Source organism: Bos taurus, chromosome 7 (genome assembly GCF_002263795.3).
Source record: "Bos taurus isolate L1 Dominette 01449 registration number 42190680 breed Hereford chromosome 7, ARS-UCD2.0, whole genome shotgun sequence".
Classification (NCBI taxonomy): Eukaryota; Metazoa; Chordata; class Mammalia; order Artiodactyla; family Bovidae; genus Bos; species Bos taurus.
Window position 1 is genome coordinate 1,653,825 of NC_037334.1, and position 138,442 is coordinate 1,792,266.

Consider the following 138,442-nt stretch of genomic DNA (forward strand, 5'->3'; position numbering starts at 1 on the left):
CGAGTCCAAAACACTGTTCTATACATCTGTGTCTCTTTTGCTGTCTCGCATACAGGGTTATTGTTACCATCTTTCTAAACTCCATATATAGGCGTTAGTATACTGTATTGGTGTTTTTCTTTCTGGCTTACTTCACTCTGTATAATAGGCTCCAGTTTCATCTACCTCATTAGAACTGACTCAAATGCATTCTTTTTATAGCTGAGTAATATTCCATTGTGTATATGTACCACAACTTCCTTGTCCAGTCATCTGGTGATGGACATCTAGGTTGCTTCCATGTCCTGGCTATTGTAAACAGTGCTACAATGAACATTAGGGTACACGTGTCTCTTTCAATTCTGGTTTCCTCAGTGTATATGCCCAGCAGTGGGAACAAAATAGAAAGCCCAGAGATAAATCCACACACCTGTGGACACCTTATCTTTGACAAAGGAGGCAAGAATATACAATGGAGAAAAGACAATCTCTTTAACAAGTGGTGCTAGGAAAACTGGTCAAACACCTGTAAAGGAATGAAACTAGAACACTTTCTAACACCATACACAAAAATAAACTCAAAATGGATTAAACATCTAAACATTAAGACCAGAAACTATAAAACTCCTAGAGGAGAACATAGGCAAAACACTCTCTGACATAAATCACAGCAGGATCCTCTATGACCCACCTCCCAGAGTAATGGAAATAAAAGCAAAAATAAACAAATGGGACCTAATTAAACTTAAAAGCTTTTGCACAATGAATGAAACTATAAGCAAGGTGAAAAGACAGCCTTCAGAATGGGAGAAAATAATAGAAAACAAAGCAATGGACAAAGAATTAATCTCAAAAACATACAAGCAACTCCTATAGCTCAATTCCAGAAAAATAAATGACCCAATCAAAAAATGGGCCAAAAAAAAAAAAAAAAATGGGCCAAAGAACTAAACAGACATTTCTCCAAAGAAGACATACAGATGGCTAACAAACACATGAAAAGATGCTCAACATCACTCATTATCAGAGAAATGCAAATCAAAACCACAATGAGGTACCATTTCACACCAGTCAGAATGGCTGCAATCCAAAAGTCTACAAGCAATAAATGCTGGAGAGGGTGTGGAGAAAAGGGAACCCTCTTACAGTGTTGGTGGGAATGCAAACTGGTACAGCTACTATGGAGAACAGTGTGGAGATTCCTTAAAAAACTGGAAATAGAACTGCCATATGACTCAGCTATTTTTTTAAAACAGAAAATCTAAACATTTTCCACAGAGTATTCCAGATTCCAAAGAACGTGGAGGTAACTAATTTTAAGGCAGCATAGGTATGAGAGAGGAAATAATAGCAACCCCTCGATCACCACCACAGCCCCCCCTTGTACTGCATCTCAGCCCTGCTGAAATCACCAAGCCCAAGAGAAAGGCTGAAGGAGAAGCTAAAGAAGAAAAAGCCCAAGGGAAGTGTGAACCAAATAGGGGATGGGCATTCTTTCCTGCTAATGTTGTTCTTTCTAAAAAGGAACCTTGCAGAAAATGGAGGTACAAGGTGAAGCATGTGTATTTGGGGTTTTACTTTTATTTGCATTAATTTTTTGTGGCATTTATTCCTGGCATTTGTATCTTCAGTTTCTTCTGGGATATCTTTTTGTTCTGTGCAATCTCCTCTTCTGGTTTAGAAAAAAATCTGTTCTTTTTCAGTAAGGGTCACCTCCATGTGGCAAGGAGAGCTCATGTATGGGTTGATCCGACCATGAGCTCTGCAAGTCCTGCGGGCTTTGTTCACCTGGATGTGCTCAATGACCAGAGAATCTACATCTAAGCCCTCAAGTTCAGCATTACTCTCTGCATTTTTGAGCATGTGTAGTAAACTTCCACACTCTTTTTGGGCCACGACCCTGCGTCCAGCCCCACTGTTTGGCCTGTGCACACCTACCAACTCCACCATTGTAATGATGGAATGGTATACATTGCTTCTTTAAAGTGACCTCCTTCAGATTCTTGGTGGCTTTTTGGATATGCACACCCTTAATGGCCTGGGCAGTTTGATGAATGTTCTTAAAGTGAACACAAAGATCTGAACCTCTTGATCTGCATGATTTTGTGAGGTTTTCTGGGTCAAGTAAAGAGTATATCATTTTTAGAGGTCACTTCAGGCAACTGATTGGAAAATGAAAGCATGTGTATTTTGTATGTTTTCCTCTTGAATTACTGTTTCTATCAGATTTAATATGAATGCAAATATTTATGTTTTTAAAAGCTACTATTAGCACAAACAACCCTTCATTGTTTCAGGGAAGGGTAAATATTACTAACAGATTATCTTAGAAATTGGGTTGAAATGATCATGAGGGTGAACAAGATTTTGCTTTCATGGCTTTATAAGTACTCTTGGTTGCTAAGAGAAGGGATCCACTGATATTTATAGCTATTAATAGCTGTGAAGAAAAGAAAATTCTTTTTTAGGACCTCCTTCCTTTTCTCTGTGCCATCAGAATGACCTTTATGTCCTTAAACTCAGGCCTGTCAAGATCTGATTTCCTTACTCCTTTCCTCACATGCTCCAAGTCTGGTCTTTTCAGTGACTTGGAGACCAAGTCCCTCAAATAAGCCAGGGACCATTCTTATTGATTGTGGATCCTTAAATTCTATAGTTTACAGGACTTCCCTTGCAGTTCAGTGGTTGGGGCGCCACACTTCCACTTTTGGGGGGAAGGATGGGTTTGATCCCAGGTTGGAGAACTGTGATCTTGCATGTAGCACTGTGTGGCCAAAAAAAAAAAAGAAAAATTTATATTTTTCATTAAATTTCCTCAAACGTAAGGTCTGCTTGTGAAAGGAGTTAACATGTTAAGTCGGAATTATTCCTCCTCTAAACTTCTTCTGTTCAGACCATCAGAAAAGACTTCTTTGGGTTTTGCAGCTTTTCCTTTTTTGCAGACCATGGGAATAAGGGAAATTGAAAGTTGCTGTATACCATTCGTGATGACCACTCAGGATCTTCCTGAAATGTCATGAGTATAAATGAAAATTAGCTTTAATAACATAGACACAACTAGGGAGGAGCAGAAGAGGGACTGAGGAAGAGAAGGGGAAAATGTGATTGGCTGGATTAAAATATTCCTGGGCTCTGATTCCATGTCTATTAGACAACCTTCTGAGGGCTGATTCAAGCTTATCCTGATGATAAGAGAGAACTCTGAACAGTGAGCATAAGGATTTATTTGTGGAAACTGACATTTTAATTCTAAAATTGGGACAGAAATTCAATTATGTGGAATTAAAATTATATGAAAATTCCAAGGACCTAGAAAACCAAAGCAATCTTTAAAAAAAAGTTTGAAGATTTAACATTCCCAAATAAAGATTTTCTGTAAACAATAATTAAGAAAATATGGTATTGGTACAAGAATAGAAAGATCAATAGAAGAGCACACAGAGCCCAGAAACAGTCATACATACACAGTCACATGATGGACAAAAAAGACATAACAGCAAATAGTGAGGGAAGGCTAATCTTCTACAAATGGTGCTGAGTCAACTTGTCATCCATATGAAAAACACTATCAACAAAAATTAACTGAAAATGGGACACAAAATGTAAAGTTAAAAAGTGAAATTTCTAGTATGGCAAAGCATTCTTAAATATTACGTGAAAAGCATGACTCTCAAAAGTAAAACTTGATATACTGGACTTTATTCAAATTAAAAACTTTTGCTTTAATAGGCAAGTCAGAGACTGAGAGAAAATACCTGCAAAACATATCTGACAGACTTTTTCCAGCATTAAAGAACTTATACTCAATGAAACAATCTAGTTTTAAAAAAAAAGGGCAACAAGATAAGAACAAAGTCCAGTTTAACAATTTTTACTTTTGAGAGTCATTCTTTTTGTGTAATATTTAAGAATGCTTTGTGAAGCTAGACATTTCACCATTTAACTTTACATTTTGTGTTCCATTTTCAGTTAATTTTTGTTGATAAGTGTTTTTTCATACGGATGACAAGTTGACTCAGCACCATTTATAAAAGACTAGCCTTCCCTCTGGAGAAGGCAATGGCACCCCACTCCAGTACTCTTGCCTGGAAAATCCCATGGGCGGAGGAGCCTGGTAGGCTGCAGTCCATGGGGTCGCTAAGAGTCAGACACGACTGAGTGACTTCCCTTTCACTTTCCACTTTCATGCATTGGAGAAGGAAATGGCAACCCACTCCAGTGTTCTTGCTTGGAGAATCCCAGGGACGGGGGAACCTGGTGGGCTGCCGTCTATGGGGTTGCACAGGGTCGGACATGACTGAGGTGACTTAGCAGCAGCCTTCCCTCACTATTTGCAGGTATGTCTTTATTGTTCGGAATTCGAAGTCAAGTGGTCCTTAAGAAGCATCACTACAAACAATGCTAGTGAAGATAATGGAATTCCAGTTAAGCTATTTTAAATCCTAAATGATGGTGCTGTGAAAGTACTGCACTCAACATGCTAGCAAATTGGGAAAACTCAACAGTGGTCACAGGACTGGAAAATGTCAGTTTTCATTCCAATCTCAAAGAGAGGCAATGCCAAAGAATGTTCAAACTACTGCACAATTGTACTCATCTCACATGCTAGCAGAGTAATGCTCAAAATTCTCCAAGCCAGGCTTCAATAGTACGTGAACTGTGAACTTCCAGATGTTCAAGCTGGATTTAGAAAAGGCAGAGGAACAAGAGATCAAATTGCCAACATCCGCTGGATCGTCAAAAAAGCAAGAGAGTTCCAGAAAAACATCTATTTCTGCTTTATTGACTATGCCAAAGCCTTTGACTGTGTGGATCACAACAAACTGTGGAAAATTCTTCAAGAGATGGGAATACCAGACTACCTTACCTGACTCCTGAAATCTGTATGCAGGTCAAGAAGCAATAGTTAGAACCAGACTTGGAATAACAGACTGGTTCCAAATAGGGAAAGGAGTATGTCAGGGCTGTATACTGTTACCCTGCTTATTTAACTTATATGCAGAGTACATCATGAGAAATGCTGGACTGGATGAAGCACAAGCTGGAATCAAGACTGCAGGGGGAAATATCAATAATCTCAGATATGCAGATGACACCACCCTTATGGCAGAAAGCAAAGAACTAAAGAGCCTCTTGATGCAAGTGAAAGAGGAGAGTGAAATAGTTGGCTTAAAACGCAACATTCAGAAAACTAAGATCATGGCATCTGGTCCCATCACTTCATGGCCAATAGATGGAGAAACAAAGGAAACAGTGAGAGACTTTATTTTGTTGGGCTCCAAAACCACTGCAGATGGTGAAATTAACAGATGCTTGCTCCTTGGAAGAAAAGTTATGACTAACTTAGACAACATATTAAAAAGCAGAGACATTACTTTGCCAACAAAGGTCCGTCTAGTCAAAGCTTTGGTTTTTCCAGTAGTCATGTATGGATGTGAGAGTTGGACTGTAAAGAAAGATGAGCGCCAAAGAATTGATGCTTTTAAACTGTGGTGTTGCAGAAGACTCTTGAAAGTCCCTTGGACTGCAAGGAGATCCAACCAGTCCATTATAAAGGAAATCAGTCCTGAATATTCATTGGGAGGACTGATACTGAAGCTAAAGCTCCAAAACTGGCCACATGATGCGAAGAACTGACTCATTAGAGAAGACCCTGATGCTGGGAACGATTGAAGGTGGGAGGAGAAGGGGATGACAGAGCATGAGATGGTTGGATGGCATCACCAACCCGATGGACATGATTTTGAGCAAGCTCAGGAAGTTGGTGATGGACAGGGAAGCCTGGCGTGCTGTAGTCCTTGGGGTCGAAGAGTTGGACAGGACTAGGCCACCGACTTGAACTTTATTGTTCATCATGTAACTGATGAACAGCAAGGTGGGTAACAAATAAACACATGAAAAGACACTCAACATTATCAGCCAATAGAGAAAAGAAACCAGAATCACAATTTAGACACACCCTCTAGAATAGCTAAAATTAAAAGGACTTACCATACTAACTGTTGGCAAGTATGTGGAAGAACAGGAAGAGAAACTTTTTCACAGCTGGTGGGGATATGGTACAACCATTTTGGGAAAACTGGTAACTTCATAAGAAGGCAAACATACACCTCATATTACCTAGCCATCCTATTCCTAGGTATTTACTCAATAAAAACTGAAGCATATGGCCACACAAAGACGTTATACAGATATTTATAGCAGCTGTATAGCCCCTCAGATGGCAACAACCCGAACTTCCATCAACAGGTAGATGGAAAAACAAACTGTGGTATTTCCAAGTAATGGATTACTACTCACTAAAAAATGAATGAATGAATTTCAACCTAAAATAATTATGCTGCAGAAATAAAGTACATACTAAATAATTCTATTTACATAAAATTCTAAAAAATACAAACTAATCTCTACAGTCATGGGAGCAGAGGAGACTTCTGAAAGTAATGGATATCTTCATTATCTTGATTTTGGTGATGATTTCTTACATCAAATTATCCAAACATATCAAAGAATACATTATAAATATGTGTAGTTTATTGTGTCAATCATACCTGTTCAAGAAAAAAGTTTTCTGGGAGGTAGCAATACCACTTGGTTCTGCTACACTGTGAGCTCCTCTGGAGCTTGGGTGACTCCTTCTAGAGCCATCAGGACACTGGACACCCCTGGGGTAAGGAAAGTTAAGTAGCTGCTGCTGCTGCTGCTAAGTCGCTTCAGTCATGTCCAACTCTGTGCGACCCCATAGACGGCAGCCCACCAGGCTCCCCTGTCCCTGGGATTCTCCAGGCAAGAACACTGGAGTGGGTTGCCATTTCCCTCTCCAATGCATGTAAGTGAAAAGTGAAAGTGAAGTCGCTTAGTCATGTCCGACTCTTAGCAACCCCATGGACTGCAGCCTACCAGGCTCCTCTGTCCATGGGGTTTTCCAGGCAAGAGTACTGGAGTGGGGTGCCATTGCCTTCTCCCAAAGTTAAATAGAGGTGATGGCAATTGACTGAGCATGTTTGGAGAACAGGGCTGACATTATTTCCTTCCACTGCTCAACACAGCACTTCTCCTTCAGATAAGCCTAGCTCCTTTGAACCTCTAGCCCCTTCTCATCATTCAGGTCTAGGTATGAATATCAAGTGCCTTCACTGAGTGCCAATTCTAAATTGCTTCCTATCCCTCATTTTGTCCTAGAGGCACTTCCTGTATTTCTCTTTTCTTCATGGCATGTATCACAATCAGAAATTATTAATGTAGTTATTTCAATTATCTATTTGCTTCCTCCCTCTTTTATGCTGCTGACATCCCACAGATCCCTTTACAGGAGGTGCACGTACCCTGTAGGTGCCTTAACTGTTGGTTGACAACTCACAGCTGCCCCTGTGAATGACTGACTGAAATGAGAGGTGGGTGGGGGAAGAAGGGCACAAAAGATTGGCTCCTTGGCAGTAAGGAGCCCTAACTCTGTGGCACAATTGTGTACAGTTCCCTGAGATCTGAATAAAGCTAGTCTCCACCTGAGGCCACGTTCTTGCTTAGCTTTACCTTTTTTCCCTGCCCTGTCCTGCTTTCATCACTTCCCTAATAAATCCCTCAAAAAATTCTCGTCTCAAAAAAAAAAAAAAAAAAAATCTCAACTCAGGCTCTGCTTCTGGGAAATCTGACCCATGACACCCTTGGTTAGCTTCATGAGGGACTATTTTGCTCATCCCCCTGGAACATATTCTTTTCTTAGGTTCTGCTTATGACCTTCTCCCCATCTAAGAATAATGAGGGAATATCTTTGTCCCACCCTAAGAACAGCGCCTGGAACACAGTAGGCCCTCAGTAATTGTGTGCTGAATGAATACAGGGGTGTGCACTGGGGTCTGTTTTATAGCTTAGCTGATCTGGCCTAGAGGCATTGTGAGTCATAGCTAGTAAAAAGCAACTGAGTGGTTCAGAGATGGGGCCAGGCCTAGGACAGCAGCTTGGCATCTTCGACACATCCTCCAGGTGAGGCACGACATGTGAGGATTTATGGGGGAAGGGTCCTCTGGAAAGATGCAACCTCAAGGGTGGGCCTGGCTCTATCCTAAGGCCCTACGTGGTCTTCCAGAGACATGTCCCTGAACCACATCAAGGGGACAGTACTGCCCAGGTTTGTGTGAAAAATAAGCGTGTGTTGAATTAATGGAGACCTAACAGAGGGAACCCTGCCCCAGGGTTCTTTTCACTCTCCATGGAGCAAAGAGGAATTTAAAAGAAAACATAGTCCTCTTTCTCACATAACAGAATCAGCACTTATAGGAGTGAGGAAAAGGAGTATGGGACATGTCTGTTACCTGGACTTTAGTTTCCTTGAGCATGTAGTCTGCTTGGGATAAAAGTCACGCCCAGTCTGCACAACCACTGTTGGCTCAGGTCCTAAGCATATATGGGTCCTAGCCCATGGCACATGCCTCCACCGAACTGACTACAAGGGACTGTGATCTAAACACACACATCAGGCTTCCCAGATGGACCAGGAATATCTTGAGGGCAGGCACAGGCTATGCTTGGGACCCTCTACCCAAACCACAGCCTGGCACAAAGCAGATGTCAGTTCAAAGTTGTAAAATAAGTGACTGATAAGGGCAGTAACGCTGCTGGGTATGCTAGACGTCCACCAGATACTTTTCAGAATGTAGATCTAGCACTGCCTTTGTAGTCCTTCAGTAGCGCCCTCTAACCCACAGAAGGAAGCCTAAACTTTGGAGACTGCCTGTACAGCACCCTCACAGAGCGCCCTGGTCTCCCTTTCCAGCTTTCTACCCCAAGCTCTTCCTCACATGCACAACACTGGCAGCCCTTCATTCTGCCTAGAGGCTCTCCCTTATCCACCCCCAACGTACCTGTCAAAATTCCTGTGCATCTTTACTTGTCTCTGCTATCATTCCCTCCTTCCCTAAGGGCCTATTAACCCCTTCCAGCAGCCACTCAGCACTCAAGAGAGCAGGGGTGCTTAATCAGCCTATCTAGCCCCAAGACCCGAAAGTGGTCTTTGGAGATGTCTCCGGGAAGACTGCTGCTAGGCGAGTGGGCAGGGATGGACTCCTCAGTGGCCAGCAGCTTGTTAGCCCTGAGCACCGTCGCAGGCCTGAGCCCTGTCCACCAGGCCTCGTGGTTTTAGGGAACAGGGGCTGGAACAGCTCGCCTGAGCAGGCTGCTCACCCATACTCTTGCTCCCCAGCAGTGCCCCTGGCTCGCCTTTATCATTCTGGACATCGGGGCTTGAGAAGCAAGGGCGCAGCCCGAGTCACCCGGGTCCTCGTGGCTACGCTCCGGGCATCCGTGCGCCTGACAAGGTCCGCCCGGCCCTCGTCCTGGAGGCCTTTGGATGCCTGGGCTGGGGCTACACCAGCCGTCTGTGGGAGCAGCTGCGGCAGTTCTGGACCGACCACTGCTCGCGGCGCTTCTCACCGCGACGCCCGCCGCTGCGCCGCATCTCCTCCATGTCCACCTTCTACCTGTTGGACCACCAGACGCGCCAGGCGGAGCTGGGCCTCAGCTACGGCTCGCCCCGCACGCGCCTCAACGACGAGGCCTTCGTGTTCCGCGGCGGACGGTGGACCTCCGAAGGCCAGCCAGTGTGGTCGCGGCCGCAGCTGCCCTCGCAAACCATCGCGGGCTGGAAGGCACAGGTGCAACGAGTCAGGAGCCAAGTGCTGCTGGAGGAGAACAACTATCTGAAGCTGCAGCAGGAACTGCTTATGGACATGCTGACGGAGACCACAGCCCGAATGCACCTGCTGGAGAAGAAGCTCGACCACGAGGCAGGCCCAGGGGCCGCGCCGTGCTCCTGGCAGAGGAAGATGCGCAAGCGCGAAGGCGCGGGCAGCCTGCCCAGGCTCGAGCCGCGGGCTCTGGAGTCGCGGTGACGCAATAAAACCTGCGGCGCATGCGCACCTCGGTCATCACCTCGGGCGCGTCGCTTGGGACCTGGCGAGCATTGCGCACGCTGCGTGCGTTCAGGGAAGATCACTTCCGGCCTGTGGTGGACCGGGAACTCACCCACAGCCGGTCTCGGGAGAGTGCGATAGGGCTGTGTAGGAAGAGGTTTGCAGCCCGCTGGGAACGCGCAGTGGGAGCCAGGCTGGCAACAGGCAGTGTCTAGGGGGCGAGGATGGCAGGCGGTGAAAAGCAGTGACAGCGAAGGCTTTCTTGGCCTAAGGGACGGAGGAAAAAGTTCAGGCGGGGAAACCCCGGCTCAGGCACGGAGGGTGCGGTTGGGCGGGCGGGTCAAGGACCTTGCACTTGGCCCTTCCCTCCTTGAGGCGCTCCCTGGAGGGGTTTCAGCCCGAGTTCAGGATAGGAGTGTATTTTACGATCTGGAAACTGTTTTGAGACAGAAGCCTCTTGAAACTTTGGCCTCTGCCTCCCCATCCTGGCTGTATGGCTTTTAGTGAGACACTTTACCGGCTTCTTTCTAAAATGACTGGTCGGAGGTACAAATAAGCGCTCTCTGGAGCCAGCCATGGGATTTGCTCAATCCACTTTTTTACAGTTTTGTGTGAGTTGCCAACACGTACGAATCTGGAGATTTTGCATTAAAAATACAGATTTTCTGTGTTCTCCCGAAAACCCAGGAAATTTAGCCATCACGGACCTTGGTTTTGCCCAACAGCAATCGCCTGACTTGTGGCTGTCGTCACCTGGTCAGCTTCACTCGTTTCCTCCTATAGGTGTCCGATTTTTGAACTGCTTCTAGATCCGTTCCAGATGGGTGTTCTCTCTCCGAATATGGGGGCCCCCTCTCCGTGCCCAGGGTATCATACCAGGTGCCTTTCGTGAGTGTGTCGTACTTGTGAGTGATGTGGCTGCACAAGGAGCTGATGACACTGATCTTTGGTATCTGCAGCCTTTCCCCGGAATACAGACAGGCGATGTCAGCATCCAGTAAGTCCAGTAAGATTCCAAAACATTTCCCTAGAGCCACGTGAAATCTGTGAGAGAAGTGGGTGTCCTGCCTTACCCTAACTTGCTTTCAGGAGAAAGACTAGGGGTTACTAAACCATTACTTTGTACAAAATGGGGCCCAAACAACACAGAACATGTCAGTAGACATTAAGCTTAAAAATATTTCTTTTGAGTAGTACTCTTGTATTTTAATAATTCTGTATTTATATAGTTGTTCAGTCACCCAGTTGTGTCCAGCCCTTTGTGACTGCATGGACTGTAGCACACCAGGCCTCTCTGTCCCTCACTATCTCCTAAAGTTTGCCCAAGTTCATGTCCATTGCATCAGTGATGCCATCCAGCCATCTCATCTTCTGATGCCCTCTTTTCCTTCTGCCCTCAATCTTTCCCAGCATCAATGACTTTTCCAATGAGTGGGCTGTTTACATCAGATGACCAAAATACTGGAGCTTCAGTTTCAGCATCAGTCCTACCAGCGTATTCAGGGTTGATTTCCCTTAAGATTGACTGGTTTTATCTCCATGCTGTCCAAGGGACTCTCAGGAGTCTTCTCCAGCACCGTAGTTCCAAGACATCAATTCTTTAGCGCTCTGCCTTCTTTCTGATTCAACCCTACATGAACACTGGGAAGACCATAGCCTTGATCATATGGACTTTGTCAGCAATGTCTGTGCTTTTCAACACACTGTCTAGGTTTGTCATAGCTTTCCTATCAAGAAGCAAATGTCTTCTGATTTCATGGCTGCAGTCACCATCCATGGTGATTTTAGAGCCCAAGAAAAGGAAATCTGTTACTACTTCCACCTTTTCCCTCTCTATTTGCCATAAAGTAATGGGGCCAGATGCCATGAACTTAGTTTTTTTTAATATTTAGTTTTAAGCCAGCATTAATATTTTATATCAACATGGGTTAAAATATTTTGAATAGTTGTAGTGGTGACTTAAGATTTTCTTTGAGAATAACTTAGAAAATAAAAAATATGCAGAAAAGGAAATGAGAAGGGAGTCAAAACAATGCCCAAAGAGGGGGAAAACACAATATAAGGCACTGATGGAGAAACTAAGTGGAAGAAGCCAGATACACAGGACCACATGTATGATTTTGTTTATATAAAATATCCAGAAGAGGCAAATGCATAGCTGGTGGGGCGAGGGGAGTGGGAAGGAGGAAGTGGCTGCTTAACAGGAGCAGGCTTTCCTTTTGAGTTGAAAAATATTTTCGAGGTGTAATGGTTGTACAACATTGTAAATGTGGCACATTCTAAAATGTTGTACATTCTAAAAGCCACTGAATTGTACGTTAGTGACTTGTGTGAATTTTACTGCCATAAATTGTTTTTAAGGAGAAAAGTACGTTAAAACCTGAGATAAAAACTATTCAGTATGGGGAAATAGGAAAAATCATGAAGGTGATCTGAGAGTGCCTGAAGTCAAGGAATGTTGCTTTGGTCAGAGCACTTGAAAACAAATAGTTGATTCTCTAGAACAGAGAAAAGTATCTGCCCTGACAGAGCAGCAACAGACGGAGAGCCCTATGTTTAGGGAAGGGCATCCAAGTGGATAAAGGACCCAGATCAAATGGGGAGGATGATATTTTGAGATATCCGCCTTTGTTCTTTCTGCTCTGAAGTTTCAGCCCTTGACTAAGGCAGCAAGCTCGTTGCCCCGGGCAATGTGACAGAACTGAAAGTAGGAACAAAGGACTTTTTGTGGCTTTCTTCTTCTACAGCTCACTTGTGTCTGACTCTTTGCAAGTCCATGAAATTCTCCAGGCCAGAATACTGGAGTGGGTAGCCTTTCCCTTCTCCAGGGGATCTTCCCAACCCAGGGATCAAACCCAGGTTTCCCACATTGCAAGCAGACTATTTACCTACTTTCCTTTCCTTTCTTCTACAGCTCAGAACTCTGGGGAACAGCTTTGCAAAAATATTTTATGGGCTTGAGGAAAGAGGTGGAAAAGGCTGTACATTTGTCTACAGCAAGAGGAAAGATGAAGGGAAATGGAAGTAGAGATCCTGGGAGGTCTTCCATCATGGAAAAAAGTCCTTCCTTGATCCTACATTACCTTCCAGCTACTGCCCCATTTCTCTGCTTTCCTTGTTACTAAACTCCCCAAAGTTGTTTATGTTCACTGTCTTCAATTCCTCCCCTTCCTCTTTGCTCTTAGTTCCCCTCAGCTTTGAATCCCACCTCCAATGCTTCCCAGCCCACTCTTGTCAGGATAACGCTGACTCCAGTCCTGGTAAGGCCTCTGGCCAGTTCTCCTTCCTCATCTAGGCCCATCAGCAGCATTTCTTACAGTGGACTCCTTGTCTTCCCTAGGCTTCTAGGGCACTACCCTCTTCTGATTTCTCTCCTACCTCACAGTCGCTCCTTCTCAGTGTTTTGCTGATTTTACTCACTTCCTTCAGGTGTCTACTTAAATGTCACCTTTTCAGTGAAGTTTTCCCTAACGACATTATTTTAAAAGAATGTACATTCTCCCCACACCCAACAAAACCAGCACTGCTCACCCTCGTTTCTTGCTTTGTTTTCTAGCCTTTGTCACCACTTAACATGCTATATATTATATTTTGTCAATCTCCCTCCACCCGCTCTGCCCCAACTGGAGTAAGTTTCACGTGTGCATGCTTGTGTGTGCGTGCGTCCTCAGTCACTCAGTCATGTCCTTTGTTTCCCTGTGGACTGTAGCCCACCAGGCTCTGTCCATGGGATTTCCCAGGCAAGAATACTGGAGTAGATTGCAATTTCCTTCTCCAGGGGATCTTTCGAGTGCGGGGATCGAATCCATGTCTCCCGTGGCTACTGCATTGGTAGGCAGTTTCTTTACCATTGAGTCAAAGGTTTTTTCCTGTATTTTTCCTTTGTATCTTAGTGTAGTAAGTGCCTTTCTGCTTCCAGGCTTTCTCCTAAGCCTCAGCAGCTCTCTCAACCCACAAATGTAGCCTGAGAATGTAGGAGACTTAATACCTTCTGGGGCAACCTCCAGTAGAAGGCAGATACCAAAACACACTTTATTGAACTTTCCTTCTATTTTCCTCACTCCTTCTCTCTCAGTTCCTGGGATCATCTACCAAATAAACTGCACCCAAGTTCTAAGCTTAGGTTTTGCTTTTATGGAGATTGAAGCTAAGACAATTAGTAGGAAGTAGCACTAGAAGGACTCCAGTACTCTTGCTTGGAAAATCCCATGGACGGAGGAGCCTGTTAGGCTGCAATCCATGGGGTCGCTAAGAGTCGGACACGACTGAGCGACTTCACTTTCACTTTTCACTTTCATGCATTGGAGAAGGAAATGGCAACCCACTCCAGTGTTCTTGCCTGGAGAATCCCAGGGACGGGGGAGCCTGGTGGGCTGCTGTCTATGGGGTCACACAGAGTCAGACAGGACAGAAGTGACTTAGCATAGCATAGCACTAGAAGGCAGGCCATATGGAAAGGAATCTACAACTAGATCACCCACCATTCAAAAGGCAACAGAGACCTCTCACCACTGTTGGTGAGTAGGATGCTAGTAACCCCTGGCATAAGACTCTTTGGTAGACTGGAAGGAGATAGAAGTTGAAGGGAAAGTTTGGCTTATATAGTTAGTAGCTTGGGCACTTGAAAGATATAAAGGCAGCTGTAATTACAAGGATTATGAAAGTGGTTAACTTTTCCAAATTGCCTTAGAAAATTTGAAGAAAAAATGAAAGGCTCTTAGCCCACTCCACTCAGGGCATGATATGAAAGCCAGAAAGTCTCCCAAGGCAACGTGTAATGAAATGCTCACTTCTGTGGCCAGGAAGTAAGTGTGATGAAAACAAGGCTCAAGGCTTAATCAAGGGCAACAGAGCTGCAGAGGAGAGCTGTGCATCCTTAATAGCTTTCCTGTACTAAATTCAAGCCTTTTAAAGAGAAGGAATGGGACCCTAAGGCCTGGCATGGGGATATTTGGGTGGATATATCAAAGAACCTTGAACCCTCAGAGCTCCTAAACCCTTTGGCTAGCATCAGCTACTATTTTGCTTGATAGAAAAGAACAGCCTTATTTTTCCTGGAGATGGTACAACAATCTCACCGAGGTAGACGAGGTAGACATCTTATAAAACAATGCTAATCCTTATGAAGCTCCACCTCTCATTGCCGTTAGACCAGTAACTAGTATTGAGTCTCAGCATACCCAAGCCATGAAGCACAGTCCCTACTTGATTACCAAAGGTTGCAGGACATGTCTAACCACAGGACCTCTGGGGTAACGGACAAGGGAGGGGATCTTGAGGGTAACTGATGGGGGTGAGAAGGTATATAAGACTGGGTAGGAAGTTGATTGGAGAAGGCAATGGCAACCCACTCCAGTGTTCTTGCCTGGAGTATCCCAGGGACAGAGGAGCCTGGTGGGCTGCTGTCTATGGGGTCGCACAGAGTCGGACACGACGGAAGAGACTTAGCAGCAGCAGCAGGAAGTTGATTGCAATGGAAGCATTTCCCATGACTCAAGATGTAATGTTCTGCCAAGAACACCCAGAACTCATTCTAATGTGCTGCTGATGACTCTGGTAACTTGGACATGATGGTAGTCTAAGGTCAGTGAGGTGGAGATGCCAGAATTGCCTTGGCTGAGCTCTTTAAATGGGTCTGAAGGCTACAGGGAAGTGGAAATATCAGAATGAGTTTATTACATGAGACCAGAAGATTCACCGTTTTGACTGTCCTCTGGGAGCTTCCCAGAGGATGCTCCTTTGGCTAAGGCAGAAGAAATATGACAGTGGTTGGGCAGGGGGGTTGGTGGGGGTGGGGGGTGGGCATTGCTTCATTTAGAAGGTGTTGATGGCTGTCCCCAGTAGGCCTGGTTTGAAAGCAGGAAATGCTGCTGTGGAACTGGGCTCCTTGGTGTCACTGGGGATGATGGGATTCAGGAATGGCATTTAACCATTCCAGACGGTGACTTTTACCAATCAGAAGCCAGGGGGGCATTTTAATCATACTTTGCACAAGATTGGAGTGGTAAGTTGGGGGCCCTTGCTTCTACAAGATCTGTGGTAATGATGGTAATCGGGACAGTGTTCTTGGGTGCAAAATAAATGGGCAGCCAATGGAGGCAGAGAATAAGTGATAGAAAGCGTGGGGAACAAGGATGAGACGTGCCAGCAGGGATCTGACAGTCTTGCTATTAAAAAAGCCTCACTTAATATTAGATCAGTATTTAGATACATCCTAGGAAAGGTGGGTAAGAAATGCTCCAAATAGACACGTTTTTCCATCACTGCAGTAGAGTGGCAGGTTTGACATACAAATTGAGTTATTGAAAAACACTTAAAAACCAGATATCTTCCATACCCAAGAACATGGAGCAAGATCTGTGCCGGGATCCTTCATATTGCATATTGAGTGCATATTGCATATTGCATATTGAGTGCAGCACTTTCCATAGCATCATCTTTCAGGATCTGGAATAGCTCAACTAGAGTTTTATCACTGCTGGGAGCCAGCGTGAGGAACTCCGCCCATGGCAAAGGTCATGAGGAAGGAGGCTCGGCACACGCAAAGGCAGGATCGAGTCTCGGGAGTCCCCCTGGAAATTCTCGAGCATCTACCCCCAAAACCAGAGTCTGCCTACTTTCTGCTTTGTGCTCTCACGTACACCTCTGACTTTACGGGGGGCTGTCCCCCACTACCTCTCTCTGAAAAAAAGAGTTAACTTACAGCTCCAGTTAATAATTCCTGGGTGTGACTGTTTCAACCTACAAACTCCTTTGGAAGTCCTCTAGCCTGCCTGAATAGGTTTTTCCGGCCACATGTGATTGCTCAGAGCCTCCCAACTGTGAGAGGCATGAGATGTTCTGAACTGTCTGAATACAGATTCCTTTGAGCAGTTAAAAGATTGATTAGAAATTGTATTGGTGAAGGGTTTTTCACTTGTTGGGCCAATGTTTGCTGCTAAGTTTCCATATCCCTTACCTGCTGTGTCCCTGGCAGTGTATTGATTAATACAATTGGTGTAAGTAGTAGCTTTAATGTTTGTAATCTTGGACCCTTGAGTTAATTCTTTTTCTTGTTACAGCCCACCACACCTTTGCCCTATAGGAATGCAACTTTAATGCTTTTGGAGGGTGGCGCCTGACTAGTCACCTTTAGAGAAAAATAAGTTTTCTGAAGAAAGGGTCTTAAAATGTTAACAGGCCTCTGGGCCAGAAGATGATGCAAATCACCTAAACTTTTGCATATGATAAGTGTTCAGGAAGAAAGCCTGGCTTACTGCATGACTCTACCCCTTCCCCCATTATCCTCTATGCATAACTTAAGGTATAAAAACTACTTTGGAAAATAAAGTGTGGGCCTTGTTCACGGAAACTTGGTCTCCCCATGTTGTTCTTTCTCTCACCTTCTGGCTGAATTATTCAGCCTCTTTTCTCCCCTGAATTTCCTCACTGAGCTATCCTTATTTCAGCCTCTTTTCTCCACTGAATTTCCTCATTGAGCTATCCTTATTCTATTACTCTTTATATCCTTAATTAACGTTTAATTAAGCAGTTGTTTCCTGATCCTCGCCGACAGCGTCCCCGCTTCGAATTCCCTGGATCCACCAGGGCTGGACCCCGGCAGATCGGTACCAACCACAGATATCAACAAGGAGACGGGACAGTGTGAGATGCTGATGTATGCCATGCAGAGAAATGAATGTGACAGTGACTAACCTAATTCAGACCTTCTGTGGATGTCTTAGTTCAGGCTGCTATAACAAAATTTCATAGACTGCGGGGAGGGGCTTATAAACAACTAAAATTAGTTTCTCATAGCTCTAGAGGGTAGATATCTTAGATCAGGGTGCCAGCATGATTAAGTGGGGCCCTCTTGCAGATAGCCAACTTCTTGTATCCTCACATGGCAGAGAGCAGAGTTGGGAAGCTAGCTCTCTTGTGACCCTCATAAAGGCCCTAATCCCATCATGTGGGCTCCATGTCATGATTTCATCTAATCTGAACCATCTCCTAAGGCCCCATTTCCTAATTCCATCATATTGCAGGGTAGGGTTTTGACATATGCTATGGACACGTTCAGTCCTCAACAGGAGGCAAATCCCAGAACTGGAATCAAGCCCAGCAGGCAGCAGTGATGAGACCAGCACCTCTACCTGCAGCCACAGTGCTCTCCACTTAACCCAACCCATCAGTCCAGGTGATAAATGGCAGCTGGGCTAGGTAAAAACATCAGTGGTTTCGCTTTTACAAGATGAAGAGTTATGAGGATGGATGGTGGTGACGACTGTACAACAATGTGAATATGTATGTTTAATACCACCAAACAGAACTCTGAAGAATGATTAAGATAGTAAATTTTTTGTCATGTGTATTTTATCATAATAAAAAAAATTGTGGTGACTGTGTAGAGATTGGGAGCTGGAATAGAATATTAGCTAAAGGAGCATAAGAAGCAAGCAAAACAGCTCTTAAGAAGAAAAGCAATCTGAAAAAGAGTATGTGACCACAAAACAACCTGCAAATCCCAGGATAGAAGTGCTTTCTAGAATACATGTAGGATAAAAGGAGGGAGGAGCAGAATGTGACTTCCAAGCAGGTGTAGAAAATGGTCATGTGTTTGGGAGAGCCAAGGCATTGGCCTTGCATTGGTTAGGTTGGGGCTATGCCCTCTTGCCTTTTGGGACCCAGCTGACCTGTTGGGCCTCCCTGATAGTTCAGTTGGTAAAGAATCCGCCTTCAATGCAGGAGACCCTGGTTCAATTGCTGGGTTAGGAAGATCCACTGGAGAAAGGGATAAGCTACCCACCCCAGTATTCTTGGGCTTCCCTTGGGGCTCAACTGGTAAAGAATCCACCTGCAATGCGGGAGACCCGGGTTCGATCCCTGGGTCAGGAAGATCCCCTGGAGAAGGGAAAGGCTACCCTCTCCAGTATTCTGGCTTGGAGAATTCCATGGATTGTGTAGTCCTTGGGGTCGCACAGAGGCGGACACGACTAAACAACGACTTCACAGTTCATCTAGGGTGTTCCCCAGAAAACCACCCGTTTCCCCTGTGTCTGGCTTTCTCTGCTTTTCCTGTTCCCATCTAGCTTAGCTCTGAACAGCCTCCTGTTGTCACTTACCATTGCTCCTGCCTCCCCCACCAGTTTCACGTGTCTCCTACCTCGTACTCCTGGGGCCACTCCTACCAAGACTGCTCTCCTCTAGTCAGTCTGTGCGTGGCCTTGCCTGCCTTTGATTTTCAGACATGTCTAGGACATGGAGCAGATCACTCAGAAGCCGGTGCCCACGGGTGTTCTGTGTACATCTGCACATGTGTGGGTGGGATTACCACAGAAGTCCGTGGCAACCAGAGGGGTTGGGCAGGGACCAAAGGCCCACAGAGCATGCTTGGTCACTAGGAATGGTGCTGACAGAGAGGGAGGTGGCCTTGCATGGGACCAGGAGCAGGAGTGGGCTAGGGCAGGAATCAGTACCAGCTGTCTCTGGAGCACAGTTTAGGAACCTTGGTTCCTGCCTGCTTGGGAGGCACCACCGGTGGTGTGTCTGCTGCTTTCTGTCCTCTCCTAATATACTGCACCTGCTGCTGCTGCTGCTAAGTCGCTTCAGTCGTGTCCGACTCTGTGCGACCCCATAGACGGCAGCCCACCAGGCCCCGCAGTCCCTGGGATTCTCCAGGCAAGAACACTGGAGTGGGTTGCTATTTCCTTCTCCAATTCATGAAAGTGAAAAGTCAAAGTGAAGTCGCTCAGTCGTGTCTGACCCTTCGCGACCCCATGGACTGCAGCCCACCAGGCTCCTCTGTCCATGGGATTTTCCAGGCAAGAGTGGAGTGCCATCGCCTTCTCTGAATATACGGCACCTACAGAAGTTTAACAATACTGTAGTATCATCAGTCTGTTTTCACCTGATCCATGTCCGACCTAGCTCTAATCATCCAGGGCTGGCTTGAAGTAAGGGAAACAGGCTCATGGGACTTCTGTGTATTCAACAGGGACTAGGGGTGGGTTTGGAACTTTGAGATCCATGTCCTGGGGTCATAGCAATGGTCCCACAACTCTCCAGAGAGAAAGTAAAGGCAAGTCAATGGCTTGGGGTGCAGCCTCTGTGTAGCATAAAAAGTGAAAGGCAGATAGGGGAGTGGGGCCTAACCCTTGAGCCATAAGCAGACCTATAAACATATCAGCTAGTTACAATGAATGGACATTATTTGGTTCCTGACTTCAAGCAAACAAAACAACAAAAAAACCCACTACCAAAACAAGGAATGCAAAACAATAAGGGAAGGACTAAAAACAGACTGAATATTTGATAAAATTACAGAATTGCTAGGAAATTGCCTGGTGGTCCAGTGGTTGAGACTCAGCACTTCCACTGTTGGGCACCTGCATTTGATCTCTGGCTAGGGAACTAAGATCTCACAGGCTACACGGTATGACCAAAAAAAAAGAAAAAAGAATTGCTGAATTTTTGTAGGTGTGATATATAAGCATTAGATTATTTTTAAAAATCTTCTTTAAGAACAATTTACTGGCGTATTTACAGATTAAAAAGAAAAGATGTCTGGAATTGTTTCCAAAGTCTTGGAGTGAGTAGGTATAGTGGGTAAATGTATAGATGAAAAAGATTTGGTCTTAAGTGTTATGCAAGCTGGGTGATGGGTACATGAGGGTTCATCAGACTGTTCTCTAATTTTGTGTATAACTGATATTTTCTGTAATAAATTTCTTTTCAAAGGAATGAAAAAGGAAGCCTTAATTTTCCTTGTAACCATTACAGAGGTTTAATTAGAAATTAGAAATCTCCTCACAAGAAAAATACCAAGCCCGGATGTCTGCATAGGCAGGCTCCACCAAACTGTCAAGGAACGGATCATTCCAACCGTAAAAGAACAAACTTATCTGGGGAACAGAAAGAGAACATTCCTCAGCTTTGAGGTCAAAACCAGCCAAGGACTGTATGCAAAAGAAAACCACAGGCCATTCTCACCAGAAGACAGAACCAGTTAAACTAGAAGTTATAAATAAAAGATAAATGCAAAGTTTCCCAAGAATTAACAAATTCATCAGTGCATTCAAATTACAATGTCATTATTAAACTTAATTTATCCCAGGTATACAAAGATGAATTAATGTTAGAAAATCTATAAATGGAATATACCATATAAACAAATTAAAGGAGAAAATGTGTAGGATAATCTCAATAGATGCCAAAAGTGTATTTGATAAATACTTTGCGCTCATGTGTGCTCAGTCGCTCAGTTTTATCCAGTTCTTTGCAACCATGTAGACTGTAGCCTGCCAGGGTCTTCTGTCCATGGAATTTTCCAGACAAGAATACTGGAGTGGGTTGCCATTTTTTACTCCAGGGAATCAGACTGGAGTCTTCTGTGTCTCCTGCATTGGCAGGCAGATTCTTTATCACTATCTCATCATAAACTAAAAACAGAAATAAATTTCTAATTTGATGCAATATATCCTCCAAATTCTTACAACATTCATTGTTTTTAAAATTTTAAGTATTATTTATTATCTCATCTACTTTTTGTAAACAACTGCATATATTTAAAGTATATAATCAGATGAGTTTGGCTTATGTATATACCCGTGAAACCAACAGTACAATCAAGTCATGAATATATTCATTACCCCCAAACTTCTTTGTGTTCCTCAGTAATTCTTCCGTCCTACCCCTCCCCCAGGACGCTACTACTCTACTTTTCGTCACATATAGATAATTAATAGTTTTTATTTTTAAGAAATTTCTGCAAATGGATTTATTCAATATGTACTAAAAAAAAAAAAAAAAAACCCTCTCTACTTTCTGTACACCAGCATTCCTTTTTACAGTGAGTGATATTCCATTGTATGGAAATACCACAATTTGCTTATCTATTCACCTATCGGTAGAAATTTGGGTTTTCCCTAGTTTTGGGCTATTAAAAAAAAAAAGCTGCCAAGAACATTTGTGTACAAGCCTTTCTGTGGACGTGTTTTTTTTCTTTTTTTTTAAAAAAAATTTATTTTGTTTTGGTGTATAGCTGCTGATAGTTTCAGGTGAAGAACAAAGGGACCGTACATAATATATCTACTCTCCCCTAAGCTCCCCTGCCATCTGAGGACATGTATTTTCATTTCTCTTGAGTATGCTAATTCTGTGTCTAAATTTTTGAGGAAGTCAGGCTATTTTCCAAAGCAGTCATTTTACATTCCTACCAGTAATGTATGAAAATTCCAGTTTCTCCACATTCTCATCAATACTTGTTATTTTCTGTGTTTTTTTAATCAGTGGACGAAATCTCAAAAAATCACTATCCATACTCCTCTGAGGCTATGGCTGTGCTTACTAAGACTGCAGAGAAATCAATCCGACTAATTCTATACTGATTAAATTAAAAATTGTGTGCACATTTATATGTTTCCAGAGACAGAACTGTGAAGCAAGGTATGTACATATATGTCTAGCTATACCCCCTGTACCTTCTACCGTGATCCTTCCTCCCCATCTAGGTAAATGTTTATATTAAAATTTTAAATATACTTCTGTTGTTTCTATTTGAAAATACAAGCATATATACTTGCATTTCTTTTCTTTCTTGGATACTGCAGCATATGGTAAAATCCTGTAAAGCCTGTTTGTAAAGTCAGGCTACTCAAAATGGCTGTTCTTTTGCCCTCTGTACATTCCCTGCTTGACCAGTCCTTGCTTCACATACCCCCTACTCACCTGACTATCCATTCCTCTTAATCATAGGGCTTGGTTAGTAGCGGCCTACGTGCTTGTTGCCTGCCCCAGTCACTGCTTTCCCTGGTCACTGATGAACCAACCTAATGTCAATTCCCCCTTATCTACAGTATTCTCCTTCTCCCCTCGGAAGTGAAGACTGCTATTCCTGTCTTTCTTCCCTCTGCTGCACACAGTGGGATGTTGCTCCAGGACTTTGCTTGAGACTTTTAAGATTCCCTACCCAATAAATTGTTGATGTTTCTGTCACTGTCGCTGGGCTCTTTCTTTAGGCTCATGGCTGGGCAATTACAAGACTTGTAGGCCTGTGGGTTACAGCCCAACACCTTTACTTTTTTCACTGAATGACCTATCCTGCAGGTAATGCCTCAGCAATACATAGATACTCCTTTTTCCCTTTCATAGCTGCAGTGATATTCTATTGGATAAAAGTGAAAGTTGCTCAGTCGTCTTCAACTCTTTGCAACCCCATGGACTGTACAGTCCATGGAATTCTCTAGGCAAGAATACTGGGGTGGGTAGCCTTTCCCTTCTCCAGGGGATCTTCCCAACCCAGGGATCGAACCTAGGTCTCCCACATTGAGGGCAGATTCTTTACCAGCTGAGCCACAAGGGAAGCCCAAGAATACTGGAGTGGGTAGCCTGTCCCTTCTCCAGGGGATCTTCCTGACCCAGGAATCGAACCGGGGTCTCCTGCATTGCAGGCAGATTCTTTACCAACTGAGCTATCAGGGAAGCCCATTCTATTGGGTAAGGGTTCCATAATCTATTTCACTACATATTTAATGTTTAGACTTTTCTTGTCTCTTTTAAAATTGTGATGAAATACGTGTAAAATTTACCATCTTAACTTTTTAAAATGTATAGTTCAGTGGCGTGAAGTACATTCATCTTCTTGTGCAACTGTAACCACCATCTATTTCGAGAACTATTTTCATATCGCAAAGCTGAAATTCTGGGACTTCCTTGATGATCCAGTGGTTAAGAATCCACCTACCAATGCAGGGGACACTGGTTCAATCCCTGTTCTGGGAAGATTCCACATGCCGCAGGACAATTAAGCCCAGGTGCCACAGCTACTGAGCCCGTGCCCCACAACTAGTGAAGTCCACTCACCCTAGAGCCTGTGCTCTGCAGCAAAAGAAGCTGGTGCACTTCAGCTGGAGAGCAGCCCTTGCTTGCTGCGACTAGAGAAAGCCCACGCGCAGCAACAAAGACACAAGCACAGCCAATAAATTAAATAGATAAAATTATGTAAAAAAAAAAAAACCCTGAAATTCTGTAGCCATTAGACAATAACTTTCCATTTCTCCCTCCTCCTCCCAGCCCTTGGTAACTATCATTCTATTGATACTTTCTGTTTCTATGAATTTGTCTAAGTACCTTATGTAAGTGGAATCATACAGTATTTATCCTTTTGTGACCGGCTTATTTCACTTATCACAATGTCCTCAAGAGTCATCCATGTTGCAGCATGTGTAAGAATTTCCTTGCTTTTTAAGGTTCAGTAATGGTCTGTTGTGGAGAAGGCAATGGCAACCCACTCCAGTACTCTTGCCTGGAAAATCCCATGGACAGAGGAGCCTAGTAGGCTGCAGTCCATGGGGTCGCTAAGAGTTGGGCATGACTGAGAGACTTCATTTTCACTTTGCACTTTCACGCATTGGAGAAGGAAATGGCAAGCCACTCCAGTGTTCTTGCCTGGAGAATCCCAGGGACGGGGGAGCCTGTTGGGCTGCCATCTATGGGGTTGAACAGAGTCAGACACGACTGAAGCAACTTAGCAGCAGCAGCAGCAATGGTCTGTTGTATGGCCACACCACATTTTGTTTATCCATTCATCTGGTTGTGTGGGTTGCTCCCACCTTTTGGCTATTGTGACTAATGCTGCATGACTATGGGTGTGCAAATATCTCTTTGAAACTCTGCTTCCAATTCTTTAGAGTACACACCCAGTTGAAATGCTGGGTCATAAAGTAATCCTATGCCATTTTTTTTTAAGGAACCACTATTTTCCATAGTGGTTGTATCATTTTACATTCTCACCAACACTGCACAGGGGCTCCAACTTCTCCACATCTTCACCAATGCTTGTTATTTTCTGTTTTTGTTTTAATAGTTGTTATCCTAATGGGTGTGAAGCAGTGTCTCTCATTGTAGTTTTGTATTTCTTGTAATTAGCTAATATAGTTAATATTGCAATGAAGGGCCTGCGTGTGTGCGTGCTAAGTAGCTTCAGTTGTGTCCGACTCTTTGTGACACGTTGGACTGTATCCCACCAGAATCCTCTGTCCATGGGGATTCTCCAGGCAAGAAAACACTGGAGTCGGTTGCCATGCCCTCCTCCAGGGGATCCTCCCAACCCAGGAGATGAACCCGCACCTCTTACGTCTCCTGCATTGGCAGGCAGGTTCTTTACCACTAGCATCACCTGGGAGGCCCAGTGAAAAGCCTGCTGCTGCTGCTAGGTCGCTTCAGTCGTGTCCGACTCTGTGCGACCCCATGGACGGCAGCCCACCAGGCTCCCCCGTCCCTGGGATTCTCCAGGCAAGAACACCGGAGTGGGTTGCCATTTCCTTCTCCAATGCATGAAAGTGAAAAGTGAAAGTGAAGTCGCTGAGTCGTGTCTGACTCTTCACGACCCCATGGACTGCGGCCCACAGGCTCCTCCGTCCATGGGATTTTCCAGGCAAGAGTACTGGAGTGGGGTGCCATCGCCTTCTCCGAATGAAAAGCCCAGTGCCATGAAAATTCTTGTGCACAAGTTGGGTGCTCAATTTTGCTCATAACAGAAATACAAAATGAAAGTGTCCTAAGATGTCATCTCTCACCTGCAAGATCAGCAAAAACCCAAGTTTTTGCAACACACTTCATTGGCAAGGCTGTGAGGAGGCTGGCACATAAATTGTTGGGGAAAATACAAAATGGTACAACCTTCTGAGCATGAAGATTTGACATGTAGTATTGATAAAACTGCATGCGCCTTTACCCTTTAACCAGGCAATCCCACTTTCCAGAATCTATCCCAAACACATACCAATTTTCCCTAGTATAAATGGCCCTGATGTGAAGAGCTTGGTAGTAATTGTGTTTCCTTAGGGTCCTCTTGCTTCCTTCAGGTCCCTTTCTCAGGAGGGGTTCTGAGCTCATGTGCACCTCTTCAGACTCTCCTAGCCTCGCTCATCTTTATTCTAGCCCTCCCTGGGAGACCATCCTAAGCAGGTTTTGCGCAGGTACAACTGGACAGAAGCTCCCTTTAGGCTTGTGCTGGAAGAAGGGGTCAGGAGCCAATGAATAAATTCCTTTGGTCTGGATTTTCCTGGTGGTCCGGTGGTTAAGAATCCACCTGCCAATGCAGGGGACACAAATTCGATCCCTGGTCTGAGAAGACTCCACATACCACAGAGCAATTAAGCCTGTGCATCACAACTACTCACCCTGTGAGCTGCAACTCCTGAAGCCCGTTCTCTGCAACAACAGAAGCTACCACGATGAGAAGCCCGTGCACCACAGCTCGAGAGTAGTCTCTACTCGCCCACTTCAACTAGAGAAAGCCCAGTGCAGCAACAAAGACCAAAAATAAATAAATTATATATATAAATTTCTTCTCTCCTCCCTAGCAGGATGGTTTGGAGACATTCCATGATGAGCCCCAGAATGACCTAGGGGACTGAATGCAAAGAAGACCAGTTTGGTGACCAGGGGTTACGTTGGTTGTCTCTCTACTGCTCACTCTCCTCATGGTCACCTGCTCAACCAACATCCCATAGGCTCTGCTTTCAGGGGAATCCAGGCCAAGTCAGATACAGAACATAAACTCTATCAAAATGATGTGTTAGTCACTTACTTGTGTCCAACTCTTTGCAACCCCATGGACTGTAGCCATCTGGGCTCCTCTGTCCATGGGATTCTCCAGGTAAGAATACTGGAGTGGGTTGCCATTTCCTTCTCCTTGTATCAAAATGATACAAGTTTATAAATGTGTCAAACAGTATGTTTAGTGTTTAAAGAGCAGGGGTCCTTATCCTGCCCCAGTGCAATTCCACGATGGTAACCAACAGCAATGGTTTCCAACCATTTTCAATGCACTAACAAGGAAAGGACTTCCCGGGCTAAATCAAGTCCCCAGGCCCAGCCTACCTTCAGGGTTCATGTGGGAGTGTAGGGATGGGGCACCCCATGCTGGGTACATGGAGTCTGGAGTGGCTTGTGCCCCTTGGAGGGGCAGCACATATCTGGGTCTGGGTAGGACTCTGGGTTGGTTTGCATGTTCCTGCTCCTGAGATTTCTTTGAGCTTCTGGGCGACTCCTCTTCCTGGGGTCAGCCAGAAGCCCAAGACTTCTCCCTCACAACAGTCCTGGAGTGTAGTTGTACCTTCTTTGCTGGAGGTTGCAACTCATTTAGTGTTCCTTTTGGCCAGACGCCCTTGGTTCTCCCACTGGCTAGAGTGGAGGAAGGGGTATGAGTTTTGGACATGGCCTGGAGTCTAGTTCCACTATGCCCACTCGTTGGATCTCTGACCACGCACACCTTTGAGCCCGTTTCTTGGAGATGTGGGCTTGTTGAAAGGCCCCATTGAGACAGGGATGGTGAAGCACCCAGAAATGAGGTTTGGCCCTGAAACAGTCATTGAACCCAACTGCTTGAACTTTTATAACCCCCTTGTACTCTTTCCCAACCCTGGTCCCCTGGCTTGTGACTATTCCCCGAACATTGGCTCATCTACTCAAGGGGAAACCCCAACCCAGTGCCAATATCACTCCAAGTGACTCTGCCTAACCACGCGCCTCGCTTTTCTTTTATACTAGCCCAGGCACATAGGGAAGTCTTAGATTTCTCAGACTCATGTGACTTAGTAATATGAGTAATATGAGACTCTAAAATAACTATTTGTCAAATCCTAGGACAAAAACACTGGGGTATTATCAGTTGGCAGATTTAGCCCTGAAAGGGAAAAACCCAGGGATGGAGGATGCGAAAAGTGAGACGTGCCAGTGCTTTAGTGCAGCGTGGGTTATGATTTTCTGGCTGTGCCGGGTTGTAGCTGCTGTGCAGACTTCTCTCTGGTTGTGGAGAGCAGGGCTGCTCTCCAGTTGTGGTGCAACTCTCACCTCTTCTCGTTGCCGAGGACAGGCTGTAGGTGCGAGGGCTTCAGCAGTTGTGGCTCACTGGCTGTCGAGCACAGGCGTAACAGTTGAGGCACATAGGCCTGGTTGCTGCACAGCACGCGGGGTCCTCCCAGATCAGGGACGGAACCCTGTGTCTCCTGCATCGGCAGGCGGATTCCTCACCACTGCGCTGGTAGGTAAGCCCCCACAGTGGGTGTTATTGAATGGGCTGTGCTCTCTGGGGATGCCACTTTGTCTCCTGACTGATTGGGACAGAATACTGGCTATGAGGTGAATCGTTCAAAGGCTAAGTGAAGCTTAGTAGAGCCACCAAGAGAGTGCTTGGCGTTTCCTCTTCCATATGTGCTTATAAATACAGACACCCGACCTAGTGGTCATACTTATTGTTCACTTGATGTTTCTGGTTCTTCTCTTTCCAGGCTCATGAGATTTCATTCCGGTGTCAAGTGGGAAAATAACAACAGAAACACAACGTACAAACTGAGTTTCAGTTTTATTCAGGGGCCCTTACTGAGGACTATAGCCTGGGAGACAGCCTCTCAGATAGCTCTGAGGAACTCAGAAGTAGGGGAGGAACTAGTGTATATATGAATTTTCTGACTGAGAAATATAGTCATGCATACATCTTGGTAAAACATTACTGCTAATCATAGAGGACAGACATCTCAAGGTAATAATTTTAGTGATTTTCTATGTATGGAAAGATGCAAGAATCTGGGGTCATTGAAATTCTTTCTTTTCTTTTTGAAATCCTTCTTTAGATATGCATCTTAACTATGTAGGAGCCACATATCTAAAACAGAGACTTCTTCATCCTGCAGTTGTGGGTTGTTGACTTAATTTTTACAAGTGGATGAAGAGCAAGACTCTTTGTTCTTTTATGTTTACATTGGCCTCCTGAGGAAAGGTTTGACCATGTGACTTATTTGGTTAGTGAACTGTTAGTAGAAATATACGTGTCATTGCTAGACAGAAGCCTCTAAGGGCCAGAGTGGTGGTTCTGGATGGTGGGGCCTCCGTCAGCCTAAGTCCTTGAAAGAAGCAAGATGGAGCAGAACCCTGTAAAACTAAGATGAATGTGTAGTATGAGCAATGAGAAATCAACTTTTCTGTGTTGAGCTACTGAGATTTTGGGTTGTTATTGCAGGATAATTTAGCACATCTTGACTAATGGATGCTAAATCCTTTCTAAAGCTGCAATACTTTGGCCACATGATTCGAAGAAGTGATGACTCATTGGAAAAGACTCTAATGCTGGGAAAGATTGAAGGCAGGAGGAGAAGGGAATGACAGATGATGAGATGGTTAGATGGCATCACTGACTCAATGGACATTTTGAGCAAACTCTGGGAATTGATGATGGGATCCCTGTCACGCTGGGATGCTGCAGTCCACGGGGTCGCAAAGAGTCGGACACAACTGAGTGATTGAACTAAACTGAACTGAAATCCTTTCTGAGACAAAACAGTACAAACAAGCAAGCAGGCAGATTATTTCCCTTGAGACTCTGAGCCCTGAGAATCTAGAATTCCTTCTTGAACAATGGATGACAGGTCAAAGTATCCTCAAATTCAAGCATATCCTGTTCTGATCCCCATTTCTACTGAAGGGAAACCAAGCTAACCTGCTCTTTAATGGTGACAGTCTCTCTGGATTTAGTCTTTGAGGGGATAATTCCTCAGTCGTTCCATTTTTCTTCCTTTCGTCCTTCTCATTCTGTAGCAGACTGGGTTGCCTGTATTATCTCTATTCTCTGCTTCTTTGCCTACAGAATTGTGACTGTTTGGGTTCCATCTTTGGAGAAGGTGCCCCTTATCCTGGTTCAGGGATAAATCCTGACTTGTCTAAGGCAATCACGGCAGAACCATCTCCCTGCCCTTGGCTGGCTGGGGCTGAGAACGCGACAAGGTTCTGACTGTGGAGACAGTGTGGGGTGGGGAGGTATTTGCCTTCAGGCTTTTTTTTTTTCCCCCCCAAAAAACACAAAACAACAAAAACACAGGTTAAGAAATTGATTTTGTTATCCAAACATTCTCCCAAAGAAAAATCCAGGCTCAGATGATTTCACTGGTCAATTTTATTAAAGTAGAAATAAACAACAATCTCATACAAACACTTGCAGAAAACAGAGGAATGAGGAACACTAAAGAAACCTGTTCTGAGGCCACCATTACCTATGAAGTCATTACAAAAAGAAAATTGCAGACCAATAGCCCTCATGAATACAGACTTAAATATCCCTATAAAACATTAGCAAATCAAATCCAACATTCCATAAAATGTAACACATTTATGACCAAGTAGGATTATCCCAGGGATGCAATGTTGTTTTAATACTTGAAAATCAGTCAATATATACTTCTCTCATTGACTGCATCCTTGTCAGCTCTGGAAATTACAGATCTATAAACTCTTATTCAAAATCCTTATGTTTCAGAAAACAGAATTCTCTGGATTTAAGGAAATTCTGACACTCCTAGCAGGCTCTGAGGTAGCATTTCCTAATCAAACACATTAATTAATGGTTCTGTGGCAAGATGTAAGAAATATTCTCACCAAACAAGTTACGTGAAGACTGCAAAGAGCCTCATAGTAGCTCAGGTTAAGTCTTGCTGCTTAATGAACTGGCCTCAAATTTAACAAAGCCAAAACATTTTTCAGGTTTCCAGGACTTTATGAATTTTGGATTGGGAATAAATAAGGGCTTGTGGACACAAATTGCTCTTAAATTTTAGCCAATCCTGCTAAAGGTAGCCATTTCTCTACTTGTTAGGTTGAACCCCTATTCATAAACTTTATGAGCAAACTTCATAAGCCCCTATTCATAAAATATTTACATATCCTGGTTTTTTTTTTATTTGATCTGTTAAGAATTGTAGTATAATCACATATTAGGGGTTTTAACTTTTTGTCTTTCACATATTTTATAACTATTTTCTCATTTTCTTATGTATTTTATTTTCTACTAGAAAAACTCAAAATTTATGTGCAGTCAAAAAAAAAAAAAAAACTTATATATAAGAAGAGAGAGGCTTCATGGTCTCCAGACTTTGGGAGGACTTTCCACCCCAAAGTTATACATTCTTTTTTTCCCCCCTGCTATCTTGTTTTATATTTAAATATTTATTATGAAACCTTTAATACATCAGAAAAGTATTTTGGTGTTTTGTGTTATTTCAGAGCAAGTTTCCTAAACCATAGTACTACTGACATTTGGAGTTAGGTAACTGTTTGTTGTGGGGGCTGTCCCGTGCGTTGTAGGTGTTTAGCAGCATGCCTGGCGTTTACTCACTACATGCCAATAGCAGGCCCCAGTTGTGACAACCAAAATGTCACCAGACACTGCCAAATGTCCTTTGGGGGTAAAGCCCCCCTAGCTGAGAACTGCTGGGTTACAGCCCAACCTGGCTTTTCTTTCTTTTTCCTGTAATCATGGTCTATAATGTCTACATCATTTATCAGGTTAATCATCTTTCCACTCAACAGTAATGACGTCTTAGCCACATATTAATTTCCAAAGTCTATCTGCAGCTATTTCTGAATTCTTCTTGTCCTTCTCTTGGCCAGTTCTACTCCACTACCAGTCTTCTGTTCACAGTGTTCTAGGATCTACTCGGGCATTTGTTCTTCCTGTTGGACTTCTTTAGTTTACTTACTTATTTTGGCTGTTCTAGGTCTCTGTTCCTGTGAGAGGGCTCTCTCGTTTCTGGGGCAGGATCTGCCCTCCTTGCGGTGTGGTGGCTTCTCCTTGCTGTGGAGCTCGGACTCCAGGCGCGTGGGCCTCGGTAGTTGCTCTGGAGCGCAGGCCCCACCATCGTGCTGCTCGGGCTTAGTCGCTCTGCGACATGTGGGATCCTCCTGGACCAAGGACGGAACCTGTGTCTCTTGTCCTGGCAGGTGGATTTTTTACCGCTGAACCACCGGGGAAGCCCTCCAGTTGGACTCTGAGATCACTTAAACCAGCTCTAATTGCATGGTCTAGCTAGACCCTCCAACACAATTTTAAGAAGTAGTGGACGTACTTGTCTTGATCTGAATTTTAGTGGAAACAACTTTGAGACTTTTATTTAGTTTGCTTTATACTTTTGAGTTTGGGTAAAAAGTCTTTTTTGTACTTTAGTATTTTACTTCCTATTCCTATTTATGATTTTATTAGGGATAGAGATCTATCCATCAATCCTATTTATTGTTTATGTATATATGTAATCATATGATTTTGTGAGAAAATTAATGATTCCTGGAATAAACCTTGTATTAGTTTCCTGATACTGCTGTAGCAAATTACCACAAATTCAGTGGCTTACATCAACATATGTTTATTATATTAGATTCTAAGAAGACTGGTATTACATATGCCCTCCCTTAATCTTCTCTGCATTTCTAGTCTGGCTTCCAGTCTTTCTGCTCCACCTAAACTGCTCTTTGCAAAGGCACCAGAGACATATATTTTGGGACTTTGTTTCCTATATCTTCTGAGTCCTCTCACCATAATTTTATGCTGTTAACCACACTGTTTCACCTGAAACCCTGTCCTCTATTTCTGTTATCCTAATGCTTCCCAGGCTTTGCCCATCTTTCTGGCGACTCCCTTTCAGCCTCTTTTGCTATTTCCTTCCACTGATTCACTCATTCTTTCATTGACACAGACTCCCAATCTGTAATGTCTGTGATACCTGGTGACGAAATCCCTAAGAGCCACTTCTCAAAGGTAAGCCCCTTAATTCATTCCTAAGTTTTAAAATATCATCTATATCCTGTGACGTCCACATTTTATATCCCATCTAGATTGCTCTTTTTAGCTTTAAACTTGTAAAATATCAGCTAAGCTAGGACATCTCCACTTGGATATCTTGGAGGTATTTCAAATTTAACATGTTCAAAATGGATCTACTGACTTGCCCCTTCCGTCTGCCTCCAGTTTTCCCCATCTTCATCTACCTCAGTGTACTGACTTTCACATGTCCTTCTCCCTCCTTTCCTTAATTCATCTCTCAGCCAACAATTACTTGTTCATGCCTAGTACATACCAGGCACTCCCTCTGGTGTTAGCAATGGAACCAACATTCTAGTGCGGGGAACAGGCAATAAAAAGTAATTACATAAATAAATGAGATAATCACAGAGTGCAGAAGCACTATGAAGGAAATGAATAGAGGAATTTGATAGAGAAAAGCCTGAAGAAGGAGTTAGTGAGGATGAGCGTTTGGGGAGAGTGCTCCAGGGAAAGGAAATACCATTTGCAAAGGCCTGTGGGTAGAAAAGAGCAGAAAGGAGGTCAGTGTAGCTGGGGTATAGAAAAGGTGGTAGAAAAGTAATGGGGTTATGGAGAGGCCCACAGCATCACATCATGCAGGACCCTGAGGACCATGGCAAAGAAATGGTCCTCTTAAGTGCAGTGGGGGCCACTGAGGATATAAAGCAGGGGAGCTATGTGATATGATTTGCAGTTTTCATAGATGACTCTGGATAATGGGCATGGAGTTTCTTTATGGGGTGATGAAAATGTTCTAAACTTAGAATGTGATGGCTGGACAACTCTGTGAATATATTTTTTAAAAAATTGTGGACTTCCCAGGTGATCCAGTAGTTGGGAGTGTGCCTGCTAATGCAGGGAACATGGGTTTGATCCCTGGTTTGGGAGGATTCCACATGCTGCAGGACAACGAAGCCCATGCACCAGAACTACTGAAGCCCACGAACCCTGGCTTTGCAACAAGAGAAGCCACCACATTGCAACTGGACGGTAACCCTTGCATGCTACAATTGCATGCTACAAAGCCTGTGGGAAGCAATGAAGACTCAGGGCAGCCAAAAATTAAAAAAAAAAAAAAGTGGTATGGCACGTGAATTGTATCTCAGAAAAACTATTGGCAGGGAGAAAAAAAAAAATTATTCTTCCTGTGGTGATAACGACCAGACAAAGGCCAAGAGTACAGCCAGGGAGATCACTTGTATTCATCAGATGACTAGGTGACATCAGATGACCAAAGTGATGCCTATGGATGTAAGGCAGGATGTGGTGAGTGTCGGGTGAGGTAGGGGAGGAAAGAGGACTCCTTGTGAAATTATTCCCAGCATAGAAGTAAGACTAATCTTGGAAGTATATAAATTGGACTGTGTCACCGTACACCTAGAGCCTTCAGTGGTTTCCCTCTGAAGATAGAAGGAACCCCTCCCCGCTCATCTGGCCTTGGGGCTGCCACTCCTGCTTTGGAGTCTCCCACCCTCAAAGTCTCCCCTCTGCCAAATCACCCTCTTCTAACCAGGCCTGATCACCTGTCAAATCCCAGTTTGAGTGCCACTTTCTCAGCAACTTTCTTATCCCTCAAATTACATGAGGGGCTCTTCCCATGACGCACAGCACTTGGCACAATCTGTAGTCATGGACTGAATTGCATATTTATTAATTTTTGCTTGTCTCCCCCCTCTAGACAGGGAGTTCCTAGGGCAGGGATATTTTCTCCTGTGATCATGCCTCTAGGGCTCATCCAAAAGCATGGCACAGGAACTGTACTGGAACATTTGTTGCGTGAATAAATTCACGAATAGAATCCATATGTGAAAGGTAGTAGGCAGTGTGTGAAGAAAACTTTCAAAGGGACAATGAAATTAAAAAGACTCAAAAATGTAAGGGGCAAACCATAGAATGAGAGAAAATATTTGCAAATCATTATCTGACAGGGGATTAATATCCAGAATATACAAAGAACCCTTAAAACTCAACAATAGAAAAACCAAACAACCCAATTCAAACATGGACAAAGGACATGAATAGACATTTCTCCAAAGGAGATATACAAATGGCCAATAAGCACATTAAAAAAATGCTCAATGTCGCTAAACATTAGGGAAATACAAATGGAAACCACAGTGAAATACTACTTCACACTCTTTAGGACGGTTACTGTCAGAAAACAAAAATAAACTCAGAAAATAGCAAGTGTTGGTGAAAATAAAGAGAGACTTCGAAGCCCCATATATGGCTGAGAGGGATGTCAAATAGTTCAATCCAGGAATGGAATTGCTGAATCATATGGTAATTTTTTTTCATATGGTAATTTTATGTTTAACTTTTTGAAGAACTGCCAAACTGTTTTTCATACAGACTGAAAGACTAGAAAGCAGAAAATCAAAAAGATAGTTGTACACCAAAGTTCAAAGCAGCACTATTTACAACAGCTAAAACGTGGAGCCAACACTCGAGTGAATTGATGGATAAGCAACATGCAGTGTATACATATGTAGTACATATATATGCATTGCTCTTGCTCTTGCTCTTGCTAAGTCACTTCAGTCGTGTCCGACTCTGTGCGACCCCATAGACGGCAGCCCACTAGGTTTCCCCGTCCCTGGGATTCTCCAGGCAAGAACACTGGAGTGGGTTGCCATTTCCTTCTTCAATGCACGAAAGTGAAAAGTGAAAGTGAACTCACTCAGTCGTGTCCCACTCCTAGTGACCCCATGGACTGCAGCCCACCAGGCTCCTCTGTCCATGGGATTTTCCAGGCAAGAGTACTGGAGTGGGGTGCCATTGCCTTCTCTGATATATATGCATATAATATATATATACACAACAGAATGTTATTCAGCTTTAAGGAAGAAAACTCTTGAGGACATGGATAGGCCTTCCAGTGTTAAGTGAAATAAACCATACACAAAAGGACAATTACTGTATGATTCCACTTATATTAGGTACTGTAATAGGCAAATTCCTGGAGACAGACAGTAGAACAGAGGTTACCAAGGGCTGAGGAGTAAAGCATGTAAATGGTACAGAATTTCAGTGGAGAAGATGAAAAAGTTCTACAGATGGAGAGTGGAAATATTTGCACAACATTGAAAATGTACTGAATACCTCTGAATTGTACATTTAAAATGGTAACTTTCATGTTATGTATATTTTATTATAATAAAACATTTTAAAAGTAAATAATGTTATTAGTTGGGCTCAGCTCAGTGGTAAAGAATCTGCCTGCAATGCAAGGGACTTGCAGGAGACAAGTTTGATCCCTGGACTGGGGAAGATCCCTTGGAATAGAAAATGGCAACCCACTCAGTATCCTTGCCTGGAGAATTCCAAGGACAGAGGAGCCTGGTAGGCTATAGTCTATGGGGTTACAGAGTTGGACACGACTAAAAGACTAAACAATAACAACAAAGAGACTAGTCATCAGTACATTTTGAATTCCTGGCTGAAGGATTCAACCACAGTGAGTGTCCTGGCTGAAGCCGTGGGAAGCTTCAATATTCAGTATTCAGTAATCAGAATACTCTCAATATTCAGGGCCAATACCTTGAACGTTCAAAACCAATGGCAGTCACATTCTGCCCAAAGGAGACACGCTGAGTGAACTGAGGAGAGGATGTTAAGATCCCCTTTCCAGGTGGCCCCAGAAGCTGACTGTACTCCATCAAGAGCGCCAGCCCCTCCCCTTGGCCAGGATGCTGGGCCTCCCTGTGGGGACCCCTTTGTTTTTCTGTGGCATGTAGAAAAAGCAAATGTATCAGAATACACAGAGTGGTTTAGATGGTTTCAAAGCCCGCACCAGGTGTTGGAGGAGCTCTTATTTAAGACAACTATGATTATGCTGATGAAAGGGTCGAGCCACACTGCACCAGGTTGGAGTGGGCTTGAGACTCTGTACCTAGGTTCTCACAGCTGAACCACAGTCCCTATCTTTACAGTTTCCAGCTTCAAAGTGGGGTTGCCTGGTCCCCATCACGTTCTGAAGCAGTTGATGCTACGGCACTAGGAGGATGGAGGAAACACATCCTAACATTCTCAATCCTTCCCACTCAGAAAATGGTCAAGTTTTAAAGCTACAAGTAATGTGTTTAGTATTGGCAACTGAAAAGCAGAGAAGAGGGACTTCTCTGGAGGTCCAGGGGTTAAGAATCCCCACTCCCACTGCAGGGTGCGTGGGCCCAATCCCTGGTTGGGGAGCTAAGAGTCTGTGCACAGATCCGTGCATGGCCAAAAAAAAAAAAAGAGAGAGGGAGAGAGAGAGAAAATACATAGAAGAAGAAAAAACTTACCCATGCTCCTATCACCTAAAGTCCCTGTAAACACTTGATTATATCTTTTCCATATATGTATAGTTTCTTTCCTATGCATGTGCATAATTATATTTCCAGGATGTTGAGCCATACTGCATTATTGCTTCATAAGTGAAGTCTCTCAGTCATGTCAGACTCTTTGCGACCCCATGGACTGTAGACTACCAGGCTCCTCCATCCATGGGATTTTCCAGGCAGGAGTACTGGAGTGGGTTGCCATTTCCTTCTCCAGAGCATGTTCCTGACCCAGGGATCGAACCCAGGTCTCCCACATTGTAGGCAGATGCTTTACCATCTGAGCCACCAGGGAAATCTTAACAATGCATAATAATGTTTCATTGGTTTTTTCCACTCAACAAATATTGTAAATGTCTTTCCAAAAACATACTTCTAGTCACCATTTTTAATAACTGCAAAGTATTCTACTACATACATCAGTTTTTCTCAACTTTTTTTTCTTCCCGACATGAAATATTAATAGCATAGGTACACTGTACCTCTTGTTTAGGTACTGTGGCCAAAAACCATTGTAATAGCTTAGTTGTATTCTCTCCTCCTCACACTCAGGAATCAATTTTTCCCCTGGTGATGCATGATAAAGTTGTACCATAATTTATTCAATACACCATTTGACATTTAGGTTGCTTCTAAAATTTACCTGTTTCATGCTGTGATGAACATTCTCGTAAATTTAAAACTGTGCAAAAGTGGAAACGGAATGTTTGGGTCAAATGGGATGTACATATTTTTTCAAACTTTTAAACTTTTTATTTTGTATTAGGGTATACCTGATTAACAATGTGTGGTAGTTTCAGACGAACAGTGGAGGGACTTAGCTATATGTGTATCCATTCTCCTCCAAAACCCCCTCCCAAAGATGTGTATTTTTTAAAGACTTTGAATATATATTGCCAATAGCCCTCCTGTGTACCAGTCCAATGTGCATGGAATCCCACATCTTGGTGACTTCAGCCAAAATGCCCTCTATTCTCCTCTAGCTCCATTTGCAATTGAGGGCAAGCAGCATCATTCACCATGCTTGTCCATCTGAGTCCTCTTCACACCCAGTAATAATTTTCCTTTTCAAACAAGTCCTATTGTGCCCTGATGAAGACCTGCCAAAGCCTTCTGCGTTTGGAGTTATCACCATTGTCAAGGCCTAAATGGCCTTTCAGGATTGGGCCTTGCCTACCACTGTGACCTTATCTTGGATTACCGTCTTCCTCTATTCCATTTCCTCTTCAGTTTTCTAACCCATTAAAACTGGAAAACGGAGTGTGTTACTTACCTTGACTCTTAGCTTGTTGGGGATGGTAGCCAAGACCAGCGTCTACTTCTGTTGCCTGCGTCTGCTAATCCGTAGCCCCCAAGTGTGAGTGCGTCTCCATCCGCGTTGGCCAGGCTGGTGTCCAGATCTGCAATGCCTGCTGGGAGCTCTACTGCCTGGAACATGGCATCCAGCCTGATGGCCAGATGCCAAATGACAAGACTGCTAGGGGAGAGGACTCCTTCAACACTTTCTTCAGCAAGACAGGTGCTGGCAAGCATGTGCCCAGGGCAGTGTTTGTAGACTTGGAACCAAGTCATTGATGAGGTTCGCACTGGCACCTACCACCAGGTCTTCCACCCTGAGCAGCTCATCACACGCAAAGAAGATGCTGCCAATAGCTATGCCCGAGGTTACTACACCACTGGCAGGGAAATCATTGACCTTGTCTTGGACCGAATTCGGAAACTGGCTGACCAGTGCACAGGTCTTCAGGGCTTCTTGGTTTTCCACAGCTTTGGTGGAGGAACTGGTTTTGGGTTCACCTCCCTGCTGATGGAACGTCTCTCTGTCAATTATGGCAAGAAGTCCAAGCTGGAGTTCTCCATTTACCCAGCCCCCCAGGTTTCCACAGCTGCACGTGAGCCCTGCAACTCCATCCTCACCACCCACACCATCCTGGAGCACTCTGATTGTGCCTTCATGGGAGACAATGAGGCCATCCATGACATCTGTCATAGAAATCTTGATACAACCTACATGAATCTTAAGCTCCCTCTTAGCCAGATAGTGTCCTCCATCACTGCTTCCCTGAGGTTTGATGGAGCCCCAAGTGTGGATCAGACAGAGTTCCAGACCAACCTGGTGCCCTATCCCCGCATCCACTTCCCTCTGGCCACATCTGTCATCTCTGCTGTCATCTCTGCTGAGAAAGCCTACCATGAACAGCTTTCTGTAGCAGAGATCACCAATGCTTGCTTTGAGCCAGATGGTGAAATGCAACCCCCGCCATGGTAAATACATGGCTTGCTCCTCCTGTGCTACTGTGGTGATGTTGTTCCCAAAGATGTTAATGCTGCCACTGACACCATCAAGACCAAGCATAGCATCCAGTTTGTGGATTGGTGCTCCACTGGCTTCAAGGTTGGCATTAATTACCAGCCTCCCACTGTGGTACCTGGTGGAGACCTGGACAAAATAAAGCAAGCTGTGAGCATGCTGAGCAACACCACAGCCATCGCTGAGACCTGGGCTCGCCTGGACCACAAGTTTGACCTGATGCATGCCAAGCATGTTTTAGTTCAATGGTATGTGGGTGAGGGTATGGAGGAAGGAGTTTTCTGAGGCCCGTGAGGACATGGCTGCCCTCGAGAAGGATTATGAGGTTGTGTGGATTCTGTTGAAGGAGAGGCAGAGGAAGGAGAGGAATACTAGTTACCATTCCTTTGAGGCCTGCAGCATGTCATACTCAGAGCTTCAGCATTAGCTAGCTGACAGGCATAAAAACTGACTACATTGTCTTCGCTTTCAACTGTGATCATGGATTGCTTTTCCATGTGTATCTGTAAGACTCCTGTCCTGTCTCAAAACTAAAGATTTTAAGGGGGGAAAAAAAAAAAACAAAACCAACACAAAACCCCCAAAACTGGATGTGGCTTCTACACCATTGCAGGGGTGAAAACACGTTTCACTTGTATCTACCCATGGTGGTACTCAAGACAGACCTGTGCTGTGTTACCCCTGGCTTGAGGACAACTGGGATCAGACAAGGGGAGGACTGGGAGGCAACAGAAATGGTCCCAGTTTCTGCAGTGCTGCAGGAAATCTGGGATTATCCACTAGTCTCGAACATCACTAGTGTCTTATGAGCACACGGGGTGACCCACCCGGGGGGAAGCCGTAACGGTTGTCTGCTTAGCTTTGGGAGAATTAAGCGGGAACCTGCTCGAGAGAGGGGAGTCGGGCGCGCACCGGCGGCTCAACCTGCACTCACGAGGCGCGGCCGGACGCGGCATCCGGCGCCCCACTCTCGTGCGAGCGCCCCGCCGGCTGACCCGAGGCGAGGAAGCGGGGGTCGCAGGGTGGGAGTTCGTTAGGGCAAAAGCGGGGTACGGGACTGAGGCACGGGCACGGAGACCCTGCGTGGGTCCAAGCCCCAGGCCCAACGGCGGCAGGTAAGGGGCAGTGGCGGGGCGAAGGCCTTGGATGCGCTCCGGGTACCGCGGAGGTGGCTTCGGGCGCACAAGTATGCCGTTCCGCAGCGCCCGGTTGGTCACGGACTGGCTCTAGGGAGAAGAGGAGTACTGGCGGCGCAAGGGCGGGGAGCCTCTGTACCTTCAGGTTGGGCAGGACTGCGGATAACACGCTAGGGACACCTCATCACAACCCAGAGCCCGAAACTCTCATACAGTTCCTATAAAGAACTGGCCGCCGCCATTCCCCTCCCCCTTCTAAAGGGTAAGTCGAGAGCAGTTTGAAGGAAGACGCATGCGCGAGAAACTAAAACCGCTAAGGCGCGCTAATCGCGGTAAGGCGCAGGCGCAAAACAGCCTAGTGGGTTTAAGGAGGTGGGTGGGGCTGAACCAAATACGCATGCGAATAATAATTAGCGGGCTGGAGTGGGCCGGCTCGTAAAACTACGCATGCGTCCAAGCTCTGTGTGACGCAAGAGGGCGGTGCGGGCACCTGGCTGCGCGTGCGCAGAGCTTGTTCAAAGGGCCTTATTTAGGTTGCGCAGGCGCCCACTAGCCATTTCGTCTCAGCCGCGCCGAAGTTGTGTCTGCAGGTGAGTGTTTGTTGTTCGGTGTTTACCATCCAGCGTCCCCCGAGGCTGTCAGTTTTGCGAGGATTGCTTGCCCCTGGGTCTGTGTAGAGCGTCAGGGTCTTTGGCAAGGTGAGAGCTGCCGTTAGGAGCCAGGAATGGTTCGCCGAGTTGCGGCAGGGCCGCTGAGGCCTGCAGGCCGCGACGACTCTATTGTGTGAGATGTCGGAGGAGGCGGAGCGGAAGCGACCGCCGCCATTTCCTAGCCTCCACGCTGGCGCTAGGCCGGGTTCCCCCTCGGCTTGGGGCCACGATACCTGGTGCACAGAGCGGCTTCGGGCGTCTGGCTGCTGGCAAGTGGGGCACTCGTTGTTATATTCGCTGGGGTCGGAACGTCCTCACGGGGTCGACCCATCCTGAGGCTCCGCGGGCAGGCGGGCCGTCTCGAGAGCGGAGGGCTGTTTCATTTTAACGTTCTTCCAGGTCTGACTGCCGACCCGGGTCTTGCAGTCTGATTCGACGCCAGCACCCACTAGGAGACCATGATGTTGGGCACCGAAGGCGGTGAGGGGTTCGTGGTGAAGGTCCGGGGCTTGCCTTGGTCTTGCTCTGCAGACGAAGTGCAGCGGTTTTTTTCTGGTGAGTCTGAAACGGAGGCTGGAATTAAGCACCTGGGGCCGCAGGGCGGGCGAGCGAGGAGGCGACAGCGACGACGGCGGGGCCGAGCCCGTGGCGCCCCCTAGTGGGGCGCGGGCGGCAGCTGTTCCCGCTGTCGAGCGCGCCCAGCAGGCTGCGGTTACGCAATGGAAATTGCGAAAGCCCCACCCGCCCGGCGCTCCTGGGGGTAATGCGGCCTCTGGTGGAATTTTTGTTTATCTTTTTAAGTATTTTTCTGTGTATTGTTTTTTCTTACAAAGGATAAATGGGAATAGACCAGATTTTCCCCGCAATCTTGGGAAAATTTGCCGAGTAGCTCAGCAAATACCTTACAAATTTAAATTGCTAACACTTTTCAAATTTGGGTGTTGATTTGAAAAGGGGCATTCTGTTTTGGAAAAAGAAAATATTGCTTCTTAATTTAAGACAGTTTTCCTAATCGGGATTTGGTAATTGAAGAGTTCGTGGTCTGGCTCGCTTTACAGTTGAGGGCACTGAAACCCGGAAAAGTTTTCTTGCCTGGGTAGCTTTTTTCCAGTATGTAGGTTTCCTTGAATGTCTGCCAAATGCCCGTGTTCTCATTATTAGTGTAAGATTAGACTGAAAGATGATATTTGGTAGAAATTTACAGGTTGGAAGGATATTTGTAGTATTGACTTACTATCTGAATTCAGTGTATGTAACGGAAAACGAAAACAAGAAGCAAGTACATGGGAAGCCACCTTGCAGTGAGCAAGACTGGGTTTGGCTTCAGCTGTGCGTTTGGAGCATTTTAGCTTGGTAACATTGATCCCCTTTCAGGTGAGTATTGGCCCTGCAGTTCGGATTTGAGCAAGAAACTGTGATGTTGCTTCTAGTAAGGTAAAACTGTCAAATACCCCGAATCAAAAGTCCAAACCAAGTGTATTCAGAAAAGACCATAAAAATCACAAAGTCCAGATTGAAAAATTTGCTGAGGAGTTATTATTAAAAGTATGTTTAATGGACACACATGAGTAATGAGTTGGAGATAAGTTCGGTAAGAAACTGCTTTGAATATTGGATTTTCTTGATGGATCGGGAATGTATTCAGGGGAATAAGAAAGTTTGGTCATGAGAGGAAAACTGCTTAATTACTAAGACACCTTAGGAGATAGTAATGTTGCTCATTCAAGGTTTTGCAAATGATTTCCTTTGTAGTGGGGGTATGTATAGGCATTTTATCTGTATCACCCAGAGGTGGTTTTTAGTTTTAAATTCTGTATTAACGGTTGTTTTCTTTCCAGACTGCAAAATTCAAAATGGGGCTCAAGGTATTCGTTTCATCTACACCAGAGAAGGCAGACCGAGTGGCGAGGCTTTTGTTGAACTTGAATCAGAAGATGAAGTCAAATTGGCCCTGAAAAAAGACAGAGAAACTATGGGACACAGATATGTTGAAGGTTTGATTTACGTTGCCCTAGTAACAGTAAATAAAACATTAAACAAATAGAAATCTATCTTACCCCTTCTGAATTTTAGGTATTTGACCGCATGGAAATGGTCATCTAAGAGTTTATGGCAGCTCTTCCTAGATTATCTAAAGACCCAGGAAGTCTGAACATTGTTCTGTAACTTTCCGAAGTTGACTAATTCTAAGCACCTCTTTCAGTATTCAAGTCAAACAACGTTGAAATGGATTGGGTGTTGAAGCATACTGGTCCAAATAGTCCTGACACGGCCAATGATGGCTTTGTACGGCTTAGAGGACTCCCATTTGGATGTAGCAAGGAAGAAATTGTTCAGTTCTTCTCAGGTATGTAGTCGTGTTTGTTATTGAGCAGTGAGTTCTGGCTAGCAGCTGGCAACATGTGATTGAATAGACTTAAAAGTTGAGAAGCTTAGATATTTAAATAGGTTGTGAGTATATGCAGATGTTTTCTTCTTCCTGGAGACCGTCAAATAATTTAAGCCCATCTTAAAGGTGGATTAATTATTTCCAAAATGCTAACTTTGCTTATATTTAGTATTGTAGTTCAGAGTAGATCTTTGAGGATTGTCCTCAACAACTTAACTACTTTCCTCACATTGCTGTTCAGCAAAATACTTCACATTAAAGGTAAGATCCCTTAACATTAGATTAGTATGTTAGGCTGTTGTAATTTATGGCAGGTGTCTATATTGTAAGACACAGTAGGTACTGGGGTCAGAAATGTCTCTAATGATCTCATTCTGTTTATGCAAGAAAAAATAGGGAAAGGAAGTGTAGGTTGAATGTAGTCTTAGTATCTGAAGTACAGAAACTGTTTTGAAATTGTTTTGGGCCTAAAGTATTTGAATGTTTAGCAGAATGTTAGAGTATATATTTTAAATATTGTTGCTTAATATTCATGATGTTATAAATTGGAATTAACAAATCCTTTCATGGTTTAGTATAGTATGTATTACAATTTTGACTATTAGATATGTATCAAGTCCTAATGTTTTGCCAGAATTTTTGAAATCAAGTCTATTTTTACTGTTTTTGTCTAAATTGGTGAGAATTGAATGCTATCTGTCAACATCGTTAAATATGAACATAATTTCATATCTTCTAGGAAAGTGCTTTAAGTCCTTTTTGTAAGCTTGGGAATGTATCCACGGAAAGGATTTTTCATAGACGGAATTTCCAGAAGTGAATCATACTACTGTTAGAGAATAAGAGTGCATGATTGTGCTGTGTTAGATCAGTTGTTTGTTGAAAGCTTAGATTGTATGTTTGTCAATTGTATGACTAAGCAATGTTTCAATTTGTATATGAAATGTTTAAATATGTAATTTTTAAAAACTGAAGTTCCACTAACTTTAAAACATTGAAAAATATGAAATGAGGTAAAAGGTATATCTTTGAATTTAGCAAAACTATTGTATTTAATGCTTGAAAATGTGTGTAATTCTTGTATAATTCAACATTAAGTTGCATAGATAAATAAGTGTTCTTAATTGTTGAATTCTTAATGCATCCTGTGTTCAAAGTGTTTTCTTGTATACCATGTCATGGGATGTGTTAAGAATTGAGTTATAGTCTGTAATAATGGAACTTCATATTACTGCAATGCTTTTTTAAAGAGTACTTGTTGAAAGCATACCATTCACCTAAAGTTAAAATTCTGGTTTATTTAAAGCTATAAGAAGAATCATTTCTGGGCTTGTGATGTTAATATTGCCCCCCTACTGGGGTTATTTGTCCTTGGGTTGAAGGGTTGGAAATCGTGCCAAATGGGATAACATTGCCGGTGGACTTCCAGGGGAGGAGTACGGGGGAGGCCTTCGTGCAGTTTGCTTCACAGGAAATAGCTGAAAAGGCTCTAAAGAAACACAAGGAAAGAATAGGGCACAGGTGGGGATGGATGGTTGGTTGGATTTGTCACTTTTCTTATGGTAAACTATTAAATCCATATTCTCTCTGCTTAGAATCAAGGGAAAAAAAATCTGATTTCATAGTCTATTTGATATTTTGCCACAATTTTCAAACTTTTCCAGTGTCAAAAGTCCGATAGTACTTTCAGATTAAATTTTAGATTTTAAAATTGTCCCCAGTTAATTTGATCTACTTCACAATTTTGTAAGAGTCCTAATTAACCCCAGTCAGTGGAGTTGAGAGACTATGGTTTTAAAAATGTTAATGCAAACCTGGCTTTAGCTGTAATAACACCCACCTAGTAAATTAATATTACCATAAGAAAATGTGATACTTTCTGATCTTGTTTTTAAAGTTGAAATGCAACAAACTTTTTCTTGCTGTATAAATATTCTGCATATGTATTAATAAGCATAGCTTTCAAGAAATTGTCACAAAAGGTTTTATTCTCTTTGCTTGTGACTATTTTTCATTGAAGCATGCGCTTACCTATGCTGATTCCTACTAAAAGCATAGGCTGGGGAATTTATTGGCGGAAGGAGATGTGTAGTGTGGGCTAGACTGTTGGTGGAGGCTGGCTTTTTAGCCCACTTGCTATACATGATGCCAATGGATTTAAGAGATGAAATGTTGAAAGTTGAGTGGAATTCTTTCCCTCCTAAGACATTTACAGTACTCCTCTCTACCCCTAAGGTTGGGCACTCTGCCTCAGAGGAGGATGTTTTTCTCCTATAAAGTTTACATTAAATCTTAAAATTGAGTGAATTTCTGGTCATTGCCTATGCAAATATAAGAAATCTGGCTTTAAATATTAGTCAGTTTCATGGCTATGACTTCATTGTTTTCTTGTGTAACTAAATACCTGTATGAAATGAACTAATGTTTTCTCTCCCTTCCCCACCCCCCTTCCTCATGAACAATGCTTTAGGTATATCGAAATCTTTAAGAGCAGTCGAGCTGAAGTTAGAACTCACTATGATCCACCACGAAAACTTATGGCCATGCAGCGACCAGGTCCCTATGACAGACCTGGGGCTGGCAGAGGGTATAACAGCATTGGAAGAGGAGCTGGCTTTGAAAGGATGAGGCGTGGTGCTTATGGTGGAGGTATGTAGACTGTGCAAGTGTCATGAGGTCTGTTCTTTGTGAGTGTTTTCTTGTAGTGATAGTACTTTTTGTCTTTCAGGTTATGGAGGCTATGATGATTATAATGGCTATAATGATGGCTATGGATTTGGGTCAGATAGATTCGGAAGAGGTAAGGTAAGAATTGAATTTCTCTTCTGAGGGATACTTACACTCTTGTTCATCTAGACCTCAATTACTGTTTTTCAGGAATGTCAGATCACAGATACGGGGATGGTGGCTCTACTTTCCAGAGCACAACAGGACACTGTGTTCACATGCGGGGATTACCTTACAGAGCTACTGAGAATGACATTTATAATGTAAGTGGAGGATAGATTGATAAATTGTCTATTTCAGTATAGCAGTACAAACATGGTGGTGGTTCTACTTAAGTGAAGCAGCATGTTAAAATTTTGTTTCTTGTAACAAGGTTTGATTTTGATTCTTTGAAATACCTTGTATTTAGTTTTTTTCACCACTCAACCCTGTGAGAGTACATATTGAAATTGGTCCTGATGGCAGAGTAACTGGTGAAGCAGATGTCGAGTTTGCAACTCATGAAGATGCTGTGGCAGCTATGTCAAAAGACAAAGCAAATATGCGTAAGTGTGATTTAAGGATTTTGGGGTCTCTTTACAGATAGTTGTGTGACTAATGATTATAATAGAGGAATACTGAGGATGTGAAAATTTTTTAATCTAGTGATAGGGTTCTGTGGATCTTTAAAAAGTTCTATGACTAAAATGAATTTGATAAGTTAATTTGATAACAACACTGACTGAAGGTATATGCTTGATTGACAGACTTAAGCGATTTAGATGAATGCTTGACTGCTTTTTAAAACCTGCATGAAGTAAATCACCTGAGAACAAGCAGCTAGAATTTTTTTTTTTTTTACTAAAAGTAATAAGTTCACAGATCTACTTAAAAGAACTTAAAAGAGTTTATCTTCTGTCACCAACATACATTTTCAAACTTTTTTTTTCTCATTTCAGAACACAGATATGTAGAACTCTTCTTGAATTCTACAGCAGGAGCAAGCGGTGGTGCTTACGGTAGCCAAATGCTAGGAGGCATGGGTTTGTGTAAATATCACTTTAGTGTCTTTTTTTTAAGCTAACCTTGTATGCCTTTTCTCTCATTTCAGAACACAGATATGTAGAACTCTTCTTGAATTCTACAGCAGGAGCAAGCGGTGGTGCTTATGGTAGCCAAATGATGGGAGGCATGGGCTTGTGTAAATATCGTTAGTTTTTTTAAAAACCAAAACATTTATATAAGTCAATTTATATAAGTTAAGTTAATTTATATATAAGGGGTTTAGCAAAATTTAGGCAAATAAAAGTTTTTATTTGAATAGTATGCATTAAATGTGAGTTATATAAAATGTTTAGAATAGATAAGTTGGTTTGAAGTACTTTTGGGGGAGGGGACTGTAGAAAGAAATTAGTTGAATTGTTTAAGTATGAAGTATAAGCCTAAAATATTTAGCAAAAAAGCACAGGATCAGAATAAATTGTTGGGCATAATTAGGTGTTCAGTGATACCTGTGTATTGAAATACCCTTATTATATGGAATCATGGGGGGAAATCCCATTAAATCCAATTAAGCAGTTTCATAAGGTGTTGTCAAAATGCCTCTACTTAAGGAAACGTGGATTCAGTCCTGCTGATGTGTATACTTTTGGCCTTGTGGTTTTTAAGTGTTTGACTAGCTCATACGATGGATAGAAAGGTAGTCTGGTCCTAGGCAATAGGCAGAAGGTGGTACAGTGGGCTCTAGTGATACTAAGATCAAGACTGGAAATTTAGAATTTAGAAATTTAGATTTAGAATTACAAGCCGGGTACCACCAGGTACCACATTATATAAGAAACAAGGTTCTAATGTTGTCTTAACTTAACAGCAAACCAGTCCAGTTACGGGGGCCCGGCCAGCCAGCAGCTGAGTGGTGGTTATGGAGGCGGCTATGGTGGCCAGAGCAGCATGAGTGGATACGGTAAGTGTTTTTTTAATATACTTAGAATAAGTTTCAGGCAGGTTTCTTTAGTTGGGAATGTTCAGGCTCCTTTTTTGGTAAAATTGGGTTATTAAATGTATGTTCTTGATCCTAATATAAATATTCAAATAGTTTAATTTTCAGAATCAATCATTGGGAGGGGGAAGTATTCTATGAATTCAAAATAGTCGATATTGCAACTTTGAATAATGTCGAGCCAGAAAACATCTGCCTCCGTTTGTTAAAACATTAAAGTCGTTCTCTTTTTCTGTCTTTTTGTTAGCAGTAAATCCATGTTAGATGGAGGGAGAATTTAGAATGGTGGTTGGGTTCAAGACCGTATTTACTAGTCAGTTAACCTAGGATTGGTTTTATTAATTAATTTTTTCAGTTGGTCTAAAGAATGGTGATTTTGGTATTATAGTCTTACCCTACAAAATCCTTTTGCAGACCAAGTTTTACAGGAAAACTCCAGTGATTTTCAATCAAACATTGCATAGGTAAATATTTTCTCAAAAAATATAATTTAAATTCCCAATAGCAAATATTGATATGTTGTAATGACACTTTCTATAGCAGTCAATGGCTCTTATTTAACTCCATGGAGGCTGCCATCTTGGGCACAGTGAGTTGCCTTTAGTCCAACTTCGTTGTCTCACTTCCTGCCCACCATGAATAGGAAAAGCAAGAGACTGCCCCTGTGCTCCCTATTCATACATGCCATTCAGTGGACACATTGTGAGTGTTTACGGTAAATTTTTTTTAAAACGCTTTGTTTAGCTTTAAAAACAACATGAAGTAATTTTGCAATTTTTGAAAAACACTAGTTTTCCTTTAAACTTTTTTCAACGTTGATCCTGAAGCATCCAAATAAATGGTAGCACAAGAGTCTGGCAAGTTGGTACTGCAGAGAAAAGGGGTTTATTGAGACTTGTTTGGAGTCGGGAGTCCCTTTTCCCAAACATGCTTCTCGCCACTTGGACAGCAGCCATTTGTACTCGTATACTTTTTAAACTTTTTTTTGGAATGCTATATTTTAGTTGACTGCTAATCTGATACTTATCCTGACTTGTCAAATTGATCTCTTTGCAGGCAGCCAAGGAGCAGTGAACAGCAGCTACTACAGTAGCGGAAGCCGAACATCTATGGGAGTGAACGGAATGGGAGGGATGTCTAGCATGTCCAGTATGAGTGGTGGATGGGGAATGTAATTGATCCTGATCACTGACTCTTGGTCAACATTTTTTAAAAGAAAAACTTAAGTTTTAACAGTTTTGCAATACAAGCTTGTGATTTATGCTTACTCTAAGTGGAAATCAGGATTGTTTTAAAGACTTAAGGTTCAGTATTTTTGAACACATTCATCTAGGATGTAACAACTAGGTTGAGTAAACTATTCCTGTTAAATAATTTTCAGCTTTTCTCAAGTTAGTTCTCTTGTAGGATGTACTTAAGCAGTAAGTGTATTTAGGTTAAAGCAGTTGAATTATGTTAAATGTTGCTCTTACATCACATTACATTGAACACTGTCTGGATGCATGTTGAAAGACATGCTTTTTTTGTAAAACTCAATATAGGAGCTGTGTCTACAATTAAAAGTGAAACATTTGGCATGTTTGTTAATTCTAGTTTCATTTAATAACCTCTATGGCACGTAAGTTTAAGCTTTTTTTTTTTAAGTTAATGGGGGAAATTTGACACGCAATACCAATACTTTAGGATTTTGGTCTTGGTGTTTGTATGAAATTCTGAGGCCTTGATTTAAATTTTTCATTGTATTGTGGTTTTCCTTTTAGGTGTATCGCGCTAAGTGAAACTTGTCGAATAAATCTTCCTTTTAGAAACTGCACTTTGTCTGGTCTGTGCTTCGGTGTCACGTGGACTGTTTGTTGGTGCTTCCTTGCTGTCTGGGGCGTAGGTGAACGGTGGCCCGCATCTCTGGCTGTGGCAGACAGGCTTGGCAGTTGTGGCTGTTGTGTAGATGTCTTCAGACTTTTCCTTCCAGTACAACTGAAGGTAAATTAAGCTGTGGGGTCCTGTGGAAGGTCTGTATGATTGGCCTGGCTGCACAGGATGTGATCTGAATTGGCTTTGACTTGCTAAGCACTTGCACAAGGCCAAGGGGGAGGCAGAAGTGTCCTCTGTTACGCTCTGCATGTCTGTGGAAGCCTTTGAGCATGGCTGAGGAAGTGCCAGCAGCAATCTTGTGGCATCTTTTGAATTTTGCTTCTATGAGGTACCTTCTAGAAGGAGCTAGTTCATAGAGGACTTTGAAATGAGATTCAGTCTTTTATTTTTGCTTTGCTCCTCAAGATCAAGTCTGCTTAGGAGCAAAGTTACTTTACAAAGTAATTTATAAAGTATAAAGCTATCAAGTACTTCTGAGAACAAATGATTAGTTTTAACTCTAATTGAAATCTTTATTGTAGGTAAAACTCAATGGCATTTGCTAGGAAAGTAGTAAGCAATACAGGTATAGTTCTAGAATTACCTTCAGACATTTAACACTGGTAATTTGGGAATTACCACTCATTCATCATCCCTCTAAATTAAGTTTGCTGCATTGAGGTTAGAATTCAGAATTGGAGCTGTGAACATAGGCTTGTGCTGTTCAAAGCTATTTTTATTTGCTGACAGTGCTGAAGGGGTGTGGTTAGTATGGTGAATGTAGAAAAACTGCTTAGAATGATAGCACTTCTTGAAGATTGCAGTTGGCAGCACTACACGAAGATGTACTGACGGACTCTGAATCCTCTTGCCCTTCCATGTGTTCTGAAAACTGGGTGCATACCTTCAGTTGGGTTGGGGATACAGAAGTATTCTAATGTTCTATAAATTGTCTTCTGCAGGCTTGGAGAGAATTTTCTGGGGATGCACTGTTCTAAACCTAGTAATGCCCTTGAGATCTTTCCTTGGTCTGTGTCAGGGGAAATCAGGCACAAGGAGAGTGTCCCTTCATCTTCCCTAGTCCTTTAGTTTTTGGTTTTTAACAGGGAACATCTTTGTTGAAGAAACTTGAAAAAATACCTAGAAACATTGTGTTTCTTTCGAACACTACTCCATGGACCGGCATCTTCACCTGGGAGTTCGTTAGGAACAGTCAGAGTCTCCAGACTTGGTGTCATTTATCATGACCCTTAGCCCTCCACAGTCTGTATTTAAGCTGGAGAAACACTGCCTTTTATCTGTCCCTCCTTGTTTGCCCAAGTAAGGAGAAGTTTGCCAAACCAGAAACTGAGGGTTCCAAAGTTCAGGTACATAATGGATGTCTTAAATTCTTTTCCGCAGCTAGATACTTAGTATCCAGCACAAGCATTCTTTGTGAATAGTGCTTGGGGCATGGGCAGGGGCAGGTTTTAGAAGAAATCAGGATGATAAAGGGAAGAGCACTTAGTGTGGTAGTGGTGGGAACTGTCAGAACTGTCTTGAAGCAGGAAGGTATCCTGCTCCCCTTCTGTGTGCAGATGAGACAGGCTGAGGAGTGACTTAACCTAAGGCTCCCCAGCAAGTTGGAGTAAAAACTGGGCACGCTGCGAACAAGGTACAGATCTAATGCTAGACCATGTGGGGGAAGTGTGGTATGCAAACGCTGGGAAAGTTGGGCCCTGAATGAGGTTAAGAAAGCTCAGATTAGGTTAGGGAAGAGGACAAAGTCCCTTTTTGCTGCCATGTGCTTCCTTAAATAGGACTCAAAAATCTGCACTTCGGAATGAATGTAGCTTTGAAGCAGGGCACACAGTTTTGGAGGCTGGTCACACAGATCTGGGACCTAATGTCGTTGAACCTTCCATGTTTCCCATCCGTAACGGTGTGTTTAGGTGAGCAGATGTGGAATCAGCTAGGCTGTGGGTGTGCCTTGTGCTAGGACAGAGTACAGAAGGAAGAGAGAGCCAGGCTCTCAAGCAGAGGCTGGACAGTCAAGGTCAGAACGCTGGTGGGAGGTGGACTCGGGCACTGAAAAAGAGGCCTTGCATACAGATGGGCTGACCTGTCTGATTGTGTTAAGAGTACTTGTTACACTCCTGTAACCTGAATACTCAAGGCCATTAACCGGTGGAGGGAAGTTAGGGGGGTGTGTGTTGTGTGTAGGGGACAGCTCAGCTTGTCCTTTATTCAGCTGGGCAGCAGCCTGCACCCCAGAACCCAGCAAGCTCAGGCCTCTACCTCAGATGCAGCCACCCTCACTGAGGGCCTCTAGTCCTGAAATGGGGCTTGTTCTGGGCATCCTGTGAAGCTGACATAAGCTCCTTCGTTATACCAGAATGAAAAATAAACAGTTTTATTGCAGGGCTAATGATGGATATTCACAAGGGTGTGAATTTTTTGACTCCGAAGTAGGGGAAAGCATGCTGGGGTGGTAGGGAGGAAAAGGACCTGATTACTACAACTAGTTGGGCTGTTGCAAAAGAGGTTAATTCTTTGGAAATTGAAAAATGATAATAGCAAAATCATGAAGTTGCATCTGAACCAAAGCCGGTGGTGTCAAGTGAGAATTTCAATCCAGAGGAGTTGATTCTGTACAACTTGGAAAGGAGAGGCATGTGCAGCTTCCAGTCCTGTGTGCTGCGTTCCAGAGGGCCAGCAGCCCAGCTTGGAAACCAACCTTCCAAGTCCCAGACCAACTCAAGACCCAGAGAGTTTGGCACTGTTCTGAGGCTGCCCACAGAGATGAAGATAGGCTGGCAACTGGTCTGGAAAGCAGGCCCTGCTGAGGCCCCTGCCTTAGGAGCTGGTGGAGGAGGAGCACCGTTGAAGGAGCAGGGTGTGGCAGCTGTCGCACACACGGACTGGTCTGGGGTAGGAGGGCAGGGCCAGCTCATTACTGGAGCACGCGTTACAGAAGATGTGGCCGCAGTTCCGGCAGTGGTGCTAGAGGGTGAAAAGAGGCAGTTAGTGACTGCTGTGCTGCCTGGGCCTGCACACCCACTCTAGTTGACCAATCTTTAAAAGTTTAATATGCTAAAATCCCTCCTCCAGAGGCTTGTATCATTTTGTAAGGGGTTCTTCTAGACCTCGTGTTTCTACATTTCTGTTCCTGTAAATCCATGGAGTGTTGGAGGGGGTGTCGAATGGCACGAGTGAGGTTCTTTTTCTTTGTGTTTATTGGACTTGCCAACTCTGAGTTGGTAGTCAGTGATACCTTGTGTGCCTGGGTATGTTCCCTGTAATTGCTGCATTCCATGGTGGTGACCCAAGGTTTCTTTAGCCAGCCACTCCTGAGAAGTCCTTTAATAAAGGCTCTCTATTTTGTGTGGCATCTGTATCTTGCCCTGCCCAACTGGTCAATCAAGGCCTGGTCAACCTTGGACTGAAGGCTGGGCCCAAGACCACGTGTTCCTGGAACCTGAAGGCGGGCTACACAGGCAGAGGCAGATCCACTGGCCGCAAGTGCCCTGCCCAGATAGCCACCTGGATGCCAGGCTTAAGACTGATTGCCCACAGGTTCCCCATAGGTTCTGGTTTTGCCTAACTAGGCCAGGTTCTGGTCCTATTGCTCTCAGAGAATTTTCAGCTTATACACACACACCTAGACCACTTCCGCAAACAAGCAGCCCCCAACTCCCAAATCACTGACAGGACTGTGGTGGAGACAAGGCCTGTGCTAATGGGCTGAGGTCCCTGAAGGGGGGCAGGCTGGGAAGTCATCTGCCAGCAGACCGGTGAGCATGAACCCAATGCAGCGGGCCTAGACCTACGGGCCTTCTCCAGAACCAGGGCCCAGGCAAGGTACCAACTTAGTCCCTGGGCGAGCAAGTGGAGGGCTACCCCACATACCTTTCTCCGGGAAATGGAGAACTCCTTTTCACACTGCTTACAGTGTGTTGCTTCATCGTCTTTCAGCCAAGTATGGCCCTGAGGAAGAAAGAACACAGTCCTGTTTTATGGCTTGGCTCCTGATGAGCCTTTAGCCATGTTCATCCTTCAGCCCAGCATCCACTATCCCTAATAGCACCTGGTTTGCTTTTGAGGCACTGCCTCTTCTCCACTAGAAGTGGTCCCAGGATTGTCCCCAAGCCTGACCACAGCTGGAGCTCATGTGCTGCAGCCTGCCTGTCCTGGGGCTTCCTTGTCTCTGCAGGTTGCCAGATTCTCCAGCCTCGTGTTAACCTGAGACTCCACTCCCTTTCAGTAAGTGCCCTAGGGCCGAGGTGATCAGAATCAGGGTCTGGTGCTTGTAACTCCATCCCTGGCTGAGACATTATCCAAACTGCCCCCTAAACTGGCAGGAGGAAGACAGGCCAACCCTGGCAGCCAGACTAGAAAATCTGTGACACCAGTCCCCGCTGAGAAAGAAGGGCAACGTGCTGCGGAGACAGGAAGCGCTTCTCCATACACACCGATGCCCTGATTCTCAGAGCTTCCCGGGGGGAGCAGAGGAGGCACCTGAGGCTTAGAGATATGCCTTTCTGGAAGTCTTTCTAAGGGAAAACCGGGATGTGCATTTGCTCGTCTCAGACTGAGCTGTTCAAGGGTCAAGCGCCCCAGGCGCTTTACTGGCGCCTTGGCTTCTGTTGACTATCGCTTTCCTGATGACACAGAGACACGGCTGGGAGGTGCAGCACAGGCCCACCGTGCTTTCAGCCTTGTGTTCCACGGCTCCAGGAAGCGCTAGGGTCCCATTTCATGACTTATCCTCCCTCTAGCACAGTCAGCTGACATTTTGCGCAAACACTTGTTTATCTCTGTGGGGGATAAAAACAGCTCACAGCAATGACATCTAAGGAGCTTTTCAGTCTACAAGGGAGGCTAAAACAAAGCTGATGTGAACTGCAAGTCCAGGCTGCTGTTAGTTGCTGTGACAATTTGCTGCTTCTGACCTGAGGCGGCCTGGTAGTCAAGTGCCTGGAGACAGAAGGGTCTCTGCTCCAGCATGTGCTGCAGGGTCCCCTGGGAAGAGGGCTGTCTGTACACTGCTGCCAGAGCAGAGCTGAGGCTGAGGGTCAGACACTCCTGCCCTCTGCTACTCCACTCTCGGCCTCAGCGGGCTAGCTCAGCGCCACACTGGGTCACCTGACCCACACGTCCCTGCTCATAAGTGGCGTGTGCCATTCTGCCCTCCCCAGAATGGTTCAGAAACTTGGCCCAGCTGAGGGTTTAAATGGTCCCCGGAAATGGCCCAGGGCACTTGAATGGGACAATGTGGCCTCTAGCACCTTACCTGGAGGGAAAGGTCTTACTCTGATCATTTAAAAAAAAAAAAAAAGACAACCTTTCTTGGATCTCTTTCTGCCACTTTTCATTTCCTTCATTAGGGCACCTATGATCTAGGTCTAATGTCAAACTGCAGCTGACGGCAGAGAAACCAGAACCAGAGGACCTTGACTCCTCCAGGACCAGTTCAGGCCCTGCTGCTTGTCCGCGCCACCATCTCAGCCTAGACACACAGCTCTGGGCAGCGTTTTCTTATCTGTAAATAAGTGATGGGAGCCAGGAATCAACCACATATTCTCATCTGACTTGTGAGAAAACCTAAGAGCATGCCAATATATGAGCAGGAGCTGACTGACAGCTACGAGCAGTGATTCTTAATAACGTTAATAGTCCAGTACCTTCAGTGCCTTATTTACTTCTTTGATGTCTTCCATCTTCAGCTTTGACCTTAAAAAAGAGAGAAATTCACAGCCTCACTAAGAGGGACTTTCAAGCTCTCATGAAGTAAATCCACAGTTAACTTTTTGGCTTTGTGAGGGCAACAAGACTGTAAGAGAGGAACATGATAACGTGAGTTCTTAAAGAATAACCTCTTTCCACCTTTTTACAATCCCAGAGTCATCTCACTGTATTGGCTCGTGTCTGGGGCGGTCTTGAGGCTGAGCCTCTGGACTGAATCTGGCCCAAGATATATGCTGTTGAGTTGTGGCAGGGTTTAAAAAGGCTTTGAAATAGTTGCAATCATTTAAAAACAGAATGATCTCATAAAAGCCCATGTTTCTAGCTTCTCTGAGCAACTGTTCCCGTCCGTGACATGTGCGAGGGGCAGGTGCACTCCCTCACCAGGTGCGGGACCCCACATCTGTAGGCCTCTCTGCCCCTCTCTTGCTGCCAGCTCTGTCTAGAACAGCCAGGCTCAGGGGGCACGGTAGTTTGTTCTTGTTCCACTCTCATTCATTAACGGAAGAATAATTCCTTAGTTCTCCACATAGAAGACAGGACCGAACATGGTCTAAAATGGCAGAATTAAACCAGATAAAGCAGAACACTACGTGTATGTCAAAGCCCTTTTTTAAAAGCTGAAAGCTTAAACTGTCACCGGATTCGCCTAATCCAAGTGTCAGAGAGGAAGGCTCTGAGTCACAGTTTAGACTTCTAGGGAAGGACGAGGAAACCAAACATCAGAGCCTTTGAAAGAAAACACCCTGTGGCCTGCAGGAATGCTTGCAGGGGCTCCTCCCCTCCCCGCCCGGCTACAGAAGCAGGAGGGCAGACCGACAGGGCCAGAGGCGGCCTGGGACACACAAGAACTTCCCTGGGAAACACAACTTGAGAATCCAGACGTGTGTCTGCAGCTGGGGGAGGCATCTGACAGTGGGCTTTCCCTTCTCTGTCGTCTGGTGGGGGCTTGCATAAAGGAGGGAACGGGGAGAACACACGTCTCGTCTGCAGCGCTGACACCTCGGCTGTGAAGGGCACTGAAGGTGGAGATTGCTAAGGGCAGGGGTGCCTTTCTAAGACCAGACTTTGCTTTTCTGAGGCCTCTGCCTTACTAGGAATGTGTCTCTGACTTCTGCTGTTTGTCCAACGTGAAGAGCACAGGCAGGAGTTAAAAAACGGGGCGAGCCATGTGAGAAGGGGGAGGGCACCCTGAGAATGCCTCCGTCTCTCTAAATACCGCTCGCATCCAAGAAGCAGCAGCACGTCAGCGTCCACAGCTGGTTCTCAGTAGTTTCAGGGAGCCCTCAGAGCTGGCCAGTGCTCTCTGAGAGCTCCCCCCAGGCGGGGGCAGCACATGGCACACTCCACCTGTGGGGGGCAGGCAGCTCTCAGGGGAAGGACCAGTGGCCCTGAGCTGGTCTAGAAAGAGCCGCTGAATGGGAGAGGAGAGCAAATGGGCAGCATCTTCACATTAAACTACCAAAAAGACCACCTCATCAGAGTCATAACATTCTTCTTTATACTTTTGTGGGCTACCGCACTGCTTGAGACCTTCCAACTCTGCAGACAGAAAGCTCCCAAGCTTGTGTACACATGTGCACTACTTGAGTATGTCTGGTTTCCTCTGCTCTGAGCTCCCATCTCTGGTCACGGTGTGTCCTGCACCGGGCCTGAGCCGGGCTCTGCTGCTCACTGAGCCTGCACTGGGACTCAGGTGGGCCGTGAGTCAACCTGGGATCTCTGTGGAGTGACGGGAGAGAGACAGGCTCGTTCCTCTGACAGACAGCCCTGCTGGGGGCCAGGCCCACCTGCGAGGCAAGTGACAGGTAGACACTGACTCCTGATGACTTTTTTTTGCTTAAGCCAGTTTGAACTGGATTTCTGTCACTAGCAACCAAGAGTTGTGACTTGAGGAGAAAAAACTACCCACTTTGTTTAAAAATGCAACAATCACACAAATGGGCAAGTTCCACCACCTGCGGTGTGACCTACCAAACTGTCCAGAGCAACCTGGCAGGACTGAGACATCAGGGAGGAGACCTGTTCAGTCAGAGGGCAGACAGAGCCGCGGGGTGTGCACTCCCGCAGTATCACCCGTCGGAGGCAGACAGGCAGACTCTGGCAGATGCGAGTTTACAGGCTCCAGGGAGGGAAGTGGTCGCCAGACTTGCACTGTGGCGGGCTCACAGTCGCAAGCCACAGCACTCCCTCTGGAGCTAAACACACCACCCTCTTATCACTCATCTGATTCCCCTGGGACACAGACACTCAGTTTGTGACCGTAAGACGTCCGGTCACTAGAAAAGGATGTTCTCGATGAATTAATTAACCCAAACCAGTGCTGTGTCCCTGAAGCCTGACTTCCTGCGCAGGGGGTTCCCCTTGAACAGCTGGCAGGCCTCCCGGATTGCCCTTCCCTGGACAAAAAGGACAGGGTTTGTGGCTCAAGTGACGCAGTGGGCAGGCTGCTGTGACTCTCCAGGGGGAGGTGGGCCCGGTGGCCCTGATGTGGGTGGCAGACAAGGGGAGTGGGTTTCTTACTGGCTGAGGTGCAGACCCATTTCCTGGAGGGCTTGTTCCTGCTCATCACAGATCTTCTGTAACTCTGCCTTCTCGTCCTGGAGCTCCCGCAGCTCCTAAAACAAACCAACCAGATGCCTGACACAGAACTCAAAGTCCTTTTTTTAAAAAAAGGGTTAGTCATCACAATGACAAGCAGGTCGGAATGTTTTTTTTTTTCCTATTTTTTAATTTTGGTCATGTCACATGACATGCAGGGTCTTAGTTCCTTGATACAGGGATTGAACCTTCACCCCTCTGCAGTGGAAGCATGGAGTCTTAGCCACTGGACCACCAGGGAAGTCCCTAGAATGTTTTGCAAGAGCAAGGAACAGTTTTGTTGTATCAATCTCATTCACAACAGGGTTATTTCGAGAAACACTCGTGTGTTTCTCCAGATGGACAACTGGAAGGGAAGCGCTTCATGAATGGCTCTGCAGTGTGGAACGTGGGGCAGGAAACATTCCAAACAGATTTTTGCAAAAAAAGTTTTTTCTGTTTCTATTAGAAGACAGATCTGTATCAGGGAAAGCTAGTTTAGGAATAAACTTTTTTAGAAAGAGCTGGTCAACATTTTCTGAAAATAAATGAGCAAGGCTGATGAAAGCCAAGATCTGGGATCTCCTTCATGGCCCTGAGGATGGCAAGCCCCTCCAGGGGCCCTGAGCCACGGAGCGAAGCTCAGTGGGCACGATGTTGATGACTCTATAAACTGGGGTGAGCACACCTTGAGGACACAGGCTGGCAAGGGCAGAGACGAAGACTCGGAAAAGCAACTTGGTTTTCAGGGCTGATCCCAGGGCAAGCAGTAGGGCTTAAGGCCTGAGTAGGGGGCAGTTCCCACCTCAGCCACCCCCTGGGCCTTCTGCCCCAGAGACTGTTTAACACGGACTCACAAGGGCATGCTAAGGCTTCCTGGTAAGGTTAGATATGCTGTTTTGTTCCTTTTGCAGGCTGTGTGTAATTCAAATCTTAGACCAAAGCATTTTGAAGTGAAGGGGGAGTGTTCCATCATGCAGAACTTTCTAGAAGTCCTTTCCTCCCATCTCTGAGCTTGAGTGGCTCCTGGAAAGCTCTCTCCTCACTAGCAACCCCCACACTGGGCCTAGCAGGCTCTCCCAACAGGGACTCTAGGTACTTCCCAATAGAAATCAAAGGGCTTTTACCTCAGACTGCAGCAGTGCCCATTACTGTGCTCAACAAGACAAAACCCGTGTCTGGGAACTGCTCCAGCGGCACAGGAAGGCCGCCTGGGGTCGCTGCCCAAGCCCTCCTTCCTCTGCTGTCACACCTAGGGCACACAGCCCTTCTCTCTGCTCTTTCACTGTGACGGTCCCTCACACTTCCTGGCAGCTCTGCATGACTGGCCCTGCTTCACCATTCAGTTCTCTAACTGTCACTCTCTTCCCAGGCCACCCTCCACCCCGGTGTGGGGACACGCTCCTGTTTTCTTCTCTTCATAGCCCTCATCACTGAATCTCTGGTTTGCTCGCTGCTTAGGATTTGTCTTTGTCTTTTCTTCCTGAAGCAGAGGCTCCGAGGATGTGGGAACAGTGTCCCAGACCCAGAGCTGATGTGTGCACAGCGGGGACGGACTCTGCAGCCGCCGTGCGTCTCACTTGCTGGCTGGGAGGCTCTTGGGCAGGAGTTTCTGGAGATCTAGAAGCTCTTTTTCTCCCCAAGGCAGTCCACCTTACCTTTTTTAATCCTTCTACTTGTTGTAGCTCTGCTCGGAGTAAAGAGGAAGTGTCTTTCTCATGCTGTAACTCTCGCTGAAGAGCTTGTCTTTGTTCTTTTTCTGATTTCAGCTCTTTCTCTAGACTTGCGCTGTTTTTGCACAGTGAACTTGAGTTAGTCTCAATGAGAGATCTTCATGGAAATGCACAATCCACAACCCAAGTCACCACATCAGAAACAGGGGATTCACAGCAATCTGAACTGTGATGTGAGCATACAGACCCTTCCACAAAGCATAGAAATCAGGCTCCCGCTCCCCTAGGGCCATCTGCACCTCCATAAGAAAGACCAGGAACACGTCAAGGAAAGCAGGCACAGGCACACATTTGATAGTTACACAAATGGGAAGGGAAGAAAAGAGCTCTAACACTTGTGGCTGCACACACAGAACCTACTACTGAGATGGAGACATTTATTCTGCAACATTTATCCTGCTTTTTAAAGAGCCCAGCTAACAGTGGAGGATATTGGGGGGCTCGGGACAAGGAGGAAGCTACTAAGGGGTGGGGGTGAGTTTCAGTTTAATCCTGATGCCTTTCTCACCAGCTGAATAGCCTTGGGGACTATACTGAGCCCCCAAAAAGTCATTTTTCTCATTTGTGAAGCGGGGAATAGACACCTCATCTCTCATCCTAATCCTAGCCTTGCAGGGGTCACCTGTGAAGTGGGACGCTGTCTGCCCCACTTGGGAGATGGCCTCCCCCATCCCTGCCACACCACGAAGCTACATGCTGCCTCCAGGGCTCCTACCACTGCTCGTGCAGCTGGGCAAGCTGCTGCTGCAGGGCGCTGCTCCTCCCGCTGAGCTCCTGCTGCAGCTTGCGGCTCCGCTCCTCGGCCCCCTGCCTCGCCCTCTCTGAGTGCTGTAACCTAGACCGAAGGAACCAAATACTTGTAAGGAAAGGATCACTCCTCACATTTACCATGATTTTTGCATATCCTTGCTGGCTTTCATTTTAAAAAAATTACTATATGATAAAATTGACTCCTTTGTGTATATAATCCTATGAGTCTTTAGCACAGGCATAAATTCATGTAAGCATTACCACAATCCATTCTAACAGGTGACAGAGATTATTTCCATCACCCTGCAAAACACCTTACCACTGCCCCTTTGAGTCACGACACCTCTCCACCCCAAATGTCATATATTAATACACGGAATTATATTTCACACAGCCTTTTGAGACTGGCTTCTTTCTTTCAGCGTATCTTTGAGATCAACCCAAGTTTCTGTGTGTATTAGTGGTTATTCCTTTTTATGCTGGGTAGAATTTCATTGGGTAGATGACCCGTTTATCCATTCTCTTGATGAAAGACATCTGAGTTGCTTCTAGATTTTGGCCATTACGAATAGAGATGCTATAAGCATTTGTGTACAGGTTTTTTTGTGAACATGGGTTTTCACTCCTTTTGGGCAAACAGTCAGCAATGGGATTACTGGATCATATGATAGGAGTATGTTTAGCTTTTTTCAGAGACTCTTTTCCAAAGCACATTCCCACTAGTAATGCATGAGTGCTCCGGTTGCTTTGTAGCCTCACCAGCACCTGGTATTATCATTAAAAACAAAAATTTAGCTGTTCTAATAGGTGTGCAGTGGCATCTCATTGTGATTTTAACATGTACTTCCCTAATGGCTAATGCTGAACAATTTTTAAAAATGGAAATATAGTTGATTTTGGAAGAAAAGTTATGACCAACCTAGACAGCATATTAAAAAGCAGAGACATTACTTTGCTGACAAAGGTCCATCTAGTCAAAGCTGTGGTTTTTCCAATAGTCATGTATGGATGTGAGTGTTGGACTATAAAGAAAGCTGAATGTCAAAGAATTGATGCTTTTGAACTGTGGTGTTGGAGAAGGAAGACCCTTGAGAGTCCCTTGGACTGCAAAGAGATCCAACCAGTCCATCCTAAAGGAAATCAGTCCTGAATATTCATTGGAAGGACTGATGCTGAAACACCAGTACTTTGGCCACCTGATGTGAAGAACTGACTCAGTGGAAAAGACCCTGATGCTGGGAAAGACTGAAGGCAGGAGGAGAAGGGGGTGACAGAGGATGAGATGGTTGGATGGCATCACCGACTCAATGGACATGAGTTTGAGTAAACTCCAGGAGTTGGTGATGGACAGGGAGGCCTGGCGTGCTGGAGTCCATGGGTTCGCAGAGTCAGACACGACTGAGTGACTGAACTGAACTGAACAAGATATTGAATATAGCTCCCTGTGCTATAAGGTATCAGAAAATCACTGTGTTTATCCAGTTTAAAGTGGTATATGTCTATTCATCACTCTCCCAGTTTAGCCCTCCCCACTTTCCCATTTGGTAGCCGTAAGTTTGTTTTTCTGAGTCTGCTTTGTAAATAAGTTCCTTTGTAACATTTTCTTTTTAGATTCCACATATAAGTGATATCATATATTTGTCTTTCTCTAACTTATTGTACTTGGTATGATAATCTCTAGGTTTATCCATGTTGCTCCAAATCAATATTTCATTATTTTTTATGGCTGAGTAATATTCCATTGTATGTATGTACCACATCTTCTTTATCCATTCATTAACTGATGGACATTAAGTTTGCTTCCATGTCTTGGTTATTGTAAATGGTCTGCTATGAACACTGGGGGTGCACATGTCTTTTTGAATTAGAGCTTTCATCTTTTCTGGATATATGCCCAAGAGCGGGACTGCTGGATCATATGGCAACTCTACTTTTAGTTTTTAAAAGAATCTCCATACTGTTTTCCACAGTGGCTGCACCAATTTTTTATTTTCACCAAGTACAGGAGGGTTCCTTTTTCTCCACACCCTTTCCTGCATTTATTTATAGACTTTCCATGTTGGCCATTCTGACTGGTTTGAAATGACACTTTATTGTAGTCTTGATTTGCATTTCTCTAATAATTAGCCATGATGGAGCATCTTTTCATCTGTCTTCTTTGAAGACATGTCTATTTAGGTCTTCTGCTCATTTTTTTTTTAATGCAATAACGTCTCAACTTTTATTGGCCTCCTGCTCTGCAGGGTACACTGCTTCTATTCATTCAATGCCTCAAAACTTCAGGATCTGAGGCTTTAGACACCACTTTGCTTCCACGAGCCTGAGGGTGGTGGTCTTCTGGATGGCTTGCATAGAGTTGCTGCTGTCCAGAGCATCATCAAGACTGAAGTCTTCCCCATCTTCCAGCAGGTGGCAGGAGGTGTTGATCTCAGCCTCTAGCTTGACCTTGATGTTCAGCAGGGCCTCATATTCCTGGGTCTGGCATTACCCCTCTGCCTCAGTCTGGGCTAGCTCTGACTCCAGGTGCAGGAGGACCCCGATGGCCTGCTCCATCTGCATGGCATAGTGGGCCTCCACCTCCCTCAGGCTGTTTTCCAAGCTGGCCTTCAGATTTCTCATGGAGTCCAGGTTGATCTCCAGGGACTAGATGGTGTCTCAGCTCTGAGAAAGTCATCTCAGGAGCTCCTACCTCAGATTGTGTAAAGTGACCACTGTGGTGCTCTCCTTGATCTGCTGGGACCAGTACTGGTCTGGCTCCTCCTGGTTCTCCTGAGCCAGCTCATTGTACAGGGCCCAGTGTCTGCCATGATCTTGTTGAAGTCCTGAGGTTTGAGGGCATCTAATTCTATGGTAACCCAAGTTCCTCCTCATGGTTCTTCTTCATGAAAAGCAGCTCCTGCTTGAGAGCCTCAATCTCAGTCTCCAGCTGCGGCCGGTGACACAGGTGTCATCAATAACCTGAGAAGTCTGTGGATGTCACTTTCAACAGACTGGTGCATGGCCAGCTCTGTCTCATACTTGACTCTGAAGTCATCAGCAGCAAGATGAGATGGGGCATTGTCAATCTGTAGAATGATGCAGGCATTGGCCACAGAATTTGGAAAAATCTGAGCCCCTAGGTCCTCAATGGTCTTCAAGTAATGCCCCCCACCCCACTTCCCTGTCTCCTGAGAAACCTATATGCAGGTCTAGAAGCAACAGTTAGAACCAGACATGGAACAACTGATTGATTCCAAATCAGGAAAGGAGTGTGACAAGGCTGTATACTGTCACCCTGATTATTTAACTTATATGCTAGGCTGGATGAATCACAAGGTGGAGTCAAGACTGCTGGGAGAAATATCAATAACCTCAGATATGCAGATGATTCCACCCTACTGGCAGAAAGTAAAGAGGAACTAAAGAGCCTCTTGAAAGAAGAGAGTGAAAAAGCTGGCTTGAAAAAGATTAGAAAAACTAAGATCATGGCATCCAGTCCCATCACTTCATGGCAAATAGAGGGGAAAAAGTTGAAGACAGATTTTATTTTCTTGGGCTCCAAAACCACTGTGGATGGTGATGCAGCCATGAAGTTAAAAGATGCTTGCTTCTTGGAAGGAAAGCTATGAGCAACCTAGACAGTGTATTAGAAAGTAGGGACATCACTTTGCTGACAAAGGTCTGTATAGTCAAAGCTATGGTTTTTCCAGTTGTCATATATGGATGTGAGAGTTGGACCATAAAGAAAGCTGAGCACCAAAGAACTGATGCCTTTGAACTGTGGTGTTGGAGGAGACTCTTGAGTCCCTTGGACTGCAAAGAGATCAAACCAGACCATTCTAAAGGAAATCAGTCCTGAATATTCATTGGAAGGACTGATGCTGAAGCTGAAGCTCCAATACTTTGGCCACCTGATGCAAAGAGCAGACTCATTGGAACAGACCCTGATGCTGGGAAGAATCGAATGCAAAAGGAGATGGGGGCAGCAGAGGGTGAGATGGCTAGACAGATAGCATCACTGACTCAATGGACATGAATTTGACAAACTCCAGGAAATAATAGAGGACAGTGCTACAGTCTGTTGGGGTTGCAAAGAGTTGGACATGACTTATTAGCAACTGAACAACAACAACTCACATTTAAGTCTTAAAACCATTTTGAGTTTATTTTTGCATATAGTGTGAGGGAGTGTTCTGACTTCACTGATTTACATGAGGCTGTCCAGCTTTGCCAACACCTGCTGAACAGACCATCTTTTCTCCATTGTATATTCTAGCCTCCTTTGTCAAAGATTAATTGACATAGGTGTGTGGGTTTATTTTTGGTCTCTCTATTCTGTCCATTGATCCAGGTCTGTTTTTGTGCCAATACCATACTGTTTTGACTACTATCACTTTGTAGTATTGTCTGAAGTCTGGGAGGGTTACTTCTCCAGCTTTGTTCTTTTCCCTCAGGATGGCTTTGGCATCCAGGGTCTTTCATGGTTGCATATAAATTTTAGGATTATTTGTTGTAGTTCTGTGAAAAATGTCATAGGTAATTTGATAGGGATCACATTAAGTCTATAGGTTGCTTTGGGTTGTATGGTCATTTTAACTGTATTACTTCTTCCAATCCAAGAACGTGGGATATCTTTACATTTCCTTGAATCATCTTCAAAGTCTTTCACCTCCTTGGTTAGGTTTATCCCTAGGGTTTTTTTTTTTTTGGATGTGATGTTAAACAGCAATTTTTTTTTTTTCTTTTTCTGATATATCATAGTTAGTCTTAAGAAATCCAACAGATTTCTTGACTGCCTTTTTGTGTGCTTATTTGCCCTCCATATGTCCTATTTGATGCAGGGTCTTTTCAAGCCTTTTGTCTGTGTTAGACTGGAGTGTTCATTGAGTTTTGAGAGTTCTTTATATATTCTGGATATGAGTCCTTTGTCAGATATGGGATTTTTATTCTCTTAGCTGTGTCTTCCACTGAACAAAAGCTTTAAATTTTGAGGAAGTCCAATTTATCAAGTTTTTCTCTTATGAACAGAGCTTTTATGTCACATCTAAGAATTCTTTGTCTAACCCAAGGCCACAAAGATTTTTCTCTTATGTTTTCTTCTAAAAGTTTTTAGTTTTAAGTTTTACATGTAGATTCATGATTCATTTTAATTTTTATATAAAGGTATGGTCTAAATTGAGGTTCATTTTTTGGCTTATGGATACCCAATTGTTTCCAAAACCATGTATTGAAAAAAAACTATCCTTTCTCCATTGAAATGCCTTTGTACCTTTGTTAAAAAAAAAACAGTCACCTATATTTGTATGAGTCTATTTTTTTTTTAACTGTATTCTGATCCCTTACTGACCTGCTATTTATTTATTTAACTTTTATTTTTTGGTCATGCTGTGCAGCACGCAGGATCTTAGTTCCCTGACCAGGGATCAAACCTCTGCCCCTTGCAACGGAAGTGCAGAGTCTTATCCACTGGACTGCCAGGGAAGTCCCTGACCTGATTTAAATGTGAGCTCAGTGGATAGTTCTGACTCCCTGAGATGTCAAAGTGATATAGTAGCCCAAAAGTTGAATAACTGAATACACGCTTAGGCAAAACTAGGGAATCCAGTCCCCTTTCCGGGCAAGACTAAAGACCTGAAGGAAAGTCATTCCAACTTGTCTATACTTTTGAGAGAGACTCTGAGTAAGTCTGCAGGCCCAGACAATGCCTAGTACCTTCTAGGGAATATCTGCCAGGAGGAAGTTTACCTTTCTTCCACTTGTTTCATGCTGGACATGACTTGATTGGCTTTTTCTTCAAAAGATGTAATGACTTCATTCTTCTGTTGTAAACTGCTCTCGGCATTCTATAAAAGCAAGGAAAGAGGTCATTTTCTGCTTCTGTCTCACCCCCCTGCCTGTTCTGGATTACAAGAGGGTTCAACTGTTCTCTTTGTACTTTTTAAATAATACTTTCAAGAGTGTTTCATTAATTGCGGCTCTTCACTACAGCCCTGGAAGACAAACTAGGTCAACGCTCCCAGTGTCATCAACATAAAGAAAGGCAGAGGGGGAATTTCCTAGTAGTCCAGCGGTTAGGACTTGGCGTTTTCACTGCTGTGGCCTGGGTTCAGTCCCTAATTAGGGAATTAAGATCCTGCAACCTCGCAGAGCGGTGGAAAAAAGGCAGAGAGGGAGGTAATGAAGCTCTGTGTTTGAACAGGCCAAGTCCCTTTTTGAAAAGGAACTTCAGAGTCAGATCTGACTCAACATTGCTGAGCCTTCTCATATGCCAGGCACCTCCATGAGTTTACGTGAGTCTTGCAGGGTTCTCATGGCGGGCATTGTGAGCCCCCACTTCAATGAGCCTGGTGGGCTGCTGTCTATGGGGTCGCACAGAGTCGGACACGACTGAAGCGACTTGGCAGCAACTTCTCTGAGCAAGAGACGGAGGCTCAGAAGGAGAAAGCAGCTGGGTAAAGGTTACAGCACAAATGTGGTGCAGCTGGGTTCGTACCCCCACCCATGTGACTTTCTCAACCCAAGCTTTCAACTGTGGCAGATGCTGAGTGACCAGGAGGCAGCAAAAAAAACAAAACAACCAAACATGTTTCTGTGTGTCTACAAGAGACACTCTTAAATACAAGGCAACAGAAAGACTGAAGACAGAAAGAAGTACTGATACATTCCTAGGAATACATAGACTGTATTTTCTGGCTTTAATGTAATAAAACTAGATGTAAGCAACTAAAGAATAGCTGAACACCTCACATCTGGAAATGGAGTAGAATATTACTAAAGTACATTGAGCTAAAAAAATCAGAAGAGAAATTATGAAATACTTAGAGCTGAAAGACATTGAAAACACTGCAGTATTTCATTACTGAAGATGCATCCTAATTTTATATACCACTAAGAAAGGAAAAGACTGCTACTTGAAACATGTCATGACACTGACTATAAGACGTGTCTTAATTTCAGAGATGATTGATAAGAAAAATATGATTTTTATTGGGTTGGCCAATAAGGTACTTTGGTTTTTAGGTAAGAAATAAAAGACATATTTTTCATTTTCAACAAGAACTTTATTGAACAACATGCTATTTTGTTCCACTACCTCCTGCCATTTTCCAGGCAACTTCATATTCCATCTTCCCCAAACTTTTTATCTTTTTGAGCAAAGAAGTGTTGCAGGTGCCTTTTACATTCTTCCAAGTAACTGAATTTTTTTCCATGAAGAGAATTTTGTAAAGATTTAAATAAATGGAAATCTGAAGGTGCAGTGTCTGGTGAATACAGTGCACAAATCAGAACTTCGCAGCCAGGGACTTCCCTGATGATCCAGGGGCTGAAAGCCCACTGCAGGGGGCCCAGGTTCGATCCCTGGTCAGGGAACTAGATCCCACACGCTGCAACTAAAGATCCTGCATGCCACAATTAAGACTTGGCACAGCCAAATGAATAAATAAAACCAAACAAAACCCTATCTTTTTTTTTTTTTTAAAGAAGAACTTCCCAGCCAAGCTGTAACAGTTTTTGTCTGGTCATCAAAGAAACATGTGGTCTTGTGTTATCCTGATGGAAGACTATGCGTTTTCTGTTGACTAATTCTGGACAGTTTTCATCAACAGCTGCATTCAGTTGGTCTAATTGGGAGCAGTATTTATTAGAATTAATTGTTTGGTTTTTCTGGAAGGAGCTCATAATAGAGGACTCCCTTCTAATCCCACCATATATATAACATCACCTTCTTTGGATGAAGACCTGCCTTTGGCGAGGTTGGTGGTAGTTCATTTTGCTCACCCCATGATCTCTTCTATTCTATATTATTGTACAGTATCCACTTTTCGTTGCCCTTCACGATTTGTTTTTAAAAAGGAATGTTTTTATTACGTTTCAGAAGAGAACGACATGTGGAAATATGGTCAAGAAGGTTTATTTCGCTTATGTGGAACCCAAGCCATTCAAATGATTAACATAACCAAGGGGGTGCAAATAATTTTCAACACTTAATTTGGATATTTTGAGTATGTCAGCTATCTCTCATGTAATTTAACACTGATTATTGTCAGTTGATGTCTTGATTTAACCTCTATTGACTTCAACAGGTCCATCTGACTGGGGAGCATCATCCAGCAAGAAATCTCCAACAGCAAACTTCACAAACCACTTCTGACACAGTTGACCAGCACTTTCTCCACACACTGCACACATACATTTTTTTGCATTTCAGTTGCATTTTTACCTTCCTTGAAATAATAAATAACAATATGCCAAAAATGCTTTTTCCCTTCCATCTTCAATATTAAAATAGCTTTACAAAAATTCACCAATTTTGCGAAGTTTTTTGAAAATGCAGGCTGCTATAACAACTGTCATGATACAATCTAACAAAACTGTTTTGAATGAAGTTAAAGACTAAATGTTGCAAGAGCTGTCTTACGGAAAAAACCAAACAAACCTTTTGGCCAACCCAATCAATGAAATACTTTTCTCAAAATGTGAGTGCCATAGCTAAAGCAGTGCAGTGAAGTGAAGTCGCTGAGTCATGTCCAACTCTTTGTGATCCCATGGACTGTAGCCCACCAGGCTCCTGTCTATGGGTACCAGGCAAGAATACTGGAGTGGGTTGCCATTTCCTTCTCCAGGGGATCTTCCCGATCCAGGGATCAAACCCAGGTCCACGCACTACAGGCAGACTCTTTGCCATCTGAGCCATTGGGGAAGCCTAGCTAAAATAGTACTTGTGGGCAATTTTAAACTTTAAATAAAATATTTAATGAAATTAAAAAAAATAAAACAGATGAGCTAAGTACGCATTTCAGAAGCTGAAAATGAGCCACAGAGTAAACCCTAAGAAATAAGAAAGAATATAATAAAAGTGAAGGTAGAGATCAATGAAATAAGAAACAATAACTGTACACAATAAGGAATATTAGAAAACAAGCCAGTTCTTTGAAAAGAACAGACACAATTCTGGCAAGATTAGATAAGGAAGAAAGACAGAAAATGCAATAAGAAAACACTGAAAGAGATTTTAAAATTCTGCAAAAGAATATTATAAACAATTATGAGCTAGAACACTTGAAAACCTAAATAAAACAAGACACATTTTGGGAAAAAGTATAAAATATACCAAAATTGGTCTGAGAAGAAATGGAAAATACGAATAAACCACTAAGCATTCAATAAATTGAAATGGCAGTCATAGTCTCCTTAAGCCAAAAAGCCCAGCCCAGATGAATGGGATTCTCATAACATGGATGGGATTCTCAAAACTTTTGGAGAATAAATACTTGCTATCTTATAAGAGTTATTTCTAAGAAAGAGAACAGGAAACCTTATTTTACAGTATCAGTCCAACCATGATTTTGAAGCCAAATAAGGTTAGTAATAGGAAAGAAAGTTAGAGGTCTGTCTCATGTATAAACATACACATTAGCTACATATTTAAATATATCACAATCAGGTAGGAATCCAGGAACGTTAATCTATAAATTGCCACATAAATAAGGGAGAAAAAGAACTGTTCTATCACAATAGATAAAATGCAAAAAAGCCTAAGACATTTAATATTTATTTATGAGAAAAATCTCTGAGTAAACAAGAAATAAAGAACAACTTCATGGACTTCTCTGGGGGTCCAGTGGTTAAGAATCTGCCTGAAAATGCAGGAGACATGGGTTCCATCCCTGATCACGGAAAATCGCTCATGCCATGAGCAACTAAACCCGAGCACCACAACTGCTGAGCCTGTGCTCTAGAGCCCACGCACTGCAGCTACTGAAGCCCACAAGCCCTGTGCTCCACGACGAGAAGCCACTGCAGTGAGAAGCCTGTGTGGGACAATCAGAGCAGCCTCTGCTCCATGCAGCGAGAGGGAGCCCATGCACAGAACGTAAATAAATTAAAAAAAAAAAGAACTTCTTTAATTCAGTAAAGATTATACACCAACCATCTAGTAAGCATTATTCTTGATGGGGAAATCTTTTTTAAAAATAATTTTATTTATTTATTTTTGGCTGTGCTCAGTCTTTGTTGGTGTGTGGGTTTTCCTCTAGTTGCAGAGAACAGGGGCTACTCTCTAGCTGCGGAGCACAGGCTCTAGAGTGTGTGGACTTCAGTAGCTGTGGCTCCCAGGCTCTAGTGCACAGGCTTAATAGTTGTGGCACGCGGGCTTAGTTGCTCCAAGGCATGTGGGATATTTCCCAATCAGGGATGGAACGTGTGTTTCCTGCATTGGCAGGCGGATTCTTTACCACTGAGCCACCAGGGAAGGCCTGATGGAGAAAATTTTGCATGCATTACTTTTAAGATCAGAATCACAAGTCTGCTCACTATTTCCATTCCTGTTTAATGTAGTCATGGAGGCCAGTGCTAAAAGAAACAAAAAATAATGGGCACAAGACTTGAGAGTGAAGAGACTAAACTGTCTTTATTTGCCTACAATATGATTAATTACAACCAACAAGATCAACAGACAAACTATCAGAACCAGGTGGTGGGCAAGGTTGTCAAATGCAAGATCAACCTATAAAGCACAAAAGCACTTCTCTATATTAGTAAGACCTCACTAGAAGACGCGGCCAAAATAAGGAAACAACCACGCTACCATCAAGAACTAGACAGAATCGAGGGGCTCACCTGGAGAAAATGCAACTCTTATGGAATAAAAAGGACAAAAGGAGAGTAAGCTTTGAATTCAATATAATTCCCACTTAGGAAATTCAGCTGGAGTTTAAAAAAAGGAAGTTTATATTTTATTCTAAAATATTTATCAAGAATCAGACTACACTCAAAGTTACAGTAACCAAAGCAGCATGATGCTGGCACAAAATCAGACAGAGATCAATGGAACAGGAGAGAAAGCCCAGAAATAAACCCATGCGCTTACGGTCAATTAACTTACAGCAAAGGAGGCAAGAAAATGGAGAAAAGAACTGTCTCTTCAACAAGCGGTGCTGGGAAAGTGCATAGCTACATGTAAAAGAATGAAAATAGAACATTTTCTGACACTATATACAAAGAAAAACTCAAAATGGATTAAAGATCAAGGCAGAACACTGGAAAACATAGGCAGAACACTGACATAAATTGCAGCAATAGTTTTTTGGATCCATCTCTTAGAGAAATGGAAACAAAAGTGAAAATGAACAAATGTGACCTAATTAAACTTATACGCTTTTGCACAGCAAAGGAAACCATACACAAAATGAAAAGACAACCTATGGAATGAGAGAAAATATTTGCTAATGATGTGATCAACAGAGGGATTTTGAAAATATACCAACAGCCAGCTTTACAGTTGCTGTTCAGTCCCTAAGTTGTGGCCGACTTTGTGACCCCATGGACTGCAGCATGCCAGGCTTCCCTGTCCTTCACTGTCTCCTGGAGTTTGCTCAGATTCACGTCCATTGAGTCAGTGATGCTATTTAACCATCTCTTTCTCTGCTGCCCCCTTCTCTTTCTGCCTTCAATCTTTCCCAGCATCAGGATCTTTTCCAATGAGTTGGCTCTCCACATCAGGTGGCCAAAGTACTGGAGCTTCAGCTTCAACATTTATGTTTCCTCTTTGTGGCTTGCCTGTTCATATTTTTTGTCCCTTTTCTTTTGGATTTCCTATCTTTCCCTTGTTGATGAGCAGTAATTCCATGTATAGTCTAAATATTAGTCTTTTACTGGTCTACAGATTGTAAGTATCTTCTCCTAGTCATCTACTATCCTTAAGTCCCTAGTTTTGACACAGTCTAACGTGTTGATTTTTCACATATGGTTTGCACTTTGGAGGTTTTGTTTTAGAAACATTCTCATGCTTAGGTGACAAAGATATTCAACACTAGTTTACTCAACCTTTCACATTTAGGTTTGTAATGTATCAAGAGTTAACTTTTGTATATGGCATTACCTAGGGATCCAGTCTTCTTCCAATGAATAGTCAGGGTTGATTTCCTTTAGGATTCACTGGTTTGATCTCCTAGCAGTCCAAGGGACTCTCAAGAGTCTTCTCTAGCATTGCAGTTTGAAAGCATCAATTCTTTGGCACTCAGTTTATGGTCCAACTATCACATCTGTACATGACTACTGGAAAACCAGAGCTTTGACTATATGGACTTTTGTCGGCAAAGTGATGTCTTTGCTTTTTAATATGCTGTCTAGATTTGTCACAGTTTTCAAGAAGCAAGCATCTTTTTAATTTCATGGCTGCAGTCACTATCTATCTGTGGTGATTTTGGAGCCCAACAAAAAATCTGTCACTGTTTCCACTGTTTTCCCACTTATTTGTCATGAAGTGATGGGCCTGGATGCCATGATCTTTGTTTTTTGAATGCTGAGTTCTTTTAAAAAAAATTAATTTATTTAAGGAGGCTAATTACAATATTGTGGTGGCTTTTGCCATACATCAACATGAATGAGCCACAGGAAAGGGGGCTTGGGATGGGGGCAACACATGTGCACCTGCGGCTGAATGTTGAGTTTTAAGCCAGCTTTTTCACTCTCCTCTTTCACTTTTATCAAGAGGCTCTTTAGTTCCTCTTCACTTTCTGCATTAGAGTGGTATCATCTGCATATCTGAGGCTGTTGATATTTCTCGTGGAAATCTTGACTCCAGCTTGTGATTCATCCAGCCCAGCATTTTCCAAGATGTACTCTGCATAGAAGTTAAATAAACAGAGTGACAATACCCAGCCTTGTTGTACTCCTTTCCCAATTTGGAACCAGTTATTCCACGTCAGGTTCTAACTGTGGATTCTTGACCTGCATACAGATTTCTCAGGAGGCATGTAAAGTATTCTGCTATTCCCAGCTCTTTAAGAATTTCCCAGTCTGTTGTGATCTACAAAGTCAAAGTCTTTGGAGTAGTCAATAAAGCAGAATTAGATGTTTTTCTGGAATTTCCTTGCTTTCTCTGGGATCCAATGAATGTTGGCAATTTGATCTTTGGTTCCTCTCTCTTTTCTAAACCCGGCTTGTACATCTGGAAGTTCTCAATTCATGTACTGCTGAAGCTTAGCTTCATGGATTTTGAGCATAACCTTACTAGCTTGCAAAATGAGCACAACTGACTGGTAGTTTGAACATTCTTTGGCATTGCCCTTCTCTGGGATTGGAATGAAAACTGACCTTTTCTAGTCTTGTGGCCAATGTTGACATATTGAGTACAACACTTTTACAGCATCATCTTTTAAGATTTTAAATAGCTCAGCTGGAATTCCACCACCTCCACTAGCTTTGTTTGTAGTGCTAAGGCCCACTTGACTTCATATTCCAGGGTGTCTGGCTTGAGGTTAGTGACCATACCATCATGGTTATCGTGGTCATGAAGATCTTTTTTTGTATAGTTCTTCTGTGTATTCTTGCCACCTCTTCTTAACCTCTTTTGGCTCTGTTAGGTCCTTACTGTTTCTGTCCTTTATCGTGCCTATCCTTGCATGAAATATTCCCTTGATATTTCCAATTTTCTTGAAGTGTTCTTTAATCTTTCCCATTCTGTTGTTTTCCTCTACTTTGCATTGTTTATTGAAGAAAGCCTTCTTATCTCTTGATTCATAAAAAACTTACATAGCTTAATATCAAAAAACCAAACAACCCAATCGAAAAATGGGCAGAAGACCTAATTAGACACTTCTCTGAAAGACATACAGATGGCCAACAGGCACATGAAAAAATGCTCAACATGCCTAATTACAGAGAAATGCAAATAAAAACTACAGTGAAGTATTACCTCACACCAGTCAAAATGGTCATCATCAAAAAGTCTACAAATAATAAACGCTGGAGAGGGTGTGGAGAAAAGGGAACCACCTGCACTGTTGCTGGGAATGTAAATTAGTACAGACGCTGGAAAACAATATGGAGATTCCTTAAAAAACTAAAAATAGAGTTAACATCAGTTCATTTCAGTTCAGCCGCTCAGTCGTGTCTGACTCTTTGCGACCCCATGAATCGCAGCACGCCAGGCCTCCCTGTCCATCACCAACTCCCAGAGTTGACTCAGACTCACGTCATTCGAGTCAGTGATGCCATCCAGCCATCTCATCCTCTGTCGTCCCCTTCTCCTCTTGCCCCCAATCCCTCCCAGCATCAGAGTCTTTTCCAATGAGTCAACATGATGCTGGGAGGGATTGTGGGCAGGAGGAAAAGGGGATGACAGAGGATGAGATGGCTGGATGGCATCACCGACTCGATGAACCTGAGTTTGAGTGAACTCCGGGAGCTGGTGATGGACAGGGAGGCCTGGCGTGTTGTGATTCACGGGGTCGCACAGAGTCGGACACGACTGAGTGGCTGAACTGAAATGAACTGATGTTAACTCTATTTTTAGTTTTTTAAGGAATCTCCATATTGTTTTCCAGCATCTGTACCAATTACCATAAGATCTAGCAATTCCATTCCTGGGCATACATCTAGAAAAGATGAACGATCTAATTCAAAAAGATATATGTTCATTGCAGCACTATTTACAATAGCCATGGCGTGGAAGCAAACAAAATATCGACAGATGAATGGATAAAGAAGATATGGTGTGTGTGTGTATATATATATATATAGTGCATACAGACACACATACAATGGAATATCGCTGTTGTTTAGCTGCTAAGTCGTGTCTGACTCTCTTGCATCCCCATGGACTGCAGCCCGCCAAGCTCCTCTGTCCATGGGACTTCCCAGGCAAGAATACTGGAGTGGGTAGCCATTTCCTTCTCCAGGGATCTTCCTGACCCAGGCATCAGACCTGAGTCTCCTGCATTGGCAGGTGGATTCTTTACCACTAAGTCACCAGGGAAGCCCTACAGAGCCATAAAAAGAAAGAAATAATGCCATCTGTAGGAATATGGATGGACCTGGAAATTATCACTGTAAGTGAAGTAAGTCAGCCAAAGACAAATATCATACCACTTATATGAGGAATCTAAAAAAAATGATACAAATGAACTTATTTACAACAGAGAAACAGAGTCAGACTTGGAGAAAAAACTTATGGTTACCAAAGGGGAAAGGGGTAGGGAGGGATACATTAGAAATTTATGGTTAACAGATATATATCACTATATATAAAATAGATCAAGACCTACTGTATAGCACAGGGAACTATATTCAATAATTTATAATAAGCTATAATAGAAAAGAATCTGAAAAAGAGTCATTTTACACTGGAAACTAACACAACATTGTGAATTAACTATCCTTCAATTTAAAAGAAGATAAAAAAGAACAAACATTTATAAATAGATGTCAATCGGAAAATGAAGAGAGAAAACGGGGAAACATGGGCAGGCTTGACCAACATTATGGACTGAGTCACATCCCTCCCAAACCTGTTATGTTGAAGTCCTAACCCCCAGTATGACTCAGGATCTCATTTGGAAGCAGGGTCACTAACTGCAGACATAATTAATTAAGATGAAGTCACAGTGGAGTTGGGTGGGCTCCCAATACAATACGACTGGTGTCCTTATACAAAGGGGAGATGTGGACAGAGGCATGCACACACAGGGAAAATGCTGTGTGAAGATGAAGGCAGAGATGGGGTGGTAACTCCTCCAAGTGGGAACCCCCCAAATTGACAGCAACCACCAGAAGCCAGGACAGATGGCTGGGACTGACGTTTTCACAACCCTCAGAGGAAACCACCCCTGCCAATACCTGACGCTGAAACTCCTGGCCTCCAGCACTGTGAGGTGGCAGATTCTTGTTAAGCCGCTCAGTTTGTGGTGTTCTATCACAGCAGCGAGAGCAAACTAACAGAACCAACCAGACGTTAAAGCTTACTGCAAAACTATGGCAATGAAAATAAACAAACCGTCAAGCCGAACAGAGACCTCAGAGACAGTTCCATTCATTTACATAGGAACTTGACACATGATGAAGGCGGCACCACACGCCAGTAAGTGAACTTGAAGCAGTTTACTATATGGACAAAAAGAACACTGGATCCCTGGGTAATGCCATGTACCAAGGCTAACTCTTGATAACAGTACAAACCTAACGTGAAAGGTTGAGACAACTAGTGTGGACTATCTTTGACACCTAGGCACGAGAAAGTTTCTAATACAAAACCTCCAAAGTGCAAAGGGGAGAAGGCAATGGCACCCCACTCCAGTACTCTTGCCTGGAAAAATCCCATGGGTGGAGGAGCCTGGTGGGCTATAGTCCATGGGGTCCCTGGGAGTCAGACACAACTGAGCGACTTCACTTTCACTTTTCACTTTCATGCACTGGAGAAGGAAATGGCAACCCACTCCAGTGCTCTTGCCTGGAGAATCCCAGGGACGGGGGAGCCTGGTGGGCTGCTGTCTATGGGGTCGCACAGAGTCGGACATGACTGAAGCGACTTAGCAGCAGCAAAGTGCAAAGAAAGAAAGTGAAAGTGAAAGTCGCTCAGTCGTGTCTGACTCTTTGCGACTGCGTGGACTATACAGTCCATGGAATTCTCCAGGCCAGAATACTGGAGTGGGTAGCCGTTCCCTTCTCCAGGGGATCTTCCCAACCCAGGTCTCCTGCATTTCAGGCAGATTCTTTACCAGCTGAGCCACAGGGAAGCCCAAGAATACTGAAGTGGATAGCCTATCCCTTCTCCAGGGGATCTTCCAGACCCAGGAATAGAACCAGGGTCTCCTGCATTGCAGGCGGATTCTTTACCAACTAAGCTATCAGGGAAGCCCCCAAAGTGCTAACCATATGTGAAAAATCAACACATTAGACTACATCAAAACTAGGGACTTAAGGATAGTAGATGACTAGGAGAAGATACTTACAATCTGTAGACCAGTAAAGGACTAATATTTACACTATACATTACTACTCATCAACAAGGAAAACAGAAAACCCAAAAGAAATAAAGGACAAAAAGTATGAACAGGTAAGCCACAGAGAGGAAACATAAATGGCTAACTGCCATGTGAAAGGATGCTCAAGCTCACTAGACTGAGAAATGAATATTAAAACAATTGTACGCTCACTCACAATACAGGTAACCGCATGACACAGCTGGAGGGAGTGTATGTTGGTGCAGCCCTTCTGGAAAGCTGTGTGGCTGGACTTGTGCAAACCAAGAACACAAAGGAAGAAAGAAGCGTCTGGCTAGGAGGACACTACGATTGTGTCTGCCAGAGAGATTCTCCCAGGTTGCAAAGGGAGATGGGTACACTGCTTGCCAGGGTGTGGCTTGTGCTAGCACAGTGAAGGAAAATCGTTTGTCCATCACTGGGCAGGAAAGTGCAGTGGGTACACACACTGGGAAGCTAAACCGTGTTAAGGAGCCAACAGCAGACAAGTACGCAGATAAATGTCACGCCGAGGCAGAGAAAGGAACAAGAGAGCCACAGCAAAATACCACTGATGGAAACTAAAATTTGTATCTCAAAACGATACACGTTTTAGAGTGATAAATACAAATGAAAAGATTAACGCTTTCGAATATTGAGCTACAGGAAAGAGGATGGGAGTGGGGTGGGGGGTAAAAGGAAATAAGAAAACAGGAGGGACGTTTCTTTACAGTGCTCCAACCAGGGATACAAGTGTTGACTCAGCCTTCGGCATCTGAAGCCCAGAGGGAGAAAGAGGGTGAAGCCAGAATTCCAGCAGCACTAGAGGGACGTGGGGGTGGTCCTTCCCTGGGGAATCCAGCTATGCTGTGCTGACTCTGCAGACAGGGGTCTGGCGATGCCAAAGCAGATATCATGAGCCCTGCGAGTTATGGCCAACATTAAGTCAAACTGTCACTTGCCCAAACTTGGAAGACGGAATCCATGCCCACTGTGTCGGGGCTTTGTGTGATGTGGACACAAAGCCAATTCCCACCTGGACTTTGTGAAACATCTGTAAGTTAATGGCTTTGACTTCCTCCAGCTGCTGGCGCAGGGCGACTAGAGTGTCCTGCTTTTCATGGGTGTCCTTTTCTAGTAGCTTCATTGCAATTTCCATTTCAGTTTTCATTCCAATTTGTAACTCCAGTTCTTTTTCTAGTTCCTTAAAGGATATGAATAAGGAGAATATTAATAGTGGTAATATTAATAATAGTATTATTAATACTATTAGTATTAGTAGTAATAGTATTAATATTAATAGTAGATCAGAGAAATGAACTTAACTGATACTGTATTTTGGGCAGTGCTGAAAATACAAAGGTCTGAATAGGTTAGGGAGATGCAGACAAGTCTGTGTGGAGCACAACTAGATTTAATTTTACCCCTTTTCTCATTTTACAGTGAACACTGGCTCAGCATCAAGTCAACAGAAAGTAGGTAGGTGGCAATGAGGAACACTCCAGGAATTTTTTTTTAACACGTTAAAAGCCTTATTCCCATAAAACTAATTCATTTTAAAGAAGGCTGAAGCATGTGTCTGCAAAGTGCTGATAGAAGTTAGCTTACAGGGAATGAAGTGGGAAATCTTTCTGACGACTCTCAGGCCCACACACTCACCAGACGGGCTTTCCTCTCCTCCTTCAGCTGCTTCCACACATCATTGTACATTTCATCCAGACCTTGCCGAGTCTGCTTGTAAGTCTCCAGTTCAATTTTTGTATCTTGTTTTGTTATCTGTGATCAAACAAGAGCACCAGGTTTGCTTACAGAAACAAGCTAACTACTGGGCTGGCCAAGTACAAAGTATTTTAACGCATTATTGACTGGGGAATTATTGCAGAAACTAATGCCCGTGACTGGCGATTTGTTATGTAAGTGAATAATGAAACACTCTGGTCAATCACGTTCAAGTAACAAAAGATATATTAATACATCTCTGGTCAAAAAGTTGCTAAAATATACCACACATATGTTTTAAAAAGTAGCATAATTTCTAATTTCTATTTTTTAAAATAATAGAGAAAAGTTAAAATTTTAAAGATATTTTAACGTGTTTGAACTTGAAGGATGAAAGCAAACTAACAGATTTTTGAAAAGGTGGGCTCAGAAACAGTTTAATTTTCCTTAAAACAGAAAAGTTGTTCTGAGTGGGAAAGGTCCCCATTCAATATTTATCTAGCATAACTGTTGGCACTGGGTAAATTTAGAGATGAATCAGATACGGTCTCTACCCTCAAGTCACTGGGTGAGACGGCTGCAAGTCAGCAGTTCTACAAACCAGCAAATGGCTTCTATAATGGAGGGAGACGCGACGAGTGATGAGAACACAGGAGGAGAAGGGCCCAGGCCCACCGCTGGGCACCGGGGCAGCCCCACAGGGGCCTGGGCGCACAAGAGAAGCTGAGGAGGGAACAGTAACTTTCATTTACAAAGGCCTAGAGGCACTTGGGAAACTGCAAGTGGTCCAGGTAGCCTGAGAGTGACATGAGGGTACCAAGGCATCTTTGAAACAGAGCATCTTTGCACGTTTCAAGCTTGAGGTCTGTGATGGACAGGTCTGAGTGCCCGCAGGGCCCATTTCTCACCTCTACGCTTTTTTCACTTTTCTCACGAATTAATTCATTTTGTTCTCTTAATTGTTGCTGTTCTTCTTGGAGTGAACAAATTCGGTCTGTTGCAGCTGAAAGCTTATTAAGAAAGATTTTTATATTTTTTTAACATCAAAATGAATCTTACTGCTCAAATCAGAAGCTAACATTTAGCATCCTCGAAATTGACAATGCATTTTCACATATGTGAAATTTTGTATTTTATCCTTGTTTTGAATTAGGTAATACGGTCACAAAATTCCAAAGATAAAAATACATAGACAGTAAAATCTCTCTCCCACCCTTGCCCCTAGTGATCTCTGCCCTCCCCAGATACTCTTTCACAAAAATGACAATATACCATCTATTTCACATGGGCAAAGATTTACGGACACAAAATATTAGAAACAGCCTGAATGTCCAATACTAGAAATGGTTTAACAAATCACAGTGAGAGCAAAAAAAAGAAACAAGTAGTTATTAAAATATTTATAAAAACTTTTAATGACTTGAGAACATATTTATGATATAATACAATAAAGCAGGTTATAGAGTATGTTCTCATGACTAGTTTAAAACCAACCACCACCACAAGGACCTCCCTGGTGGGGGTAAAGACTTGGTGGTCCCAGTGAAGGGGATATGGTTTTGATCCCTCGCTGGGGAACTAAGACCCCACATGCCACACGGCACAGCCTAAAACAAAACTAAACAAAAACCCCACAACTTAAAAGTGCTTAAGAAGAAAATCAAAAGCAAACAAACAAACAAAACTTTTAGGACAAGATGGGGACACTTTAATCCAAGTGTTAAAAAGAGCTGTCATTTAGCCAAGGGATTATGGGTTTCCTGTCTACCCCTCCCCCCCACTCTTTTTAGTTTTTCTAGCCAATGAGCAAAAGTATATCTTATCACTAGAGAGATAATTAAAGAATGTGGGAGTAGAATCACAACCAAACCACTAAAGATGTGCCTGAGGAAAACATCTTCCTTGCCTTGAATGAGTTAACATAGTTTAGGGAAAAGTATATAGGAGCAGGTGCCCTTCGTGGACCTGCTGAAGAGAGGCCAGCAGGAAAGACAAGGAGTGAATGCTCCAACCAGCTTGTCCTTATCCAGACTCTGAACCAGCCTCGAGAGAGAAGGTGAGGCTGGGTAAGGAGAAAGAAGCAAGACGTGTGTCCCAATGTGTGGCTATGCTCCTAGCATCATTCGCAAAGGGGAGCCTTCTCTTGGTCAATGCATCTAGGTCCACTCAGACTCAGAAGCCAGGACTGAGGTTTCTAAACATAACTTCTGTGCCCAAGCTAAAAACTGTAAGGCTTGAAAGGAGGTGCTAGTTGCTACAAGGGAAGAAGCAGGAAAAAACCGTATGGTAATTCCAGTCCTACTCTCTGAGGATAGAGAGAGCACACCCCGACTGAGAGGTGTACTTTTCTCTAAAGCACATTTTCTATTACAACTGTTTGCTTTTGAAGAAAAAATAACCCAGTTGTTCAGTTTCAAAAGCTAAATTAGACCTTCATTCAAAGTGTGCCAACTCCCCTCAGAGTGGGAGAAAATATCCGCAAACAAAGTAACTTATAAGAGATTAATCTCCAAAATATACGAACAACTCGTGCAGCTCAGTATTTAAAAAAAGAAAAATCCAATCAACAAATTGGTAGAAGATGTAAACAGACATTTCTCCAAAGACATGCAGATGGCCAAAAAGCACATGAAAAGATGATTAACATCACTAATTACTAGAGAAATGCAAACCAAAACTACAGGTCAGAATGGCCATCATAAGAGCCTACAAACTGCAAATACCAGGGAGGGTGTGGATAAAGGAAGCCCTCTTACGCTGTTGGTGGGAATGTAAACTGGTGCAGCCACTGTGGAGAACAGTGTGAAGGTTCCTTAAAAAACTCTTCCTAGAGCTACCGTGACCCAGCAGTGCCACGCCTGGGCATGCAGCAGAGAAAGCAAGAGTGTGAGATTCACGGACCCAGTGTTCACTGCAGCGCTACTGACAACAGCCAGGACACAGAGGCAGCCTAAATGTGCATCAGCAGAGGAGGGGATAAAGAAGATGTGGTACATATACACAATGGAATAAAAAAGAATGAAATGATGTCAGTTTGCAGAAACATGGACGGACCTAGAGACTGTCATACAAGTGAAGTAAGTCAGATAGAGAAAGACAAACGTCACATGATATTGTTTATATGTAGAAACTAAAAAACGGGTACAAATGAACTTATATACAAAATGGAAAGAGTTCCAGATGAAAACAAACCTATGGTTCCCAGGGGTAAAAGGGGGAGGAAAGGGATAAACTGAAAGACTGAGACTAACATAAGCACACTGCTATATAAAATAGTTAACTAATCAGGACCCACTGTAGAGCACAGGGAACTCTACTCAATACTATGCAATGGTCTATACGGGAAAAGAATCTAAAGCGTGGATGTATGTATTTATATAACTAATTCACTTCGCTGTATACCTGAAACTAACATAACATTATAAACCAACTATACTTCAATAAAAATGATTAAAAAAACCCTAAAACAACAACAACAACAAAAACAAAGCATGCCGCCTCATCTGGGAGAACAAAGAGTGAATCTGCTTGTTCTAAAAGCAACTAAGGTCTCTTTGAGCGCCTCTACATGCCAAGTATCAGGCAAGGCACGTTTATATGGTATTAACCTAATTTAATCTATACAACACTATTGTAAGGTATGACTTATCACCCAATTTGGAGATGAGGAAAGAGAGACCCAAAGGCCCACTCCATCCCCAGAGGAATTTGAGTGCTTCAGTTCTAAATGCGATGAAGTCTCTCCTGTGATGCTCATCTTTGAATTTCTGCCTCCTCTCACAAATCTGAGCTCCTCTCCTGAAAGCTGTTCCGGTCATGGCCCTGAGAAGAGTATAGGAAGTCTGCAGTGAGCCTTCCACTGGAGTCCTTACTAACAGGCGTGCTCTGCGACTCCTCCCGGCTGTGACCTGCCCCAAGCCACGGGCAGCTGTCCTCCGGCCGCTCTCGCGGCCTCTCCTTCCCAGTGAGAGCTGGGGGGGCCGGGCAGCCAGGGACCGCTACCTGTGGGCACGCACCCCGCTCCTGCTAGTAGGAGACGAGCTGTGTCCACCAAGCGGACGGCCGGGTGCGGGCAGCAAGCCTCTTCCTCGGCCTCAGCCCTCCTTCTTCCTGGCCTTTTATTCTCTCTCTTCCTAGTGAGAAGGCAGAGAAAGACCACACTGTGGGGAGACTGGCTCCACGCGCCAGCAAGGCCAAAACACCAAAGGGGCGGGTAAGGGTACTTCCACCCCGTGGCAGAGCCTGCGCCTTCCGACAGCAGGGAGACACAAACATCACAGGACGGGTGGTAAAAGAGGAAGAGAACAGCACGTTCACAACAGGACCTGCACTTGTCTCCTCTGAGCCACTGTGGCGCGATGAAACCGAAGTCCCCGAGAGCTGGCTCGCGATCAGCTGCACTGGCTCACGGGAGCCCTGGCCAGCGCAGAACACAGACATTCTGAGGATGTGAAATTCTGAGAGTGCCCGCCCTGTCTGCAGCTCCACCCAAGGTTAGCACTTCCCATTCCTGCCAGTGAGCAGCTCTGGTCAGATATACCAACCATACCATTTCTCTTAGCCTGGGGTCATTCTGGCTTAAGCATTTCAGGAAGTTACAAACCTCTTCTTGAAGCTTTGAATTAGTCTTCTCCAAGCCATCTATCTTGGTTTGAAGATCCCCAACTGTGCAGCTGTAAAACAGAAAATATTAAGTAAATGTGAACCTATGAAGGCTGTCTTCCCAATTTGTAAACAATGAGAATAGAGAGTTTCAGATTTCCTGTATGAAATGGAGTCAAAGGGTTTCCAATTAACTCATAGATGAGGATTCTAAATATATATGTATATTAATTGAAAAGTTTTCAATGTTTTCTTCCCCAAATATGCTACCCATTGTTTTTTAGCCAACTGGAAAGAAAACAAGAGTTTCTCCCAACACAATAGATGGGAGCCAAAATGCCCTGGCAGTCATACATCTAAAGTAACAGTCATAACAAGATATTGGTACTTTTGGGCACTAGGATCAAAGTTGATTTTTAAATCTTTTTTATACTTTGTCCCATTTTTCACATACTCTTTAAGTAACATGCTCTACCTTCATACTGAAAAATACACAAAAAGCTAGTGTAGACTTCATAAACAACAACAATAGCTACAACAATAATAGTAGTAATTTTCTTTTTGGACAATGTACCAGGCTCTCTTTTGGTCTAAGCATTTTAAATGCATCAACTTATGTAATCCTCCCCACAATTCTGTGAGGCAAATTTTATTGTTAATCTGTATTACAGATGAGGAAACTGTAACTTTACATTGAAAAACTCACTAAGTTCATACCCCTATGAACCCAGGAAGTCTGGATCTAGAATCTGCACTTTTAGGCAACAGATCCTACTCCCAAAAACTGATGTTTTTTGCGATTGAGGGGGTGGGTACCAAGAGCCAAATCTTTCAAGGCTAGTGAACCAAGGTTCAGGAATTGGGTGGGAGAAAGATAAAAATACAAATTGACACAAAATGAAAATGGCAACAAAACAAAAGATATGGAAGGAATTACAAGTTTAAAGAGTATGGCATGTTCAATTCTGTACTGACTATATAACTCACAAAGTACTAATAAATTGCTATTTTTTTCTTAGGAAACATAAATTTCCAAACATATATCTTAGAACAAATCTTAAAAAACATAAATTGCCAAAAAAGATATATCCTCAAGAGGAGACTATCCTCACTGGAGAAGGGAATGGCAAACCACTTCAGTATTCTTCCCTTGAGAACCCCATGAACAGTATGAAAAGGCAAAATGATAGGATACTGAAAGAGGAACTCCCCAGGTCAGTAGGTGCCCAGTATACTACTGGAGATCAGTGGAGAAATAACTCCAGAAAGAATGAAGGGATGGAGCCAAAGCAAAAACAATACCCAGCTGCGGATGTGACTGGTGATAGAAGCAAGGTCTGATGCTGTAAAGAGCAATATTGCATAGGAACCTGGAATGTCAGGTCCATGAATCAAAGCAAACTGGAAGTGGTCAAATGAGATGGCAAGAGTGAACGTCGACATTCTAGGAATCAGCGAACTAAAATGGACTGGAATGGGTGAATTTAACTCAGATGACCATTATATTTACTATTGTGGGCAGGAATACCTCAGAAGAAATGGAGTAGCCATCATGGTCAACAAAAGAGTCTGAAATGCAGTATTCGGATGCAATCTCAAAAACGACAGAATGATCTCTGTTCATTTCCAAGGCAAACCATTCAATATCACGGTAATCCAAGTATATGTCCCGACCAGTAACGCTGAAGAAGCTGAACGGTTCTATGATGACCTACAAGACCTAGAACTAACACCCAAAAAAGATGTCCTTTTCATTATAGGGGACTGGAATGCAAAAATAGGAAGTCAAGAAACACCTGGAGTAACAGGCAAATTTGGCCTTGGAGTACAGAATGAAGCAGGGCAAAGGCTAATAGAGTTCTGCCAAGAGAATGCACTGGTCATAGCAAACACCCTCTTCCAACAACACAAGAGAAGACTCTACACATGGACATCACCAGATGGTTGACACCAAAATCAGATTGATTATATTCTTTGCAGCCAAAGATGGAGAAGCTCTATACAGTCAGCAAAAACAAGACCGGGAGCTGACTGTGGCTCAGATCATGAACTCCTTATTGCCAAATTCAGACTGAAATTGAAGAAAGTGGAGAAAACCACTAGACCATTCAGGTATGACCTAAATCAAATCCCTTATGACTATACAGTGGAAGTGAGAAATAGATTTAAGGGACTAGATCTGATAGAGTGCCTGATGAACTATGGACGGAGGTTCGTAACACTGTACAGGAGACAGGAATCAAGACCATCCCCATGGAAAAGAAACGCAAAAAAGCAAAATGGCTGTCTGAGGAGGCCTTACAAATAGCTGTGAAAAGAAGGGAAGCGAAAAGCAAAGGAGAAAAGGAAAGATATACCCATTTAAATGCAGAGTTCCAAAGAATAGCAAGGAGAGATAAGAAAGCCTTCCTCAGTGATCAATGTAAAGAAATAGAGGAAAACAATAGCATGGGAAAGACTAGAGATCTCTTCAGAAAATTAGAGATACCAAGGGAACATTTCATGCAAAGATGGGCTCAATAAAGGACAGAAATGGTAGGGACCTAACAGAAGTAGAAAATATTAAGAAGAGGTGGCAAGAATACACAGAAGAACTACACAAAAAAGATCTTCCCGACCCAGATAATCACAATGGTGTGATCACTCACCTAGAGCCAGACATCCTGGAATGTGAAGTCATGTGTGCCTTAGGAAGCATCACTAAGAACAAAGCTAGTGGATGTGATGGAATTCCAGTTGAGCTATTTCAAATGCTAGAAGATGATGCTGTGAAAGTGCTGCACTCAATATGCCAGCAAATTTGGAAAACTCAGCAGTGGCCACAGGACGGGAAAAGGTCAGTTTTCATTCCAATCCCAAAGAAAGGGAATGCCAAAGAATGCTCAAACTACCGCACAATTGCACTCATCTCACATGCTAGTGAAGTAATGCTCAAAATTCTCCAAGCCAGGCTTCAGCAGTACGTGAACCATGAACTTCCAGATGTTCAAGCTGGTTTTAGAAAAGGCAGAGGAACCAGAGCTCAAACTACCAACATCCCATGGATCATCGAAAAAGCAAGAGAGTTCCAGAAAAACATCTATTTCTGCTTTATTGACTATGCCAAAGCCTTTGACTGTGTGGATCACAATAAACTGTGGAAAATTCTGAAAGAGATGGGAATACCAGACCACCTGATCTGCCTCTTGAGAAACCTGTATGCAGGTCAAGAAGCAACAGTTAGAACTGGACATGGAACAACAGACTGGTTCCAAATAGGAAAAGGAGTACGTCAAGGCTGTACATTGCCACCCTGCTTATTTAACTTATAAGCAGAGTACATCATGATAAATGCTGGGCTGGATGAAGCACAAGCTGGAATCAAGATTGCAGGGAGAAATATCAATAACCTCAGAAATGCAGATGATACCACCCTTATGCAGAAAATGAAGAAAAACTAAAGAGCCTCTTGATGAAAGTGAAAGAGGAGAGTGAAAAAGTTGGCTTAAAGCTCAACATTCAGAAAACTAAGATCATGGAATCTGGTCCCATCACTTCATGGCAAATAGATGGGGAAATAGTGGAAAACTTTATTTTTCTGAGCTCCAAAATCACTGCAGATGGTGACTGCAGCCATGAAATTAAAAGATGCTTACTCCTTGGAAGGAAAGTTATGACCAACCTAGATAGCATATTCAAAAGCAGAGATATTACTTTGCCAACAAAGGTCTGTCTAGTCAAGGCTATGACTTTTCCAGTGGTCATGTATGGATATGAGAGTTGGACTATAAAGAAAGCTGAGCACCGAAGAATTGATGCTTTTGAACTGTGGTGTTGGAGAAGACTCTTGAGAGTCCCTTGGACTGCAGGGAGATCCAACCAGTCCATTCTAAAGGAGATCAGTCCTGGGTGTTCATTGGTAGGACTGATGTTGAAGCTGAAACTCCAAAACTTTGGCCACCTGATGCGAAGAGCTGACTCATTTGAAAAGACCCTGATGCTGGGAAAGATTGAGGGCAGGAGGAGAAGGGGGACAACAGAGGATGAGATGGTTGGATGGCATCACCGACTCAATGGACATGGGTCTGGGTGGACTCTGGGAGTTGGTGTGCTGCGGTTCATGGGGTCGCAGAGAGTCAGACATGACTGAATGACTGAACTGAACTGAACAAGAGGAGAAAAGCTAGATGAACTAACAACCAAGGAAAGACTGAAAAGCTGGCAAAGTATTGCCTCTCTACAGGTGCTTCAAATTTTCAAGGATTTCACGAACTAGAAGGTGTTCCCAGGCACAGAAATAAGGCAAAGCTTTCTGATTCATTTTGTGAGGCTGCTTTGAGACCATGCCAGAAGGAAAACTATGGAACAATTACATTAGATTATGCCTTAAGAGAATGATTAAATCATTAAAGCTATGATTAAGTAGTTTATCCCTGTGGAAAAAATAAATTAGTAAAATTGTTTCATGTCAATAGATTAAGGGATAAAAGTCAAGATTAACTTAATGAATGCTAAAAGGCATTTGATAAAATTCAACATCTATTTCTTAAGTTCTCAATAAACTAGGAATGAATTAAGAATCTCTCTCTCAAAACAATAGTCAGCATCATACCTCAGAGAGCTCAGAAATGTGCTTCCTTATGTATGTTCTAAAGAACATGCCAGATCCTTTGCCTGTTTCATTGGCTTTGGGGGCCACAGAGGCTGCTCCCATAGGGCACTGTTAATGTGCAGAGTAAATTTCCTAAAGGGGTTGAGGGTTCAGGGAGAGAATTGTATCTCCCAAAAATGTTACGCTGAGAATCTCCATCCACTCCCCATCCACACTTGCAACAACCAGTGTTTCACGACACACAGGAGCAGCTTTCCAATTAAAAAGAAAACTCAAGATAAAGATACCCGCTTTCAAAAAAAAAAAAAACACTTGCTATTAAATCTCTTCTGAATTGCTTTCAAAGGTCTAACCCAGTGGTTTTCAACTCCTTTTCCTGCTCAGCACACGGGAGGGATGTGTGCTGATTCCCAGCAGCAGTAGTGGTTTCTAGGCAGGAATCTCCAACTAAGCTGCCGTAGGCTGAGGGGTGGAGAGTCAGGTTTCATTCATTACTCTCTAAGCTGCATGACTACACAGAACAAGGCACCAAAGGATTCCCCAAAGCTCTTTATCAAGAAATCATACTTCTATAACCTGTACACATGAGCACTGAATGACAATCTTTCTTCCTGATTAGGAAAAAAGTTATAAATATATGGCAACTCAAAAAAGGTCCCATGAGGCAATTATTGGGCACTGAGAACGAACACTGGAAAAAGAAGGGAGTCCTACCTTAAGTGCCGGTTAAGTTCTTCCACATAATTTTTTTGATCAAGGACGTCTGTGATTCTTTCATGCCTTTAAAAAAGGGCATAAAAATAGAGAAATTATTTTTTTGCAATGAATAGTTTAAAAAAATGCATTTACTTATTTGGCTGTGTTTGGTCTTTTTGATACGGCATATGGACTCTCCAGTTGTGGTGCATGGGCTTAGTTGCTTCCTGACATGTAGGATCTTAGTTCTCTGACCAAGGATTGAACCTGTGTCCCCTGCATTCTAAGATGGATTATTTTTTACCACTGGGACACCAGGGAAGTCCCAAGGAATTGCTTTTACTCAGGGTTAATACTCTGTAATTGCCCCCAACCTTCCAATTACCTTGTAGGAGTACCAATGTCATTAGTGCCACTGGGAAACCAAGAGACAGTCAGAGTGTAGCAACGTCTACCTGGTCCTGAGTGAACCAGCACGACTGGCTGGGAGGACATGGAACACTCTGGCAACGCTGCCTGGAAAGGATCCTCCCTACAGATACTCCTCCCACCGCATCCCTAGCATTTGAGAATGCCACCAGGGTGCGAGGTGGAAACACCAAAATCCATACGCAAATGGCTCCCGAGGCAGGAGATGAAGCAGCCCTTGGTATACTGAAGGAAAAGAAGCTGGCTCATAAAAGAAGATCACAAGACTCTTCACAACACAAAGCTGATTAGTCTGGGTTTGAAAAAAAAAAAAAAGACATTGGGAATTGCATGGTGGTCCAGTGGTGAGGGCTCTGTGCTTTCAGTGCCAAGGGGGTGGGTTCAGTTCCTGGTTAGGGAACTAAGATCCCCAAATCCACGCAGTGTGACAAACAAAACAACAACAAAAAACTTTATATGTGTTTATATATATAAAAAAGACTTTAACATTTTAAAGTTAGCCTCCCCCCACCAATTTCTTTACATACATATGTACGTAAATGAGATTATTCAACCCACACTCATGCCACAGGTGCTGGATTTATTGGTCAGTATAGTTTATTATTTTTTTTTTTAACCTTTCTGCCCTCACATAGCTTTCCCAGGTGACACATACTGACAGCTTGTTGAGTAGCCTCTGTGCATATAATCATAATATCTATATTTTTATATATAGTATATACAATTAAAATATAAAAGAGATTTGGAGGGTTTAAAAAATGGAATATATATACTTCTCAGTATTATACTTTTCTCACTCAATAATACCTGTGGAAACCCCTCTAAACCTACTATTCACTAGGTAAAATTTGCTTTTTCTCATGTCTGTATAATATACCACAGCGTGGAACATTTTGGATATTCCACAATTCATTCAATTACAGATGTCCCTAAGTGTCCACAGGGGACGGGTTCCAAAACCACTGTGGATACCAAAATCTGCAACTGCTCAAGTCTCTCATACACATGGTGTAGCACTGCTGACCCTCTACATCTGTGGGTTCAACATCTGCAGGTATGAAAGGCTGACTGCATTCCCTTAAAGGTGGACAATCAGCTCATTTCCAGTTCTTTTCGACATTAAGAATATATTTTTAATTCCAAGTGAGCAAACCTTAGTACTCTGGGGGCATAAAGCATGCCTTCCTTGGTAAGGTACACTGCCAGGACACTGAGACCAGAAGAGTCCTCAATACGAAGAAGTGTGAAGGACAAGTAATGGATGTTTCTGGCAGAATATTCAAACACAGCCCAAGGGTTTACAGTGAAACTCCCTCCCACATCTGTGTTCAGTCCATGTGCCTCTCTAGAAGTGATCCATGTATATGGAAGTACAACATATAAATACAAGTGTTATGTCTTCTTTATTACAACATAAATTTGAGCATGTTATACACATTGTTTGCTTTTTTTTCTTTTCTGTCTCTTTTTTCAGAGTGACTTCTTTTAATGCTCTTGTTAACAAGGATGAGGTAGAGTTACATGTGGCATGAAAAGACATCCAAGACACACTGTGGTCAGAGTAAGTCTAGAGGCAACCTAAATGTGTCACAGTGCTTTTCCATTTACATCCCAACAATCCATAAAGCAAATTACACTACCAACAATATACATCTGAAAGGCATTAAAAAAAGGACTTGGAAGGAGTCATGCATGAGTGGCTTCCTCTGACGAAGGAGGCGGGGAGTGGGACTGAGGTGGGAGACCGGGGGATAGTGTGGATGGGGAAATCGCCCTTGTACTCTCTATTCTTCCTGAGAGCCTAATTCCTTAAACTACAGGAACAGGAACATATTACCATTGTAATTAAAAACAGCTAAATAAAAACTAAAATCTCAAACAGTGCAAAAACCAAAGTAGCATTCTTTGTCAGCAGTTACAGGAAAAGATGCTCAACAACACTAATCATCAGGAAATGCAAAACAAAACTGCAAGACGGTAACACCTCATACCTGTTAGAATGGTTATCACTGAAAAGACAAGAAATAAGAAGTGTCGGCCAGGAAACAGAGAAAAGGGAACCCTTGTGCAGTGTTGGTGGGAATGTAAACGAGTGCAGCCACTATGGAAAACAGTATGGCAGTTTCTCAAAAAATGAAAAATAAAACTACTAAATGATTCAGCAATTCCACTTCTGGGTATTTACCCAAATAAAGGGAAAACTAACATGAATACATATATGCACCCCCATATTCACGGCAGCATTACTTACAATAGCCAAGATATAGCAACAACCTTCCTGATAGCTCAGTTGGTAAAGAATCTGCCTGCAGTGCAGAAGACCCTGGTTTGATTCCCGGGTTGGGAACATCCACTGGAGAAGGGATAGGCTACCCACTCCAGTATTCTTGCCTGGAGAATTCCACGGACTGTATTTTCCTTGGGGTTGCAAGGAGTCGGACACAACTGAGCGACTTTCACTTCACTCCTTTATAGCAACAACCTAAGTGTCCATCAATAGATGAATGAAGAAAATGTAGTATATTTATATAACAAAATATTATTCATCCATAAAAAAAAAATCCTACCATTTCTGACAGCATGAGTGGATTTGAGGACATTATGCTAAGTGAGATAAGTAAAACAATGAAAGACAAATACCTTATGCTCTTACTTATATGTAGAATCTAAAACAAACAAAGACAGAACCAAGCTCACAGATACGGGGACTGGTGGTGGTTGCCAGAGGTTGGGGAGTGGGGGAGAAGGTGAAGGGGGTCATAAGACACAAACTTCCAGTTATAAAACAAAGGAGGCTTAATGACGCAACATGCAGCATGATGACTATAGTTAAGAGCATTTTATATATATAGTTAATATATATAATCAAGTATAACTAATAACTTTAGTTAATAGTAAAACTGCATATTTGAAAGTTGCTAAGACAGTAGATCCTAAAAGCTCTTGTCACAAGAAAAATGTTCTTTTGTAACTAACTATGTTAAGGTCATGGATGTACACTAGATGTACTGTGGTGATCACTTTACAATATATATAAATATCAGATCATTATGTTGTACATGTGAAAATAATATAATGTTATATGTCAATTACATCTCAGTTTTTTAAAAAGTCGCATTCTTTGCTAGAATTTCATTAAAATCATAAGAGCAGCATACAATGCAGAACTTACTCTTTGCCGCCATCTAGATCCTGCACATCTTTAATGTAGAGAGAAAAATCGATCACTCCAACCTGATTGAAAGAAAATGCACCAGTTTAAATGAAAGATAATTTCCCCACTTTCCACAAACCTTACTATCTTTAAAATTCATGGTGTTTATATGCCTATCTCCTTCCTAAACAGTCAGTTAGACGGATGAGCTTAAAGTAGCAATCAAGCAAACAAACCGAAAGAAAAACAACCCCATCATCTTCTAGACGAAAAACTTACTAAAAATCAGAATTCGAGGGAATATTCTCAAGTTTTACCACTTAATAATGATTAGTTTTTCTGTCTTTATTCAACAAATTGTTGACAAAGATCAACAAAGTTCTTTGGGTACAAAGTGATTAAAAAAAAAAAAAGAGAGAGAGAGAGAGAGAGACCTGGATCTTTAAAGTGGTGACCTCAACTGATAACTCTGACTCCTTCTTTCCCCAAGTTGGGATGAAAAGGTCCAGTCAGTATTTCAGGGAAAATTCTCTGCTATAGGGAACTAGGGAGGTCCAAGATCCCTCAACATCTCAAAGTTAGGTGCTTTGTTCAGAAATAAAGCACTTGAGAGAGAGTGAATGAGAGCCTTAGCCTGCCACCACTGACTCTGGTGAAAGTGAAGCCATTCCTTTGAAATACAGGATAATTGGGTCCATCAATACAGAAATATTTAAATCAATCACATTATAGCCATACTGCAGAACCCTCTGCAACCATAACAAAGAACACAGGGAATGAAAATGTAATGAAATGAAGAAAGCTCCAGGATAAAACTTTAAGTCAAAGAATACTATGTACAGCATTAACCCCACTTATATATATATAGTATAGCAACCCCACTCATGTTAAAAGCCAAAGCTGTATGTGACGTCTTTTGCAACTTCTCTGTTGCGCCTCCCACCAATCTCCATTCCCAACCCTTGAACCTGGGTGGCCTTACTACCTGTCCAAATGAGCAGAAAGCAGCAGGAAGGAGGCTGTGACTTTTCAGCTAGGTTAACAAAGGCAGTACACACTTCGTCCTGGCTCTTTCCCTTGGGCACATGCCTCTGAAGTTCTGAGCTTCTATGGGAAAAGTCTGGCTACCTTGAGGCACCACGCTGGAGACCATGTGGAGAGACCAGATGCAGACAGAGATGCCCAGGAAACCCCTGCTGCTCCAGCGCCCACCCACTGACCTTCTCAACTCAGAGGGCAGTGACAGCACATGCCTTCAGCCACTCCAGTCCTAGCCACCAACTGCCTATAATCACAGGTGTGCTTCAGAATCAACTTGCTGAAATCAGCTAACCATCAACTATGAGTGATTGGTATTTTTAATGTGACTGTTAATTTGTTACACTGCAATAGAAAGCCAGAAAAGATTTAGTCAGAAACAAAAACCTATGTACACATAAATGCATAGAAAAAGTAGTCCCTCAAGTTTTCACATTACCTGTGGGGACAAAAGTGGGACTGAAGGGGGAGGAGAAAAGGGAAGCTTGAATTTCACTTTTCACTTTACATGCTTTTGTAATTGCTTAATTTTTTTCAACAAGCATGTACTTCTTCTATAATAGAAAAAGAGTAAAAAAAAAATATACATTTGCCTGGAAAAAAGGAAACAATAGAAAGAATGAGAAAGAATTAATACCCAAAGTAGAAATTAATGGACTAGAAGACAGATAAAGTCCTCCTCCTGAAGCAGAAGTGATGAGTAAAGAGCAAGATCTGGGTTTCGAGCTCAACACAGTAGACGAACTCTGTCACGTGTACAATATTACAATTTGGAAATATGAGATTTTAAAAAGCTGCAAGAAAATACTCTCATGCAACTAACAGCGGAGATCTAAATGAAATAAATGGTTTCTGGAAAAATATAAATGACTAAAGGTTTTTATAAGGCTGGCTGCTGCTGCTGCTTAGGAAACCAATGAACTGACCAAAGCTATGCAAAAAATAGAAGTGGTCAGAGTATGCAGATTATAAAGAGCTGAAACAGTTATACCAGCAAGTTTTAACAAACATTTAAAGAAAAATAATTCTTGCTATAACAAACTTTTGTAGAAAATAAGAATGAAAAGAATATTATCCAGCTTATTTTATGAGGTTATACAATCCTGACACTGAAAAGTTACAAAGACAGTATAGGAAGGGAAGATTCAGACAAGTGTCTCTTATAAGTAGAAACACAAAAATCCCAAATAAACCACAGACATTAAGTCTAGGAGTACACTAAAAGTATATGTACGATGACTAAGTAAGATTTATTTTAAGAATGCAGGAATAATAATATCACAATAGGAAGCCCAAGAATTATTTCAATTATAATTATGGGCTAAAAATGGATATGACATCTCAATAGATGCCAGAAAGTGCTGGATAGCATTCAATATTCATTTTTTAAAAATTAATTTCTTTATTTTAATTGGCGGCTAATTCCTTTACAATATTGAGGTGGTTTTTGTCATAGGGTTTGGGACAGGGGCACACATGTACACCTGTGGCTGATACATGTCAATATTCATTTTTAAATAAAAATGCAAAGTTAGAAGAGAACAGCACTTTCTAAACACGAGAAAGAGGATCTCTCAGACAGCAGCAGCAAATACTCATGCTTCCTAGTGACATGCAGGAGGCATTATGTTGACGATAAGAATAAGCCAGGGGCTCAATCACATCTATTATTTAATAAAAATCCCAGACAAATTTTCATTTTGGAATCTGACAAAATAAATGATGTTCAAGGTCATCGGGCAGAATGGAAAACGGGACAGCCTCAACTAAATCTGAAAATGTTGCATAACAAAGTAGGTAGGAGGTGAACTGCCAGAGCATAAAACACACTATACGGCTTTGGTAGTTAAAAGACTATGTTACTAGCATAGAAATAAAAAGATCCAGAGACTAAATAGAGAGTCTACAAATAAGCCCCCTGAGTATAATGGATATTTTAACACATGATAAAGGTGGAATTTCAAATTAGTAGGCAAAATAATAATATTTGATACATGATACTGGAAACACTGGTTCACTGCTGTACTTATGTAAGAAATCTGGATTTCCACTTCATACTATGTCAAAAAGAATGACAGGCAGATTATTTACATGTAAAATATATACATGTGATTTAAAAATTAAGTTAATTTTTAGATGTGGAAGGACCTTCTAGGCACAATAGTTTAGAAGGTATAGAGGAAAAGTCCATTAAATACGACTGCACGGGAAAAAAAAAAAGGTCTATAGAGAAAAAAACCCCCGAGAGAGCAGAAAAAAATTTTTATAACAAATATTCTGACAAATGGTAAATATCCTTATCTATAATAAAGAAGTGGAAAAAGATGGAATATTCAAAAAAATGGGCAAAGGATATGAACAGGTGAACCACCAATGGCTTGTTTAATGTTTGTAATACAAAATGAATAAACCTTGTATGATATTTAAATAAAACATGAAAAAAAAAAAACCCAAAACAACTCCATCATCCTAGTTTTCAAAAACACAAATTTGAGATGAAGAGTTTTTTCTGTCTGATTGAAAAAGACCAAGAACACTCTCATGCTTTCACAACACTCATGCAGAACTTGTGCAGTCTGACACAGCAATCTCAAAACTTATCCTAAGAAAACAAAAGGACAAGGCTTAAAAACAAGTGTAAGGATATTTATAACACTGTCATTATAACATGAAAATGACTTACATTAATAAGTATTGGTTAGGGAGGGAGAATCAAGAAGGAGGGGATATATATATTATATATACAATTATATGTATATATATATATAAAATTATGACTGATTTGTGTTGTTGTATGGCAGAAAACAACACAACACTGTAAAGCAATTATCTTTCAATTAAAAAAAAGTATTGGTTAAATAAATTATGGTATATTCATAAAATGGATGTATCTCTTGACATCAAGAGCTATGTGGAACACATTGTTAAATAAAGAAATTGCAAAATGGTGTTCTTGGAATAATCACATTTTGGTTTAATGAAAAAAGAAAGCTCCAAACATCGGTCTGTGAGATACAAAGACACACACACACACTCACACCTTTTATTCATGTGCTGGAAGGATATATCCCAAAATGTAACACTGAATCAGCTGTTTCTGTGTAATGGGACAATATGTGATACTTTGTTTCTTTAAAAAAAAACTTGTTTATATTTTTTGAAAAATATTCAACAGGCCAGAACAAGAAAACTACTGGGGGAAAAAAAGCAGCTGATCTGGTCATGGAGGGATTGGGGAAGCTTTAGATTCATGTCCAAACATGTAGTGGGAAGAAGGCGGGGCAGCGGCCCAGCCACAGTTCCTGATGCCCTGAAGTGGGGTGGAGGTTAGGGCGGGGCATACTGTCTGGATTTAGTCTCCAGCACCTGGAGCTTAGGCCTCATCCCTGGCTACCGGCTTCTGTGCAGGAGGAAAAGCCCATCACAAGAAGGCTGTCTCCAGCAAGGGGCACTCTGCACCTCATGGCCTGAAAGTTCCTGCTCCGTTTTACCATCTGACTTTCCAAATCTCTCCTGAGTCTGTTCTCCCACTCCTCATGCAGACTTGTCTGCCCCTGATTTCCTGACTTATCTGCTTCATGTTTCTGCATTCCCCATTCTTGGCTGCTTCTAACTCATGACCCGCATGGTTGCTAGCTTCAACTTTCTCAGTCTCAGGCCTGACCATTTCAGTGTACTGCCTAAAAACCTCCCGTGGTTCCCAAAGTTCCAGGGACAAAAGCTGAAGCCTCTAACATGGAACTTGCGATGTAAAACCTGGGCCGGCCTCCACCTCCATGTCACTCACTGGGCAGGCCGCGTCCTAGCCATGGAGAACCATTTCCCGTTCCCAGACATGCCATGCTCTGTGTGTGTGCCTCTGTGCCTTTGCCCGAGCTATTTTTCGCTCTTCCCCAGGACTTTTGCCAGCTGTTCCAGCTTTGGTCCAGTGCAGCACCCTGCACAGCCCTTTGCCAGATACCCCCTGCCATCTGCCCCTTCCTGCACACGTCTGCAGATCCAGTGTAAAATCCCTGGCCCAAACAAGACATTTGATCTAGAGTCAAAATTCCCATCTTACCTGAGAATCCAAGTCTTCTCCTTTTAAGCAGAGGTTGGCATCAAGCACATTGAGTCCCACCAGCAGACCAACAATCACTGTCCCTTCTTCCTCCATCATTAATGCCTCAGGCTCATAGAACTCACTGAAAGAGGTGGATACGACAGAACACCTTCACCACCCTTCTACTGGACCTCCTGACTTTTCACCTCTTAGCTCGTGGCCTGGCTGAGAGTTTCACCAGGAGCCAGAGGCTGCCTTGTGTGCATTCCCTTCTGCCTTTTATTCCCTCTCTCACTTTAAGTTCTGTGATCTCTTCTCTGGCCTCTTCTGTCTTCCTGGGGCTTAGAACGGACCCCTCCCACCTCTGGTCTAAGGTTAACTTCTCTGGTTGGACCCTGGAGCCCAGCTCTTCTCATTAGGCCCCTGTGTTCCTAAACGCCACTCTGTCCCTCTTTCCACCTGGCTGCTTCCTTCGTCTTCCTACATGAACTACTGCTACACTCACGTTCATGTCAACATGAAGTGCAATCCTGCGATCCCCACCCCCCTGACCCAGAACAACACTCTTCCCTCTCCCCTGTGTCCCAGGGAACACTGCCTGCTTTGACTTCCTTCCCTCCCAGTCCCCCGGGCCACGTGTAGTGAGGCTCCATCCGTCACCGCTCTGGTCATCAGTGATTAGCTAATACACCAGCATGTGTGTGAGTGCATAAGAACTTGTTATCCTCAGAATTAGTTGTTTGTTTATTTATTTATTATCATTTTATTTTTGGCAGTGAGCCATGTGGGATCTTGGTTCCCAGACCAGGGACGGAAGCTGTGCCCTCTATAGTGGAAGTGCGAAGTCTTCACCACTGGACCGTGAGGGCAGTCCCAGAACTAGTTGTTTAGAACAAAATCTGTACCTCAAAGTTATTCAGTATAATGGTCAGAGAAGAGTACAAGGTGTGTAAATTATTTGAAATCAGTATTTATCATGAAAACATTTGTTCAGTAATAAGCCATGACTTGAAAACAATCGAAAATTTTGGATGATAGGCCATACTGTAAAAGATATTTTTATTTCAGTTAGATAAGAGCATTAGCTCTATAAAGATTTTTTCCTCATAAATTCTCATATCATAGAGAAAATTCCTCTTATAATGATTTCTTTCGTCTATAAAGTTATAAATATAAAAAATGAACCCAGTCATAAATTACAGAGATAGTTTGTCTTTACTGATGCCAAGAGATATAAAAGTTTACAATTTGAATATGGAATCCTAAAATAGGTAATCTAGGTATGTTCTCTTATAAAAAGCAGGGTCTTATAATTTAAAATTGCCCACTGAATCTAGTTCAAGTCATTTCCCCCCTATTATCACCCAATCAAATACTATTTTGTTGAAACTTAATGGAGTATGCTGTCAGTTACCTGATCTTAGGTATTTTTGAAGAATTATCTTCAAAATGAAAATATGAATCTTCATTAATAAAGACTTTCAGACATCAGTGCTCAAAAAATAAAATTCTGCTATTTTACAAGTAAGCCACAGAATAGTTATACTTCATAATAATCTGAATAAAAACTGTACAGGCTTGTTCAGGTTTTTGCGTTAACATCTTACAGAGAAACATGAATGAACCATTTGGCCAAGTCAATACATTCTTATTTTAATTCCTAATGATGTACAAAACTATGTTCTAATTACGAAGCAAAAACTAAGCGAAGATAGGTGATGAAATACCTCAAGAGATTTTTATTGTCTACAAGCACTTTCAGATAATCTGCTAGTTTCTTCTGCATGAGTGCAAGATAAAGCCAAGCTCTGCCCCTTCCCACAGCTGTCCTGTAATTCAAACAGAGGATCAGACTATTAAAGCATTACAACAAAAACAAAGGGAAAAAAGCCAACTTAGCCAGGGAGAAATATATTCACACACACACATACACACACACACACACACACACACACACACACACGCACGCACGCTTGTGAATGCAAAGCTGCCCTGGGGGTTGCGGGAACACTCTGGGAAGGCTGAGGAAATGGCTCACTGCATTTTTTTCGGGACTGTTTGAAGTCTCTATCATAGGCATATATTTCCCTCCTTCCCCCTAAAAAAAAAAAAACCACAACAAAACCAGAAAAATATTTAAGCCAGAAATATCTGATTTCTGGAACAAATACAATTAGATAAAACTTTGCATGTATTCACATATTTCACAGGAAGCCAGGAAATATCAGGTTAGATTGTATCATGGATAAACATTCTTTCAAAAGATGAATATAGAATACAGTTATTAAAGTACTGAACTCACAAGATTTCTAAGGCATTAGCTTGAAATTTACTACATCAAGTTTATTTCTGACACAGTAAAATACACATAATATGAAGTTTACCACCTCATCCATTTTTAAGTGTACTGTTAGCTCTGTTAGGCACATGTTGTGCAACCAGTCTCAAAGGTGCAATTTTGAAAAGATCTGTTTTAAAAGAAAGAAAAAGCCTCCCAAATATAGACCTAGCACTATTTAAGGAAAAAAAGTTACTGTTCTAAGCAGAGTAACTGCATTTGTAATGTCCAAGAGAGTATTAGAGGTACTGCTGTAATCAATACCTGCCTCAAAGGGCTAGAAGGCACCCAACTTAATATAAAAGGCTTTGGATTCCCCCCACCTTTCAATAAATGATGTGAAGTTAGAGTAAAAGAAGAAAAGAAATAGGAAAAATGCACATCTACATGTCCTGCTTGGTGGGAGTACAAACTGGCACAATTCTTCCAGCAGGCAATTTAATGCCAGCCGGTTATCAAAGTTCTGCATCTAGCAAGGTAAGGAAGTAATTGAGGATGTGCACAAAGATGTGTGTTGGGGGTGGTCAGCACTGCAGTTTGGACAATGAGGATTTGAAGACAACCACAACTCCAGTACCCTTGCCTGGAAAATCCTATGGACAGGGGAGCCTGGAAGGCGGCAGTCCACGGGGTCACAAACAGTCGGACACGACTGAGCGACTTCCCTTTCACTTTTCATTTTCATGCATTGGAGAAGGAAATGGCAACCCACTCCAGTGTTCTTGCCTGGAGAATCCCAGGGACAGGGGAGCCTGGTGGGCTGCCGTCTATGGGGTCGCACAGAGTTGGACACGACTGAAGTGACTTAGCAGCACAAAGCCCAAAGTGGGAGGGGCTAAACAACAATGCTGTGTGCTCACTTCAAAAACAAAGTTGTGGATGAATATTTAATATGGAAAAAGGCTTAAAGTCTACTATTAAATGGGAAAAAAAGCTACAGTATGTACAGCTTAATACTTGTTTTTTCCCCAGTTCTCCTTCTCTGTTCATTAATATACCGCTCCTAGTTAAGGTTCACATCCCAAGCATTTTTCTGCATTGGAAATAAATGTTCTTATTTTTCTTCCCTTCTTACAAAAATATTAGTATGCTACATATACCATTTTGCAACTTGCTCGTTTTACTGAATATCTGTTATTTTGAAATTCTTTCTGTACACAGGAAATTTCCTGTTCATGTTTTCATAGCTTTAAGGTGTTTCACTACTGGACTGTGCCATGATTTATTTACCTAGCTTTTAATCTGCTGCTAAGTTGCTTCAGTCGTGTCCGACTCTTTGCGACCCCATAGATGGCAGCCCACCAGGCTCCCCTGTCCCTGGGATTCTCCAGGCAAGAATACTGGAGTGGGTTGCCATTTCCTTCTCCAACGCATGGAAGTGAAAAGTCAAAGTGAAGTCGCTCAGTCGTGTCCGACTCTTAGCGACCCCATGGACTGCAGCCCACCAGGCTCCTCCATCCATGGGATTTTCCAGGCAAGAGTACTGGAGTGGGGTGCCATCGCCTTCTCCAGTTTTTAATCTAGGCCATTTCTAATCTGCTGCTGTTACAAATGATGCTGCAACAGACATCTCTGTACATGTGTCATTTTCACGTGTTAGGTCTATGAGATAAAACCCCTAGAAGTAGAGTTACTGGGGCAAAAGGTAGATGCGCTGGTGGCTTCGGTGGTTAGTCCATGAGGACTGCAACAGTGATGCCACCGGGGGAGGCAAAGGTGAATCACAGTAGAAGCTTCTTTATTCGTCTGTCTGACTCTACAAGGATAATGACCAAGATATTAATTGTAGCTTTGTTTTTTCTGAGCAGTAAGCTAACAGAAGCATCTTTTTTGCTTGTTCTTATTTCCTAATTAAAAATTATGTAATAAGAAAAAAGACTGTTTTTAATTTCCAAAAAAGTAGAGAACCTTGTCTGTTGTCTGGGTTTACATGCCAATACGTGAAATCGTATTTGTTGTGTAACAGTATGTTTAATAGTGAACCATGATATGAAAACAATGTAAAGTTCTGGGTACTGGGCCACACTGTAAAAGACATTTTTATCTCAATTAGACAAGGAAATTAAACTCCAGAGAGATGACTCTCAGGACTCAAAGTCTGTCCTGCAAGTTTCAAACTACCTCAGAGCAAACAGTCTCTACTCTCCAAAAAATACTAATCATAACTTCCAAAATCCTGTAGAAATTTTAGAACTTGTGCTCCTGTTTAATGAAATGGTAAAAACACTGCAGCTGTTTATGGAGCAAAGCCAGCAGTCTTCTCACATGGCTCCCAAAAAGGCTACTACTCCAGAGGCATCAAGAAGAGGGAGTCACTCTGTATTTCCTTTTTGGCAGACACAGGGAGGATTTTGATACTTCAACTAGTTGCTTGTTCAGCATCCACAGGGTTAATAAGGGAACAGAAGCAGTGAGTTCAGCTGACAAGAAGCTCTTTGTTAGCATAACAAGACTTCGGAAATGCCCCTGTGCCTAAGTGGAAATAGAAGGGTGAGTGCAGGAGAAGGCAGACCCCTGCTCCATCCAATCAGACCACCCAAGGACAGGCTCTCTAGAGGGAGTGAGCTGGCTGGAAGGGATGGACAACAGGACCACGCACAGAACAACTGAAGAAACAAGGCAGATGTGGGAGGCTCATGAAAGTGAAAAGCAAAAGGGTCAGTTGCTCAGTCATGTCCAACTCTGCGACCCCATGGACCACGGTCTTTTGCCCATCCAATTTTCCAGGCAAGAATACTGAGTCGGTATCCATTTCCTTCTCCAGGGGATCTTCCCACCCAGGGATCGAACCCACACGTCCTGCATCGCAGGCAGGTTCTTTACTATCTGAGCCACCAGGGAAACCCAGGAAGATCACGGCTGGTGGGGGTGGTGGGGTGGGGTGGTGTCACCAAATAAATATATGAAAGTTTGTCACCTGCTATAGGCGAAAGCCTTAGGTGGCACAGGCCCACAGGGCTGAACCCAGGTCAGAGACAGAAGGCTTAAATCCTATGAACGCATGGGGTTCAGCAGCAAATGAGTTTAGCAAGATGCAGAGGGTTTCAGAGGCCAGGAGACCTGTGTTCTCTTCCTGGTTCCACCACTCAGTTGCCGAGGGACCTTGGGCAAGTTACTTAACCACTCTGAGTCTCAGTTTCTGCACTTGCAGATAAGAACACCAACAGCTTAGCTCCTAGGGATTTGTGGATGATGAAATGAAATAATGAAGTGCTAAGGCATTGTCCTTAGCACAATGCCTGGCACTTAGCAGGGCCTTAGTCAGTGGTGGTGGCTAATGTAATTACCCTAAAATGGAATGGGCTGGCTCTGCAGAAGAAGGTCAAAGAGAGTCTGGACAGTTAGGTTCCTTGTGGAAGACTCTGCAAGGGGCTCTGGTATGTACCCCGGGATCTCCTTCTCCTCCTGTAACTGCTCTTGCAGTGACAATACCGTTTCATTACAGAACCTTGTACGACAAGCAGGAATTATGGTCCTCCTTTTAAAGAAAAGGAAACTGAGGCTCAGAATGGGGCAAATTTTGCTCAAGTTTAGGTGGAAATTGAGCAGCAGAGCTGAGACTAAAGTCTAAGTAAAGTGTGGCTTGTGCTCTAGTTTGTTCCAAATTAGAAGATGCTTTATTAGCAAGGAATTGAGAAATGGATAAATAGAAGGGAGGTTTTTTTTTTTTTTTTTTAAACATCAAATTGAGGTAACTACTTCTCACTCACTTTAATTCTGGTAGATTTCTGACACTAGTGGCTATATCTGATGCTTCTGGACAAAGTTTCTCCACCAGCTCCAAAGGGCCAAAGAAAGATTTATTTTGGCCAATAAAACTCTTCTTAACTAAAAGGGAAAACAAAAGTATTATTCATAAGAACAGTTTGCAAAACGTCTTCAGGGGCCCTCAGTCTCTCTCCCAAAAGCCAAATGAAAGCTATGGAGCTGCACTGCTTATTCCTTCTGAGTCAGTCTTGGGGACTGGGAGGAGCCAAATACCAAATGAGCCCTCCCTGCTTCTGATGACAGGGTTGCTCTGTCATCCCCATTATGCTCCCTCAAGTATTTATTGCCCACAAAATAAAACAAGTGCTCAAATAATCACCTATGAGATCCTTGCCCTTTCTCCCTCTTACCTGATGCCAAAGTCAGTTCTTGATGGACTTTGTCAAATCATCATCACCATCCCTCATCTGAACTGCTGCAAGAACCTCCTAATGGGTTTCCTTGCTCCTAATATTGTTACCACCCCACCTTTCTAATCTGTTCTCCACATGGGTGAAAGTTTTTTTTTTAAATGTAGATCTTATTTTTCCATGGCTGAAAATCCTCCAAATACTCATGAAATAAAATCCGACTCCTAACTTGATCTTTAAAGGCCGATGTTATCCAGCCCATCCCAACTACCCTGACCTCCTCTCCTCCTGTTGGCATGCCTCACTTACCTGGTGTCTTCCTCAAACCAAGGTTGGTCCCACTCAAGACCTCTGCACCTGTTTTGTTTTTCTAGAAAGGCTCTTGCCCCAAACCTTTGCACAGTTGACGCCTTCTCTCCTTTAGCTCTCAGCTCACATTTCACTCCCCAGAAAGACGTTCCCCTTTTACCCTAACTGGAAAGATTTTCCCTTGATTCCCTCTATCTTTTAACCAATCTTGCATCCCTGAATTAGTAGCATTTTGCAACTATTTTGCTTCTGAATTTGTTGTCTTATCTCCTCTCTAGAACTGTGCTGTCCAAGGTAGTCACTAGCCACAAGTGGTACTGAAATGTAGCCAGTGCAATTGAGATGTGCTTTAAGTGTAAAATACAGTGGATCTTTAAGCCTCACCTTAAAAAGAATGTAAAATATCTCACTAATAAGGTTTATACTGACTATATACGTCAAAATGATACTATTTTGGCTATACTGGGTTCAATAAAATAAATTACTAAAATTTCATGTGTTTCTTTCTGCTTTTTAAAAACGTGGCTACTAGGATATCAGAAATTACACATGTGGCTTGCATGGCATTTCTACTGGACAGCGCTGCTCTATAATGTCATGTCTTGTGGGCAGGGATCTTGTTTGTTTTGTGCACAGCTGTTATCCCAGCACCCAGAAGAATGTTTGGCATTGAAGATGCTGAGCGAAGTCAGCCTGAATTTTCACGCCCTGGAAGCCCCCCGCCCCACCCCGCCCCACGGCCGCGGCTCACCTCTCAGCCCATGTTTGAGGCAATGCTCCAGCACTACAAAGAACTGCTGCAGGGGGGCGTGATCTGCATCCAGGCTGCGGCCCAGGCTCAGGGCAGACTGGAGCAACACCTTGATGCTGAGTTTCATCATGTGCATCAGGTTGACACGCTCCTCCATCATCTGGCCCTTGGAAGCTGTAGAGTGGAAGCAGGGACAGCTTCGTTAGTGCACTGAATGTAGTCCCGGGTGAGGAGGCTAGACGCAGAACAACGAAGGGAAGACCCGTCGGCTGGTCTGCTCTGAGCACTCACGTGCGGATTAACTGGAGTTCTCAGCCAACCGGCCCCTATCCCCGGGAGGTCACAGCCTCACCCGGGCGGCTGAGGCCGTGGGTCAGTCTGCAAGGCTTCTCCCAGGTAGCTCCGCGCGTTGCTACGGCGACGGCCCTATCAGCACTCACTGCGATTGGTGTCTCCCACGCCCTTATTCCATTTTCGACCAATGGAACGATGCATACTCCAGAAAGCCTTGCCCTAAGCTAGGAGGCTTGCTGGGAAAGTGCTTCACCCCCTCTCGTTTCTATTGGAGGAGTCCAGCTCGAGGCCACGCCCCCAGAGCTCGCGGGCGCCATTTTGACTTCTCTGCCAGGAGGGAGGTAGCGGCTTCCGGGCTTGCTTGGGGTGGGTCGTATACTAGCTAGAGGGATTCCTGAGCCAGCTGTTTTGTCTGTGAGTGCCACCCGGGGCATTCGGGGAAGCATCCATTCCTTGGTACAGGGCTCAAATTTCTCGTTGCCCTTCTTTCGTGCACGATTAGTGCACTGTTTCACACTTCTTTTGTAAGGTAAAACCATTAGAATAAAATGCAAGCACTATAAACTGGTACAGTTAATAAAAGTTCAATCATTCAAGGTTTTTTAAAAAATCTTTATTTTATTACTATTATAAATAATTATAAAATACAATGTGCTAGAAGTTTCTTTGTATTCATTAATTGTATTTACACTTAATAACCACTGGAGTTCAGCAATATTTCATTAGATTATTTTTCATTTTGTTAGGTCAGATTTCAGTCCTCCAGTCTCCTCTGTTAATGGGATTCTCCAGGCAAGAATATTGGAGTAGACTGCCATTTTCTTCTCCAGGGCATCTTCCCAACCCAGGGATCCGAGGCCCGTCTCTTGCATTGGCAGGCAGATTCTTTACTACTGAGCCAAGAGGAAAGCTCATTTAATATGTAAAAATGTATAAAGGTGAAACAAAATTTTGCGAAAAAGTCTACCCTTAGTTAATTTTTTTGGGGGGGGGGGAGAATTTTTTTTTTTTTTTTAAGTAGTTGTAAGTTTACAACAAAATTGACAGGAAGGTACGGAAATTCCCTTCCCTCACATGCATCTGGAGAAGGCAACGGCAACCCACTCCAGTACTCTTGCCTGGAAAACCCCATGGCCGGAGGAGCCTGCTGGGCTGCAGTCCATGGGGTCCCTGTGAGTCGGACACCACTGAGCGAGTTCACTTGCACTTTCATGCATTGGAGAACGAAATGGCAACCCACTCCAGTGTTCTTGCCTGGAGAATCCCAGGGATGGGGGAACCTGGTGGGCTGCCGTATATGGGGTCGCACACGACTGAAGCAACTTAGCAGCAGCAGCTGCACATGCATCAGTTCAGTTCAGTCGCTCAGTTGTGTCTGACTCTTTGCGACCCCATGAACCGCAGTTCACCAGGCCTCCCTGTCTATCACCAACTCCCAGAGTTTACCCAAACTCATGTCCATCGAGTCAGTGATGCCATCCAGCCTTCTCACCTTCTGTCATCCCCTTCTCCTCCCAGCATCAGGGTCTTTTCAAATGAGTCAGCTCTTCACATCAGGTGGCCAAAGTATTGGAGTTTCAGCTTCAACATTAGTCCTTCCAATGAACATGCATAGCTGTTATCAAGACTGGAACTTTTTTTTTTTAAATAAGGATGAACTGCATTGCGGAGAAGGCAATGGCACCCCACTCCAGTACTCTTGCCTGGAAAATCCCATGGATGGAGGAGCCTGGTAGGCTGTAGTCCATGGGGTCGCTAGGAGTTGGACACGACTGAGCGACTTCCCTTTCACTTTTCACTTTCGTGAATTGGAGAAGGAAATGGCAACCCACTCCAGTGTTCTTGCCTGGAGAATCCCAGGGACGGGGGAGCCTGGTGGGCTTCTGTCTATGGGGTCACACAGAATCGGACATGACTGAAGTGACTTAGCAGCAGCAGCAGCAGAACTGCATTGACACATGATAACCAAGGTCCCAGTTCATCCTCTATGTTCACTGATGAAGTAAGTAGTATTGCACCTTCTGTGGGTTTGGACAAAAGTATAATATCATTATAATGACATCGTTATAATGTCAAAGTATTTTCACTGCTCATAAAAACTTCTGTACTCTGTGTATGCATCTCCCTGCTAACTCCAGGCAACCATTGATCTTTTTATTGTCTCCATAGTTTTGCCTTTTCCAGAATGGCATTTAGTTGGAATCTATTTTTCTTTTTTTTTCTCCTTGACAGGTTCAAAGCCTTTTTAAGACCACTCATGGCCGACACATGCATGACCAGAACGGCTCTAGGTCACAAGCTCCCTGACTAAGTACTGCAGCTCTTCTTCCAATATCAAGCCCTGTCCCACTGGTCCTGCCCAGCAGCCACATGGAGGTGAACAAGGACACAGTTTGGATATTTGTTCATTGAAACACTAGAAGTTTTGTGCCTCTTGTCACAGTGAACCCAGATTCCTGTCTGGTGGGCTATAAACAGATGAGCCATTTATTTAGGCCCTCTGCTCTACGTGCAACCCAATCCATGACAAATTCTTACTGAGTGACCTCTCAAGCCTAGGAAACTGTCACTCTGGAAATTAAAACTATTATAGACCCTCAGACTATAACCTAGTTCCAGCAGGAAAATAAGCCCTGGTTGGTGCACCCCTCTCTCTGCACCAATGCCACCTTTTGGTCTTCTAAATGTTTGCCCCTTGGATTGGAGGATGGGGTGGGAAGTATATGGTTGTTTACCAGTTGTTCATTATATATGTTAAGCAGACTTTCATGTTTGTTGTTTCCTAGTATTATTTCTATGACTTGCCTGTTAAATCTTTTAACTTTCTTGATTTGTTTGCTTTTGTCTTATGGGTCTGTGTATTGTGGATATTAATCCTTTGTTTACCTGCTTTCTTTCATCAGTAATAATTAATATAGATAGATGTTAAAAGAGCATATATGTGTATAGCTAAATTAAAAAGAATGATACTATGACTCTGAATTTATAATACAAGTATTAAGTAAATATGAATGAGACTCAAGACAGCCTGGGACTGAAAATTCCAAATTCTCAGCAAAACCCAAGAAGACAGCTACTGGGAAAGAAAAACTGGTCTAAATATTTCATCTTGGTTTTGGAAAAAGAAAAACAGATTTTAAGTAAAGCATCTGGGTGGGGATGGTATATTTTAAATATTGAGAGACTCCTATGTATTATTTATAAATTTGAAAAGTTTAATGAGATGGGTGATTGGGTGCAATCTCAAAAAGGCAGAATGATCTCTGTTCATTTCCAAAGCAAACCATTCAATATCATAGTAATCCAAGTTGATGGCCCAACCACTAATGCTAAAGAAGCTGAAGTTGAATGGTTCTATGATGACCTACAAGACCTTCTAGAACTAACACCAAAAAAGATATCCTTTTCATCATAGGGGACTGGAATGCAAAAGAAGGAAGTCAGGAGATACCTGGAGTAACAGGCAAGGTTGGCCTTGGAGTACAAAATGAAGCAGGGCAAAGGCTAACAGAGTTTTGCCAAGAGAACTCACTGGTCATAGCAAACACCCTCTCCCAACAACACAAGAGACGACTCTACATGTGGACATCACCAGGAGGTCAAAAATGAAATCAGACTGATTATATTATTTGCAGCGAAAGATGGAGAAACTCTATACAGTCAGGAAAAACAAGACTGGGAGCTGACTGTGGCTCAGATCATGAACTCCTTATTGCCAAATTCAGACTTAAATTGAAGAAAGTAGGGAAAACCACTAGACCATTCAGGTATGACCTAAATCAAATTCCTTATGATTATACAGTGGAAGTGACAAATAGATTCAAGGGATTAGATCTGATAGATACAGTGCCTGAAGAACTATGGATGAGGTTCATGACGTTGTACAGGAGGCAGTGATCAAAACCGTCCCCAAGGAAAAACATGCAAAAAGGCAAAATGGTTGTCTGAGGAGGCCTTACAAATAGCTGAGAAAAGAAGAGAAGTGAAAGGCAAAGGAGAAAAGAAATGATATATCCATCTGAATGCAGTTCCAAAGAATAGCAAGGAGAGATAAGAAAGCCTTCTAAGTGATCAATGCAAAGAAATACAGGAAAACAATAGAATGGGAAAGATTAGAGATCTCTTCAAGATAATAAGAGATACCAAAGAAACATTTCATGCAAAGATAGACACAATTAAGTACAGAAATGGTATGGACCTAACAGAAGCAGAAGATATTAAGAAGAGGTGGCAAGAATACACAGAAGAAATACACGAAAAAGATCTTAATGACCCAGATAACCATGATGGTGTGATCACTCACCTAGAGCCAGACATCCTGGAATGTGAAGTCAAGTGGGCCTTAGGAAGCATCACTACGAACAAAGCTAGTGGAGGTGATGAGATTCCAGCTGAACTATTTCAAATCCTAAAAGATGATGTTGTGAAAGTGTGGCACTCAATACGTTAGCAAATTTGGAAAACTCAGCAGTGGCCACAGGACTGGAAAAGGTCCGTTTTCATTCCAATCCCAAAGAAAGGCAATGCCAAAGAATGTTCAAACTACTGCCCAATTGCACTCATCTCACACACTAGTAAAGTAATGCTCAAAATTCTCCGAGCCAGGCTTCAACAGTACATGAACCAAACACTTGCAGATGTTCAAGCTGGATTTAGAAAAGGCAGAGGAACCAGAGATCAAATTGCCAACATCTGTTGAATAATCGTAAAAGCAAGAGAGTTCCAGAAAAACATCTACTTCTGCTTTATTGACTGCACTAAAGGCTTTGACTGTGTGGATTACAACCAACTGTGGAAAATTCTTAAAAGAGATGGGAATACCAGACCACTTGACCTGCCTCCTGAGAAATCTGTATGCAGGTCAGGAAGCAACAGTTAGAACCAGACATGGAACAACAGACTGGTTCCAGCTTGGGAAAGGAGTATGTCAAGCTTGTATATTGTCACCGTGCTTATCTAACTTCTATGCAGAGTACGTCATGTGAAATGTCAAGCTGAATGAATCACAAGCTGGAATCAAGATTTCCAGAAGAATTATCTATAACCTCAGATATGCAGATGACACCACCTTTATGGCAGAAAGCGAAGAAGAACTAAAGAGCCTCTTGATGAAAGAGGAGCATGAAAAAGCTGGCTTAAAACTTAACATTCAAAAAACTAAGATCATGGCATCTGGTCTCATCACTTCATGGCAAATAGATGGGGAAGTAATGGAAACAGTGAGAGACTTTATTTTCATGGCTGCAGAATCACTGCAGATGGTGACTGCAGGCATAAAAAACACTTGCTCCTTGGAAGAAAAGCTATGACCAACCTAGACAGCATATTAAAAAGCAGAGACATTACTTTACCGACAAAGGTTCATCTAGTCAAAGCTATGGTCTTTATGTAGTCATGTATGGATGTGAGAGCTGGACTATAAAGAAAGCTGAGCACCAAAGAATTGATGCTTTTGAACTGTGGTGCTGGAGAAGACTCTTGAGAGTCCCTTGGCCTGCAAGGAGATCAAACTAGTCAATCCTAAAGGAAATCAGTCCTGAATGTTCATTGGAAGGACTGATGTTGAAGCTGAAACTCCAGTACTTTGGCCACCTGATTCAAAGAACTGACTCATTGGAAAAAAAAAACACTGATGCCAGGAAAGATTGAAGGCAGGAGGAGGAGGGGACGAGAGAGGATGGGATGGTTGGATGGCATCACCGACTCAATGGACATGAGTTTGAGCAAGCTCCGGGAGTTGGTGATGGACAGGGAAGCCTGCCGTACTGCAGTCCATGGCGTTGCAGAATCAGACTCAACTGAGCGTCTGAACTGATCCTTAAAGAAGATACCAATCCCTAGGCTATAAATGAAGTCTAGTGGTCTTCAAATGGGAATAAATACGCAGGAAGTCCTGCAGAGGGCTAGGCAGGTCCAGATATTTTGAGGAAATTGATTTTTAGATCTCAAGTTTCACAGGCACTCTTTCTTTACCCACTCTACAGAAGAATCACAGTTCACTCCTTGTCCCGTATCTTCCTCCTGAGGCACTGACCTGAGGTACAGAAATTGCCACATACCAGATAGGGGTGAAGCTTCCTTTGATGATTAATCAAATCCTAAAAACTTGAAGAGATTCCAGTCTTTCACTTGCTGAACTTAGTTAAAGAAACTTGATCTTGGGGGAGAGGAGTGGTTTCTACCCGTCTGCTGGGTATCCTGAATTTAGAAAGTTTAAAAAAAAATTTATCTACAAGTAAAAATGTATGTAATTCTTTTTGGTTGGTCTCAATACTTATTCCTTGGATGTGCCATTAACTTGATGGACATGTTCTCTAAATGAGCCAAACTGCAGCCCTTGAAGAACACGTACACTAACTCTTTTTTATTCATTCTGGCCACATCTTGGCATATGAAACCCTAGTTCCCTGATCAGGGATCAAACACGTGTCCCCTGTGGTGGAAGTGCTCAGTCCCAACTACTGGACCACCAGGGAATTTCCTAAAGTCTTTCTGTTAAAACATAATGTATCGGCAAGATGTGATGATATAAGCAATGTTTAGATGTCTCCAACCATTTTGAGTGTCTAGGTTAAACAAAGTGAAAGAATTATAAGGCATAATTATCATTTGATAGGTCTTGGTAAAGCCTTTTTGGGAGAACTTCCCTGAAAGAGAAATATCTTTAATGGTTGCAAGAAAGGTGATTTTCATTCGAACAAAATGAAAATCTGAACAAAAAATTTTTTGATCAAAAAAATGTTTTTAGATCAATGCGATTTGGGGCATATAACTTAGAAGGAGTTCAAAGACCTGAATAACATTACTATAACACAGCTGTCCATTTCATATCTGAGTTACTTTATTGTACAGGAGAAATTAACACAAGATTGTAAATCAACTGTACTGAAATAAAATATTTTAAAATGTTTGGTAGAATTTACCAATGGGGGGAAAACAAACCAACCTGTCCAGTTCTATTTTTTATTTATATGAGTCAGAGTTCTCAAGGATCACATCTATAAAAAACCCAAAAGATGGGAATAAAATTGATGCTGAGTTCCATCACATTTACATCAGTAAATCATGTATATTCATCTGCATTTTTTAAATTAAAAACAAAGACACCATTCAGTTCATTAACAGAAGTAATTGCAAGAAAAAATTATGTATAATTACTTATAAAATTATATTTGTATCCCTTTAATCAACTTAGTATTACTAATAATTTTAATGGTAATTCATTATAGAAGAAAAAATTTTTTATACACTCAGAGCTTTAGTCACAAGAAAAGTTTATTATATTTTAATTAATTTACATATTTTTTTCTGAGATGTATGATAGGATGACCAATAAAAAAATTTAAAACATACATTAAGTGGATTGGAAATTCAAGGAATAAAGGGAAAAGTGTAAAATTTATAAATATTAAATAATTTTATTATTAATTTATTAACAAGATAGATGGCAGAGTTATCAAGTTGTTAAGGTATTGATCACTTGATACACTTAATGATACAGTGGTTTTATTTTAAAAAGTCAATTTTTACAATAAACCAAAAAGTTTATTGAAAATTATGATGAATTTTATGTATCAACTTTAAAAGTTGAAGATTTTTTTTAAAAGTCATGTGAACAAAAAATGTGAAGACTAGTGTTTCAGGAAGTGGCTCCTACAGTCATTCCTGGGAACACATTAGTGTTTTGCAGCCATCTCATCTATTCCCCAGTTAGGTTAGTCACCAATTCCCATTCGAGCTCAATTTAGAGTCATGGAAAATTTGATTGGAAGGATCTTTGTTTCATTTCTCCATATTATTAGCTTTGTGACCTTGGCTAAGCTATTTACATCTCTAAGCTTCATTAATAATAGTTCAACACAGCACACAGAGTATCATAAAATTCTACACTTATCGAATTGCCAAGTAAATGGTCTGATCAGGGATCTGGACCTTGACTGTTACAGGGGGGCTGAGCCTGTAACATAAAAGAGTGACCCAGTGAGAGGAAAAGCTGGAGAAGACATAAAGACACCTTGCTAGAGGAATGCTAACTGATCATGTGTGCCAGATGGGAGTCAGAAGAAACTGGGATCTGGATTTTTAATAGAAAACCTGGTAATTGGCTAAAAAAAAAAAAAAAAAAAAAACCTACATGCTTTTACACTGTGCAGGATGTGAAAAAAAAAAAAAAGAATGCAGCTACCAGCACAAACATCTCAAAGGGCTGCCAGTGTGTTGTAACCTTGGTATAGAGAATACATATTCAGGAGAGTGGGCTCTACAGATTTTTTTTATTGGGTTCTGAATTAAAGAGAAGTAATGAGTCTTTATAAATTTGAGTTTTAGTTTTGATTAGCCCTTTGGTGTCTCAAAAGATCTTATAATACAATATGGTGTTACACTGTACTGACAAGAAAACCATTTTACACTTTCCTAATTTTCCAGAATTTTCACTTATCATCTCAATGGCTAACTTAAGGAGTTCAGCAATATGAAATGAAAAAGGCATTGTACTTCATTTTGGAAGGAGGCATATTACTTTGTGCAGTGGAGCTCTCATACGTGGAAAATAAAATTTGCCATTGGAAGACAACAAAGAAAGGCATAATATAATGCCACTTACCTAATGGCAAATATATATCTAAATACTTTTAAAATTAAAGAGTGACTTCTTCAGTGAGTTTTGTTATTCATCCTTTAGTAAAAGAATACCCCCAAACCAAACAACTACAGAGAATGCAATCATTGTGGCAAGCTGCGCTACCAGACCCCATGTGGGTTAACATTTTAATACAAGTCATTTCATGACATTCCACAGCATCTTTCTTAAACCTAGATCACCACAAAAGCTATCTGGCAAGAGTGCTGCTCATACTCAGTCTCTGCTCCTCCACCGCTCCCACTGAACAATCTCTGACCTCACTGCTTTTGTAAGCAGATAAGCAGATCAAAGGAAAGGAAATGAGCCAGCCCTGGCTGGAGTGGTGACCACTATCTTCTGACCTGCTTTCTGAGGCCTCTGCAGAGCATGCTACCTGGGTTTCAGTTCCTTTTCCCCATTCCCACTCCTGCTCTATCTGATGACTTAAAATCTGGCTTACCACTGGGAAACCAGTCACATAGCTCATGCCAGCTGTTCCCCACCCTTTGGCCCTCAGTAAGCCATGCTCACAACTTTTGCCAGATTTCAGTGGCAGTTGTTTACTTAACTGACTAAAAAATCCGTATGTATATATTACAGCGTATTACAACATTATTTAAAAACATCAAGGCGTTGAGGTGATGTAACTAAGCACTGGCTTGAGAGGAGGCTTGTCTTGGTTCAAGTTCTGGCTCTGCCATTTCTAAGTAACTTGGTCAATTTACTTTTTAATTCAGCCTCCCTCTTTATAAACAAGGAATAATAATGGTATCTATCACATGGGGCAGGCTACATGAGTGGAGGCATGAAGTCCACGACTCCTTCCCATGCCCCTAAGGGACTGCAATTTCCTGCAGGGATGCAGTTCCCATACGGTTGGGTGGGTGAGAAGTCCCTGCCCAGTTCCTGCCTAATGTGCTGTGGTGCTGCCAGCCTGCAGCAGGCCAGTGGACACCTGGCCCTGCCCTGAGAGTCAAACGGCATAACATCAACCCTCCCTGGAGCAGCATGGTCATGCAGTATGTCAGGGACAGGTAGGGAGAAGCCCAAGGGAAATTCAATGGACCTGAGTGGCAGAGAACCTGTCCCACGGAGACAGTGGGAGATGGGACCACACAGGAGCCCAGCTCCAAGGCCCCACACCTGCTCCTTTGTCCCATGAGACTTCACTTAACACAAATTTAAAGATAAGAGTTTCTATTGTGGGTACTTTTGAGGGCCTGGCCCTGTGCAGTCATACTGATTAAAGCCTGCACTTCATGAACATCATGAAGCCAGTTCAGCTATCACCTAGGATTACTGTCAAGATGAAATGAACTAATATATGTACAGATTTAAGAATAATATCCGTTACCTAGGAAGCACAATATAAGTGCTACTTATTATTTATAGCATTACCATAAATAGAAAAGTATTTCTCAAATATTTGTTCAACAAATATTATTCCGTGCTAGGCACAGTTCTAGGCACTGGCACATTTCCTCGCCAAACAGCTAACATTATTTGCTTACTAACAAGCCTCTAAGAAGATCTCGGGCCTTGACTCTCTGGACCGAACACCAGTGGGTGGGCATACAGTCAAAACGTGTAAAGGTGGCAATTTAGTGGGAACTAGATTCCTGAGTTAAATAGGTTCCTTCATTACCTTCTAGTCCTGCTTTCTATTGCCCGAGACATACAGTTTCCTATCAAAACAAGTGAGATTTTAAACTGTAAAAATCTTTCCTAGCCATTGAAACTATCACAACTCACTATCCGTGCTTTTTACATCAAATATACACTGGATAGGATGGAATCAAGAAGCCTTAAAGGCACACTGTAATACTTGTTAGGGGGTACTTCACAGTCTTTAGTGAGCTCTGCCCCATAGCACTATGATGAAATGTTCTCAGTTCACAATCCAGTACAGTAGGCACTCGCTACATGTAGATTACTGAACCACTTAAAATGTGGCTGTTGTGACTGAGGAACTGAATTTTTTATCGCTAAACATCACATGTGGGTAGTGGCTATTGTACTGGTTGGCAGAGCTCTAAATATCTGGCTTTACAGGACTTTCTAAGTCACACTCTACCAATCATTTAACGTTTCCATTCTTACTCATGTGCTGAAACTATTCTAGATGACAAAGGCTTAAAAGAGTTGATGATAAGAGATCACTGAAGGCTATAAGAACTTTGTGAATCACAAAATTCCTATTTTACAGACTGGAAAATGTGATGACTTGCCTGTATCATACAGCTCGTTGGTTGTAGTGGTCGTCTGGAATTAGAATGGGAAAGACTAGAGATCTCTTCAAGAAAATTAGAGATACTAAGGGAACATTTAATGCAAAGATGAGCACAATAAAGGACAGAAATGGTATGGACCTAACACAAGCAGAAGATATTAAGAAGAGGTGGTAAGAATACACAGAAGAACTATACAAAAAGATCTTCATGACCCAGATAACCACAATGGTGTGATCACTCACCTAGAGCCAGACATCCTGGAGTGTGCAGTCAAGTGGGCCTTAGAAAGCATCACTACGAACAAAGCTAGTGGAGGTGATGGAATTCCAGTTGAGCTATTTCAAATCCTAAAAGATGATGCTGTGAAAGTGCTGCACTCAATATGCCAGCAAATTTGGAAAACTCAGCAGTGGCTACAGGACTGGAAAAGGTCCGTTTTCATTCCAATCCCAAAGAAAGGCAATGCCAAAGAATGTTCAAACTACTGTACAATTGCACTCATCTCACACACTAGTAAAGTAATGCTTAAAATTCTCCAAGCGAGGCTTCAACAGTACTTGAACCAAGCACTTACAGATGTTCAAGCTGGATTTAGAAAAGGCAGAGGAACCAGAGATCAAATTGCCAATATCTATTGGATCATCGAAAAAACAAGAGAGTTCCAGAAAAACATCTACTTCTGCTTTATAGACTATGCCAAAGCCTTTGACTGTGTGGATTACAACAAACTGTGGAAAATTCTTAAAAGAGATGAGAGTACCACCAGACCACCTGACCTTCCTCATGAGAAATCTGTATGCAGGTCAAGAAGCAACAGTTAGAACTGGACATGGAACAACAGACTGGTTCCAAATTGGGAAAGGAGTATGTCAAGCCTGTATATTGTCACCATGCTTACTTAACTTATATGTAGAGTACATCATGCAAAATGAGAGGCTGGATGAAGCACAAGCTGGAATCAAGATTGCTGGGTGAAATATCAATAGCCTCAGAAAGGCAGATGACACCACCCTGATGGCAGAAAGTGAAGAAGAACTAAAGAGCCTGTTGATGTAAGTGAAAGAAGAGAGTGAAAAAGTTGGCTTAACTAGGATCATGGCATCCAGTCCCATCTCTTCAGGGCAAATAAATGGGGAAACAACGGAAACAGTGAGAGACTATTTTTCTGGGCTCCAAAATCACTGCAGATGGTGACTGCAGCCGTGAAATTAAAAGATGCTTACTTACTCCTTAGAAGGAAAGCTATGACCAACGTAGACAGCACATTAAAAAGCAGAGACATTACTTTACCGACAAAGGTCCATCTAGTGAAAGCTATGGTTTTTCCAGTCGTTATATATGGATGTGAGAGTTGGACTATAAAGAAAGCTGAGCACCGAAGAACTGATGCTTTTGAACTGTGGTGATTAAGACTCTTGAGAGTCCCATGGACTGTGAGGAGATCAAATCATTCAATCCTAAAGGAAATTATTCCTGAAAATTCACTGGAAGGACTGATGCTGAAGCTGAAACTCCAATAGTTCGGCCATGTGATGTGAAGAACGGACTCATTGCAAAAGACCCTGATGCTGGGAAAGATCGAAGGCGGGAGGAGAAGGGGACGACAGAGGATGAGATGGTTAGATGGCATCACCGACTCAATGGACATTAGTTTGAGTACGCTCCGGAGTTGGTGATGGACAGGAAGGCCTGGCGTGCTGCAGTCCATGGGGCTGCAAAAAGTCGGACACGACTGAGCGACTGAACTGAACTGAACCGGAACCCTCGCCCTCTAAACTCCACCTGGTGTTCTGACTCCGCGGTGAGTCAGTATGCGCCGTCAACAACTAGAGATGTGAGCTGGCATGGAAGTTTGAGATTTAAAGCAGAGAAAAGTACATTTTCATTTCCTAAGTAAGTCCTTTAAAAATAAATAAGGACTAACTAAACTTAAAGCCGTCCAGTTTTTAGTATAAAGGTCACCGATGAGAATAAGAATGCTGTCTGGGGCACACCATAGGAAGTGAAATTGCTCCAATCTCAGGCCACCCACGCCCAGGTATTTATCTTGACTCGGACGCACGGTGTAAAGAAACCCGACGAGTAGTTGCGCGTGTTAACAACCTAACAAGCTGAGTCAGTTAAACAGTCTTGCCAGCCTGGCACCCAAGGCAAAACAACCACCTGTCTGATGGAAAGCTCACGCAGCGTGCCCGGCCAGAGCCTACCTGCGCGCACCACGTCGTCCGCGCCGCTTTCCGCGCCGCTCAGGCTCGCGGCCGCGCGCAGCGCGCTCCCGCAGCTGGCCGACAGGGTGCCTGTGGCTCTCCGCGCCAGGGTCAGGATGGGTGCGGACCAGCCTTTCGTCGCCCTCCGCAGTTCGCCTGGGCCCGGCACCTGGCTCCGGTCCACGATTTCAAACTCTTCTCCCGGTTCCGGCCCCGGCTCCTGCTCCGGCCGGCAGCCGTCGTCCCCGTCAGCCATTTTGGCCGTGTCACGTGCCCCCTGCGGCTGACTAGCCGGGCGCGCGGGAGGGCGCTTTTACGTCCTCGCTGCTCGTTTTCGTGTTCGCGCCGGCTTTTCTTCCTCTTTACGGTTCTACTCTCCTTTCTTTCAGTTTAGAAAAGCTCGGGAAGGCGCAAGTCACACGTTCTTATCAGCTGGGGGGACTTGTTTCCGTTGAAGTTCCTCTTGGGTTTTCTCCCTTTTTCGTGGTTCCTCCTATCTGGCTTAAAACAGAGCCCCAAAGGCCGTAGTTTTCTTTGTGAAAGAATTCCCTCTTTTAAATTTTCATTTCATATTTTGCTTTGCTTAGCCATTATTCTGCGGTAGTTTTCAGAACAAGCCCTAAAAGAGCAGGTAAGGAAATTCTGCAACAGTTAAGGCAGGAAGGCAGGACTTTAAAAAAATAATTAAATAACTGAAAACTGACAACTTGGCAGTGTTCTTTTGAACACACTGTGGTGGAATGGGAATCAGAAGGTCCGGTTGTTTTTGCTCAGTCGCTCAGTCGTGTCTGACTTTTTGCAACCCTATGGAATGCAGGACATCAGGTTTCCCTGTCCTTTACTGGCTCCTGGAGTTTGCTCAAACTTTTTCATTGAGTCACACGATGCCATCTAACCATCTCATCCTCTGTCTCCTCCTCCTCCTGCCTTCAGTCTTTCCCAGCATCAGAATCTGTTCCCATCAGGTGGCCAAAGTATTGGAGCTTCAGCATCAGTCCTTCTTCCCATGAATGTTCAGGGCTGAGTGCCTTTAGGTCTGACTGGTTTGATAACCTTGCTGTCCAAAAGACTCTCAAAAGTTCTCCAACACCAGGGTTCAAAACCATCAATTCTTCAGCACTCAGCCTTCTTTATGGTCCAACTCTCACATCCATACATGAGTACTGGAAAAACCACAGCTTTGACTATATGGGCCTTTGTGGGCAAAGTGATGGCTCCACTTTTTAATCGCTTTCTGGGTTAGTAGTATCTCTTCTTTCCAGGAGCAGGCATTTTTTATTTCATGACTGCAGTCACCATCTGCAGTTGTTTTGGAGCCCAAGAAAATAAAGTCTCACTGTTTCCATTTTTTCCTCATGTATTTGCCATTAAGTGATAGGACTCGATGCCATGGGCTTAGTTTTTTGAATGTTGAGTTTTAAGCCAACATTTTGGATTAAAAAGAGAAAGAGCCAACTCTCCTCTTTCACCCTGGGCAAGAGGCTCTTTATTTTTTTTTTTAATTTATTAATTTTTTAATTGAAGGATAATTGCTTTACAGAATTTTGTTGTTGTCAAACCTGAACATGCATCAGCCATAGGTATACATCCCCTCCCTTTTGAACCTCCCTCCCATTTCCCTCCCCATCCCACCCCTCTGGGTTGATGTGTGTGTATGTGTGTGTGTTAGCCGCTCAGTTGGGTCTGACTCTTTGTGACCCCATGGACTGTAGCCTGCCGGGCTTCTCTGTCCATGGAATTCTCCAGGCAAGAATACAGGAGTGGATTGCCATTCCCTTCTCCAGAGGAACTTTTCAACCCAGGGATCAAACCCTGGTCGCCTGCATCACAGGCAGAGTCTTTACCATTTGAGCTACAGAGAAGTCCCAGGTTTATACAGAACCCCTGTTAGAGTTTCCTGAGTCATACAGCAAATTCCCCTTGGCTCTCTATTTTACATATGGTAATGTAAGTTTCCATGTTACTCTTTCCGTACATCTCACCTGCTCCTCTCCTCTCCTCATGTCCATAAGTCTATTCTCTATGTCTGTTTCTCCATTGCTTCCCTGTAAATAAATTCTTCAGTATCATTTTTCTAGATTCCATATATATGTGTTAGAATATGATATTTATCTTTCTCTTTCTGATTTACTTCACTCTGTATAATAGATTCTAGGTTCATCCACCTCATTAGAATGGACTCAAATGCATTCCTCTTTATGGCTGAGTAATATTCCATTGTGTATATGTACCACAACTTTTTCTTTAGTTCCTCTTCACTTTCTGCCAGTAGGGTGGTGTCAGCTGCATATCTGAGGTTATTGATATTTCTCGCATCAATTTTGATTCCAGCTTGAGCTTTGTCCAACCTGGCATTTTTAATGATGTACTCTGCATATAAGTTAAATAAGCAGGGTGACATATACAGCCATGACTTTCCCAATTTTGAACCAGTTCATTTTTCCATGTCTGGTTCTAACTGTTGCTTCTTGACCTGCATACAGGTTTCTTAAGAGGCAGGTAAGGTGGTCTGATATTCCCATTTCTTTAAGAATTTCTGACAGTTTGTAGTAATCCACACAGAAAAAAGGCTTTAGCTCCAGCACTCTTGCCTGGAAAATCCCATGGATGGAGAAGCCTGCTAGGCTGAAGTCCATGGGGTCACTAAGAGTCGGACACGACTGAGCGACTTCGCTTTCACTTTTCACTTTCATGCATTGGAGAAGGAAATGGCAACCTACTCCAGTGTTCTTGCCTGGAGAATCCCAGGGACGGGGGAGCCTGGTGGCTGCCGTCTATGGGGTCACACAGAGTCGGACACGACTGAAGTGACTTAGCATAGCATAGCGTAGCATAGCATAGCCAATGAAGTAGATGATTTTCTGGAATTCAGTTGCTTTTCTGATGATCCAACAATTCAGTTCAGTTTAGTTCAGTCACTCAGTCATGTCCGACTCTTTGCAACCCCATGGACTGTAGCATGCCAGGCCTCCCTGTCCATTTCACCACTCCTGGAGTTTACTCAAACTCATGTCCATTGAGTTGGTGATGCCATGCAACCGTCTCATCCTCTGTCATCCCCTTCTTCTGCTTTCAATCTTTCCCAGCATCAAGGTCTTTTCAAATGAGTCAGTTCTTCACATCAGGTCGCCAAAGTATTGGAGTTTAAGCTTCAACATCGGTCCTTCCTATTAACATTCAGGACTGATTTTCTTTAGGATGACTGATTGGATCTCCTTGGAGTCCAAGGGACTCTCATGAGTCTTCTCCAACACCACAGTTCAGAAGCATCAATTCTTCAGTGCTCAGCTTTCTTTATAGTCCCAATGCTCACATCCATACATGACTACTGGAAAAACCATAGCCTTGACTAGATGGACCTTTGTTGGTGAAGTAATGTCTCTGCTTTTTAACATGCTGTCTAGGTTGGTTATAGCTTTCCTTCCAAGGAGTAAGTGTCTTTTAATTTCATGGCTGCAATCACCATCTGCAGTGATTTTGGAGCCCCCCAAAACAAAGTCTTCCACTGTTTCTCCATCTATTTGCCATGAAGTGATGGGACCGGATGCCATGATCTTTGTTTTCTGAATGTTGAGCTTTAAGCTAACTTTTTCACTGTCCTCTTTCACTTTCATCAAGAGGATCTTTAGTTCCTCTTCACTTTCTTCCATAAGGGTGATGTCATCTGCATATCTGAGGATATTGATATTTCTCCTGGCAATCTTGATTCCAGCTTGTGCTTCTTCCAACCCAGCGTTTCTCATGATGTACTCTGCATATAAGTTAAATAAGCACAGTAACAATATACAGCCTTGCCGTACTCCATTTCCTATTTGGAACCAGTTTGTTCCATGTCCAGTTCTAACTGTTGCTTCCTGACCTGCATACAGATTTCTCAAGAGGCAGGTCAGGTGGTCTGGTATTCCTATCTCTTTCAGAATTTTCCATAGTTTATTGTGATCCATACAGTCAAAGGCTTTGGCATAGTCAATAAAGCAGAAATTGATGTTTTTTTTTTCTGAAACTCTCTTGCTTTTTCAATGATCCAGAGGATGTTGGCAATTTGATCTCTGGTTCCTCTGCCTTTTCTAAATCCAGCTTGAACATCTGGAAGTTCACAGTTCACGTATTGCTGAAGCCTGGTTTGGAGAATTTTGAGCATTACTTTACTAGCGTGTGAGATGAGTGCAATTGTGTGGTAGTTTGAGCATTCTTTGGCATTGCCTTTCTTTGGGATTGGAATGAAACTGACCTTTTCTGGTCCTGTGGTCACTGCTGAGTTTTCCAAATTTGCTAGCATATTGAGTGCAGAACTTTCACAGTATCATCTTTTAGGACTTGATATAGCTCATCTACGAGAAGGCAATGGCAACCCACTCCAATACTCTTGCCTGGAAAATCCCATGGACAGAGGAGCCTGGTAGGCTGCAGTTCATGGGGTTGTAAAGAGTCAGACAAGACTGAGTGACTTCACTTTCACTTTCACTTTTCATTTCACTTTTCACTTTCATGCATTGGAGAAGGAAATGGCAACCCACTCCAGGGTTCTTGCCTGGAGAATCCCAGGGATGGCAGAGCCTGGTGGGCTGCCATCTATGGGGTCACACAGAATTGGACATGATTGAAGCGACTTAGCAGCAGCAGCAGCATAGATCAACTCCATCACCTGCACTAGCTTTGTTCGTAGTGATGCTTCCTAAGGCCCACTTGTCTTCACATTCCAGGATGTCTGGCTCTAGATGAGTGATCACAGCATTGTGATTATCTGGGTCATGAAGATCTTTTTTGTACAGTTCTTCTGTGTATTTTTGCCACCTCTTTTAAAGTCTTCTGCTTCTGTTAGGTACATACCATTTCTGTCCTTTATTGAGCCCATCTTTGCATGAAATATTCCCTTGGTATCTCTAATTTTCTTGAAGAGATCTCTAGTCTTTCTTCTATTTCTTTCCTCTATTTTGTATGATCCAGCAGATGACTCTGCTGTTAATTAGCTAAATGGTGATAATAATAGAGCCAATGTCATTATTAAATAAGGAGCACATGGCAGACATGAATAATTGTACTATCTGTTTCTCAGCTATGTGGCTTGGGCAAGACAGGATCTGCTTGTTCGATATTATAGTCTTCTTCGTCACTTGGAAAAAAGAAATTTGTCTAAATAGAAACTTAAATTTCACTAACATTTAACACGTTGTTTGCTAAATGTTGGCATATAGGCCTCATCAAACTAGGAGAAGTGTTTTGATTCCCAGAACATTTGAATTTCAAACTAAAAATATTTAAGTGACCGATATTTAGAAATCAAAAGAATTTACATAAAGATTTGGATGTTGGCCTTCTTTTGAGACATCAGAAGCTTTTGCAGCTCCATGTATTCTCTGATGGCAGCAAACTGGTGGAGTGCATGATGGCTGCCCTTTTTAAATTTTTAAAATACGTTAAAATTTTAAATGAAGAATAGTTGATTTACAGTGTTGTACTAGTTTCAGATGTATAGCAAAGTGATTTAGCTGTACACATTCTTTTTCAGATTCTTTTCCCATTTAGGTTATTACAAAGTATTGAGTAGCCTTTCCTATGCAACAATAAGTCCTTGTTGATTATCTATTTTATTAATATATATTGTTGTTTTTTGTCTTCCTTGGTGGCTCAGACAGTAAAGCATCTGCCTGCAGTGCAGGAGACCTGGGTTCGATCCCTGGGTTGGGAAGATCCCCTGGAGAAGGCAATGGCAACCCACTCCAGTACTCTTGCCTGGAAAATTTCATGGACTGAGGAGCCTGGTGGGCTACAGACCATGGGGTCACAAAGGGTTGGACACGACTGAGTTGTTTTTCAGTCATTCAGTTGTGTCCAACTCTTTGCAACCCCATGGACTACAGCATGCCAGGCTTCCCTCTCCTTCACTGTCTCCTGGAGTTTGCTCAAACTCATGTCCATTGAATCTGTGATGCCATTCAACTGTCTCATCCTCTGTTGCCCTCTTCTCTTCCTGCCTTCAATCTTTCCCAGCATCAGGGTCTTTTCCAATGAGTTGGCTCTTTGCATCAGGTGGCCAAATTATTGGAGATTCAGCATCAGTCCTTCCAATGAATATTCAGGGTTGATTTCCTTTAGGTTTGACTGGTTTGATCTCCTTGCTGTCCAAAGGCCTCTCAAGAGTCTTCTCCAGCACCACAGTTTGAAAGCATCAATTCTTCAGTGCTCAGTCTTCTTTATGGTCCAACTCTCACATCCATACATGACAACTGGAAAAACCATAGCTTTGAGTGTTCAGACCTTTGTCAAATACTTGATATATATAGTAGAATGTATGTGTTAATGCAAACCTCCCAATTTATTTCTCACCTCTTCCCCTTTGGTTACCATACATTTGTTTTCTACGTCTGTGAGTCCGTTTTGTAAACAAGTTCATTTGTATGATTTTTTAGATTTCACATATAAGTGATATCATATGATACTTGTCTTTGATTTAATTCAGTTGGTATGCTAATCTCTAGGTCCATCCATGTTGCTTGCAAATGGCATAATTTCATTTTTATGACTGGGTAATATTCCATTGATATATATACCACATCTTCTTTATCCACGCATCTGTTGATGGACATTTGGGTTGGTTCCATGTCTTGGCTTAGTGTTGTAATGAACACTGGGGTCCATGTATCTTTTTGAAGTATGGTTTCCTCTGGATATATACCCAGAAGTGGGATTGCTAGATCATAATGGTAGCTCTAAATTTTTAGTTTTTTAAGGAACCTCCATACTATTCTTCATAGTGGCTGTACCAATATACATCCCACCAACAGTGTAGGAAGGAGCTCTTTTTTCTCCACACTCTTTCCAACATTTATTGTTTGAAGATGGCTGCCCTTTTAAAGTCCAAGTTCTCCTGTTATCTTCGTCTAGCCCCTTTAATTAGTTTTTGTGACTTGACTGGTTCCTGACGGCCAGTTGCTTTCTGGAGAGATGGGTGGGGAGTGACTAAGTAATTTGTGGGCATGCTATTTGAGTTGTCACAATGATTGAGGGGATGCTACTAGCCTTTACTGGAATAGAGTGGACAGATGTGTTAGGTAGTCTGGAAAAACAAACTGTTGTCTGGGATCCTTTGTGACTTTTCAATGCCATTGGACAATCATATCGATGAAAAGTTTGTTTATAATGATTAGAGACTGGAACCAAATTCCATTTTGCATAAAAACATAAACTTTTGGGGGAAGAATAATTTTAATATTCTACCAGGCTAGGTTATGCTACAGTCCCACCACTTCATGGGAAATAGATGGGGAAACAGTGGAAACAGTGGAAACAGTGTCAGACTTTATTTTTCTGGGCTCCAAAATCACTGCAGATGGTGACTGCAGCCATGAAATTAAAAGACGCTTACTCCTTGGAAGGAAAGTTATGACCAACCTAGATAGCATATTCAAAAGCAGAGACATTACTTTGCCAACAAAGGTTTGTCTAGTCAAGGCTATGGTTTTTCCTGTGGTCATGTATGGATGTGAGAGTTGGACTGTGAAGAAGGCTGAGCACCGAAGAATTGATGCTTTTGAACTGTGGTGTTGGAGAAGACTCTTGAGAGTCCCTTGGACTGCAAGGAGATCCAACCAGTCCATTCTGAAGGAGATCAGCCCTGGGATTTCTTTGGAAGGAATGATGCTAAAGCTGAAACTCCAGTACTTTGGCCACCTCATGCGAAGAGTTGACTCATTGGAAAAGACCCTGATGCTGGGAGGGATTGGGGGCAGGAGGAGAAGGGGACGACAGAGGATGAGATGGCTGGATGGCATCACTGACTCGATGGATGTGAGTCTGAGTGAACTCCGGGAGTTGGTGATGGACAGGGAGGCCTGGCGTGCTGCGATTCATGGGGTTGCAAAGAGTCAGACACGACTGAGCAACTGATCTGATCTGAACAAAAATAACCCTCAAATTTTTATGGTTTAACATCACAGATGTTTTTTCTCTTTGTGCTTTGTTCAGGGGTCAGGCCGTTGGAGGCTCCACTAGTTGGAGCAGAGTTTTGCTCCAAGTACTCAGTTTTAAGTATCCTAGCCGTTCAGTGACAAACTTTGTTTATACACATTTCATTGGCCACAGCAAGTCACATGTCATCTCCAACTTCCTACTAGAATCTGGGAAAAGGAAAATGGAATATTGATGGACAGTATAATGACTGCCATAAATGTACTCTGAATTTCCCCAGAATGTGACTAACGTGATTTGTTTAGAGCCCAAGAGTTATTAACCCGTCAACTACAAATTGGCATTTGCCTGTCAACTAAAAATTGGCACTTGCCAAGAGCATTGCCATCGACTGAACAAGGGCATTTGCCATTGGGAAGATCCCCTGGAGAAAGAAATGCCAACCCACTCCAGTATTCTTTCCTAGAGAATTCCATGGGCAGAGGAGCCTGATGGATTACAGTCCTTCATGGTGGCTCATGCTCAGTTGTGTCTGACTCTTTGCGACCCCGTGGACTGTAGCCCTCAAGGCTCCTCTGTCCAGGGGATTTACATGGCAAGAATACTGGAATGGGTTGCCATTCCCTTCTCCAGGAGATCTTCCTGACCCAAGGATCGAACTCAGGTCTCCTGCATTTCAAGCAGATTCTTTACCACCGAGTAGGGTTGTAAAGAGTCAGACACGACTGAGTGACTAGTACTTTCTCTCTCTTTTCACTTTCTGCCAACATTGAACCCTGCACTGCTGTGGCTCTTGACCTCCAACACCCACTGTTGAGTTCAGGGTGGAGTGAGGCCTCTGTGCTCCAGGGAATCTGGTGGGACATATCTTTAGATAGTTAGATTTTTTTCAGGAACTGATATCATGATCCCAATCTTCAGTTCAGTTGCTCAGTCATATCCCACTCTTTGGAATTCCATAGATTGCAGCATGCCAGGCTTCCCTGTTCATCACCAACTCTCAGAGCTTGCTCAAACTCATGCCCATTGAGTCAGTGATACCTTCCAAACATCTCATCCTCTGTCATTCTCTTCTCCTCCTGCCTTCAATTTTTCTCAGCGTCAGGCTCTTTTCAAATGAGTCGGCTCTTCGCATCAGGTGGCCAAAGTATTGGAGCTTCAGCTTCAGCTTCAGTTCTTCCAAAGAATATTCAGGACTGATTTCCTTTAGGATTGACTGGTTTGATCTCCTTGCAGTCCAAGGGACTCTCAAGAGTCTTCTCCAACACCACAGTTCAAAAGCATCAATTCTTTAGCACTCAGCTTTCTTCATGGTCCAACTCTCACATCCATACATGACTACTGGAAAAACCATAGCTTTGACTAGACAGACCTCTGTTGGCAAAGTAATGTCTCTGCTTTTTAATATGCTGTCTAGGTCGGTCATAGCTTTTCTTCCAAGGAGCAAGTGTCTTTTAATTTCATGGCTGCAATCACCATCTGCAGTGATTTTGGAGCCCAGGAAAACAAAGTCTCTCACTGTTTCCATTACTTCCCCATCTATTTGCCATAAAGTGATGGGACCAGATGCCATGATCTTAGTTTTTTGAATGTTGAGTTTTAAGCCAGCTTTTTCACTGTCCTCTTTCACCTTCATCAAGAGGCTCTCTAGTTCTTCTTCACTCTCTGTCATAAAGGTGGTGTCGTCTGCATATCTGAGGTTATTGATATTTCTCCTGGCAATCTAGATTCCAGCTTGTGCATTATCCAGCCTGACATTTTGCAAGATGTACTCTACATATAAGTTAACTAAGCAGGGTGACAGTGTACAGCCTTGATGTACTCCTTTCCCAATTTGGAATCAGTTCATTGTCCATGTTCAATTCTAACTGTTGCTTCTTGACCTGCATACAGGTTTCACAGGAGTTGGGTAAGCTGGTCTGGTATTCCCATATATTTATGAATTTCCACAGTTTGTTTTGATTCACACAGTCAAAGGCTTTGGGGTAGTCAATGAAGCAAAACTGGATGTTTCTCTGGAACTCTTGTTTTTTCTATGATCCAACAGATGTTGGCAATTTGATCTCTGGTTCCTCTGCCTTTTCTAAATCCAACTTGAACGTCTGGAAGTGCTTGGTTCATGTACTTTTGAAGCCTTGCTTGGAGAATTTTGAACATTACTAGTGTGTGAGATTGAGTGCAATTGTGCAGTAGTTTGAACATTCTTTGGCATTGCCTTTCTTAGGGATTGGAATGAAAACTGACCTTTTCCAGTCCTGTGGCCACTGCTGAGTTTTCCAGATTTTCTGGCATATTAAGTGCAGCAATTTCACAGCATCATCTTTTAGGATTTGAAATAACTCAACTGGAATTCCATCACCTCCACTAGCTTTGTTCGTAGTGATGCTTCCTAAGGCCCACTGGACTTCGCACTCCAGGATGTTTGGCTCTAGGTGAGTGATCACACCATCGTGGTTATCTGGGTTATTAAGATCTCTTTTTGTATATTTCTTTTGCGTATTCTTGCCACCTCTTGCTAATATCTTCTGCTTTTGTTAGGTCCATACGATTTCTGTCCTTTATTGTGCTCATCTTTGCATGAAATGTCCCCTTGGTGTCTCTTATTATCTTGAAGAGATTTCTAGTCTTCCCCATTCTATTGTTTTCCTCTATTTCTTTGCATTGATCACTTAGGAAGGCTTTCTTATCTCTCCTTGGTATTCTTTGGAACTCTGCATTCAGATGGGTATATCTTTCCTTTTCTCCTTTGCCTTTCACTTCTCTTCTTTTCTCAGCTATTTGCAAAGCCTTCTCTGACAACCATTTTGCCTTTTTGCATTTCTTTTTCTTGGGAGTGGTTTTGATCACCACCTCCTGTACAGTGTCATGAAACTCCATCCATAGTTCTTCATGCACTCTTTCTATCAGATCTAATTCCTTGATCCTGTTTGTCACTTCCACTGTATAATTGCAAGGGATTTGATTTAGGTTGCATCTGAATGGTCTAGTGGTTTTCCCTACTTTCTTTTTTTTTTTGGTTTTCCCTACTTTCTTCAATTTAAGTCTGATATTGGCAATAAGGAGTTCATGATCTGAGCCACAGTGAGCTCCCAGTCTTGTTTTTGCTGACTGTATAAAGCTTCTCCATCTTAGGCTGCAAATAATATAATCAGTCTGATTTCGTTTTTGACCCCCTGGTGATGTCCATGTGTAGAGTCGTCTCTTGTGTTGTTGGAAGAGGGTGTTTGCTATGACCAATGAGTTCTCTTGGCAAAACTCTGTTGGCCTTTGCCCTGCGTCATTTTGTACTCAAAGGCCAGTTTTACTCCAGGTATCTCTTGACTTTCTATTTTTGCATTCCAGTCCCCTATGATGAAAAGGACATCTTTTTTGGTGTTAGTTCTAGAAAGTCTTGTAGGTCTTCATAGAACCATTCAACTTCAGTTTCCTCGGCATTAGTGGTTGGGGAATCAACTTGGATTACTGTGATATTGCATGGTTTGCCTTCGAAACAAACAGAGATCATTCTGTCATTTTTGAGATTGCAATTCAGACTCTTTTGTTGACTATGAGGGCCACTCCATTTCTTCTGTGGCTTCCCTGATAGCTCAGTTGGTAAAGAATCCACCTGCAATGCAGTAGACCCCAGTTTGATTCCTGGGTTGGGAAGATCTGCTGGAGAAGGGATAGGCTACCCACTCCAATATTCTTGGGCTTCCCTTGTGGCTCAGCTGGTAACGAATCTGCCTTCAATGCGGGAGACCTGGATTCAACCCCTGGGTTGGGAAGATTCCCTGGAGAAAGGAAAGACTACCCACTCCAGTATTCTGGCCTAGAGAATTCTATGGATTGTATAGTCCATGGGATCTCAAAGAGTCGAACACGACTGAGTGACTTTCACTTTCCATTTCTTCTAAGGGATTCTTGCCCACAGTAATAGATATAAAGGTCATCTGAATTAAATTCACCCATTCTGGTCCATTTTAGTTCACTGATTTCTAAAATGTCGATGTTCACTCTTGCCATCTCCTGTTTGACCACTTCCAATTTATCTTGATTCGTTGACCTAATATTCCAGGTTGCTATGCAGTGTTGTTCTTTGCAGCATCAGACTTTACTTCCATCACCAGTTACATCCACAGCCGGGCATTGTTTTCACTTTGGCTCAGCCTCTTTATTCGTTCTGGAGCTATTTCTTTGCTCTTCTCCAGAAGCATATTGGGCATCTACTGACCTGGGAATTTCATCTTTCAGTGTCATATCTTTTTGCTTTTTCATACTGCTCATGGGGCTGTCAGGGCAAGAATAATGAAGTGGTTTGCTGTTCCCTTCTGCAGTGGACCACATTTTGTCAGAACTCTCCACCATCCTGGGTGGCCTTACACAGCATGGCTCATAGTTTCATTGAGTTAGACAAGGCTGTGATCCAAGTGGTCAGTTTGGTTAGTTTTCTGTATTTGTGGTTTCCATTCTGTCTTCCCTCTGATGGATGAAGATGGGAGGTTTGTGGAAGCTTCATGATGGGAGGCACTGGCTGTGGGGGAATCTGAGTCTTGCTCTCATGGGTGGGGCCAGGCACAGTAAATCTTTAATCCAACTTTCTGTTGATGGGTGGGGCTGTGTCCCCTCCCTGTAGTTTGGCTTGAGGTGACCTCCTTTGAAATATATGAAATACATACTGTAGGTTTATTTCTCTTTCATATTATGCTTATCACATTGTATTAAATTTTTTGTAATTTTGAGTGTTTGTTGGTTTATTCTATATGTTTCATTTCAGAATAGCAAGTGGAACATTATAAAATATGTATTTTTGATAGGTGGGCAATTGAGTTTGCATGTATTTATCTTAATGGTCCTAGCAAAATGAAAGTGAAAGTCATCCAGTCGTGTCTGACTCTTTGCAACCCCATTCCATATAGTCCATGGAATTCTCGAGGCCAGAATACTGAAGTGGGTAGTCTTTCCCTTCTCCAGGTCATCTTCATAACCCAGGGATCAAACCCATGTCTCCCACATTGCAGTTGGATTCTTTACCAGCTGAACCACAAGGGAAGCCCCAAAAGAAACATGGCAGTTCCAGGTTCTTTCAATTTTTACTGTATATGAGATCAACTTTGGAGAAAACTTGCTAAGGGGGTTTTGGTGAAGAGGATATGTCTGACTATTTTAGGTACAAATAGTGAAATTTAGATGATACTCTAATGTACTTGTTATGTTTTTTCTATAATTTTCTATGTGCTAGAAATATTCAATAATGATTAAAAAGTTCCTACCCCAAAGCAGTAAAGCAGAAGTAGATGTTTTACTGGAATTTTCTTGCTTTTTATATGATACAATGAATGTTGGCAATTTGGTCTCTGGTTCCTCTGCCTTTTCTAAATCTAGCTTGAATATCTGGAAGTTCTCAGTTCATGTACTGCTGAAGCCTGGCTTGAAGAAATTTGAGCATTACTTTGCAAGTGTGTGAGATGAGTGCAGTTGTGTGGTAGTTTGAGCATTCTTTGGCATTGCCTTTCTTTGGGATTGGAATGAAAACTGAACTTTTCCAGTCCTGTGGCTACTGCTGAGTTTTCCAGATTTGCTGGCATGTTGAGTGCAGCACTTTCACAGCATCATCTTTTAGGATTTGAAATAGCTCAACTGGAATTCCATCACCTCTACTAGCTTTGTTCGTAGTAATGCTTCCTAAGGCCCACTTGACTTTGCACTCCAGGATATCTGGCTTTAGGTGAGTGATCACACCATGGTGGTTATCTTTTTTTTATAAGATCTTTTTTTCTATAGTTTTTCTGTGTATTCTTGCCACCTCTTCTTAATATCTTCTGCTTCTACTTCTGCTTTATTGACTATGCCAAAGCCTTTACTGTGTGGATCACAACAAACTGTGGAAAATTCTTAAAGAGATGGGAATGCCAGACCACCTTACCTGCCTCTTGAGAAATCTGTATGCAGGTCAGGAAGCAACAGTTAGAACCATACAACAGACTGGTTCCAAATTGGGAAAGGAGTACATCCTGCTTATTTAACTTATGTGCAGAGTACATCATGCAAAATGCCAGGCTGGATGAAGCACAAGCTGGAATCAAGATTGCCAGGAGAAATATCAATAACCTCAGATATGCAGATGACACCACCTTTATGGCAGAAAGTGAAGAAGAACTGAAGAGCCTCTTGATGAAAGTGAAAGAGGAGAGTGAAAAAGTTGACTTAAAACTCAACATTCAGAAAACTAAGATCATGACATCTGGTTCCATCATGTCATGGCAAATAGTTGGGGAAATAATGGAAACAGTGAGAGACTTTATTTTCTTGGGCTCCAAAATCACTGAAGATGGTGAGTGCAGCCATGAAATTAAAAGGCACTTGCTCCTTGGAAGAAAAGCTATGACCAACCTAGGCAGCGTATTAAAAAGCAGAGACATTACTTGGCTGACAGAGGTCTGTCCAGTCAAAGCTATGGTTTTTCCAGTAGTCGTGTATGGATTTGGGAGTTGGACCATGAAGAAAGCTGAGTGCTAAAGAATTGATGCTTTTGAACTGTGGTGTTGGAGAAGATTCTTGAGAGTCCCTTGGACTGCAAGGAGATCAAACCAGTCAATCCTAAAGGAAATCAGTCCTGAATATTCATTGGAAGGACTGATGCTGAAGCTCCAATGCTTTGGCCACCTAAGGGGAAGAACTGGCTCATTGGAAAAGATCCTGATGTGGGAAAGATTGAAGGCAGGAAGAGAAGGGGACAACAGAGAATGAGATGATCAGATGAAATCACCAACACAATGGACATGAGTTTGAACAATCTCCAGGACTTGGAGATGAACAGGGAAGCCTGGTGTGCTGCAGTCCATGGGGTTACAGAGTCGGACACAACTGAGTAACTAAACACAAAGCATGTACATGTTCATATACACGTGCATACTACATCTTCTTTATTCATTCGTCTGTTGATGGACACTTAAGTTGTTTCCGTGACTTGGTTCATGTGTCTTTTCAAATTAGAATTTTTGTCTGTTCTGACTATATGCCCAGAAATGCACCCCAGCATTTTTAACAAATGCCTTTTTGTGTGGTTAGGCCTAGAACTTTTTCTCCCTTCTCTGACTTATTTCTCGTGGCTTGGGTTACATGCGTCTGCTCCCTCTTCCTGAGTCTGATTCCATCCTGTGCCCATTGCAGTCACTCTCACTTAAAAAAATCCTTTGGAGGATTCTCATCACATTTCTTAGACTCTGTCTCTCACATCAGGCCCTGCATTTCTATGCCCAGTGCCCCTGCCTGAGTGGATTCTTGCCTGGTTTGTAGTCACTCACCAGGACATTTCCCTGTGCCTTGGGGCTTTACTTCCTGCATCTGTTCCAGCTCAGCCAAGGACTTCCAAGACCCAGGGCTGATCCTTTCCTTCTTGTTTTCAAACCTCCCTTTGCTTCCCTGTGGCAGGAGGCTTTGTCTTGTCTACATGCTGCAGTTTGCAGATTGCTCATTTTCTCCTTGGTGTGGACTAGATATCGAGTTATGCAGCATCCCGTGGTGGTTGGGTGACTTGGCTGAGTCCAAAGTGAGAGCCAAAGAGATGGATCCTTGTAGCTTCAGTAGGATTGCAATTGGCCTATCAGTAGACGGTGCTTTACTAACTGTGTCTCATGTGTGTATAATTTGTGCACTTTGATTGGCATTTTATAATCTAAGCGAGCTTCACTATCTGGACATAATTGGTACCCTGTGCCAAGAACGGCCAATTAAGGTCAAATCATTTTTCTGAATAACACAATATGCCATTGGCTGTGGTCTTCTGCCAAAAGTGTTTACCTAAAGCAAAATATGCTTTTTGAGCAGCACTGTCTGATAGAACCCTTAGCTGTAAATGTTCTGTATGGTGGCCTGTGACTGTACAGGAGTCACAGGCAGCTGCTGAGCACTTGCAATGAAGATCATGTGACTGGGTTATAGGAAATGCAGGGGAGAAAGGAAGAAGAGAAACAGCACCTGTAGCAAACAGTGAGACATTCCTACAATGGGCAGCATCTGCCATGACCTGGTAGAACAGGCAACCCTGATGAGACTGGAACTACCTTCTGAAAGACTTCTTTCTAGAAAGTCAAGAAAGTATTTGGTGTGAACGTGGCAAGATCTTGACAGTTTTGAAATCTAGGTAATGAGTGTAAGAGAGTTATTACTTTTTTCAATGTCTGAATTTTCATAATAAAAAGTAAAAAGATATATAAAAAAGTGAATACATATGAAATGGGAACCAATATGTCATAAAGACTGAAAAATCCTAGGGAATTACTTGACAGTCCAGTGGTTAGGACTCTGCACTTTCACTGCTGTGGACCTGGGTTCAATCCCTGTTTGGGGATCTAAGATCCCGAAAGCTACACAGCGTGACAGAAAACAAGAAGACTGAAAAACCCTCAAAAAAGTCTTGACTGAGATGAACATAGATGCAAAAATCCTCAACAAAATTTTAGCAAACAGAATTCAGCAACACATCAAAAATCTCATACACCATGATCAAGTTGGGTTTATTTTAGGAATGCAAGGATTCTTCAATATACACAAATCAATGTGATATACCATATTAACAAGTTGAAAGATAAAAACCACATGATAATCTCAGTGCTGCTGCTGCTGCTGCTAAGTCACTTCAGTCATGTCCAACTCTGTGCGACCACATAGATGGCAGCCCACCAGGCTCCCTTGTCCCTGGGATTCTCCAGGCAAGAACACTGGAGTGGGTTGCCATTTCCTTCTCCAATGCATGAAAGCAAAAAGTGAAATCTCAATAGATGCAGAAAAAGCCTTTTACAAAATTCAACACCCATTTATGATTAGAACTCTTCAAAAAATGGGCATAGAAGGAACCTACTCAACACAGTAAGGGCCATATATGCTAAGCCTACAGCAAACATTATTATCAATGGTGAAAACCTGAAAGCATTCCCCATAAGATCAGGAATCAAGACAAGGCTGTCCACTTTCATCACTATTATTCAACATAGTTCCAGAAGTCCTAGCTACAGCAATCAGAGAAGAAAAAGAAATAAAAGGAATCCATATCAGAAAAGAAGAAGTAAAGCTCTCACTGTTTGTACATGACATGATACTGTACATAGAGAACCCTAAAGATAGTATCAGAAAATTACTAGAGCTAATCAGTGAATTTAGCAAAGTTGCAGGATACAAAATCAATACACAGAAATCATTTGCATTTCTATATACTAATAATGAAAAATCAGAAAGAGCAATTAAGGAATCAATCCCATTCACCATTGCAACAAAAAGAAATATCTAGGAATAAACTTACCTAAGGAGACAAAAGAACTGTACACAGAAAATTATGACACCGATGAAAGAAATAAAAGATGACATAAACAGATGGAGAGATATTCCATGTTCCTGGGTAGGAAGAATCCGTATTGTGAAAATGACTACACTATGAAATGCAATCTACAGAGTCAATGTGATCCCTATCAAATTACCAATGGCATTTTTCACAGAACTAGAACAAAAAATTTCACAATTCATATGGAAACACAAAAGACCCTGAATAGCCAAAGCAGTCTTGAGAAAGAAGAATGGAGCTAGAGGAATCAACCTTCCTGACTTCAGATTATACTACAAAGCTACAGTCATCAAGACAGTATGGTACTGCCACAAAAACAGAAATATAGACCAATGGAAAAAGATAGAAAGCCCAGAAATAAACCCATGCACCTATGGGTACCTTATTTTTGACAAAGGAGGCAAGAATATACAATGGGGCAAAGACAGCCTCTTCAATAAATGGTGCTGGGAAAACTGGACAGCTGCATGTACAAGAATGAAATTAGAACAGTTCCTAACACCATTCACAAAGATAAAATCAGAATGGATTCAAAACCTAAATATAAGACCCCAAACTAGAAAACTCTTAGAGGAAAACATAGAACACTTGATGACATAAATGAAAGCAAGATCCTCTATGACCCACCTCCTAGGAAATAAAAACAAAAGTAAACAAGTGGGACCTGGTTAAACTTAAAAGCATTTGCTCAGCAAAGGAAACTATAAGCAAGGTGAGAAGACAACCCTTGGAAAGGGAGAAAATAATAGCAAATGAAACAACCGACAAAGGATTAATTTCCAAAATATACAAGCAGCTCATACAACTCAATACCAGGAAAACAAACAACTCAATCAAAAAGTGGGGGAAAAAACCTAAACAGACATTTCTCCAAAGGAGACATATAGATGGCTAACAATCATGAAAAGATGCTCAACATCGCTTATTATTAGAGAAATGCAAATCAAAACCACAATGAGATATCATCTCACACCAGTCAGAATGGCCCTCATCAAAAATTCTAAAAACAATAAATGCTGGAAAGAATGTGGAGAAAAGGGAAGGCTCTTGCACTTTTGATGGGAATGTAAATTGATACAGCCACTATGGAAGAGGGTATGGAGATTCCTTAAAAAACTAGGAATAAAACCACCACATGACCCAGCAATCCCACTTCTAGGCATATACCCTGAGGAAACCAGGGTTGAAAAAGACACATGTATTCCATGGTTCACTGCAGCACTATTTTCAATAGCTAGAACATGGAAGCAAGCTAGATGCCCATCGACAGATGAATGGATAAAGAAGTTGTGGTATACATACCCAATGGAATATTACTCAGCCATAAAAATGAACACATTTGAGTTAGTTCTGATGAGGTGGATGAACCTAGAACCTATTATACAGAGTGAAGTGAGTCAGAAAGAGAAAGATAAAAATCATATTCTAACGCGCATATATGGAATCTAGAAAAATGGTACTGAAGAATTTATTTACAAGGCAGTAATGGAGAAACAGACATAGAGAATAGACTTACAACATGGGGAGAGGGGAGGAGAGGGTGAGATGTATGGAAAGAGTAACATGGAAACTTACATCGCCATAAGTAAAATAGATAGCCAACAGGAATGTGCTGTATGGCTCAGGAAACTCAAGCAGGGGCTGTGTATCAACCTAGAGGGGTGGGATGGGAGGGAAGTGGAAGGGAGTTTTAAAAGGGAGGGGATATATGTATACCTATGGTTGATTCATGTTGAGGTATTGCAGAAAACAACAAAAATTTTGTAAAGCAATTATCCTTCAATTAAAAAAAAGAAAAAAAGTCTTAACTGAGATTTTATTTTGATAATAAAAACAAAAATAAGTTTCTTTTATCTTATACTTAACAGAATTTAAAATGTTCGCAACCATGTACTAGTTTGTATAATGAGTAAAGAATGAATAAGTGCTAATTTTCTTTGTACAATTTTTCTGAAGATAATCACATTATATAGCATTATTTATTTCACATCTGATTCACAATGGAGTCAGAAAGAGGGTCCAAAAATATTTAGGCTTCATATTTTTTCTCAAGGCCCCTTTAATCCTGCGGCAGATTAAACCACACCCTATTCTGGCTACCTTTTCATTTCACTTGTATCTCTTTGCATGTACATACAATTCAAGCTAGTTGGCCCAAAGTGGTAAAGTAATTGTCCCGTTTATCATGTTATTCATCCTTCTGGATATTTTGGTGGGATATCTCATAGGAAAAAACAAGCCGTTTTGCCCATCTAAGCTCACTCTTCTCTTTTCATATGTTTTAAATTTACTATTTTCCCCCAGCTATTCTATTTTGAAGCTCCTATTGGATCAGCAGCATTAGTTTTCTTTTCTGCTGATCTTATATGTCTGTGGCTTTGTGTGGGATTGGCTGGGACTTTAGTATCACTTTTGTTTACTCTGTGAAATCTTGCATTGTGTGCAGATTTATAGCTTCACTGTACAATTGATTTGCATTGTAGACATCTGACAACCAGCCAGAGACTGGCTAGCCTTTGGCTCAGTACCTGAGGTATAGTACTTTGGGGTCCAGCAGGAAGTGAGCTTGGAGCAGGGATGGATTTTATAAGTGGTAATACTAATATACTCATTAGTAAATATTTTAACATTTTAAAGACTTCGGCTTCTCTGAACGGCCTTGTAACTACAGGGATTTGGGTAAAATACTCTACAATGATAAGTTGAATCGT

At 42.7% G+C, this 138,442-nt stretch overlaps 3 protein-coding genes, 1 long non-coding RNA gene, 1 other non-coding gene and 2 pseudogenes across 12 annotated transcripts; 4 read left to right on the forward strand and 3 right to left on the reverse strand.

The window, feature by feature from the left end:
- The first annotated feature begins 7,887 nt into the window (after positions 1-7,887).
- CBY3 (chibby family member 3) lies at positions 7,888-9,889 on the forward strand. Of its 2 annotated transcripts, none has more exons than XM_059888489.1 (2): positions 7,888-7,962; positions 9,179-9,889. In XM_059888489.1, exons 1-2 carry the CDS (start codon positions 7,913-7,915, stop codon positions 9,864-9,866), a joined length of 738 nt encoding a protein of 245 aa, XP_059744472.1. In that variant the 5' UTR covers positions 7,888-7,912; the 3' UTR covers positions 9,867-9,889. The 2 variants fall into 2 exon arrangements, with proteins under 2 accessions (XP_059744472.1, XP_059744473.1); XM_059888490.1 differs by having other exon boundaries at positions 9,182-9,889.
- A 28,266-nt stretch (positions 9,890-38,155) lies between these two features.
- On the forward strand, positions 38,156-40,699 carry LOC112447317 (tubulin alpha-1B chain-like; annotated as a pseudogene).
- Positions 40,700-40,797: 98 nt separating this feature from the next.
- On the forward strand, positions 40,798-49,816 carry HNRNPH1 (heterogeneous nuclear ribonucleoprotein H1). 6 transcript variants are annotated; one of them, XM_005208381.5, is made up of 14 exons: positions 40,798-40,849; positions 41,309-41,464; positions 42,748-42,903; positions 43,113-43,256; positions 44,681-44,819; positions 45,769-45,947; positions 46,027-46,098; positions 46,155-46,288; positions 46,435-46,570; positions 46,964-47,023; positions 47,116-47,205; positions 47,875-47,967; positions 48,418-48,467; positions 49,060-49,109. In XM_005208381.5, exons 2-13 carry the CDS (start codon positions 41,368-41,370, stop codon positions 48,465-48,467), a joined length of 1,350 nt encoding a protein of 449 aa, XP_005208438.1. In that variant the 5' UTR covers positions 40,798-40,849; positions 41,309-41,367; the 3' UTR covers positions 49,060-49,109. The 6 variants fall into 6 exon arrangements, with proteins under 6 accessions (XP_005208438.1, XP_005208436.1, XP_024850320.1 ...); NM_001193234.1 differs by having other exon boundaries at positions 40,813-40,849; positions 41,336-41,464; positions 49,060-49,815; XM_005208379.4 differs by lacking the exon at positions 48,418-48,467 and having other exon boundaries at positions 49,060-49,816.
- A 2,414-nt stretch (positions 49,817-52,230) lies between these two features.
- RUFY1 (RUN and FYVE domain containing 1) lies at positions 52,231-118,763 on the reverse strand. Of its 2 annotated transcripts, none has more exons than XM_002688485.6 (18): positions 118,505-118,763; positions 105,150-105,323; positions 103,682-103,799; positions 99,361-99,462; positions 97,652-97,775; positions 92,572-92,633; positions 88,989-89,054; positions 83,685-83,754; positions 79,990-80,091; positions 79,022-79,138; positions 78,399-78,566; positions 66,366-66,463; positions 60,607-60,726; positions 59,817-59,946; positions 58,102-58,196; positions 55,518-55,566; positions 53,743-53,820; positions 52,231-52,836 (listed from the first exon to the last, which is right to left on the reverse strand). In XM_002688485.6, the coding sequence occupies exons 1-18, from the start codon at positions 118,758-118,760 to the stop codon at positions 52,690-52,692; spliced, it is 2,076 nt and encodes a 691-aa protein (XP_002688531.1). In that variant the 5' UTR covers positions 118,761-118,763; the 3' UTR covers positions 52,231-52,689. The 2 variants fall into 2 exon arrangements, with proteins under 2 accessions (XP_002688531.1, XP_005208447.1); XM_005208390.4 differs by lacking the exon at positions 118,505-118,763 and adding an exon at positions 105,502-105,531.
- LOC132345851 (keratin, type I cytoskeletal 18-like) lies at positions 60,737-64,873 on the reverse strand (annotated as a pseudogene).
- Positions 105,631-108,418, forward strand: LOC104969036 (uncharacterized). The gene is made up of 2 exons (XR_807559.4): positions 105,631-107,445; positions 107,676-108,418. It is a non-coding gene; the product is annotated as an uncharacterized lncRNA (long non-coding RNA).
- On the reverse strand, positions 107,832-107,961 carry LOC112447623 (small nucleolar RNA SNORA11). The gene has a single exon (XR_003035816.1). It is a non-coding gene; the product is annotated as a small nucleolar RNA SNORA11 (small nucleolar RNA).
- Positions 118,764-138,442: the final 19,679 nt, after the last annotated feature.

What these genes read in the sequence shown, in the direction of transcription:
- CBY3 (XM_059888489.1), top strand. Translation starts at nt 7,913, where the DNA reads ATGGGGCCAGGCCTAGGACAGCAGCTTGGCATCTTCGACACATCCTCC. An exon ending in ATCTTCGACACATCCTCCAG is followed by an intron (nt 7,963 to 9,178) that starts GTGAGGCACGAC and finishes CTTGCTCCCCAG; the next exon opens with CAGTGCCCCTGGCTCGCCTT.
- HNRNPH1 (XM_005208379.4), top strand. Translation starts at nt 41,368, where the DNA reads ATGATGTTGGGCACCGAAGGCGGTGAGGGGTTCGTGGTGAAGGTCCGG. An exon ending in AGTGCAGCGGTTTTTTTCTG is followed by an intron (nt 41,465 to 42,747) that starts GTGAGTCTGAAA and finishes TTTTCTTTCCAG; the next exon opens with ACTGCAAAATTCAAAATGGG. An exon ending in GCGTGGTGCTTATGGTGGAG is followed by an intron (nt 45,948 to 46,026) that starts GTATGTAGACTG and finishes TTTGTCTTTCAG; the next exon opens with GTTATGGAGGCTATGATGAT.
- RUFY1 (XM_002688485.6), bottom strand. Translation starts at nt 118,760, where the DNA reads ATGGCTGACGGGGACGACGGCTGCCGGCCGGAGCAGGAGCCGGGGCCG. An exon ending in GATCTAGATGGCGGCAAAGA is followed by an intron (nt 89,055 to 92,571) that starts GTAAGTTCTGCA and finishes CCTTTTTTAAAG; the next exon opens with GCATGAAAGAATCACAGACG. An exon ending in GCCCAGCTGCACGAGCAGTG is followed by an intron (nt 59,947 to 60,606) that starts GTAGGAGCCCTG and finishes GTGCAAAAACAG; the next exon opens with CGCAAGTCTAGAGAAAGAGC.